The 144,179-nt window shown below is 43.1% G+C and overlaps 1 protein-coding gene across 2 annotated transcripts; it reads left to right on the forward strand.

Moving 5' to 3' along the window:
• Positions 1-16,526: 16,526 nt before the first annotated feature.
• JPH1 (junctophilin 1) lies at positions 16,527-94,897 on the forward strand. 2 transcript variants are annotated; one of them, XM_082601866.1, is made up of 6 exons: positions 16,527-16,971; positions 21,553-22,312; positions 76,782-76,900; positions 86,878-87,518; positions 94,085-94,180; positions 94,628-94,897. In XM_082601866.1, exons 1-5 carry the CDS (start codon positions 16,593-16,595, stop codon positions 94,163-94,165), a joined length of 1,980 nt encoding a protein of 659 aa, XP_082457992.1. In that variant the 5' UTR covers positions 16,527-16,592; the 3' UTR covers positions 94,166-94,180; positions 94,628-94,897. The 2 variants fall into 2 exon arrangements, with proteins under 2 accessions (XP_082457992.1, XP_082457993.1); XM_082601867.1 differs by having other exon boundaries at positions 94,631-94,897.
• Positions 94,898-144,179: the final 49,282 nt, after the last annotated feature.

Below are 144,179 nucleotides of genomic sequence, written 5' to 3' on the forward strand. Positions count from 1 at the left end.
TAATCTGCTCTCATATTTAGAACTATTTTCCAAACAAAAGTCCACACACTTATGGGAGTTCACCTATGTATTCTAAGGGGTCTGGTAATTTTCTCTAGACTTTTTAATCTCTGTGGACTGTCACTTGATTTTGGTGGCTAATCTTGTGTTTATGTTCAAGCAGACTTTGCCATTGAGTCTTTCTACTTTAATTGTTTCTGACTAATGAGAAGAGAGGCAGATCTAATATGTAAATGATGTATATCCACCAAGCAATAGCCAAATGGTATACCAGCACTCTATTCAAAGAAAGACTTCCTAAGAAATCCTATACAGGAGTCCTCAGTGGCATCCAGCAGGATGCATTTGCTGAATCAGGAGAAGCTGTGCCTCTCTGGGCAGTGCCATAACTTTTTTAAATGCAAGCAGCAATTTTATTTCATCAAGACATCATGTCACATTAAATTCAGGTTGTTAATTTCAAAATTACCAGTTTTCAATTTATGTTGGTTTTATGTTGTAAATAAATTATAAGCATACCTAAATTATAAGTATACCTTTTCTGATGGTTTGTATATTTAAATATTTATAAAATGATTGAACCCACCATGGGCAAGAAGTCTGGATAAATTTTTGTTTTTCTTCAAAAGCTATCTGTGCATTTTTCAAGTTTGGAAAACATTATTCTGTAGCAGAGGGGGTCATATCTTGCTTCAGGGTGTGTATCAGAATCAATAAGTAGGGGCTGGTATTTAACACCCTTTTTATATTTTCTTTCCAATACTACACTTCTTCCTCATTTCATTTCTCTGCCCTACCCCCAGCTATGGGGGAAGTGCTTAGACAGTCATCATTTCTTATGAGCTCTTAGAATAAGATCACAACCACATTCTGGTGCCTGCCTCCCTCCCCACCATCACCTCTTACCAAGATCCTCTCCCTTGCTCAATAAATCCAAACACACTGTCCTGTTTTCAGTTACTTCTATGTGCCAAGCTGTTTCTACCTCAGAGTTGTTTCCTCTTCTCCAGCTGATCTCCTCCTTACTTTCCAGGCCGTCTCCTACTCATCCTTCAGAGCTTAGCTTACCTGTCACTTTATTGTAAATAATCCTGAAGTTCATATGGAACCACAAAAGACCCCGAATTGCCAAAGCAATCTTCAGAAAAAAGAACAGAGCTTGAGGTGTCACACTCCCTGACTTCAGACTATACTACAAAATGACAGTAATCAAAACAGCATGGTACTGGCACAAAAACAGACACATTCGGTCAATGCAACAGAATAGAGAGCCCAGAAATAAACCCACACACCTATGGTCAGTTATTCTATGACAAAGGAGGCAAGAGTTTACAGTGTAGAAAAGACAATCTCTTAAATAAGTGGTGTGGAGAAAACTGGACAGCTACATGTAAAAGAATGCAATTAGAACATTCTCTAACACTATATACAAAAATAAACTCAAAATGGATTAAAACCTGAATATAAGACCAAACACTATAAAACTCCCTGAGGAAAACATAGGCAGAACACTCTTTGATGTAAATCACAGCAATATTTTGGGGGGATCTGTCTCCTCAAGTAAAGGAAATAAAAGCAAAAATAAACAAATGGGGCCTAATTTGCTTAAAAGCTTTTGCACAGCAAAGAAAATCATTGACAAAACAAAAAGACAATCTACTGAATAGGAGAAAATGTTTGCAAATAATATGACCAATAAGGGATTACTATCAAATATATATAAACAGCTCATACAACTCAACATCAAAAGAGCAAAAAACCCGATTAAAACATGGGGAGAAGGACTGAATAGACATTTTTCCAAAGAGGAAATGCAGATGGTGAACAGGCACATGAAAAGATGCTCAACATCGCTAATCATCAAGGAAATGCAAATCAAAAGAATGAAATTCTGCCATTTGCAACAACATGGATGGACGTAGAGAGTATTATTCTTAGTAAAATAAGTCAGACAGAGAAAGACATAACTCTTAGAATGATGGATGGATGGATGGATAAATGGATGGATGGATGGGTAGTTGGCTGGCTGGATGGATGGATGGGGAGGCCTTTCCTGACCTTGCACTCTAAACAAAAGTGTCCCTTGACATCCTTTTCTATAGCACTAATTTTTCTTCTATAGAGCAGCAATTTTCAATGATATATTGATTTATTATCTATCCCCTGTAGTAATCTGTAAATTCCATTGAGGCAGGTCATTAATGACTTCATACTCATTATAGGGCATTCCATGCAGAAGACACTCGCTATATATATGTTGAGTCAATGGACAAAAGGAAATCCTGAAGACCACATTCTTATCACTAAAATAGCTATAAAGAGGGAGAAAAAACCTTTCCTAACATTTTAGTCTTTTAATTATTGGATTACATTAACCTGGTGCATTCCAAAGAAATGATAAATTTTAGGAAAAATAACGTGGCCTTTGAGATGAAAGAGAATCACAAACTGAAAAAGCACTTGCATATAGTTTCCTCAGACACCAAAGACAAGACATATGCCATTATCAATATGACAGTGACTCTAAAGGCTACAGATTTTTTTAGTTACTTCTTGGACAGAATAGCTCTTAAGATGTATATAATTCAGCAGTCAACATTTACTCAGAATAGTAGAGCTTTAATGTCATTTATCTGACATTATTTTTAAAAATCTAGAAGTAGTCGTCCCAGGAGCATGGATACATTCTCCTGCTGTGTATTTGACTCTAAGCCCCTCCTATCTCAATACTGCTCTAAACCCCCAGGAGTGATGGACAAGAAAAGCAGCTAATCCAGGTGCCCCTAATCAGGAACAGGGGGCAGGCCAGTGTGCCTGGCTGCCATAGTGCCCAGCTAGTCCAGGGCCATGTAAAAACTGCCAGCAGGATAAAGGTTACAATTCTAAACTACTGAAAACCTCAGGAGCTGGGGCTAGGGGTACTTTGCTGTGTGGTAACCCTAAACTCAGGCCCTATGCCCTGTCACTTATCCAAGATGGGTGAAAGAGATAAACCTCTCAAGGCCAGTGATCTCTAAAGACAGCACAACTCCCTGAGTCCACACTCCAGAGACACTGAGGAAGGAATGGAGACTTTACAAGTCCACCAACTGATTTGGTCTAGAGTTATCAGATTTCTGTTAAGTTCTGGATTTCAAGGTCACCTCATCAATAGCTTCTTTTATTGCATAAGTATTCACTATCTATTTTACACTTATCCTGAGCAAGCATGCTCTAACATAGCACTTTTGAATTTTGACTTTTAAATGATGAGGAGGATAGAGTTTATAATTATTAAAGCACTTTGAGAGAGAATTCATGTGAGAAAGATAAAGTAATATTAGGATCACTAGTATCAGGCAACTTTGAAATTATTTTATCAGTTTGTGGAATCTAAGCTAGCCCACATGAGGCTACATAACCCTACAGTAATGTTTCCCTGAAGACTCAGAGTATTTATTAAAATCACAGATTCCTGAGCCTCAACCCAAACCCACTGAATCAGAATTCACCATGGGAGAAACCTGGGCGTGCATATATATAGTAAGTGCCCCCTAGTGATTGTCATCAGGGGATTTTTGGAAATCGCCCTAACAGAAATGATTCTTCATCAGAAATACATTAGGGGCACTTCCCTGGTGGTGCAGTGGTTAAGAATCCGCATGCCAATGCAGGGGACACAGGTTCAATCCCCGGTGGGGGAAGGTCCCACATGCCGCAGAGCAACTAGGCCCGTGCGCCACAACTGCTGAGCCTGCACTCTACAGCCTGTGAGCCACAGCTGCTGAGACCGTGTGCCACAACTACTGAAGCCCATGCACCTAGAGCCTGTGCTCCACAACAAGAGAGGCCACCGCGATGAAAAGCCCGCGCACGGCAACGAGGAGTGGCCCTCACTCGCCGCAACTAGAGAAAGCCCACACACAGCAATGAAGACCCAGTGCAGCCGAAAAAAAAAGAAAAAAGAAATACATTAGGATCTCTGGGGAACGTACGTGGTGGGGCCTCTCTCAGAGATTTTGCCAGGGGAGGGTTAAACCTGGACAAGCATCTTTTGAAAATGCTCGACAAGGGATTCTTACCTGCACCCTGATGAAGTATTTGTACTAAAGGAATATTTAGTATGGATCTGAGGTGTGGAAACAAGTCATAATTTAGCCTAGGCTGTAACATTCAGGAAGGAAATGGTGGTGCATATTTCTTTCTAGAAGTAGCAAAACATTGAGACCAGCAAACATGGTGGGACTGACAACAGTATACAGCTGGCAGTTTCTAAATGTCCACTCTGTCACACTCAGGTAGAGAGGTTATGAATTATTCAATCAGCTGGTGAGTTAGAAATCACTCAGGCCATCTAGATCACCCAGACTGTCTTTTTCCAACTGGCAGACTAAGTTTTAGGGGTTCCTTAAGTTTATCAGATCCACTCACTACTGTACATAAGTTACTGCATCATATGCCAACAGGCAGTTATGTTCAATCACATATAAAGGATTGATTTTTAAAATAATAACATCCAAAGATGCTGAAGATTGACATTTCAATTTAATTATTAATAGGTAGTACAATTTCAAGGTGCAAAATACAAACAAATCAAAATGTTCTTTACTGAGCATTGCTATTCCCACCTCCTTTATTTTTCTTTTTCTTTGTATCTTTACAGGGTTTTTTTTTCCCCCACCTCTCCTCCCCAACAGATTTTTACATAGATTCAAGTACATAAAAAATCATCATGTTACATACACTATTCCATACATTGCTTTTTTCCACCTAATAGATCTTGGGGATTTTTCCACACAGAGAGCTTCCTCATTCTTTTTTTAAAGACCATGAAATCTGATTTTCAATTCAATTTTATCAAGTTCTAAAGCAGACTTTCATCTCTCTTTGACCATGGCTCACCTGTAAATGTAAGTGTGTGAGTGTATATGTTTATTTTTGAAAGATCACGGGGTGTGTCAGTTCAGGGCCTCCAACAAGCAGATGTCAGGACAGAATTAGGCATACGAGAGATTTACTGGGGTGAACACACGTGAGGCAGAAAGGCCAAAGGAAGCAGGAGTAGGTGGACAGAGCCTTTGGGTCACAGTGCAGGTCTGAAACCTGTGAAAGGAAGGAGGGAAGGAAGGAGGATTGGATAGAGGAAACACAGACTGCAGAATAGCTCTAAGAAAGTTCCAGCCAGGTCAACAGGAAGCACAGAAAATATGAGCCTGTCAGAGGAGGCCTGTGTTGAGAAGGCATGGATCAGCTCTAGCAATCCCACTGTGCTCAGCTATTGGCTGGAGACAGTCTAGGTAGAGTCCTGGGTTTTCAGTGCCCCTTCCATGGAGGCCATTGACATGTAGCACAAAACTCTTTACACATTCCCATAGGTTCATCCACATGCGTCTACTCTGAACCTCCATGTCTCCCAACTTCCAGTCCTTTCCCTTCCAGGCCTCTGACCAGATGGCCAGGCTGTTGGCCATTGCCCAGAAATCTACATATTTTCCCACCTTTCACATAAAATAGATGACCAGTTTCACCACTCACAGCTCTGCCCCTTGGAAAGATTTTCCCTCTCTGCATACTTTCAAGACCACTCCTGAGTGGCTGTAATGCAGCCTCCATTCATTTTCAGCTTCATCCACATAACAGCCTGTCCATCGATAAACCAAGTGCAGGCTTTTCTTCCTCTTTAGCTGGTTGAATGGAACCCCAATCTTCCCATAGGTAAGGGCTGAGGAAGGGGTGCAATTCTAGGGGACATGGGGCTCTGGGCCACCTGTTCTTGCAGCTTACTGTGTCCTCTGGTTCTGCTCGGCTTGACCCTGGATATACCATGTTCATCTTACAATAGACTGCTTCTGCGTCTGTACAACTTTGTTTTGGCAGACTCTACAGGACCCAGCTCATAATAGGAAATTCTAAAGTAACAGTCATTTGGGGTCCCATGGTCAAGCAGTCGTGTTTTTTTTTTTTTTGCCAAAGTCAAGGAACTGATTCTCAGAAGCTCTGTATTCTCTTCTGCAGAGGCTATGGCCTTGCTTCAGATCTCCACAGACCTGAACTGTGATTCTTCCACTAGGGCCTGCCACAACCTTCCTATCATATCTTTTCTCACCACTGACACCAAACGCCAGCACCAAAGGATCTGCCTGATCGTATGGCCCAAGAGGCAGGACTGCTTGCCTGGGCCTCCTGCAGAACTGTTTCCGGCTCTGAGCCCTCTCAAAGCTGGCAGCCTTCCATCCATGTCGCTCAGCATATAGGCTGGAGCAGTTTCTAAGTGTGGTGTTGCTTCCGGAATCCAAGAGGCCTACCGGGTCCTCTGCTTTTTGTTGTTGTTGCTGTATATCAGAGGCCATGAGATGCAGCAATTTGCCTTTTACTTTGGAGGGGATGTCCCAGCGTAGAGCATGGCCTTGACTGCAAACGCCGCCACAGATCTGAAGTCGCCGCAGCTGGAGGCTATCCACCAAGTACCCTCCTCGCCGCAGGTTCTCTTGGAGGGAGATCTCAGCAGTGCACCCCTGCAGCCTCCCCATGGGGTGTTCCTCCTTCTCAGTAAGCTTTGCTATGTGAAAGTAGTAAATGAGGTGCAAGCGATAACAAACATTCTAGAGTGTGTTTAAGGAAAGGAAGAGGAATTTAAGCTGTATTCGGAATGCAGTCAGGATCTGAAGAATCGTCCAGGGCTCTAAGGTGTGTGTGCTGAGGTGATATGTGGATTGGGACTGCAGCACTTGGCAAGGATACAACAGTCCCCAATGTCGCTCAGTTAGAGGGAAGCCTTTCCTATTATTGGCCATTGTTTCAAATCCCATTCCAGAGCTCTTGGTACCATTCATTCCCCAATTATAATTTGCGTTTCTTTACTGCCTAATAATGGATTTGTTTTTTTCTTTCCTTCAGCTGTCAGTCACTTGGCAACTACTTACTCCTTAGTTGTGCTTTCAGCAATATTGTGCACCTCCCTTCTTGGTTAAAAAAACATTTTTTATTGAGGTATAGTTGATTTACAATATTGTGCTAGACTCTGGTGTACAGCAAAGTGATTCAGTTATACATATATATAGGTATTCTTTTCCATATTCTTTTAAATTATGTTATTTCAAGATATTGAATATATTTTCCTGTGCTTTGCAGTAGGACCTTGTTGTTTATCTATTTTATATATAGTAGTATGTATATGTTAATCCAATCTCCTAACTTACCCCTCCCCCCCCTTTCCCCTTAGGGAAGTTTGTTTCTATGTCTGTGTTTCCGTTTTGTAAATAAGTCCATTTGCATCATATTTTAGATTCCCCATATCAGTGATATATGATATTTGTCTTTCTCTGTCTGACTTACTTCATTGAGTATGATAATCCCTAGTTCCATCCATGTTGCTGCAAATGGCATTATTTCATTCTTTTTTATGGCTGAGTAATATTCCATTGTATATATGTACCACGTCTTCCTTATCCATTCACCTGTCGATGGACATTTAGGTTGCTTCCATGTCTTGGCTATTGTAAATAGTGCTGCTATGAACATTGGGGTGCATGTATCTTTTTGAATTTTAGTTTTGTCTGGCTATATGCCCAGGAGTGGTATTGCTGGATCATATGGTAACTCCATTTTTAGTTTTTTAAGGAACCTCCATACTGTTCTCCATCACGGCTGCACCAGTTTACATTCCCACCAACAGTGTAGGAGGGTTCCTTTTTCTCTACACCCTCTCCAGCATTTTTATCATTTGTGGACTTTTTTAATGACGGCCATTCTGACCAGTGTGAGGTGATACCTCATTGTGTTTTTGATTTGCATTTCTCTAATAATTAGTGATGTGGAGCATCTTTTCATGTGTCTATCGGCCATCTGTGTGCCCTCTTTCAAGAAATGTCTATTTAGATCTTCTGCCCATATTTTGATTGGGCTGTTTGGGTTTTTGTTATTGAGTTATATGAACTATTTGTATATTTTGGAAACTAAGCCCTTGTTGGTCGTATCATTTGCAAAGACTTTCTCCCAGTCCATAGGTTGTCTCTTCACTTTGTTTATGGTTTCCTTTGCTGTGCAAAAGCTTTTAAGTTTGATTATGTCCCATTTGTTTATTTTTGCTTTTATTTCTAGTGCTGTTTTAGGAAACTGACCTAAGAAAACATTGCTACAACTTATGTCAGAGAATCTTTTGCCTATGTTCTCTTCTAGAAGTTTTATGGTGTCTTTGTCTTATATTTAAGTCTTTAAGCCATTTTGAGTTTATTTTTGTGCATGGTGTGAGGGAGTGTTTTAACTACATTGATTTACATGTAGCTGTCCAGTTTTCCCAGTACCACTTGCTGAAGAGACTGTCTTTTCTCCATTGTATATTCTTGCTTCTTTTGTCGAAGATTAATTGACCTTAGGTGTGTGGGTTTATTTCTGGGCTCTCTATTCTGGCCCATTGATCCATATGTCTGTTTTTGTGCCAATACCATGCTGTTTTGATTACTGTAGCTTTGTGGTATTATTGTCTGATGTCTTGGAGTGTAATGCCTCCAGCTTTGTTCTTTTTCCTCAGGACTGCTTTGGCAATTCTTGGGCAATTTGGCTGGGTCTTTTGTGATTCCATATAAATTTTAGGATTATTTGTTCTAGTTCTGTGAGAAATGTCATGGGTAATTTGATTGGGTTCACATTAAATCTGTAGATTGCTTTGGGTAGTAAGGCCATTTTAACAATATTAATTCTTCCAATCCAAGAGCATGCGATCTCCTTCCATTTCTTTAAATCATCTTCAATTTCCTTTATCAGTGTTCTCTAGTTCTCAGCATATATGTCTTTCACCTCCTTGGTCAGGTTTATTCCTAAGTATTTTATTTTTTTGATGCAATTCTAAAAGAGATTTTTTTTAACTTTCCCTTTCTGATATTTCATTGTTAGTGTAAAGAAATGCAACCAATTTCTGTATGTTTATCTTGTATCCTGCTACCTTGCTGAATTCATTTATTACTTCTAGTTGTTTTTATGTGGAGTCTTTAGGGTTTTCTATGTATAGTGTCATGTATTCTGCATATGACAGTTTTACTCCTTCCCTTCCAATTCAGGTACATTTAATTTCTTTTCATCATCTGATTGCTGTGGCTAGGACTTTTAATACTATGTCGAATAGAGGTGGTGAGAGTGGGCATCCTTGTCTTGTTCCAGATTTTAGTGGGACGGTTTTCAACTTTTCACCATTGAGTATTATGTTGGCTGTGGGTTTGTTATAAATAGCTTTTATTATGTTGAGATATGTTCCCTCTATACCCACTTTGGAAAGAGTCAAGTCTTTATCATGAATGGATGTTGATGTACTGCCCTTCTCTATTCAACCTTTTTAGGAAATGGTTATCCCATCAATTTTCACAACTTTTACCATCTTAATAGCAACACTCCCGAGTATGTTTTTATAGTCCCTTGCCCCCACCCCCAATTTGTGTTATTTCAAATTCTGAGTTGCCTTTCATCCATATTTTCAGAATAAAGCATTATGATTTTCACTGTTGCATGAGAGAGATGAACTCATCCTCTTTTCTCCTTCAATTCCAGGGACCTCTTTTCCAGGAGGTCTCCTCTATTCTCCTAATCACAGTCATGGATTCCCCTCATTCCTTCCCTCTGTACAGTGTCTCTTAAGAAGACCATCCCTTTAGAGATATCTGGAAGGATGCCCCTTCTACATTATCCACAAAGCTAAACAGTACGCCCATGATTCCTGAGAATCGTTTCAACTATAGCAGCCTGCAAAACTACTCTATCCTCTGAAACCTTATCACACTTGGTGCTTGTTTGCTACTTATAGTTGTCTCCCTTGCACTTTTATTATTTTTCATTTTTATCTCCTGCCTCTTTAGGTATGTTTTATACCCTTAAGAGAAAGGTCTGAGCTACTTCTCTGTCTCCAAACCTAACCGAGTAATCATATATACAAGTGCATAGATATACGTACACACACACATATACACACACATAGAAATACATTTTATGGTTTGTTTCAGGTACTAGGTCTTCAATGCACAGATCTAGTACCTGGAACAGTCTACTCTGTGTCTTCAAGCTTACTACCTCTTTTAAGTCTCCCTTTAACCTGTCATTTACCTTTTTCATTGTTAGAACTTTTCTGAAACCCCCTGTGAGCCTCATCATTGGACACATATGCTAAGTCTAGGGGACCACTGCTCATTAAAAAGAGCAGGCAGAGAGCCACAAGGGACAAGTCATGGGAAGAAACCAAAGAACTGCCCTTGAGACTTAAATAAGGCTCAGCTGGTGTTTTTATATCAGAATTAGACTATTTCTAAATTAGACTCTTGGGCCCTAGGGCAAGATTGCCTAGTTGTATAAAATAAGCCAACAAGTATCCAGTAATTACACAAAATTTGGCTACGAAGAAGCTAATGTTTTGGACACAAAAGACAGCCTAAGGAGATTAGAAAGGGATAAGAGGAAAAATACACAGGGAATGAGACAGCTAAAGTGGTAGGAGAGGAAGAGGGAGAGGAGAGATAAGCTGAGAGATATGGGTTTTACAGAAGCTGAGGGAGGGTTAAGTGTTCACAAATATCAAACTGGCAGCTGCCACTCCTAGCAGGATAGGGATTGAAGAGATGCCATTGTATCTGTCAACTAGGAGGTCCTTAATGGCTAAACAAGCTTCACTAGACTGGTGAGGATAGAACCCAAATCGAGTGGCGTGAGAATGAGAGGTGGGGAGGAAAGACTTGAACGTAACTTACTCATTCAGGGAAGTCTGCAGTTTCCAGAACGGACAGGAGACTTGAGGTGAAAGCGGGACCAGGAAATGAGGGCTGTTTTAACATAGAGGACACACGAGCACCTCTGTTGGAGGGAAGAAAAGAAATTAAAGTATATCCAAGAGAGAAGGAACTGACCCAGAACGTGGAGAGGAAAAGGGACATCTTTTCCTCTGGGGTGAGGTTGTGAAGGAAGGAAGAAAATGAGGACCAATCTGAAGAGAAGGAAGGTGTTCCCAGGGGTTAGCTCTTTTCCTCCATGAGGGAGAAGACAAGTAGGAAAGAAAGAGGGGCTCAGGGATGGTGATGGGCTTCTGGAAGTTGCCTGGGAAGAGATCGGCCACGCAGTGTGGAGGGGTTACCCTGAGGCTTGACACCCATGATTTGCAATGGCAACTGGTAAATGTGATTCTCTCCAGAAGGGGCTTCCTAGGAGCAGGGGATGAGAAACTGTGGCTTAGGCTTGGGGGCTGGGCAGGCAGATGAACTAGGAGGTCCCTATAGAAAGGACAATGCTGAGTAAAGGACGCATTAGGGCCTTCAGGCAGGATCAGGAAGGGCCAGGAGGACATGAAGGGCATCAAAGGAGTGGAGACTTGGCTAAGAGTCCATGGCTTGTTCAGGGAATGGGAAAGACCAGCGAGTGCTGTCAAAGTGGGATTGTCAAGTTCTAGTCTTCAGTGTTGGCCTACGTATGGGTCAAAGTCAGGGCCACGCTATGTCTGAGGACTTTAAGATAAAGGCCATGATGCTGAGAAAGACGACAGACGGTGAGGCCAGGATGAGGCTGCTTGGGACAATGGCAGGCAACAGCAGGTAGGGGGACAGCAGCTAAGCCTTTGGTCCTAGATAAACAAGGGGAGTGACCTAGAGGAGATGGATTTTCTGAAAAATACAGCACAGAGCCAGTTGCTGGCTTCCTACAGAGTGGACCAGCATGCATCTCAAAGGGAAGGGCTACTGAAAGAGACCTGTCAGAAGAGGAACTCAGGGATTACAGTTGGCCTTCCTTAGGCTGCATCAGATTCAACATCCACAGATTCAACCAACCGCAGATTGAAAATATGTGAAAAAAAAAAAAAAAGAATTCCAGAAAGTTTCAAAAAGCAAAGCTTGAACTTGCCACGTGCTGGCAACTATTTACATAGCATTTGCTTTGTATTAGTTATTATAGGTAAATCTAGATAGGATTGAAAGAACATGGGAGGATGTACATAGGTCATGTACAAATACTCTGCCATTTTCTATAAGGGACTTGAACATCGTGGGTTTTGGTATTGGGAGGGGCAGTCCTGGAACCAATCTTCCACAGATACTGAGGACAACTATATTTACTTATCAACTAATTTATTTTTAGTCCTTGACCTGCATTACCAACTGCCTTTTTTTTTTTTTTTTTTTTTTGCGGTATGCCGGCCTCTCACTGTTGTGGCCTCTCCCGTTGTGGAGCACAGGCTCCAGACGCACAGGCTCAGCGGCCGTGGCTCATGGGCCCAGCCGCTCTGCGGCATGTGGGATCCTCCCAGACCGGGGCACGAACCCGTGTCCCCTGCATTGGCAGGCGGACTCTCAACTGCTGCGTCACCAGGGAAGCCCCCAACTGCCTACTGAACATCTCTGAGATATATTTCTGGATCATCTTTTCCTATATGAACCTATCTTCCCAACCTCTATAATTTACTCTTCTTCCTCCATTTCTTTAACTCTAGCCTGTAGCATCACCATCATCTGGGCAGCTATTCTAAAAAATAAATAAAAGTCATCTTCACCACCCCTTCTTGCTTTCCACCCAGCCTGCTTCTTTCCTCCATTTGGAAGTTCTCACCCTCTCTAATAAAGAGTGGTAATAAAGAGAATCAGACAGACGTGGTTTAAATTCCAGCTCAACCATTTCTACCTCGAATGATCTTGGGCACATAACTAACTGTTTTAAAGCTTATTTTCTTCTTCTGTAAAATGGTTATAACACTAGTACTACTCACATGGGTTATTATGAGATTTGAATGAATGAATGCACGTAAAGAACTTGGCACATAGTCTGGCAATACCGTAATTTCCTTCAAAGTTGTGAGGATCATTAATTTCGTAAGTCGCTTCCTCTTCTGACTTCATGGTATCTGCAAAGCTTATGGCCATATTTCTTAACTTTTTTATTTATTGTGGGCAAGTTTTTAAAATGTTTATGAATCTTTTATCACAGATATGCTAATAATACTCTTTTTGAAATTTTACTGAAGTATAGTTGATTTACAATTTGTGTCAATTTCTGCTGTACAGCAAAGTGATTCAGTTATACATAGATATTCTTTTTCATATTCTTTTCCATTATGGTTTATCATGGGATATTGATATAGTCCCCTGTGCTATACAGTAGGACTTCGTTGTTTATCCGTCCTATATATAATAGTAGTAAAACTCATTTTGACTTATATAATAAATCAAGTAATTTAAATTCTACTTGCTTTTTGACACACTTTGAATCAATAAACACACTTTGGACAGCATACACCTCCAGATTAGCTTTCTGTCATTTGTAGTTTTATTAAAAATTCTCAGTAACTAATTCTAATATGTAAATAAAATGAAATCACCAATAAAATTTTAAACACATCTTCTATGAAAAAAAGATCAAATTCTAAGCAAAACATCCACACCAACATGTTGTTACTAGACATTCACACTCAAATGGCTTACTTTTTGTTACAAAATTTTCTAGAATGGAAATCTACAAGCGCCGCGTTTTGAACAGTGGAGAAAAACCAAGCACTACCGTGGCTGCTGGCCCCTGGGCTTTAATGGCCTCCCGCACCCCACCTGTCAAACCAACATTCATATTCTCTTCTTACTAATCTCCTCTTAAAGCTAAATTCAACTCCCCCCTTATCCAGGGCAAAGGTTCAGAGTGAGAGGGAAAATGAGGACATTACTAACCCCAACTAGTAAACTGCAGTGTTATTCCACTACCTCCGACGTGCTGTGTGACCGTCCTCAGCACCTCTTCCTTTTCCTGGTTCTCGTTCCCTTGTCTTCTCCAACCATTGCCATTGAACCTGAACACTGACGTTAATGAACACATCAGTCAGACTGGGGAAACATTCCACCGGGATGACAGCAGGTAAATGGGAGTATGGGTTGTATGCTTTGTATGTATGATTTCTTGCCCAAAATCTCTCAGTGAACTACCAAAAATTCAATACTGATTTTCCCCCGTGAAGAGTCAGTGGCAGAGTCGGGTTAGGACTGATTAGTTGAAATGTAATAGCAGACACCTGGTGTTGGATTCTTTCTTTTAATGAAGGGTCCTTCCAAGGAAGACATCTATTAGGGATAGCAAGAGGAAAAGATTAAGGGATAAGTGGGCATATCTTTTACTGTCCCCAAATCTCCATATTCTTCCCAGATGTGTTTGCGCCCTTTGTCCATCTACCATGGATGGACTACACATCCATTATAGATCCAGAAACTTACTGACTCTGTGCTGTGTATTTCAGAAAGTCCATCATTTGCCTGAGAGCTAATTAGGAAAAGTAAAAAAGCATTAAATGTTTCCACCATGCTTGCAAACACAAGTTTAGCCCTTAAATGTTCATATATGTAGATCCTAACACACATGGGTGGGTCAAAAATAAAAAGGCAAAGAAACAAAGGTTACTCTATGAAGAAATCCAGTTCAAAATGAGAAAAAAATGTTGGCCTGAGCAATCACACAGTTTCGCATATCAAAAAGAACCCTAAAACAGATGGAAATGTGACTGTCTACACTAGTTCCTGATCCAGAAAAATGGAATTATGGCTCAGCTGCAAAATCCTGGGCCTTCGTTTTCCCGGTGGCCTAAATCAATCCCCAGCCCAGGACAAGATGCTGAGCAAGGTGCATAATTATTTCAGGCCACTAGGGTAAGCACTATTCCTAGCAACTCTGCAGGCAGCGCCATGGATAAGGGTTTCTAATTCTCTTTGGTGATTTGGTTCTGTGTAAACTGAGATTTTTCTTTCAGTATTTCAGCCAGATAAGCAGGAAAGGCCAGCTCCAGTCCTGAGCTAGAGACAGTCAAGGTCAGTTTCAGTTCCTTTTCTGTGCAGTTTAGTCTCCTTTTTCCCTGCTGCCTTCCCTGACACCTGTGCTTATATTTTTATCTGATTATCAAAACCTAGTGAGAGAACCTTTGGCAGCCTCTGGTGCTCACTATGTCATCCAAAAGCCTCTCAGCCTAAGGAATACCACGAATACTCTGCAAAGCAGTGTCCTTGAGAGGCTAACCGAAGACCCCTGGCTATGAACCACAGAGAAGTGTCTCCCATGGGTATTTTAAGGGTGAGGTTGAAACCAGTGCCTGCTTTCCCCAGAGGCAATACTGACTTAGCAACTTGCCTATGAACAAATCTCTGATGTTTGGCTTTACGCTGCACCCACAGTATATTCAGTTATTATCTAACATAGAAAGTGAAAGGTAAATCTTGTCATTCCCATTTGGAAGATGGTGAAACAGAGGTTTAAAAGTTTTAAAGAGTTGTCTAAAGTGAATTCAACAAAGCAGTGTTGCAGCTGGAAAGTAGATCAGCTGACACCTGTCTCCAGTTTTGTAGGTCAGGGACTCTTTGTAAGTTTAGAGCAGTGTTTTACTTACCATATTCCTCCTTGAAAGCTTCTGTTTACTTTCTTAAACTGTGGATGCCAGTGGAGAGGTACCAGGTGTACATTCCAGACACATACAACATACACAGACTGAGCCGTCTGCCCGTTGGGTACACAGCTCCGGGCTGAAGAATTTCTAGGGTTGTTAGAAGAATAAATGAGGCATTAGAGGGAGCAGGCTCTGAGGTAGAAGCAAATACCCTATATCCCTGCAAAGACAGGTTAAAAACACCCTCTTCATTATTACAAACAAAAAAACTCACCAGTTTATTCCTTGCTCTTTCAAACTGCATTGCTCTCCCCCTATATATTCATTAAATAAATGCAAACACATGTGCTTCGAAATGGGTAGGTGTAAAAGAACATTCTGCACAATTATATCTAGGCTGTGGCAGACTTATCTCACATGCATACATGTATCTGGGGGATGTTAATTCACGGTGACAGCTGAGCATGACAAACGCAACAGTACACAAATTGGAAGGCCGGAAAAAATGCAACTACGAACCCCATGCAGACAAACACGCATATGAGTTTTCCCTCAACACACACGTGGCCGCACTTATGGGCGCTTCACCACACTGATAAACCCCAAACACAAACACCGGGGCCTCCGCCGCCTGCGAGCTGCCTCCACACACGCGGCCTCGCCTCCGCCTCCAGGCAGGCGGGGACTCGCGCGCGGCCCTGGGCACAATCGCCCTCCCACCCGCATCCCGCTGCGCGAACACACGCGCGCCGGCCGGTCCCGAGCCAGCCCGCCCGCCGGGGAAGCTGCGGCTCCCGGGGCTGGGGGCAGGGCCCGGGTGGGGGGGGGCGGTGCGGGAGCGCCGCGGGGCCGGGCCTCGGCGCCCGGGGAGGGGACGAGGGGCGGGCGCGGGGCGGCGCCCGGCTCACGTGGGCGGGTGGGAGCAGCTGAAGGTCCGCTCCGGAGCCCGGGCTGTCCTCTCGCGCGCGGCGGTGGCCAGGGCGGCGGCGGCGGCAGCGGCGAAGGAGGAGGAGGAGGAGGAGGAAGGCGGCGGTGGCGGCGGCGGCAGCGGCGGCGGCGGCAGCGGCGAGAGAAGAGGGGAGGACGGGGGCGGCGTCGGACTGGAGCCGAGCGGCGGCGCGAGCTGCCCGGGGCGCTGTCGTGAGCTCGCCCGCCGGGCCTCCACCCCCGAGCTACACCCTGCCGTGCCCAGCTCTGCCCGCGTCCGTGCCCCCGCGGGGAGCGCGCCGGGGCTGCCCCCCGAATGACGGGCGGAAGGTTCGACTTCGACGATGGCGGCACCTACTGCGGCGGCTGGGAGGAGGGCAAGGCGCACGGGCATGGCATCTGCACGGGGCCCAAGGGCCAGGGCGAGTACTCGGGCTCCTGGTCGCACGGCTTCGAGGTGGTCGGAGGCTACACCTGGCCCAGCGGCAACACCTACCAGGGCTACTGGGCGCAGGGCAAGCGGCACGGGCTGGGGGTGGAGACGAAGGGCAAGTGGATGTACCGGGGGGAGTGGTCACATGGCTTCAAGGGGCGCTACGGGGTTCGGCAGAGCCTGTGCACCCCCGCTCGCTACGAGGGTACCTGGAGTAACGGGCTGCAGGACGGGTACGGCGTGGAGACCTACGGGGACGGAGGTGAGCGGCGTCGTTGGCGGCTCGGCTGCTTCGCGAGCTAGTGCGGTGGGCTTTGCCCAGACTGCGGGGAAGCGGGGAGGACGCGAGGCGCACGTGTCCGGAAACCCGCCAAAACACCTGGGGAAGCCTCCCACCCTCTTCCCGCGCCCGCTCTTCCCGGGAGGGTGCAGTGGGACGCGACTGGTGCGCAAGGGTTGGATCTGACCCGGTTCTTGGAGCGGGCGGTGTGTGCACACCCTGGGGAGCAAGGCGTGAATATACCTGGCCGGCGCCGCGCTGCCACCGGGAGGGAGCGCGCCCGGGAGGGTTGGGCTGGAGAGGGGACGCTGTCACTTGAGCCCGTCACATTACGTTCCTGATCCCTCCCTCTCCCGGGCGGGTTTGAAATCACCACTCCCGTGGAGTTAGAGCGAACGCCCTGGGCTTGTGAGGCTGGCGGTCGCTGCGGACCGCTCCTGGGATTGGTTTCACGTGGAGTCGTATTTCGCTTCTGGTCCTCTAGTAGCCTAAAGATAGAAGCCAGAACCCCATTAACTAGTATGTTGGGGAATTGTTCCTTATCTGAGGTGCTTTTGGAAACATCCTAGTTATGGGAGTGGAGAGGCCACCTGATGCAGGTGGGATTCGGAGGATGTGGGGTTTTCTTTCTGGTTTTCATTCGGTTTCTTGAAGTATTGGTTTTCCATCAAAAGAAGGTACTCATTGTTGAGCTGCAGATACGTGGACAAATTATGAGGAAAACACTTTAGAAATGAACAATGGAGTCTACGTTTTAAAAAATACAATTGAAAGGTATAGTTGCTAAGTTAACAGCTACTTTACTCCTGAGACTGGCAGTACGCAATCGCCGATTTGCAATAAGGTGTATGACCGAAATGGTATGCTGGCTGTGAGCAAAATTCACCTTGTTTTAATATTTAAACAATATTTGCAAAAGAAATTTTGTATATAAGAGGGCAGAGTTCCCTTTTTTTTTTCCAACCAGGAAACGTATATTATTGAAACAGGTATCAAAATCTGATGAATTTCCTTTTGTAATAAACTGAGAAGCATGACTGTCTTATGCTTTGGCAAAATACATTTTCTTATACTAAACGTAATCAGTTAATTGAAGAGGGCTGTAGGAAGCAAGGTCACATTTCAGAATTCTGCAGCTCAGAGTTGGAGGATATTAAAGGGATCCAGTTAAAAGTTTCTCCAGCCCACGGCAACCCCACGGCAGCCCAGGCCACTGCTTATATAAAAGCTTATACAATTTGTACACTTCACTTACTCAGAACAGTTGGGCCGTGTTTCAAATGCAAAACGGCAGAATGGTAGGATTTGCTAAAAAGGACATCTTTTCATCCTACAGCATAAATGAAGGATATGGTTCTCATGGATTAAAAGGAGGGGGGGGGACTTACTCTAATACTTGTATATGGGCTGCAGGAGTTTCAAGTTCCACAGTAGTTAATTAGGGCCCTTAAATGTTCTGAATGGGCATAGAGTGCCTTGGTTGACAGCCTTACAAACATGTTAGCTTGTGATTGGATTTTATTGGAGGCCCCGGGTCTACAATATAACTAAATTCCATGCTCGAAAGTTGGAATACAAAACTTATCTTTCATATGTGTGCGTTATTTTATAACCTTTCAAGAAGGCCATGGATAGTTCTTTTACTTCAGTATTTGGAAGGCTAAAAATAAGTGAGTCTTCTTTTAAAGTTACTACTCATTAAACAAAATCTCTTGGTTTAGAGTATTCACTATACCTAGCAATCAATATATATGTAGCACAGTAAAGGTCCTCTATGTATGTGTTGTAGAAGCTCAAATAAGTGTCTAGGATGACTGTGGATAATCAGCATCTTGTTTTAAAACTAACTTTTAAAAGAATTTTTTAAAAACCTCAAAATTTGGCATAACTGTAGGACTGTGGTTCTCTTTTTCTACCAAAAAAAAAAAAAATCTAATATGCTACCAATTAGGAAGGGGAGAAAAAACTCTAAAAAATCACTATTCCTACTCTGTTTTTCTTTCATATGCCAATCAGTTAGTTAATTAGAAAGTCCTGAATCATAAAATGAGGGCCTAAATTGAAGTGTATTGCTACAACTTATTTCATACAAAGATTTTGGCCAAAACAGGACATATCACTTCCCCTATTTTTACTTTTTGCCTCTGCACCACAAGTCCATCCCTAGCTACCCTTTCAGACCTAGGGAAAATCTGATTCCATGTATTTTGTGGTGACATTAAACTAGAGGAAGGAAGTCATAATTCCATTGACAAGTATCACTCGGTTTATTTTATTAGTGATTTGTGTGTGAAGTGTTACTGAAATAGAAACTCCCTGAATATTAAGAATAAATTAGTACCATACTCATGAAATCCAAGTCTAGGTGCCCAGAATATTTGGTGCAAATTCTGATCCTGCTGTGGTTCCTTTTTTCACCTGTCGTGAAACTATTGAAAATATCTAGGAAGACACATTGTTTTGTTAATTACATGCATACTTGCACATGCACATACCCATTCACAGCATGTAGATTTAAGTTTGGCATAATAAAGTCTAAATTTGACCGGAATTCTCTCTGAACTGGATGCCTTCCACTACAAGCTTATTTAGTGAAAATGGCCATATCTAGAAAATCAGTTCCCAGATACAGAATCATAGAACATAACTTCAAACCCATGAAAATAATTTTTAAACTTGTGAACTATGCATCTATATTTAAGGAATTGCGAGGAACTAATCAGAACTTTATTTGAGCAGCAGGGAGCAGGTGGAAACCACCTGCTTCATAAAGAACTAGAGGCCCTTTTTTTGCTAGGTTCATTGACTAAACCTGTTTTAAATTTCAGATGAACCACTAATACTTTGACTGTAAATTGGTTTCTAGCAATTCTGTGGAGGAATTCTTCCATATACTGTTCCTCAACAGAATAGGATGGGAATATAGCCAATGCCATTGTTCTGCTTCTCAACTCGACAGTTAAGCAACAACCTCAACTTTCTAATTATTGCTGTTGCCTTAAACCACTTAGAGTTTTCAAGCAATACGTCGTTGGAAATTCTAAATACTTTCTGGAGATAGCAGTTTAAGGAAACTAGCTGTTAATTTCCCCCCAGTGTTAGGAATTCCTAAGACAGTATGGTTGCATTTTAAAAGTGTAAATACTTCTTGATATCAAACAGTATGTTGGAAGTTGTTCTAGCAAAATTAACTTGTCATTATGTAGAAAAGTTAGAAGGATACAATTATAGCATTCCTGGCTTATTTAAACAAGTATTTAAAAATAAGGTAGTTTTAGTGCGTGTAAGTCAGGTTGTATAACTTTTATCTTAGAACTTAAAATTTTATCTATCAGGAAAAGGGAAAGTAAGTTGCAGTTTCCTAATAATTCATTTTCCTTCCCTGTTAAAGAAATAATTATTAAGGAAATAATTCTGTTTCCTTCCCTGTTTGGAGATGGCTAATATTCAGTAAAAGCTTCTTGAATTGAAATGTTCTATTTGACTATCTTATCCTTTGGGGTTTATGGCCCACCTCCTCAGAAGTTCTTAGGTGTCAGGTTAAGATGTTAAGGCCTACCCAGAATATGACATTCACAGTACCAGACCCACTTCATATTTCATTGTCTCCCTGCTACTGTCTATTTATATACCAAAAATATATCAGAATGAACAGAAAGAGATGGTAGTCTTGAAATTCGTCAAAACTTTTGACTTTGGAGCCATTATGGCTTTAACTTTTAAGTGCAATAATCAGCCCTTGTTAACACAATGATATAAAACTATAAGCAGCACTTCTCGGTATTTTAAAAATAAATGTATGCCATGCAACAGAAATCTTCACGGCAATACAAAATGGCAAGGTAGCTCGGTATAATCAGAAACTGAAAGAAGTCAAGACAGACTGTTATCATGATTGCTTTTCTGTGATATTGTGAGTTAGGAATAATAAGGAAGTAATTACATCTTAAAATTTCTACATAGCTTCTTTTGGGGGATATTTTAATTTAAAATTTTCCTTTAATTAAAAGGAAATGAACTTGATGTAGAAGAGAAAATTCTAAGTTCCCTAATCTTAACATTCAGTTCCCCCTAAGGTTATTTAAAAAGCTGCTCCAGATTAATTTTTTAACGTCTCTGCTAATTTATTTAATAGAAAAACTTACTGAAAACAAATGCTTTCGATTAGAGATTATCCTTTTCCTGAGAAGGTATAATATTCATTGAAAAAGTGATCCGGTGTCAACAAAGTTTTCGTGGATACTGTCAAGCACACCTTTGCCCTGAGATGAATTCCATAATGCTAAGTGTGGAAGTTTATCTCAGTTTTCCCAAAGGTAAACAGTGCACGCTTTTTAGCCACCACAGCTGTATACAAAAAGCCTACATACAATTACAGAAAAGGTCTAGGCACAACATCTCAGGGACGGGATTCACAAATGGAATTTTAAAAGCATCCCTAAGAGTTGACTTGGCAATGTGCGGGATTGCACCTTGGGCCGCCGGGCCTGCGCGCAGGGCTCGCAGGCGCCAGCGCCCCCTCGGCCCCAGACTCACGCTGTGCTCTCTTGCGGTCTCTCGAAGGTACCTACCAGGGCCAGTGGGCCGGCGGCATGCGACACGGCTACGGCGTGCGCCAGAGCGTGCCCTACGGCATGGCCACGGTGATCCGCTCGCCGCTGCGCACGTCGCTGGCCTCGCTGCGCAGCGAGCAGAGCAACGGCAGCGTTCTCCACGACGCCGCGGCCGCCGCCGACAGCCCGGCCGGCAGCCGCGGGGGCTTCGTGCTCAACTTCCATGCCGACGCCGAGCTCGCAGGCAAGAAGAAGGGCGGCCTCTTCCGCCGGGGCTCCCTCTTGGGAAGCATGAAACTGCGCAAGTCGGAATCCAAGTCCTCCATCTCCAGCAAGCGCAGCTCGGTCCGCAGCGACGCGGCCATGAGCCGAATCAGCTCCAGCGACGCCAACTCCACCATCAGCTTCGGCGACGTAGATTGTGATTTCTGCCCGGTGGAAGACAACGTGGACGCCACCACCACGGAAACGTACATGGGCGAGTGGAAGAACGACAAGCGCACCGGCTTCGGCATCAGCGAGCGCTCCAACGGCATGAAGTACGAAGGCGAGTGGGCAAATAACAAGAGGCACGGGTACGGCTGCACCGTGTTTCCCGACGGCTCTAAGGAAGAGGGAAAATACAAAAATAATATTCTGGTCCGTGGAATAAGGAAGCAGCTTATACCAATAAGAAATACAAAAACTAGGGAGAAGGTGGACAGAGCGATCGAAGGCGCGCAAAGGGCAGCCGCCATGGCGAGAACCAAAGTGGAAATAGCAAATTCAAGGTATGTACGCACAGGATGGGTGGTTCTGCGCGGGGCCTTCGCAGCAGTGGAATATCAAATAATATGTTTGTCAGTCCTTTGGTGACGTCACCAAATAGGTTCTACAACTGCCGGAATCAAAGGTGGAAAATGATTAAGCCCAATAGAAAGAGTCAGAAACGTACCTGCACTCTTCTGAAACTTTCCGCCCTCAAAAAATGTCGAAGGCACATTGCGGTTCCCTTCCTCACATAAATTACTTCCCTAATACTGAACGTGATGGAGTTGACTCAGAACCTGTGTACATTTCCCAGAGTCCAGGAAGTTACTTTAAAAAAAAAAAAAAAAGTACCCCTGAAATACTTCCAGAGGGAGCACAGTGCTTTTGTGTGCCGGAAGGAAAATACCATCCACATGGAAACCCACCTAGTGTAGGTGAGTCCCTTTATTCTAATATTAAAGTTGGAGGTGTGTACAGCTCCGCCTTAGAAAATTATCCTAATTTATAACATTCAAGTTCTGTTTATTGATGCCTTATAGGTGAGATTGGTTTTGAGAAACTCATCAGGATTCAGATAAGGCAGAAATGTAAAGTTACATGACAAAATCCAGCAGATATTCTTTGAACAGCAAAGCTTACCTACATGGGAAAGGCAGAGTGACTGAGGCTCAGCAGAATCCCCCCATTCTATGCGAGAAAGACTAGATCACTGGTGTATTGTAAAGGAAGGGGGTGGGGGAGAGCCTGACAAAGACAGATGGGACTGTCAGGGTGCCAAGGTTAAAAGAAAGAGCGGCAGAGGAGGGCTGGAGTGTGTAGGACTGAGTGGTGAATAGTAGATTGAGAAGTGAGGTGTGTGTGGGCACGCCCCTGAAGCTCTACCCATGATAGGCAGGTTCAGGCATCCAACCAGGGAGTGGAGAAACCGGCTGGGAATAGAATTTTACTAGGGTTGGATGTCATATGTTAGTCAAAAAAGAAAGTGGGACGGTTATACGTGGAAAATTTTATTCTTAGGCTCATTTGAGCAGGTACTGACTGGCCCGAGTTTCGTGTGATTTGAGACATAATGTTTTTCATAGAATATTAAAAATCCTTTTCCTGCTTCAGTACTATTCTCGCATTGAAGTAAACCTCCTAGTGAAACCACGAACTCTTAGCATGTCTTCAGGTTTTTATTCTTACCATTAAATTAATGAGCCCTCCCTTTTCTTTGGTGGAACCATGTGAAAATTCTGATGTTCGAACTTTTTGATGTACAAAAAATGGCGATTTCATATTGTTCAACTTAATACTTCTAGACTTCTGAAATTCTTTTTTTTTTTAATGCCCCTATTTTATGGCTGCTGTTTACTTCTGAGTGTCTGAAACACTAATTGGAAAATGGAGACGGTCTTGGTTTTTGTATTATTGTTAGATATATATGATATTAAAGGGTTCAAGATTTCCATCTTTATCCCAATTTTAAAGTTAATATTGCTTGTTAATTGGCACAAACTTTCAAGAACGGTCTCTCCTCTCTTATCTGCTGAGCATCTTTTATTTTAGATCATGGTTTTCTCTGATCACCAAGCATTGCATCTACTTGCTTTTTACTTTGCTTGTAGATAGGGTACTTGGCACATCTAACCTTTCCAGCTCCCATGGCCCTCTGATAACTTTTAGAGCTAATTGATATACTTTTCGTTAGGCCCTAGTCTCTAATTTGAAATGTGCTCTTGGATTCTTCCCTTTTGTTTTCACCTAGTGATAATACTAGAGGTAATTCAGTCTTGGCAGGTGGAAGATAAACCTATGCGGGACATTCTAGCAAATAACTTTCTTACGCTTGCGTTAATTATTGACTTTTATGATTAAATTGGAGGAACCTACATAATGAAAAGCTGTGATGCAAAGATCTCTGATTTTACTGGTATCGTAAAACTCTTACCCAAGTTCTAGGCACAGTCTCTCTGTCGAAAGTCTTTTGGGGTGGTATTATGTAGTGTGTTATAATAGTTTATAATTAACAGACATTTAGCTTATGAGCTTGTGCTTCTAGCTAGTTAGCTCCTTCGTAAAGATTTCACTTAGCTGTTTAAAAAACGCTCGGTTCATTATGCTTAGTGATATAAGCCAGTCACAGGACAAATATATTGCATGATTCCACTTATAGGCAAGATCTATAATGGTCAAACGCATAGAAACAGTAAAATGGTGGTTGCCAGGGGCTGAAGGGAGGGAGAAATTGGAAGTTACTGTTCCAAGGTATAAAGTGGCAGTTAAGCAGGATGAATCGTTCTAGAGCTCTCTACAACATTGTGCCTGTAGTTAACAATACTGTAGTGTGCACTTAACGTTTTAACAGGGTAGATCTCATGTTAAGTGTTCTTACCACAAGGAAAAAAACACTGTTCTGATGACATGATAGGCAAAAAAAATTTTTGACGCTCGATTAACCTTTTATATTTCACTTTCACTGGTTTGGTCTCTTTCCAGATTCCTTGCTTTAATGACTACTTCAGATACAGAGTTTTGCAACTTGCCTAGTCCTTCCTGACCCTTCTAGCACTTGTTATGAACGGTTTTTGCTTCAAAAATATCAAAAGTTTAAGAACATAAAGACTCTCTTCCCCTTCCCCTGCCCCAGTGACGGCAGAATAAGAACTAGAAAGTAAGACTCCTGGCAGCGGCCGCTGTTGAAATCACTATCAACATTAGCAACAAAGGGAGATGATCTGTAAATGGTTATTGACCACTTCAGATTGCCCCCCACCCCGATAGTGTTATTATTGTATCATTGTTTTTTTTGTTTTTTGTTTGTTTGTTTGTTTTTGCGGTACGCGGGCCTCTCACTGCTGCGGCCTCTCCCGTTGCGGAGCACAGGCTCCGGACGCGCAGGCTCAGCGGTCATGGCTCACGGGCCCAGCCGCTCCGCGGCATGTGGGATCTTCACGGACCGGGGCACGAACCCGTGTCCCCTGCATCGGCAGGCGGACTCTCAACCACTGCGCCACCAGGGAAGCCCCTATCACTGTTATTTTTTTATGCTACAGAGATTTTTGTTTGCTTCTGAAATCCCAGGGAAATGGATCCGCTTTTGTACCATCACCTTATTTTATCTGGAAACAAAGCCTAGCTTTGAGGGAAAATAATTACCTTCTGTGAAAATGGCTCCTTAGGGAATTCAGGAGACATGAAACCAAGCATCTTCGGCCCAAAGATTCAGGAAAACATGGTAGATCTGTGGATCTTTCCTTTACTTCATTGAAGACGGAGTGGTGCATCTTCCCAGTAAACACAGGAGGCTTATTTCTGAAGGCTTATTATGGACCCCTGTTTAATTTTTATAGATCAGGGAATATGAGGATGACAGAGAAGAGGTAGTAGATGTTAGAAATAATGCAATAGAATCAGTAGTTACTGAAAGTTTCCTAGCTAGTTTGGCTAGCACTCAAAGAGTTAAAAGTTTAGCTAGCACTCAGAGTTAAAACTTTATAAAAATTAAAGAAAAAAAGAATTAAAACTTTAAGGGATGCTAATAATTTGCCGACTCCTATAACCTTTCTTTAGGTGTCTGTTCTAATTCCAAAAGTTTATATGATTTTATGTTAATAAGATTTTTAAAAAATGTTTTGTTCTCCTCTTGTCTTGGCCCTGAGAGTAGAAATCATCACATGGAATTGAGAAAATGTCTCCACCTTGTTTTTTAAGAAATGTGCAAGAGAAAGGGGAGCAACTCTGAACATTTCAAGTTCCTCATTTTCAGAGGCAGAGACTGAGGGCTTTGCCCAAGGTCACCCCACTGTCCCTGTCATTTCAGTCATTTTTCTCATTTGGTCATTTTTTTACTCCACTAACTCTTGTCTCCAATAATTCCTTAAGAGAGATGTGCAAATGACTGTTCCTTGAGAAAAATATTTTAAGGAGGGATTTTAAGGTGAGGCATTTGGTTGAGGTATTTAAGTGACCCTTGGAGAACCACACGTCCATGGAAACGAATAGACAATTTAGGGAGGGGTGTAGACAGAGGAAGAGCTTTGTAGAATCTGGGCCTTAGAAGGAGTAGTTATGCTAAAGGGTGGAGGAGGTGTGGTGAAAAGGATAGGAGAGCTCTGGCCTAAAACATCTGAGAACCACGGGTATTTGTTTATACTTGCTTCGTTGTTATCAGATTAGAAGAAAGAAAACTAAGAAGGGCGGAGAGAGCGGAGTGGGATAGTGACCCTTGCTCACTAACTCTGTGGCCAGCCTCACTGCAGCTAGTCGGGTGATGGACTGGGCATCCCCCAGGACCACTGTGAAGCGTCAGCGGTGGGTCAGGCTGACGAGTGGGGTGGAACTGTCTGCTCCCAGCCTCTCCCCAACCGTTAGTGCCGCTTCAGGTGGTCATGGCAGCACCAGACAGGGAATGGGCTGTCCCCTGCCCAGCCCTGCTGTGCTTGTCACGGGTGTAGCTGTACAGGGGGATGGAAGCAGCCAGATAGCACGTGGAGGACTTCAGCATCAAGGGATCTGGTGAGCTTGCTCCGTCCGTTTGCAGAACCAGAGATTGGATTCCCTGTTTGCCAGTTTGGGACTTACACGTTAAAATGACAGGTTTTTTTTTTTTAATCCTACAGGAAAAATATATTTCCCATACTTCTCTTTTAAAAAGGTACATTACAGTTTCATGCCACTCTCCCCCTTTCCTCCATGCCCAGAATGACTCAGCCACTACAGCTTTCCTTCAGGGAAGTCTTTGCTCATCCATCCCTCTGGCTGGTACCCAGGCCCGGCTCCCCTGGCCGGCCCCTCGGGCTGCTCCGCTCTCTGGTTTAGACATAGAGCCTCTTCTTCACAGAGGGTTTCCCCACCCCTACCCTTCCCACCCCACCGCCTCGGTCCAAATCCCCCCGTTAGTCTAAATCATTGTATTTCAGTATGTTGGTGGAATATCTCTGTCTCCAGCTTAGATTGGAGAGCCAGGCCCTGAAGGCAGCTGGGCTCACTTTTGTATTACCAGCAGCTAGTTTAGATCAGGGCACTTTTATAAGAGCTCTAGTAAATATTTGATGAATGAGTGAATCACATCCTCACTACTTTGGGTACGTACGCTGCCAGTGTTTCTAATTCCATTTTGCCAGACATTTTTAAACCGCAGTTCTCAGACAGGAAACCTAGGTCTCACAGTTCATCACCCTGTAATCTGGCAATAGTCAAGGAAGTGCAGAAAATGCAAAAGTACGTGTTAGAGGTGCCCTTTTCCCTAATTAGGTCACCATCATTAAAGTGTCAAAACTAAAGCAGAGCCAGGGAATAACAGCTTCTAGTTAAGCCAGACTGTTAATTCCATTCTTCATGAGCTGGTCCAGTGATACCTGTGAGTGTCTGGTAAGAAATGTCCAGGAAGTCATCTTTTACTAACTACAATAACACTGGCCTATCCTACTTAGTTGACATCACCAAAATTTGTGATAAGGCAGAACATAAGAGCTTATTGTCTTTTTAAAAATCTAAGTTTGCTGAATATTCAGCTGTCTATTTCCTTTTGAAAGGTTTTCTTGTCCAGCCATTTTTTGGGGTCATTTTTCTTTAGCTCAAATAATAACATTCAGTGGAACAGTCCCTCACAGGATTACTTGACTGCATTCACACCTATTAAAGCCCAAAGTCAACCATGAGCCAGTGCACATTATGGATCCAAATTAAACTTATTACCACCAATTTTAGGCAAAAGCTCAATCTGCCAAGTTATTGTAAAGGGCAAGGAATTTGAGGTCCTTAGATTCTGTTGGACAAAAGGTTTCTTTCTCTTTTGAAAATCGATATTATTATAGTTTATATTTTATCTTTATTTCTTTTCTGTAATATTAGTGGCTGTATCACATCTTTAAAATCAATTTTAGGTTACCTTTTCTGTGAATGTTTTTGTTTCTTCTACTGGGGCTCTGGTTAATTTTCAACTATTAGCATAAGTGATTTTTCATAGGAAGGCGGATTCCTTGTAATGCCTCATAAGTCACTTTAATGAAGAGACTGTTAAATAAGTAAAGAAATTTGAGGGGCAAATCACCTAAAATGTGGGAATTTATGGCTGAGAAGAGCATTCGTTTTTTTTTTTTTTTTTTTCAGTTGTGTCTCCTGTGTTCTTCCATATCTGCCTTTGCTGCCTGTCTCCCTTTTCCACCTGCTCTCACCAGCCTATGAGCAGATTCCAGAGGCTTGGTTAAAACACTCAGGCCTTGAGGTGCGGAAAAGCTTCTGTGTGTGGGGACTGATATTTGCCTTTTTCTGCACAGGAGGGTTGTTTTAAGGGTTGAATGAAAGAGTGGGTGTCATGGGACTTTCACCTGTAAATCCCTACATCTAGTTAATGTTTTAGAAAACATGTCAATCCTACAAGCACCATTCCCAAAAGTGAAGGTTGATAGAAGACCAAGAAGCCAGCCTGAGATGGAGGTAAAGATGGAAGCAGGAAGGGAAGGAAGGCTTGGGAAGCGGAAATAGGGCTAAGCAAAAGGAACGGAGTTAAGTCCACCAGGCCTGTGTGCAGACGTGTGTGTCCAGACTCACCCCTTTCCCAGCCTCAGTCGGTGTGGAGTCAATATATTGTCAACAGGCAGTTACATTTTTTAAGACTGAAGAGAAAATGAGCAAGGAAATGGCCCCATGTGTTCCTATCAAGCTAGGCTGAGGTCCTAATCCTGAAGACAGTGGAGGATAACAGAGACTTCATCTTCATATTGTTTGGCTATATTAGTGTCGGTCACCATTATCCTTTACGTGTGTTGTGGTTTCTGTATTGCACATCGAGGTTTTCAATACATGTTTGTCGTTTTTACCAAAGATTGCCCATTTCCCATGGGAGCAAGTGAGGCACCCGCTCTAGTTTCCTCACGTTCTTCTCCAGGCTGTTGAAAGAAAGACATGCTTCTTCCTATCACGGGGGCCGGGACTTCTTAAGGGGCCGAGCAGTCACTGAGAATTCTGTGGGGGTGTGGAGAGAGCAGCTGAAACCACAGAGATAACCTGGGCGTCAGCCCTGTCCTGCCCCGAAGCAGGGGGCAGAGCTTGGCTCTAATGCTAGTCCAGAGGCCGAACTGGGAAGCCCAGAGAAAGCCCTCGCCCTGCTCTCCTCCTTCAGCTCTGATGTTTTAGCACCTGGTGGCTTAACAGGTCATTAACACATGACATGGGAACACATTGTATCGTGAGCGCCTTATAAAACATTCTTAGGCCATCTCGTTTCTAAATATATTTCTTTAAAAAAATTCTTCAGCCAGCCCTCCCAGGGCCAGGCCCATTCAGAAACCCTGAGGCATTGAGGTGAGCCTCAGTTTTAATGGTTAACAGGTAGGTCCAAGCAATACAGATGTAATGAACTCAGTCTTGGGCCACCATGATGGGAGGACCACACAGTTACCCAGGCTCTAGGGCCATTAGAAGCTTTCCTTTCTAAACCCTGAATCGTGTAGGCATAGCTGTCCACGTGGAGCAGGGAGGGTGAGGGGAAGGTGCCGTATGTGGTGTGAGAGGCATGTGAGGTCATAGTCAATTCTGCAAAGACCTTATTGGTGGCAACCGGCTGTGAAGACTGGAGGGAAAAAACAGTCCAGGGTGATGATAACCTAGGCTTGGGGGACACACGTTGGCCTGGTTTTAACTGCAGAAATTTCGGCAGATTCCATCTCATTTATCTGTGAAATACGACACTTTCCTGATTCAGTCAATGTGCTGGAGCATTAAGGCAGCAGGTACTTTTCAGTACAGCTTCGTTGTAGTGGAAACCACTCTGCTAAACTGTTTTCCGGAAAGGTGGAGGTGTGATTGGGTTCAAGCTCCATCCCGTGTGCTCCATAGGAACTTTGGCTTTGCCCGGGAGAAGCTCTGCTTTGGGGCCAGTGGCAGGGTTCTGTGCGCATGCTAACCTAGCGGGGAGGCGCCTGCGAGCAGCAGCTGCCAGGCAGCCCGAGCACCCTGCTCACAACTTTCCATCATGGATTAAGCTGACTCTACCAATCTCACTTTACTCAAGACACCAAACTGGACGCTTGCAAGACTAGTGCCTTGCAAATCTTTGAGATGCTTTTCTTATTATAGATGAAATATGAACATTGTGTTTAGGAACAGGATCCAACAAATGCCAAAGGTATTTATGTAAGTCACTCAGCTTTAGCCCAATGGCCTCTTGGGAGTGCAACCAAATCAGCTTTTAATAATTTTGCCCTTCTGTTTCAGTTGGTGTTTCACATTTATTTGTATAATATGCTCAATTCAGAATAAGCTGCTTTATCAGAAATTTAATTAATGTGTAAGGAATCAAGATTGCCTCGAAAATAGTACAGCTCTTTGAAGTCAAATCTTCTTAGGATTTCCCTGTGTGCCAAAAGAAACTTATTCAAGCCAAGTACAATACAATTAATTTTTATTTCACTTTCTAGGATTTTAAAAATGATCCGTTATGCCAGAGATTAACAAATCATTTTGTTATACTTTCTGTTAGCGTCTAAAAACTTTTAAATGAGGTAAAATTTTTTGCTGAATTTTACAGTATGAAGTCAATCAAATTTTAAGCTCAGTTGCTTGGTCTAAGTGTCCCTCTCAGTTTCTTTTTTTTTTTTTACATTGGTGAGGGAGCTCTTTGGAATTAAGATTTCAAGATTTCATACATATACTTCCATCTATTAGGGGAAAGGTCTGAGATTCATAGGGGGAGCCTCTTAGTCAAAACCTGTTGAGAAGTTAAAGTTTAGGGTTCAAGAGCGAGGATGGTGGGGTGTCAGATGATGGGGCTCCACCCACCCTCCACCAGCCCTAGTCACTTGTTCACACACACACACCCCCGGCTCATCCCAGTGATTTCAGAATCAGTTGAGCTACGGACTGACAGGCTACCTTGCAAAGATGCAAATGCCCTGACAGTGCGGTACCTTTAGCCCTTATCTGTCGTCTGTTAACAAGTTAGTTAACAGTCTGGCCTGGATTCCCAGAAAAGACAGCCCATTTTATAAGGTTTGCTTCTTATCTCAGTGAAATATTAATTCCAGTCACTCACCGATGATGTACTATGTAAATGTAAAATTATGATTAGGACCTAGTCCTTTCTGTCATAGCATCTGGTTGGTACTAGATGGTTGGTACTAGACTGAAAAAACAGTTACCTATTGGATGATGGGCGCCTTGCTGTGAGTTTAGGTAGCACACAGGAGGAGCTTAACCATAGGCTGGGGCTGGAGGCGAGATTCTGCAGGTGGTATCAAGCTGGGAACCAAAGGATGGGTAGATGTCTTCCAGAAGAAGGTGGAGGATGGTGCGGAGGACGGTGGCACTCATGTATCTGGGAGGCTGGAAGATGTTTGGTGTGGCTGGAAAAGAGGGCGCTAGGTGGCGGTTGTTGAGAGATGAAGTGGAGAAGTAAGCAGGGGCTCACTGACCTACAAGGGATTCGGGCGTTATCCCGAAGACAGAGGAGACCTGTTGATAGTTTCAGGCAGCAGACTTACATGATCAAGTATTAGAAAGATCACCCTTTTTGCAGGTGGTATAGAGATAGGGAAGTGGAGGGGGGCAGGCAATAAAACTGGAGACAGATTAAGTAGTAAGCGGCTGACCAGTAATCTAGGTAAGAGCCCCTGGGGTGAGCTAAGCAGTGGCAGTGGAGGTGGGAAGAAGTGAATGTATGGGCGAGAGCCTCCCAGGCAGACTCAGTAGGACTTAGTTGATGGTGTGGTGAACCAGAAGAGTCAGTGACTCGGGTTTCTGGCCTGGACACCTAGAAGGATGCTGGTCCTGTTGATTGAAACAAGGGACCGGGGAGGAAGGTACAGGTTTAAAGAGGAAGATGAGTTTGGATTTTTGAGCTCTTAAATTTTGAGATGCCCAAAAGACAAAAGGGGCCGTGGGTCTGGAACTCAGAAAGATTTGAACTGTATGTAAAGAGCTCAGACAGTAGCCCTGAGGAACAGTGGCATTTAGGAGCCCTGCCACGAAAGAGGAATTCCTGTACATGATACTAGACACAGCTGTTTTTTAAGAGGTACCAATAAAGCAGTTCTCCCATTAAGTGCTTGGGAATCTGTTGCCTTATGACAATGCAATTCAGGTATCAGAACGTCCATTCTTGAATTTGTGAAAGTATGCTTTCTAAGATTTGTGCTCAAGGGACGTACCCAGCGAGCAAGATAGATCTGTTGGCCTGTTTTCTTTCTTGGCAACACACGGGAGCAAAATATCACTCTCAGAAATTATTATGCTAGAGAAACATCATTGGGCAAACATTTATTTAGTGCCAGCTCTGTCCAAACATGGCACTAGGCCCTAGGAATACAGAGATGAATAAGAAACAAAGCGTGTTGTTAAGACCAGATACGCTGGCGGGTTCCTGTGCAGCCGGACAGGAGCTGGGAGCGAGGCGGGGCTGCAGGCTGGAGGGCCCCACCTGGGAACACGTAACCCAGCCTGGGTGGTTTGTTGCAGACCGCTTCCCGCGCTCTTTGCACGAGCAGCTCCCTCTGCCTGGAGTGGCCCCTCCCTGCCAGGCCCCTTTCCTTTGCCTGACCCCTGTTAATCTCTTGTGACCACTCTCAAGATGCACAGCAGGCCCGGACTAAATTAAGAGAACTTAATAAAATGTCTCTTCAAATCTGTAACGTCACCCCTAACAATAGGAATGTAAAGTAACGGAAGAATGTAAAGTGCAGAAAAATTTTATAATGCGGAAGGGAAGATAACTGTGCTTTCTTTAAAAAATATTAAACTGTTAAAATACTTAAATTATTTTCATTTAAATCACATTTTTAAATTTAAATTAAGATTTCTGCATAGAGTCTGTAAGACGATGTTTGACAGTAGCAGGAATCTCCTTAGCAGCCTTTGGATACAGAAACGCCAAAGGTAGCTGTTTAGCAGTTAGTGATTTTTTTGGCAGTATTTCCAGATATGGAAGCAGTGTAGACACTCTAAACGGTTCCCCCGTGTATATCATGCATCAGTGCAAGCGCCCTTCCCCTTTTGCTCTGAGGATAGCAGCTGGGGCGCTGCCTTTCAGCCACGTGCAGACAGACATGTCTTGAGTGGTTACCTGGTGCCTGGACCTGTGCTGTGAGCTTGTCATCTGTCATCTCACCTAATCCCCATGGCAACTCTGTGAGTAGGTAGGAAACTGAGGTATAGAAAGGTCACAAAACAAATAGACGACCTATCAAGGGAGGATCCCAGGCAGCATAACCATCGGAGCCCAAGGCTTTAACCTCACGGGATTTTGAGACTTGGGGTAGGATTTTTTTTTTCTTTAACCCACATCCTCTCTCGGTTCCTAAAGGAAGATCTGTCTGGAAGCAGAATTATTTAGTCATATACTTCATTTGCCGCTGTTTCCTTTAACAGACGTTATTCATTCAACAGCCACAGACCTTGTGCAGGAGACAAACCTAAACAGATACTGTCAATATAGTATCGTAAATGCTGAGGTCAACCTGTGAGCATGCGTAGAGGAAGAGGAACACCAAATGCGCGTGGGGCTTACGGGAGTGGGGCTGAGCCTGAGCTGTGGCGATTAGGCAGGAAGCAGACGGTGGCAAGGATGCTCCAGACCAAAGGGACATCCTGGGAGGCCAGAGTGGAGTGAAAGTGCATGGGGTGCGTTCCTACAAGCAGTGGGACTGGAGGGCAGCACTCCCCAGGCGCGCCCCATGCACCCCGAGGGCAGATCCCCCAGGGCTGCTGAAAAATTCCTGGTCCTCCACCTGGGGCTGAATTAATAACTCTTCTTTGGCTGAGGCCCGGAGGTCTGCATTTCTCAGACTTCCCAGGTTACTCTCAGGCGCGCTGAAGTTTGCTACGTTGAGATACGATGGGAAACGAGGTGGTGAAGGTTTGGGGAGCTGGGTTTTCCACTGCTGGCCTTGGGGAGTCTTTGAAGGAATTTGATCAGGAAACCATCTGCCTTTGAGATGGATTTAAATGGGGCCAAGACTGGAGGCCTGGTCTGTGGAGATGACAAAGACCCAGTCGAAGGCTGGGGTGGTAGAGAAGCAAGGGATAAAACGAGCAGAAATTGAGGGAGGCAGATCTAGGATATTGTGTGTCTGATGCTCTAACGCCCCTAAATCAGGTTATTAGCCAAACGTTTCGTTCATTCCCAGAATATGGGTGATTTATTTCTGACATATTGAACAAGTAATCGTTCCAGGTCTCTCTTTCTTACCGATGCCATGGGAGTGAGGAAGTGGGAAAAACGAGACCAGGCAGTGACAGAAAGCCCCGGTCTGGGTCTCTGCCGTCCTGTGAATTCACCTCCTTTGCCTGTTTTTTGTTTTTTGTTTTTTGTTTTTGCGGTACGCGGGCCTCTCACTGCTGTGGCCTCTCCCGTTGTGGAGCACAGGCTCCGGACGCGCAGGCTCAGCGGCCATGGCTCACGGGCCCAGCCGCTCCGCGGCACGTGGGATCTTCCCGGACCGGGGCACGAACCCGCGTCCCCTGCATCGGCAGGCGGACTCTCAACCACTGCGCCACCAGGGAAGCCCCCTTTGCCTGTTTTTGAACCTTGACTTCACATAACTCTACCAACGATGCCTCGTACAGAAACTACTCCGTGAGTAAATCACTCAGTGAAACACCACTGACGTTTTACTCTTCCAACTCTAGACTCGTCTGCAATCAGAAGGTGGTGGGCTGAAAGGGGAAACGACCTGCCGTGTAAACTGTTAGAAGCAGGCTTGTAGTGAGGAACATCGAACCAAAATCAAAACGGTTTTGAAGCAGCCCTGACATTCCAGTCAATGTTGATCAAGTCAGAGGCATTGTTAGATGCTCACACGCTTAGACCTGCACTAGCCCTGTGGGGGGAGAGGAAGCGTGAGCCCGACCCCGTGCCCCTCTGCCCACGCACACACGAGCTTTGAGTTGGTGAGAGGTAACTTGTACTCACAGAAGTGGCTAAATAATAGCACAAAGTAATACATTCAGTCAACTGTTAGCCCTCTGACCCCGTTCCATACAAGTTTTGAAGAAGATTAAAATGTCTAAATGGTCAGTCTTAGAGGTATTAAAAAGAAATAAATTGTTCATAAAACAGGTCCAAAGACTTTTTACTTGGCCACATATCATAGTCATGTTTTGGGTTTTGGTTTTTTTTTTTTTTAATGTTAGTGGATAAACTTGACAGTGAAAGCTCTTTAAAAAATTATGCTATTCTTCTTACTCCTCACTAAATCAGAATAACTTTCCACTCGTTGGAATGATTAAAATGTGGTTCTAAAGTGAGCAGTCAGTAATTCCATAAATGAAAACAAGGGGAAGAAACCTTATTGAAAGGTTTTTCCCTTTTTTTTGGCTTTGGAGCCTTCAGTAATGCATTAATTGTGTGTCATTGAAGTTCAGTCACTAAACTTTATTGTTTAAAAGTTTTCTTTAAATTACAGTTTCTATATTTGTAATCGTTACAGGGCCTCCACCGTGTTTGGTACCCAGTAATAAGACCTTAAAGATATTTCCAGGGAAGTAGAAGGCGTAAGCCAACAAAAGAAAGAAAACAAAACAAGTCTCAAGCATCCCTCCCATAAACGGTGTCTGTGTGAACATGTATGTATAGCAATGCTGGCCCTAAAGAAATGCCCAGTAATGAGAAAAGGGAGGAAAATTAGACGGCGTGAATAAAGAGGGGTTCTAGGTATAACGGGCGTGTCTGATGCCAGGTGGAATTGGCCTGGAGTGATTTCATAAAGAATTTGAGTGTTCAGCAACATTTTAAAGGGAAGCAAAGGCATGATTTGTCACAGAGGCAAACGGAGATTTTGCTAGGTGGGGGAAGAATAGCATATCTGATGACTCACAGCCTGAAGAGAAAGAGAAACCGCTTAAAGGCAGTGAATATCGCCAGTGCTCATTATCTGTGGGCAATATTGTCCTTGTGGCTTGCTGGAGTCGATCTTTCTTTTAGTTTCATAGCCTTGTTAATCATCTACTGTTCTGTGTTGACGTTCCCTAATGACTCCCATTGCCAGTGAAACCTGAAAACAAGGCTCTTTCATGGGCAAGCGCTCCCCTCTCACCCTCATCCTACCGCCAGGAACAGTGACCCGGAAAGTTGGTAAATCTGGGGAGGGCAGTCGTGGAGCTGCTCTGAAATTCCTGAAAATTAATGCTGTTGGTTTGTCGAAATGAATAAAAATACTAGGAGAGTAGGAGGCTGGAGACGCTGGACAGACCCCCCTGCTGTCAGATTCAGACTCCGGAGCATCATCCCCTTTTGAGGAATCTTACAAATGTGTGTACAAAAATGTTCTCAAACCCCTTCTGGATTTTGCACCACCCACTGGCGTGTGTAATCTAAGCCTCACAGTGTCCTGCTTTGCAGTGGTCTAGAGCACAGCTGAGTCATGTCGGGAGAGGAGGACAATTAGATAAGGGGTGCTGACTATTAAAGGATCCGAAAAGCACTAATCAGGTGTTATGCAACACACAAGTGGAAACTGTTTCAGAGTTCTGAGGAAGTTCGTGACATGAGCAAAACAACATGTGAGGAGAATGATTTCGGCTGCCCTGCACAAGGTGGATTTCAAGCAGCAGAAGTTAGGACAGGACCATCAGGACATGAATAGGTCAATCCAGGCATAAAGGACTGGATTCTTGAAATGTATAAAGGGGAACTCATCTCGTGTGCAGGTACTTGTGTACAAGGGAGTTCAGGCTCTGAGGGTCTGAGCCTAGGTAGCTAAGAGCACAGGCAGACGGTGAATGATGGTGGAGACGCTCTGGGGAGGAGCTTTCAATTTATGGCCCTTCGAGGAGGAAGAAAACAGAGATGAGATTCCTGTAAGAGTGGCACTTTGAAGCCTTGTGCATTTAAGAGCTTCCAGAGGAAATGAAAACATCAAAGAAAGATATGCATTGTCACTTATAATAAGGGGTTGTTAGGAAAATGAGTAGAGGGGGCTGGGGTAGAGAGATTGATAAGGAAGAGTTAGAGATAGTGGCCTGTATGTGGAAAGAAGCAGGGAATTATTTTGTACTAAGATAAGATAAACTAAGACAAGATGCCGAGCAAGGTTTGGTTGTGGTTATAGCTGACATCTCTATTTGCATAATTCCACTGTCTGAAATCAAATTAGCAAATTGTTTTTTTTAACTCTAATAAGAGACGAGCCATCATACTATCTAGTTGATTAGCCATACTCTAGTCATAGCTTTCATGAACTCCATGCTGCCTAGTGTCTTTGACTAAGTCCACGTAAGAGAATGAAATTAACATCCATGACTTGCTTCACCTAAGATGCTTAGAAAAGGCACCTTTCATTTTTTCCCTATTTAAAACATGATTTTTTGTCAACAGGTTTACTGGGAAAACTACATTTAGTACAAAGTACTCAAATAGAAAAATCGGTAGGTTTATAACTTTATAAACCCAATGAAGTAAACCAAGGATTCAAAAAAAATTCTTTTAAATAATGTACTAATGGCTAATTAACATACATGTTTCAGGTATTTTTCCTGATTAAAGTGATAGTTCTATTCAGAAGTGTTTCTAAAACTATACAAAAATGTGACCTGCATTACAGAAAAAATGTGTACAAAATGAAGGGAATAAGGACATGACTTGCATGAAGATAACATGCCTTACTAGTTAAAGAGTGTGAAAACTCTGCAGTGGCTGATTTCAGGCCCCAAACCGTATCATCCAGGGTGTACCTCTAGAAGGACATTAGTAGACGTTTTCCCTACATGGAGTGGGTAGGACAGTGAGTGAGTTAGGAGTTCCAGGAAGAACACTTGGGTTCAGCTTAGGATCAAAACCATGGGGGTGCTAGGGGTCTGTTTTGTGCTTATGATGTTCCGTGATACCAACTACGTCTTTTCCTTCTCTGCCCTCCCCACTTTAACTCATTGCAGGTTTGTTCTGTTTGATCCCCTCTCTGGCTTGTAATAGAAAATCCACCTGGTCTCCAAGGGCTGGAATGTCCAGGAGCCCAGTCCAGGCTTTGGTGCAAATCCTTAGCCAGCTCCTGCTGGCTAAGGGCCTTCTCAGCAGGATCTGACCAACCACCTGAGAAAACACCACTCCTGCTGGAAGACGGGCAGGTGTGGGAGTGCTTGATGAGGTGCAGGGGTCTCTGTCGAGCAGTATGGTTTTTCCATTAAGAAGCTGGTTACTGCTTCTAGTCTGTCAAGGTTTTTCTTGCCTTTAAAACAGGAAAATACGAAAAGAAAAAATATTTTTAACAAATGATGAATGCTTCTTAAGTGAATCAAAATGTAAAGTTGTTTATGTCATAAACTCTTCACATGTAAGTTGCTCTTTCAACACCATGGATTACATTGAATCATGCTTTATAATTTTTGTCTCTGTGAGGACTGTGAATAGCCAGAGATGTAAAAGTTGAAGCTTTCAAGTCATGGAGATTAAGAAGGGATATCTTTGCAGGAAAAAAAAATGAAATTTTTAGGCAAATTGGTATATTTACAGCTCCTGCACTAAATAGGTGTAAGGACCTTTAGGAACTGAAGATAGTCTGTGCAGAACTGGATTCTCTCATGACATTTTCAGGGGTTTTTTTCTCCTAGTTTTTCTTTTCCTCCTTTCGCCCATCCATTTCATCTCTGATTAGCATGAAATTCTGCTCACTTAAATTCTAAATAATCTTTAGAAGTCTGAATTAATAAACACTGAACTAATGAGCTATAAAGCCATACAGAATTACTGAAAGTTTTTCCTAATAATTCAGCACAAATCTAAAGCTAGCTAGAGCCATTTTCAGTAAGAATTCGGAGGGTTGTACGCCGAATGCAATGTTTACTTATACTGCACGCCTGGAAAGAAAATGGTCATCATGAGCAGGTCTTTTTTAGACTTTAGAGGCCTATTTGATGCTCATTAATATATACTGTATAGCCAAAAAAAACAATTCAATTTTTATACCTTGCATGGAACCAAGCACAGGTGTCAGTCAAGACGTTGTTGGCACTCTAAATACTTGGTTTTGATTGATTTGTCGTCTTTAGGTTGGTATTCTTCCTTAGAGATTTAGAATCCACAGTACAAGGCTAAAATCTAATCAGGTTTCTGACAGTTCCTCTATCAGCTCGGTACTACATATATGTATCTTTAAAATCTCTGTACTGAGATTACTGCATAAAAATTGTTCAGTTTAATAGAAATGATCATTCATTACTAAAAGGTCTGTATGGTTCATGATGCTGATTTCCTAGGGCTCAGCTACATAAACTGATACAGCCAATAGTTGTTGAATACTTCGACGTGAGTGTTGTGAAAAGACAGCCCTTGCCCTCAGAGAGGTCATATACTAGGGCAGGAGGTTGAGGAGAAAACCAGCAGGTATTACCTGGTGCGATATAGCAAAGGACAGTATGCGTAAGAGCCCAACAGAGGGTCTTTAAACACACGGGGAAACCACAAGGGACTTCGAGGGACAGCTCTTGAGAAGACAAGTTGGCTTTTCCAGGAAGAGAAAGGGGAAGAAGAGCTTTCCAAGCAGAGGGAACCACAAGGGTGAAAGCGTGGAGGCTGAAGAGCTCTCTTTTGTTTCTTCCCTGAAAAAAACCTCTATTGTCATTTATATCCACGTGGTTCCAGGGCACAGAGAGGCCATCTAAACCATTAGTGGCTGAGAATAGACACTGCAGCCCCAGTCTGCGTTCAGGTCCTGGAGCTGCCAATGATGTGTCCTAAGCAAGTGGTTCGAGCTGTCCAGGCCTCATGCCGCTTCAGCTGCACATCGGGAATGTGATAGCTCCTCAGGAGATTGTCATGAGGGTTAAACAAGGTAATCAATTGAAGTGGAAAGTGGATGATAACTTTCTCATGTTAGAGTCAATTTTTTTTTAATTAATTTATTTATTTTGGCTACGTTGGGTCTTCGTTGCTGCACGGGCTTTCTCTAGTTGTGGCGAGCAGGGACTACTCTTCGTTGCGGTGCGTGGGCTTCTCATTGTGGTGGCTTCTCTTGTTGCGGAGCTTGGGCTCTAGGCGTGAGGTCTTCAGTAGTTGTGGCACACGGACTCAGTGGTGGCACGTGGGCTCAGTAGTTGTGGCGCGCAGGCTCAGTAGTTGTGGCGCACGGGCTTAGTTACTCCACAGCATGTGGGATCTTCCTGGACCAGGGCTCGAACCCACGTCCCCTGCATTGGCAGGTGGATTCTTAACCACTGCACCACCAGGGAACTGCCTAGAGTCAATTTTGTAATCATTTCCACCCTCTCCCGAATGTATGCTCTGTGTAGAGCTAGGGAGGAAGGTTGGTGCCCTAGGAGAAATCAAAATGAGAACGATAGGGACCCATCCTCCCGGAAATTTATAACCAAGTGACAGAGAGATGGGTATGTAAGCAACTAGCAAGGCGGCTGGAAATTAAATAAGAGCTTCGTGGAGGTTGAGGCAATGTGTGGGAGCATCACCAGATAGGAGGTTTGTTCCAAGGAAGAGGAGGAATTCTTGGGAAAAGAGAGGTTGGTGTAGAGCCTTTGCCTGCTGTTCACTTTGGCTTACTTGGGCTCGGTGGTGTGCGAATCAGGGCAGGTCCGCCCAGGCCCACTCTTGGCCCTGTTTCGTTCCCTGTGGCCGACTTCACCTTGGCTCTTCTCCTGTCTACCTGGACGGCGTTCAGATGCTTCCCTTAGAACTGAAGCTGGAGAGGTGAGTAAGGTAGGCTTCTGTGATCGGCCTGAGAGGCACAGGAAGAGCCAGTGCCGAGGACTTTCTGTCCAGTGCTAAGAGTTCATCTTACAGGTGAGGCCCTGGGCTCTGGAGCCCGTTCCTTCTAGCCATTTGGCTGCGCCTGTTTCATTGCTGTTGGTTCCAGTGGCTCCACCAACTCCCACAGTCAGAGAAGCTGCCTCAGATCTGCAGGTTGCCGTCCCCATCACTCCCCCAGGACAGACCAGAGTGAGGCCTGCATCGTGCCTGGGAAGCCTGATGTGAAAAAGCAGAGAGGCGAGTGCAACCCCTGCCTGCAGTGGGGGGACCCCCCTTCTGTGCTCTGCAAGAGAGTCCCCGTGTCTCCCAGGGGCTGCCAGCCACTGCTGGGGGGCGGGCGTCCACTGCCACACCCCACTGCCCACTGTCTTCCAACAGTGGTGTCCCAACTATCCTATTTCTGGCAGAAATATGTCAGGGATGGTGGTGTGTGCCTGGCTCTGAACCATAGTTTGAGCTCCGAGAAAATGCCATCCCCTCTTTTTGGTCAGCCTGCTCCTGGGAAGAGAGGCTCGTAAGTCAACTCTTAATTCTCATCGTCGGAAGATCAAGGAAGAGGTGAATGTGATCTGGCTGTGTCGCAGAGAACTTCAGACGGGAGAAAGGGGGAAGCAATTCACATAAATCTTTAACATGACAGCCTGATTTTTTTTTTTTTTTTTTTTTTTTTTTTTTTTTTTTTTTTTGGCGGTACGCAGGCCTCTCACTGCTGTGGCCTCTCCCGTTGCGGAGCACAGGCTCCGGACGCGCAGGCTCAGCGGCCATGGCTCACGGGCCCAGCCGCTCCGCGGCATGTGGGATCTTCCCAGACCGGGGCACGAACCCGCGTCCCCTGCATCGGCAGGCGGACTCTCAACCACTGCGCCACCAGGGAAGCCCGACAGCCTGATTTTTGCCCGGAGAAGTTTAGGGAATTCTTTTGAAATCTTTCTGTAACGCGGTATAGCAGTGAAGAGCCCAGAGCAACTACAAGTTTGGCTTTGTCACTTTTCAGCTGAGTGGCCTCAAGCCGACAATTTCACCTCTCCAAGCCTTAGTTTCCTCATCTGTGAAGTGAGCGTGATGATTAGTGGTGCCGCCTCATGGGGTGGGAGTGAGTGCTCCCATGAGTTGTTATGTATTAAGCGTGTGGAACAGGGTCTGGCACCAGCAAGTGCTGTGCAGGTGTGGGCTCTTACCATGGGGCCCAGAGAGAGGTTTTCGGTAAAGTTGTTCTCTTGCTGCCTCGTTGGGCATAGCCAGCGAGGGTGTGGTGCCTTCGGAGGCACCATCCGAGGTTTTGAAGACGTTCAAGTATTATAGACATGTTCAGTTATTGGGTGAGTAGGAGTGCGTCGGCAGCCATAGGTCTCTGAGAAAGAGGGCTGCGGAGATTCTCACTCAGTTCTAGACCAGGACGAATGATTTTCTCCTAATACATCACATACAAACGTGACGAAAGACCCCAGCCTGTTGTGTACACGGCCAGGCCTCTGGGTGAGGTGCCTGAAGGCTGCCCCAGGGTATGTGCACACGATGGCCATAAAGACAGATTTTTGCGACGCAGGTTTCTTTTGTGCGACCAGCCTGATTCACCATTGTGTTTTGTCTGCCATGGAAGTTTAAACAGCTTTAAGCTAAACACCTGTGTCTTTGTCCTGGTCTCGCCTTGCTAGTAAACAGGATTTGATGGGACTTGTCTTTTCAACACACTGGCCCACCTACTTCCCTGCATTTCTGTATTCCCACCTCATTGCTTCAATCAACTTGTTTAGAAGAAATAGCCAGACTTGAAAGTACGAGAAAATAACATGAAAGTTGGATAGAAAATTCTCCTATACTGCTTCTCCATTTAATCAAAGAAAAAAGTGTGCAGTGTCTATTGTAAGATTGTTAAAACATCTTCACTATATTCTTCTCTAAGTGTGTCTGCTTAGGCTTTAGGGAAACAACTGAAACCACGCTTCTCTCCATATAAAGCTGGGTGAATTTGCCATTTGCAAAATGACATCAGAAGAATAGAGTAAAAACTAGGGAGAAGTTAGTACAGACCCACATGCCACTCGTATTGTGAAAATTCGTGCAAGACCCAGACCCCCCCCTCTTTATCTCAGTGAATACTGTCGGTGCTTCCGTGAGGGAGCGCTGCTAGGAGTTTGCAAGTGAGCCCGAGGTAATGCTGGATCTCCAGCTGCTTAGAGCCTCGTGGTGGAACGTGACAGGTCACCGTGATCCAAGGTGAAGAGTAAGTGCCCGGCTAGAATCAGGTTTTCAGAATCTTCAGTTCTGCGGTAAAGTTTGGAAGAGCAAAGTGATTCATCCTTTTTGAGCACCAGGAAAGGCTTTATGGGGAGAGGGTTAGAGTTTGGTCTTGAACTGCTAGAAGGATTTCGGCAGCAGAAATGGGGGGTGGGGGGGGAAATGTGTTCTAAGCAGAGCAAAGAGCATGAGCAAAGGGCACAGAAGCAGGTGTGAGGGCAACAGGAGCACAATGGGGAACATCTTGTAATGTACCTGATTCCTGGTGTGCTACTGAAGGTTTGTGATTACTGTGCACTTTTCAATGAAATACCTTTGGGGTTATCACCTTTTGTAAAAGTCAAAGCTTTAATTACCATTATAAATCTGCTAGACCATCTTATTGTTCTTGCTAAGCAAATGTGTGTTAGCATCTTTCTTTAAAGAGGACCGTGTTCTGGGCTTCCCTGGTGGCGCAGTGGTTGGGAGTCCGCCTGCCGATGCAGGGGACACAGGTTCGTGCCCTGCTCTGGGAGGATCCCACATGCCGCGGAGCGGCTGGGCCCGTGAGCCATGGCCGCTGAGCCTGCGCGTCTGGAGCCTGTGCTCCGCAACGGGAGAGGCCACAACAGTGAGAGGCCCACGTACCGCAAAAAAAAAAAAAAAAGAGGACCGTGCTCTAGCTAGTGGCACACTTGTGATGGATACAGACGCCCATTGCCATGACTGCAGTTATGTTAGGCCCTGGTGGTCATTTATCGTTTTAAACCGGGAAAGACATGACAATAGGATCTAACTAAACAAATACACTATCTTCTCAAATAAGGTTTCTATAGAAAATCTATTTCCTCCTTACTGAAGGTAGCTTGGTTTAAGGGATCCTGTGGTTTTAGAATAGATGGATTTCTTTGGGTTGGTTTGTTGCTGTCTTTCACAGTTTACACAGCAGCCTCCTTTCTGGTATCTCATACACTCCCTTCACCGAGTGAGTCTGTGTTTGCCAAGCAGCGAAGTCTTAGGTAACATTTTCACTCCGTGCACAAAAGAAGTGCACAGTTTGAAAGTCATTTTTTAAGGCCAAGTCAGCTCTACACAGCTGAAATATTTACTAGGTCTTATCGGAAATGTGGGGAAAAAAGATTGTTCAAATAACCTAAGGAGTGTCTCGTTTCCTGACCTGTTTATTTAGTGTTAACTAAGAATGAAACACATTCATCTCTGTTGAGAAATTGTCCACGGGCTTAACTTTCTTTTTGTTTCGCCTTCCTCATAAAGCATTTCCTTGAGCACTCACGTGTTCCTTTAACTACCTCTTGCCTTCTAGCTCTTGCTTTTTCTGTTCACATCTGCCTTCTCCTGTTTCCCACTTCTCCACTCAAAGACAGCATCCACCATCCTTCTGGATTGGCCCATTTTTACCGCAAAGTCATGTGTAGATCCAGTTCACTTGATGGATGCTGACCGAGAGCCTACTCCATGCTGACCTTACGTATGGTCCAGAAATGGGTTTTCAAAGGCGGCCCTTGCCCTTTGGGCAAGCCAGACAAGTAAACAGCCGATTAGTGGGCAGAAGTGCTGGTGCAGCTGAAATTCTGCCAGGGAGGGTGGCAGGAGGCTTAGCAACCCACGGAGGAGGGGGGATGATGAAACCTGTCCCTGCGGAAGTGCCCCCTCCGCCCCCCGGGCCTGCCTTCTTTAACTCCCTCCGTCTTCCTCTCTCCACCCTTGGCATTGGGTGCAGACCTCTGTTTCAGTAGTTAACAGGCTATAGGTGTGCACTTGTTTCTTTAAATAAGTTCAGCCAGTTCTTCTTGATAATTGCGTACCTCAAAGTGCACAGCAGATCGAACACATCCAATAAACTGTGACTTTTCTGGACTTGGTTTTTTCATCTGTAAAGTGAGAATGGTGACTTAGAATTCTGACCAAGGTTTTTCTGGCTTAAAGAAAAAATTCAGTGATTATTAGTTACAACAAGTACGTATTTGTATTGAGAACTATTTAGGCATTCTGTCTTTATCTTGTGATTACACATACATGGTTTAAAAGTGGATTTCTTGGGAATTCCCTGGCGGTCCAGTGCTTAGGACTCGGAGCCTTCACTGCCACGAGCCCAGGTTCAATCCCTGGTCGGGGAACTAAGATCCCACAAGCTGTGGGGCATGGCCAAAAAAAAAAAGTGAATTTCTGTAGCAGGATCAATTTATTAGGATAAAAAGGAGAGAAAATATGGTTTCTGTTTGGAGTGGGGGTTTCAAATGGTTTTTTTTTTTTAATAAACTTATTTATTTTTGGCTGCATTGGGCCTTCGTTGCTGTGCACAGGTTTTCTCTAGTTGCGGCAAGCAGGGGCTACTCTTCGTTGCGGTGCACGGGCTTCTCATTGTGGTGGCTTCTCTTGTTGCAGAGCACAGGCTCTAGGCGCACAGTCTTCAGTGGTTGTGGCACATGGGCTCAGTAGTTGTGGCTCGTGGGCTCTAGAGCACAGTCTTAGTAGCTATGGAGCATGGGCTTAGTTTCTCCGTGGCATGTGGGATCTTCCTGGACCAGGGCTCGAACCCGCATCCCCTGCGTTGGCAGGTGGATTCTTAACCACTGTGCCACCAGGGAAGTCCCTCAAATGGTTTTGAATGCAAAGGTTTGTTACCAGTGCCAAAGCAGTAGACTTGGATGAACTGTATAGAGGCAAGTTTCACTTCACTGGATGGAATTTTACTCTTCTTCAAAAGTCTCTGCTATGTCTTAAAAAAGGAGAAACTGGACTAATTGTTAAAATGAATATGTGTACTAATGCAATTTAGTGACCTTTTCAAAAATCATTTTGAAGTGATTTCAGGGATTCTAAGGTAAAGATTTGGGTTTTTTTCTAAATTTAGAAGTCAATGATTTTTAAAGATTCTGACTCTTAGTTTAGGTCTTCAGGACTCATCACGATTAGTAGATAACTTGCTCCTTTAACTCAGAGCATTTCTTGTTTTTTTTTGTTTTGTTTTTTTGTGGTACGCGGGCCTCTCACTGTTGTGGCCTCTCCCGATGCGGAGCACAGGCTCTGGACGTGCAGGCTCAGCGGCCATGGCTCACAGGCCTAGCCACTCCGTGGCATGTGGGATCTTCCCGGACCGGGGCACGAACCCGTGTCCCCTGCATCGGCAGGCAGACTCTCAAGCACTGCACCACAAGGGAAGCCCCAGAGCATTTCTTGTTAGATCATTTCTTCTGTATGCAAGAGCACCAAAACGTAACTGAGTTTTCTCCACCATCAGGGCATGTGTCAGCACTTGGAAATTGTAAATTCAGAATGGTTCCCTGTCAGCCCAGGGTTCTGCCTCTAATTGTCATTACAAGTGGTATTTGAGCCTTCAAAAGCCTGCCTTGATTGTTTTTTCCATTTTATTTTCATTTTAAAGCTTTCCTGGGAAGTAATTTTTCTTTTCTAGGCTTAATTCAGTTTAGCTAATATTTATCACTATATGAGCAGGCCCTAGAAGGCTCATTAGGAAGACCAGATATACACACAGTATAATTGACCATCCATGTAAGAAAAACTGTGCCAAGTAAAGTTTTTTTGTTTTTCGGTTTTTTTAGATTGATTCATTTATTTATTTTTGCCTGTTTGGGGTCTTCACGGGTTTTCTCTAGTTGCGGCGAGCGGGGGCTACTCTTTGTTGTGGTGTGCGGGCTTCTCATTGTGGTGGCTTCTCTTGCTGCAGAGCGCGGGCTCTAGGTGCGTGGGCTTCAGTAGTTGCGGCACGTGAGCTCAGTAGTTGTGGTGCATGGGCTTAGTTGCTCCGCAGCATGTGGAATCTTCCTGGACCATGGCTTGAACCCGTGTCCCCGGCATTGGCAGGCGGATTCTTAACCACTGCGCCACCAGGGAAGCCCCGCAAGTAGAGTTTTTAAAGCCAGATATTTTATCCCTACTTTCATGAGATTCCAGTGTAATAGAAAAAATAGGACCAATAAGTAAGCATATATCTGGCCAACTACATGAGTTTCAGAGAGTTACAGACATAATTGAAGTAACCACAGGCGGGTTAGGGAGACAAAGGTTTCATTTAAGAAGCAAAAGGCAAACAGTATTTAGAGGAAGAGGGGAACGCACTGGAAAGACCTGTATGTGCTCAAGACGAGAGTCGAAAGAAACCAGAGTTCACGGTGACTGAGGGAGTTTGGTCAGAGGGACCCACTGACAGTGGGTGTGAAGCATTGCCTGTCAGACTTGTTAACAGGATGGATTTTAAGTAGATCGGGCTCTTGTGGTATGCTTAAAATTTGTGGTTTAAAGTTTTTTTAATTTTCTTTATTTTGTGAATGCGTGATACACGCTCATGGTTCAAACTTTCAAAGTTACAAAATGGAATAGGCTGAGTGGTAAATCCCTCTCCCGCTCCTGACCCCCAAAGACAACCAGTGTTATTAGGACTTTATAAAATTTTTCTGATATTCCTACATCCAGATACACACTTTATTCCCTTTTACGCAGATGGTTACATACCACAAGTCCATAACTGATTTCCAAAACCTTTTGGGTGCAGATTCATTTTAGAATTCAGTTTATTGGATTTTAGAAAAGCAATATGGTGCATATAGCATAAATTACATAACACCCCCCAGGGGGTCTGAGCAGCGCTGAGTAATAAAAGAAATGAATTCTCCAGGGAAACTGAATATTCATACCAAGTGGGATAAATAAGCACCGTAAATAGCCATAAGAACCATAAATGCAACTCATGTCAGTTGCATTCAGGTGTTACTGTCAAATAAGTTTTGGCACTAAACTTACAAAAACAAAATTATGGTTTTTAAAGGTTTTTAGGTCTTGGAATTGTATATATAGGATTATAACGGGAATCCACACTATTCTGTACTCTGTGCTTTTTTTAATTAACAGTACGTATCATTCCTTATCAATACATAAAAAGCTTCCTCATCCTCTAAGCAATTAAAACTGCTCATATGCTAGATTTCTTGCAGAAGATAATTTAAATACATATAGTGGTTTCTGTACATACATGTATATGTGTATATAGACATACAAGATTCATATATATTGGTGCAGTTAAGAGCACAATAAGGTCTAGGTCAAATTATTGACTTCTAATATTAGGCTGTTTACAACACTATGCTTCTTTTTAGAAATAATATAGTTAGAAATAATAATCATTCTAGTTTATGAAAAAAAAAGCAGTTTAGCCAAATAGAGTAATAATATACAACACTACAAAAAAATAAGCAGTTTAGCCAATAGAGTATTAATGTATAACATTATAATTTGTTCCAGTGTTGAGGTAAAGGGGGTGGAAAGCCTTAAGAATTAGAGTTTAATTTTCGGTGTTCCTTATGGGAATTCTTTGCCCAGTAGGCATGTTCAGGCTTATTTGTAATACCATTACCTGCTGGGAAAGGCAAGCGGCTGTCTAAGTAATGGAGACACTTTTTGTAATTGGTGTGTCAGCACCAGTGACCAAGAGGAGAAAGACTGGTAATAGCATGTGCACTTGTCACTGTGCACCGGTGTTTGGGCACAGAAGTCTGACTAAATAAGGCAATGCCCAAGTGAGCCTTATCAGCGTTTGACCGGGATGCGGACTAGCAGCTGATACACGGTGCCCAGCCGTTCTCTGCAGCTCTTGGCAAATGTGCATTGCTCACAGACGTCAGAAGCTCCTACCTACCACACTCAGAGTTCTTGTACCTGCATTTTATTTCTTATAGAGATGAGTATGAAACGTTAAGTCCCTAGAGAGGAGAAAAGAGAGATTTCAGTGTCCTGTTCCAAAAATGTGTCATGCATGTAAGCATACTTATTTTTAGTGATGTGTCAGTGGACAGTGTGTTTAGGAGTTCATTCACCATTCCTGGCTCCCGACGGCTTTTCCCCCCACCACCCCAGTGCCTCCCCACCCGGCCTGAGGTTAAGAGACAGGCGGACTCTCCAAGGCTGGGGTCCCAGGGAAGGAGAGGTGTGGTCACTGCCTCCGCTGGATTCAGTGCGTGCAGGGGGAGGGCAGGGAAGGGAACTTGCAGGCACATCCAGTTGTGAGCCCACCTCTCTCTTCATTTCCTGGCTCTCTGCGCATTTCGGTGTTTATACTCTGCCAGTCTGTGTATTTATAAAAAGAAAATGGAGCATTTTTTATAGGCATCAGTCCAAGGGTTCAGTTCTCATGCCAACAATTGCCATTTTCAGTTTACGTTAGTATTCCAGCCTGCATACTGGGTCCAGTCCAGGCTTGGTTGTACAGGGGTTGGGGGGGGGTGGCCGTGTGCACATGAGGACGTGGAACGTTCCCAGAACTGGGGACGGACTATTATACCGCCGCGAAATAGAACTACGAGATTACAGTGACCCTGTGGAAGCAAAGCTCTGAGCTGGGTTCATACCTTGTGTCCACCCTCTGACTGTCTCCTCCTCTGTCTTCCCTCTTGCCTCCTACCTTCCCCTCCTCCCACCCCTCCCTGTCCCCCCAGCCTCGCCTTTGCTGAACCCCTTAGTGTAGAAGGTTGAAGTAATCACATCCCTCAGGTCCTGGCCTTCTGTATGCAAGACCCTCCTTGTCCCCTTTGTCTGTTTACCCAGGCCTGTCCCCTTCCCCTCTAGAAGCACTCAGTAATAGATGTTTATTATGTGTCATGGATTCTGTATAAAGGGAAAGGTGTCATTTTCTATATTTTTTCAGTTTATATGAACGGCACCAAGTCACACAGCTCCTTTTCTTTTATTTATAACTATACTTAATAGATTAATAACATTCCTGTCTAATTTTTTTAGTTTTGTTTACATTTTTTGCCCCGCAAGACAGTGTGTTAAGATTCATCCTTGTGGCCATCGGTACACCTGGGCTGTTGGTTCTCAGCTGCGCGGTATTCCAAAGCATGCATGTACTGCGGTTCACTGACCCTTCCCTTAGTGGTGGACTCTTGGGTTGCCTCAAACACCCCATATCACGAGCAGTGCTATAATCAACATTGTGTTCAACTATCTTTTTAAAAAACCAAGATACAGTTGAGTAAAGTGCCTCCAGTCAAATATTGTGGTACCTGTGTACATTCAAGTGTATCCATTCTAAAGTTTTTCATTTAAAACCTTTTTCTACAGTTTAGAATACTGCTGGTACCCACCACAGCATGAATATTCTTGGCATCTCTGGCCTAATGACACAGAAAAAATTAAAACTTCCTGATAGAGAGCGGAATGCCTTGCGTGGCTGGGCAGACAGCCTCTGGGTCTTCTGTTTTAGGATAAAATATCCACACATCTTCCCTAATAATAGTTTGGGTCTTTGACAGGCAAAACTTGGAGGAAGATTCCAGACTAGTAAGAAGGACTGGTCTTATCCACGCTGTAATGTAAGGTCCTGCAATGTGGGAAGAACACGTGCTTTGGAACCGGGCGAAGTCTTGACTCCGCCTTGGACGAGTTGTTTAACTTCTCTTAGCCTTGGTGTCTTCATCAGTAAAAATAGGATTCATTATGGAGCTCTCCCAGAGGGACATCAAAAGGATTAAATGAGCTAATGTGTGAGATGGATCTTGTGTTAACACCTGACGCATAGTGAGCCTTCCATAAGGGGTGATTGTGGAACTTCGGGAAAATGTCCTCACCTCCGCTCGGGTTAGACAGCTTCACAGACGTGTTTCGGAGGGTTTCTAAGAGCTAGCTTGGTCATCTCTGTGTCGCCTCACCCCGTCTTCCAGTCCGTCACGAGGTCAAAGATGGCTATTGCCGGGCACCCCTGGGAAGGCTGAGGCTGGCAGTGGCAGCTTCAGGGGTTATAAGAAAAGGACAAGGTGTAGGAGTGCGAAATCCAACAGTGTTTAGGAAGACTTCCCATGGCCTGAGAGCATCAAGTAGGAATATGAGGGGATAACTGTGGGCTGAGTTAGGTCAGGGTTGGGGTAGGTCCCGCTCACCACACAGGACAGACAGGAGTGGATCTGGTATGGGGAGCCGGGCCTAGACACTTGGATTCCGGTAATCAGAAGGACACTGAGCACCTTTTACAAAGTCTCATAAAAACAGAATGTTCGGGCTTCCCTGGTGGCGCAGTGGTTGAGAGTCCGCCTGCCGATGCAGGGGACACGGGTTCGTGCCCCGGTCCGGGAAGATCCCACATGCCGCGGAGCAGCTGGGCCCGTGAGCCATGGCCGCTGAGCCTGCGCGTCCGGAGCCTGTGCTCCGCAACGGGAGAGGCCACAACAGTGAGAGGCCCGTGTACCGCAAAAAAAAAAAAAAAAACAAAACACCAGAATGTTCGTCCATGAACACCTGCTTCCAAAGAAGAATGGGGCTATTTCAGTGTGTGGGGTACTAAGGCTGGGTCTGTTTGCCTGAAATAATTGGATAAACACACCTGTCCCCTTAGTATTTTTGGCTCTCTTGACCAGATTGGCTCACTGAAGGATCAGTAGGGGTTTTGCTCCTACTATATTAAGGCAAGCCTTACATGCCCAAGTGACCACTGGTAACATTCTGATCCTGGGAGGACAATGGTAGGCAGAGTTGGTTTAGGGATGCTGTTTAATTTCCCGTTTTAGTTTTGTCTGTAGCTCGCAGAATTGACAAGTCTTTATCTGAATGATCAACTTACTGGAAGTTCATTTTATCAGGATTACGTGTGACTTAAATACAAAAACCAGGATGATAAGCAAACAGTTCTCACACACTAGCAGTTACCCCCCCACACACACACACACAACATTTTAATTATTTTCTCGAGGAAAGAAGACGGGCTTTTTCATTAAACTTACCTGGGTTCAGTTCTGATTCTGCTGTTTTCTGTCTACTTTGAATAGACCACCACCTATCGGAGCACGATTCCTTATACATAATAGACTAATAACCTTGAAGGATTGTAGGGAGAGTCCAGCACAATGATTTTGTTCATGAAGTGTTTCCTACAGTTCCTGGAATATGGATGTGTAGTGGCTGCAGGGCGGTTCTGTATGTTTGTTATCATTGTTGTGTGTGACGTGTGCATCAGCACACACAAGACAGTAGTCTATAAATATTAAAATGTTAATTTTCATGTTTCTCTCGGGGACTTAAGAGAGTTGGTCATGGGCTTCCCTGGTGGCGCAGTGGTTGAGAGTCCGCCTGCCGATGCAGGGGACACGGGTTCGTGCCCCGGTCCGGGAGGATCCCACATGCCGCGGAGCAGCTGGGCCCGTGAGCCATGGCCGCTGGGCCTGCGCATCCGGAGCCTGTGCTCCGCAACGGGAGAGGCCACAGCAGTGAGAGGCCCGCGTACCGCAAAAAAGAAAAAAAAAAGGATAGTTTGTCAGTGTTAAGCATAACTCTGGAATATTTGCTGCTTCGTCGCCCTTTGCTGTGTTAAATCCACAGCAGTCAGGGCACCGTCATCTCTCTCTTCCTCTCCTCCTCGCTTTCCCTGTCCACCTGCCTTTCTCTGGGCTGTTGCTTTCCTCCCTCTCCTCCCTCCCATCCATTTCATCACTACTAAGAAAAGTGAATGCAGTAGCAGTATAATTAACTAAGAAAAATATTTAGGCAGCATCTAACATTCTGCTTTGCTGAAGAGTAGCCCAGCTCTTGGCAATCAAATTTAAAAGAGCCATCCCGGGGCTTCCCTGGTGGCGCAGTGGTTGAGAGTCTGCCTGCCGATGCAGGGGATATGGGTTCGTGCCCCGGTCCGGGAAGATCCCACATGCCGCGGAGCAGCTGGGCCCGTGAGCCATGGCCGCTGAGCCTGCGTGTCCGGAGCCTGTGCTCCGCAACGGGAGAGGCCACAACAGTGAGAGGCCCGTGTACCACAAAAAAAAAAAAAAAAAAAAAAAAAGCTATCCCGGCCCACAATGCATCCTGAGTCCCAGGAGGATAGCACGGCCCCCAAGTTTCGCCACCTAATGGCTGGTGGAGTGATACCTTTTGCCCAGCTCGTTAGGAATATTAGTACTTTGCTTCCTGTATGGTGCTGTTCTCATGCCTCCTGCCACGCTGTCACCGTGGGTGCTGGCCCTGGGGAGGCTGGGGTCATATAATGCAGACATCTCTGTTGTGGACCTGAGTGTGTGTGTGTGCGTGTGTGCGTGCGTTCGTGCATGCATGTGAGTGTGATGTCACCTTAACTGCTCTAGGCCTGAGCTGCCTGGTCTGCACAAATTAGTTAAAACTAAATGATCTCTGAGGTCTTACTTAGTTTCCAGATTTTGCAACGTATGTTGATATCATGATTAATAATTCCAGGTTTAGTTAGAAGATTACAGGATGTTTGAAGACTGTGGCTAGCATTAGAGATTCACTTACAAAAATAATCAGCCATGAATCCTTGAGGATGTTTAGGCTTTATGATCATAGGTATAAACCTCTGTTGCTAGGGTTTTGGATCTGTGTTGTTGTAAAAGACATACAGCTTCATTTTTCACTGTCCACATGATTGCTGTGTGCAGGCTGTTGTTTAGGGTGCTTTATCATTCATGTTATAGGAAAGTTTTAGTTAGAAGGTATATTCACCAGTCTTACTTAAATCTGATACCTCTAACTTTATTTACCAAAGAAAAATAATTTAGATTTAGTAGGAAGACTATTATCACTCTAAAAAAATACTAAAAACCAATGAGGAGGGCTCCCCTGGTGGCGCAGTGGTTGAGAGACCGCCTGCCGATGCAGGGGACACGGGTTCGTGCCCCGGTCCGGGAAGATCCCACATGCCGCGGAGCGGCTGGGCCCGTGAGCCATGGCCGCTGAGCCTGCGCGTCCAGAGCCTGGGCTCTGCAACAGGAGAGGCCACAGCAGTGAGAGGCCCGCATATAGCGAAAAACAAAACAAAACAAAACAAAAAAAACCAATGAAGAGAGGCCTAGATTTTACTTATGTATAATAAGCGAATTTCCCTAGAAATAAACGTGTAGCTACCACAGTTATTGAATATTCAAGTTGAAAGGAACTTTAGAACTCTTACTTTCCCAGGGGTCTTCAGGCTATAGTTTCAGACCTTGGAGTTCTCAGGTTTTATGGAAGGGCTGTCAGTAAGAAGCAGGGGAAAGCCGAGGAGGTGGAAATGGGCCGTTGCAAACCAGATCATAGGCACACTTATCTGATTGCATGTGGGTGGGGAAAATATGTTAAATTTTGTTATAAGAATGAATTAGAATTCTCATTCTAACCCCTTCGTTTTATTGATGAGGAAGCTAAAATATCACAGGGAGGTGAGAGGCCTCTGGTCATAAGTAGTAAGGAATCAGCAACAGAACCCGGATCTCAGGGCTGGGGCCCGTCAGCCATGCTTTCAGAGGACCGAACACGTTTAGCTGCTTCTAAGGACATGAAAACCACTAGAGTCTTCGGGGTCACCTCTTCTCCTTCCCAGTTTACCTCTTGTTCGTCTCCAGACCGTAAGCCTAGTGTCAGGTAGAAACTATTGTTGACACAGTTTTAGAACAGCTCTCAGAGAAACCGGATCCCCATTGAAAAAGTTGGACAAGGCAGATCTAAGGCCCAGAGCGCAGGCCATGCCAGCTCTTTGTTCCTCAAGGAAATGTAGACCTTTGTGACCCTAGACAAGGAACATCACCTGGCCAGCCAGGTTACCGGGCCAGGAGTAGAGGTGTCATACTCTCCGCATTCACCCGCTGGTGTCTCTGGAGTGGAAAGAGAGGCCTTATGGGCTTTGGTAGCTTCTAACTGGTGGTAATGTTGTGTGTGTGCGTCTGCGTGGCTTCAGATTTTCATATCTCATAGTCCCACAGCAGACGCGTTGACAACCAGTTCTGTGCCTCCAGGACTTTTAAGTAAGCTGCGCAGGTTTGCACAGCTTGCAAATGCTGGGACCAGGACACAGATACAGGTCTTCTGACTGGAAGCCCCAGCACCCCTGCTTCCCCTGGGTAGCTACACTCACTGTCGTCCCTCTCGAAGGTCAAGGGTGCAATAATTTGGCACAGTATGATACCTAATGCTTGGTTTGGACATGGTTTTCTGGCTGCATTTCGTGAAGGTACAGAAATGTCGTATGTATTGCTTCCTGTTGTGGAGAAAACAGGAACTTGTATTCCTTAAAGAAACTCTGAAAAAATCTTTATAAAAAGCAGCAACACTGGTTAGCTGTGCTGGGTTAGTACCAGAGTGAGTAAGGAACAAGGGAAGAGGGAGTTTTTTATATTTTTTGTTGTTTTTTATATTTTTTTGAACCATTTGAAGATGTTGCTTATTTAGAAACCTAATATCTGTTTAAGTTATTCAGTTAACTAAAAGGTTAGGTAGTGTCTATAATGATGTTGCGTATTCTATGCCCAGCTTTACCTGTATCATCTGTTTTTAGGGCTTTACATGTATCATCTGTAATCCTCATAATAACTCTGCAAGGTTGGTCCTACCACTATTCTCAATTAACACATGAAGAAACAAAGGTGTCACAAGGCTAGGTCACTTGCCCTGAGTTACAGGCCGGCGAGTGCTAAGAGCTAATTCACATCCAGGCAGTCTGATTCTAAACCTCACGCTTGTAACCACTATAGGAAGGGATTAGACAAACAGCAAGAAACTCAACTTTGAGTGCGTTCCAGGATGATGTAAGAGATATTTTTAGTTTGGCACTTTCGAAGCCTGTGAATCCTAAATAATGTGTCTACATTTATAGAGCAAGTCCAGGGAGACCGTGCAGTTTCCATTATGCTAATCTAATCCAAGGATTACATTTTGCTGTAGTTGTAACAATATGCCGTAGATTGAGGTATCGGGCTTTCAATGCCAACAAAAGTCACAAATGCTGTGACACCTAAGGACACATCGAGGGCAGTAGTGGGGAGGGAACAGTCAGAGCCTCCAGATGAAGGGAGACAACAGAGACCAGGATGGATGGCATGCTGGCCTCAGGGTGGCCCAGCAGGCAGGGGGCTTCATATGCCACCACCACGGGGGTTTGGGGTGTGTCACCCACTGAAACCCCAGTGAAAGACAGCAACACCTCAGCGTCTTACCAAGGTCTGAGGGAGATGTTGATAGGGAAAAAAAAATCCCTTATCTTGGAGCAAAATCACAGGGAAAGCTAGTGCAGCTCATAATCACTTGTTGCTTGACAGTGTTGATTATACTTTTGTTTAAACCGAGAATTGGTTTAAAGGTTATTATATACAACGATCAACTCATGCAAAAGAGAAATATATATGTTAATTTAGTCGTATCTGGAAGAGAATGTTCACCTTTTAGTAATTCAGATGATGAGAAAAACCAGGCGTTCATGGAGAGAATGAAAAGACCACCATACGGAAAGTCTGCAGCCTGACTAGGATTGGGGCGAGGGGTGTGTGCACAATTCTCGCCTTCAGTTCACATTAGCTCCCACCATTCGCCAGCTGGTAACCCAGGGTAGGTTGCAGGACCTATTGCACATAAAGTTTTTAGAACAGATAATGCAAGTTGAACCTGGCGTATAAAAAAATCACTCGGTAAATGTCAGCAGTAATTATCATCATCATCAATACTTGCTGGCTTAATGCAATAAATATATCCCAGATATTTGGATTTTCCCAGTGGTGATACTCTATATTATAAGTCATTGAATTGACTTAAGAGGAACTTGCACCTCTCCTTTGTTGTCCTGTCATATTGTGTAATGACCAAAGGCAGGGGCTGACCTCCAGGCCACAGAGGGCAGAGTTCACAGGTCACCACCCTGCTCACACCTTCCCAGCCTCGGTTTTTTAGCCTGTTGTTCAGGCTGTGTGAAGCATGCCCACCACCGCTGTAAACTTCTGAGACCTGTCCCATTTATTCACCCCTCCTTGTCCTCCGAAACCCTGACGTTGGCCTGTGCCCCTTTATTTTCAACTCCTACCACCTGTGGTTTTATTTGTCTGCTTAATGTTCATCCCTCTCCCAGGTTCCTTAAGAAATGTGATAGAATTTCCCTTAACTTCCCCTTTACTCTGTCATTCCTAGAAATAATGTACTGGTATTGTAATCTTGGAGTATGTGTGTCTTTTAGTTGGTAATTATCACAGAGAAGCACATAATATAATAAAAGTTGAACTAATAATTAGGATGTTATTAAAAGTAGGTCTTCAAAAGTGCTAATAATATAAACTAATTTTTTAAGGCCAGAATTGGTCTCTCCTACCTTGATCCTGACCTAAGAAGATGTCTTATCAAGACCTTTCCTTCCCTCTGTTCTCAGGGCAGGGAGTGCTGGTTATGGGAGGAAAGTCCTAATGACTGTTGGAGCAGCGACATTAAAGGATTCGAGGGTCCTTTAGGGACATTATACTCCCGTTTTCTGTTGTGATGTAGCCAAAATTATACTCCCGTTGGCAGCGTTTCCATGGCAGGTCCTTGATCCAGTCTCATAACTGCATGATTTATTCCAAATAGTTGTGTGTAGTTGTGGTGGAAGAGTCCCTCACATTTTTTTTCATCGTCATGTTGCCTTTAAGAATGAGGTTGGACAATATTTTAGGAAAAGAAAAAATCACTAAGGAAACCTGAGGTTATTTTATTACCTGAAAGAATACCAGGGAGCCTGGGGGAGTGCCTTTGGGGAAGAAAATGGCATTTTATCTTTCGAAATTGGGAATTAGCTCTCCTAAAGCTTAGAGCACTAAGGGTAACATGGGATTTATTTTGAGTTGTGTTTCCATGATATTCAGAGCATAATGATAGTAAGACTTGTGTGCCTTCTAGTAAAAACAGGCATCTCTGTTTTGATCCATTTTCCTCCCCTCCGTTTTGGTACTATGTAGATAAATTTGAAAGCTTGTAGCCCTGACTACGTGTAACCAAATAGTCTACTAGGGCCCCTCCTTTGTTAGGGACATTTAAAAATGGTTTTGTATTAATTCGTAAGTCTATGTGGGTGAATGCTTTTTTAACATGACATTTCTCAGATGGTTTTCTTGCTCATTCCAGAAAACAGAAGTCTATTATTTACTACCTGCTTGGGTAGTCAAGTTTATTCAGCAAAAAGTTAAGGAGAATCCTGGCTGACTGCAGGTGAAGTCTAATGGCCCAAGTAGTCAAAGTAAATATCACAGAAGTGAATAGGCAGAAATCCTGGTTTCTGTACTTCAGCTCCCTAGATCAGCTAGAAGAAGAGGATCTATCTTATAATTAGTCTGGATTTTAATTCCACTGCCAGCAAAATGAGGATGTCCATATAGCATTGGTACGTTAAGGTCTCAAGGCAAAAGCCTTGGACCTGTAAAATATTCCCTTGAAAGTTAACTGTCTTCAGATTCTTCATAATAGATTTTGGCTTTCGGCTAGCTTTGAACTCTGAAAGTTCACAAGACCTCAGGTGCAGTTCTCTAGAAAACCATATTTTACATTTTATTTAACTTTTAATGATTTTAAGGGGCTATTTCCAGCCTATGCGTCTTCTCTGAAGCACGAGCATGACTCCAGTAAGGACGTACGCCTTCTGTCTAGCACAGAAGTGTAGAAACCAATGGCAGGGGACGGAGGTGAGGCCAGTCAGAGGGACCGGTTAGAATCCAAGTGTTTCTAAGAATGTCCACTTTATCTAAAAGCTCAGAAACCTGAGAAAGCTGGCTTTTTATGGGCGTGCAGTTTCTCTGAAGGCTCTCTCAGTAGATGCATTTTGTTTTACAAAAATTCATATCTGCAGATCGGCCTTTGAGAAATTACTCTGCAGATACTCCAGTCACACGCAGCCAGGAGCTGGGGGCATCTTTCCTTTTCCTTTCATTGTTGTTCATGTGTCTCAGTTAGAGTTCTTGGTGACTGCTCCCTGGGTCCCTGCCATGTCTCCTCCCTGCCAGAAGCCCTCCCTCACTGCAACTTTTGGGTGGTAAACACCCGGGAGGCCGGGAATGGGAGCTAAGCCAGCATGTATGACACAGAAACTCACGCAGCTTGTGCAAAGCCAAAGCACAATTGGATTATGTCAAAAAGGGAAGAGGTGCCATGTGAATTTGCTGTGTTTCTTCACAGAGCAGGCCAATTTAAATATAGCCTACTACCACAGCTTGTCCAGAATTAAAATAGCCCAGAACAAGTGGCAAATGGCAGGGAGCAGGGCTGTTTGCCAAGAGATGGCTAAGGGATGGGAAAACGGGCTTTTGAGATGGACTGTACAGGCTCAGATAACAACGGCAGATACGACACCCTGGGATCCTACCTCATAACTTAAATTTCAGGTCAGCGTAAATGCCCAGCGTGCAAAAGAGAAGACTAGTTAAAACGCTCAGCAACTTAGAAGGCTACTTCAAATGTGCTATTTTATTATTATTATTTTAAAATTAAATCTGGTCCCTGAATTCCCCTTCAGTGATTTCTCGTCAGAAGTCAAGGACAATACCGCTGCAATTAGGCTTTCCAGGCATAGGAGACATTTTGAACCCATGAATTGAATTACATAATAACCCTATAACAAAGCCTTATTTGAGCCTGGTGCTGCACATGATGAAATTATAATTTAAAAATATGAACAGCCCTGACTTTACTAGTTGCCAGAACGGTGACAGTACTCAGTACAAGAGTTTTAGCTACTATTTCAGTTAAATTATTCATTCCTGAAATTTTTTGCTTGATTCGTTGATTTTTAGTTTTTCTTGATTCCAGCTGTCATGTTCCCTGGGATTCAACAAAACCAAAAAACATTTTATTATAGGATAGTTAAGTATTTGCCCCAAATGAGAACAACAAAAAAACACACTCAACGGTGGTTAACATTTGTTGGTGCAGATATATATTTCAAATCACATGTAATATACACATACTAAAATGTGTGTATATTACATATTTATGTATATTAATATATTCTTCCCCCAAAATTCACTGTCATATTAAACCTACCAAGCAGACATTTAGTGCTACTTTAGAAAATTTTAATGATGTGAGAGATTTGTCATCTGATAGCATTTAAATGTCAGACTTTGAGAACCAAGGTCTATGAGCTGGTTTCTGAAGTCACGCTGCCACCATGGAAAAGGTATTTTATTTTATTTATTGTTTTAACATCTTTATTGGAGTATAATTGCTTTACAATGGTGTGTTAGTATCTGCTGTATAACAAAGTGAGTCAGCTATATGTATACATATGTTCCCATATCCCCTCCCTCTTGCGTCTCCCTCCCACCCTCCCTATCCCACCCCTCTAGGTGGTCACAAAGCACCGAGCTGATCTCCCTGTGCTATGCGGCTGCTTCCCACTAGCTAGCTATTTTACATTTGGTAGTGTATATATGTCCATGCCACTCTCTCACTTTGTCCCAGCTTACCCTTCCCCCTCCCCGTGTCCTCAAGTCCATTCTCTACATCTGCATCTTTATCCTGTCCTGCCCCTAAATTCATCAGAACCTTTTTTTTTTTTAGATTCCATATATATGCGTTAGCATACAGTATTTGCTTTTCTCTTTCTGATTTACTTCACTCTGTATGACAGACTCTAGGTCCATCCACCTCACTACAAATAACTCAATTTCATTTCTTTTTATGGCTGACTAATATTCCATTGTTTGTATGTACCACATCTTCTTTATCCATTCATCTGTCAATGGACACTTAGGTTGCTCCCATGTCCTGGCTGTTGTAAATAGAGCTGCAGTGAACATTGTGGTACATGTCTCTTTTTGAATTATGGTTTTCTCAGGATATATATTGCTGGGTTGTATGGTAGTTCTATTTTTAGTTTTTTAAGGAACCTCCATACTGTTCTCCATGGTGGCTGTATCAATTTACATTCCCACCAACAGTGCAAAAGGGTTCCCTTTTCTCCACACCCTCTCCAGCATTTATTGTTTCTAGATTTTTGATGATGGCTCTTCTGACCGGTGTGAGGTGATACCTCATTGCAGTTTTGATTTGCATTCCTCTAATGATTAGTGATGTTGAGCATCCTTTCATGTGTTTGTCGGCAATCTGTATATCTTCTTTAGAGAAATATCTATTTAGGTCTTCTGCCCATTTTTGGATATTGAGCTGCATGAGCTGCTTGTAAGTTTTGGAGATTAATCCTTTGTCAGTTGCTTCTTTTGCAAATATTTTCTCCCATTCTGAGGGTTGTCTTTTCGTCTTGTTTATGGTTTCCTTTGCTGTGCAAAAGCTTTTAAGTTTCATTACGTCCCATTTGTTTATTTTTGTTTTTATTTCCATTTCTCTAGGAGGTGGGTCAAAAAGGATCTTGCTGTGATTTATGTCAAAGAGTGTTCTGCCTATGTTTTCCTTTAAGAGTTTGATAGTGTCTGGCCTTATATTTAGGTCTTTAATCCATTCTGAGCTTATTTTTGTGTATGGTGTTAGGAAGTGTTCTAGTTTCATTCTTTTCCATGTAGCTGTCCAGTTTTCCCAGCACCACTTATTGAAGAGGCTGTCTTTTCTCCATTGTATATTCTTGCCTCCTTTATCAAAGCTAAGGTGACCATATGTTCATGGTTTTATTGCTGGGCTTTCTGTCCTGTCCCATTGAGCCAAATTTCTGTTTTTGTGCCAGTACCATATTGTCTTAATTACTGTAGCTTTGTAGTATAGTCTGAAGTCAGGGATCCTGATTCCTCCAGCTCTGTTTTTCTTTCTCAAGATTGCTTTGGCTGTTCAGGGTCTTTTCTGTTTCCATACAAATTGTGCATTTTTTTGTTCTAGTTCTGTGAAAAATGCCAGTGGTAGTTTGATAGGGATTGCATTGAATCTCTAGATTGCTTTGGGTAGTAGAGTCATTTTCACAATGTTGATTCTTGCAATCCAAGGACATAGTATATCTCTCCATCTCTTTATATCATCTTTATTTCTTTCATCAGTGTCTTATAGTTTTCTACATACAGGTGTTTTGTCTCCTTAGGTAGGTTTATTCCTAGCTATTTTATTCTTTTTGTTGCAATGGTAAATGGGAGTGTTTCCTTAATTTCTCTTTCAGATTATTCATCATTAGTGTATAGGATGCAAGAGATTTCTGTGCATTAATTTTGTAACCTGCTACTTTACCAAATTCATTGATTAGCTCTAGTTGTTTCCTGGTAGCATCTTTAGGATTCTCTATGTATAGTATCATGTCATCTGCAAACAGTGACAGTTTTACTTCTTCTTTTCCGATTTGGATTCCTGGAAAAGGTATTTTAACAAATCGCAAGAAGTTCTTTATCATATTAAAATGTGTTACTTACAGTGATTTACTATAGTGTCTCAGAGCTCAGGGTGTGACAGAGGCCTTTCTCAGACCAGCATGAGAACCTTTTTAATTTCACTTTTCCATGCAGGCTCAGTCATTTGAGTTGCTGTGGCTGTGATGTCTCAGAAAAACTTTGCAGAGAAGTTCCGTATTTACAACTAACTGTTGCCAACAGTGATCATCTGCCAGAGAGAAATTTAAAAGAAAAAAAAGCTTGAATTTCACCCCCAGAATTACAGAGGGGTCAGAGCAGGATGGTGATGTGGGCAATATAAATATAATAAGTAGGGGGAGAAAAATGACCATGGCACTTAGAATTAAGTAGACTTCTGTGTGCTGCCTGGAGTAGCAAATAATTTGAAAGCATTTCTGGACATTTGTCAATCACTGAGTACATTGAGGTTTTGTTTGAGGTAGCAGACATTAGGAGTTGATCATGAAATGACGATTTGGACAGCAGTGAAAGGAGACAGGCCAGGGGTGGTTATATTAGAGAACACAAATTCCCAAGTGATCTGAAACCCGTAGGGACATGTCAGTAGAAAGACAAGGAGAGCAGGACATTAATAATATCAGTAAAAGCTCCTAACAGCAGAGACGTGGAGCAGCAAGCCACTCACCGGCTTCCAACTTCCTTGCCTTGCATGGAAAGAGGCTCCTTAACCTCCCACTCTGTGGAACAAATGCCATTTTCCAGGGCATTCCAATTCTTCCTTGGGAGAAGCCCTGTCTGCAGGGTGGAGGGGTTCCCACATCCTCCAAAAGGAATGGAGGCCTCTTCAGAATGGTCTTGTTCTGGACTTGATGATTGGCCCTCATAGGCTTCTCCTCTCTTTGATGGCCTATACGTTTTCAGGGTAACTGGTCGACCCAAAGGGACTCCATATGAAGCTATAAAGAGGGTTTTCTGTGTCCCATCTCATTCATGCCAGAGCAGAGTGAAGAATGGGAAGTATCATCCTCCGTTGTGTCCCTTGCAGTCCATTTGGGACTGCAATTATAATAGTCCAATTATATGTACATAATTATGTATATAATTGATCCAATTATAAATATATGTTACACGTTTCCACCAGAATCCTCCAGAGCTTCTCATGGCTCTGAGGTTCTCTGTCTTCAGTACAAGTGGATTTTTAACATTGCTATTCCCAAGCAGCCATGCGACAAGGGCACATCCTTTTGTTATCAAGTCTATTGTCATTCCAGTAGATACTGTGATTCTATTGAAAGGGAAAAAAGAACTACCTCCAGTACTCCTGCCATTGCCTGAAACTTAGCACATACAGGTAATCTAACTTGGGAAGTATAGCCCATGCTGCAAGGTAAACCTGGAGACCTTTAGAGCAGCTGTCAGAGACCAGCGAAGCAGCAGGGAAGGCCCTGGACCTTTAATGCTAACACTGGGCAACTCTCAACCAGGCGGTGGGCAGACTTTGGGGTTTGGCAGGTAACTCTTCCTGTCCCTCCAGAGTTCAGTCTGCTTTCCCCATTACAAGATGGTAGTCAGTAGATTTTGAATTCTTGGGCCTCAAAGGAAACCCCTTCCTAAGTGCCAATCAGAGCCTAAATTTCTGCCTTGCTCTTGGGATGTGCAGCATTCCCTCTGTGCCTGGAATTCTTCTTGACATTCTTTGGAGTTGGTCTGAATCTCAGACTGGTGAGGGGTAGTTCCGTTTGGGTCAGTGCATTTGTCACTAAGGAATGGAGTCCAGGAAGGCACACCCCACATTCCCCAGTGGCTGCAGCAGGAGTTTATCCATCCCACCGACAGGCATGGCATTGCATCCCAGGCCCCTGGGTCAATTAATTCCACTCTGAAAAAAAATAAAGGTTAAAAGTTCATCACAGTGTTTCTAGAATAGAAACTCAAGCCAGCAACAGGCTCCTGGTCAAGAATATTCCAAGTATTGGAATATTATTAGTCCCATAAGGATGTATAATAGTATTGAAGCAGGTCATTGACAGTCTATCGGAACTGAAGGAAAAGATTCCTATTATTTGAGCAAGAATTTAACATGATTCTTTTACCTATTTTATTTGAATTCTGCCTTGCATTTCCAGCACCATCTCTAATGAAGGAGAAGCACACATTTTTATCTCAACATACATGTGTTCATCTTCAAAACTGCCTTTGCCCCCCGCTCCAAATTGTACCAAGTGTTATTTAAACGTACTAAACATAAAACCAGTCATCCTGGCTTATATATTTGTCTCAGCCTCCATTTTTCTCAGCGTCCTTGGGTAAGCTATTATCTTATACATTGCGTATGAGATGAACATTTTCTGTTCTCAGTTTAACACAGCAAATGCTTAAAAACAGATAGAATCACAAGAAATTTTTTAAGAGTCTCATGAGGAAAAAGAAGACAACTTTTTAAGAATTCAGGAAGAACTGGATGATCTTCTGATATTTCCTTTTAAACTTGGAGGCGTTAATTACTAATTTGGTGATTTGGGGAAGGCAACTATGAGTTAGATGAATCTGCAGTATTAGATGAATCTGCAGTATTTTTAACACCACCTAAAATGTTCCCGCGAAAGAATAACCTTGATGAAAACCACATCTTTCCTATAGTCTTTAGTAAGATGTTTTCTAAGCTGTATTTCATTTGAAAGTCAGCCAAAACTGGTTTTAAAAATATGTAGGAAAAGAAAGCCCAACATTTGCATTTTTCAGTGGAAGTTAAAAGTCTATTAATATTAAAGATAACTGAATAGAGAAATGAGGGCAGCAGACTCAATGAGGTGAAAGCGTGAATATAAGAAGATAGAACTGTGGTTAGGAAGGAGTATTTATAGCAGAAAGAAAAGTTTATAACTAGAAGATGAAATAAATCACGGAACATTTGCTAAAACAAAATCTGCAGACAGTAGTACAGCAATCTCTCTTGACAGCATAGTTAGCCAGCTTTGCCCTAAAGGTTAGGAGACCTGGCTTCTGCCCGTTCATCCCACTGAATTGCTGTGTGACGAATATGTTCCTTGGTTTCTCTGGGTCTTAAATCCCTACAGAAGGGATGGTACTTATCTGACCCCAGGGGAGGGACTTCGTAGACTCTCCGAGGCTTGTCTAGCTCTAACTGTGCTTTTTAATTTGTCTGGTAAAGCAGAACTTTCAAGAGTCACTTCCTCAAATCCAGAAGGTTCACGTAAATCCGAGCAAATCCTTTGTGCTCATTCCGTTGGTGTCCCCAATGTCTGTTACAGCAAAAGATTAAAGATTTAAAGTGAAAGCAGTCAAGGACTTCTTAATTGAACTATGGAAGGAGTCATTGTCACGGACCAGGTGTAAAATAAGTGGAGTCACTGAATTACAGTTCCTACAAGGAAACATGAAGTGAATGGAACCGGTTTGCTGAGAGAACAACTGTACCCCTACTATCTTGGCTTTCCTCGCAAAGCAGTCCTGTTACAAACTCAACAACTTCACAACACGTATGTTGAATGTAATAAAGCTTCAGATGCACAATGGCTTTGCGAAAGCCAGTCCCCAGCAAGTTCACGTTCATACCCCATTCAGCATCACATGCTCAGTAGAGGAATGGATGCCTTTATTGTTCACTGTCTTGGCAGGTCTAGACAGATCAAAGTGAAGTGGTAACTGGTAGATGTGGGATCTTTAGAGAGCCATTTTAGGTAATTTACAAAATGGATATTTTACTACCTAAGAGACTGTTTCGACTAGGAGTTCTACATGCTTTGTGTCATTTTAAAGGCATGAATGACGTCTGCTTGTTTTAATGTTTAAGTATTTACGAAATGGGGCTGTTGTAGCACCACCAAGTACGCATCCACTGGGCATTTGCTGCAGTGAAGCGGGAGTTAGGTCTGTCCGTGACCCGGTCACTGGAGTCCAGTCACGCGGCTGAGCACTGCTCGTTGCCATCATGTGGTTCGACCGCTAGGCAGTCTTACATTGCTCTTAGTCATACTTTAATCTTTCGCCACCGTGACCACTGGTAAAGGACAAAAAGCGTAACAGCACTGACACGGAAATAAAAACAGCCTTGACCTGGCAATTCTCGTCAATTCTCCTCACAACCCAGATCCCGAGTGTTGTAAAGTTCTTTTTAGGCGCATCCAGACGTTTCTGTCACAGCACTAAGAAGAAATGTAGCCATGATGATATCTAATTTCATTTTATAGAATATGCTTCCATTTTGAAATAATTTGACCTGCCTTTTGTTACCAAAAGGCTGCCGGCTGGTAACTTGAACTAAAGATACACCTTTTAGTAGTAAGCCAGATTTAGTCAGAATAGGCCATTTCTATGAAATTTGCCATAGAAAAGAAGCTTTATTTCAAGCAATTAAAAAGCACCTAAAACCGTAATAACTGTAATAATAGTCTGCGTTTATATGACTTTACAGTCATCAGATGAACTTCACATTGTTCACTGGATCCTAACTTAACCCTTTGTATTTCGTCTGGTCCAGCGCCTATCACTGGCTGTGTGCCCTTCCTCCTACCCAGAGCTCTGTGATGGGCACATTTCCATCCTCCTTGCTCAGATCTCTACCCTGCATCAGTGGCCCCTGCTTCCTTCTTTGCTTCTCTCAGAAAAGAGACCCCTGCCAGAGGAAGATGCAGAATCATGTTGGCCTGAGATCAGGTCTTCCCAGTGCTGTTCAGCAATTCCAGTTTCCCTTTCTTCCATTCCTTAGAACTTTTGTGCAGTGCTGATTCCAAATCCTCACCTCTTTAAGCACCCAGATTTTCCCTACCAGCCCTAAATTTCAGCCAAGGACTAATAATGGCCATTTATCAACTAAATACTCTCTCTACATTAGTACTCAGTACTTCATATAAATCAGTTCTGATCCAGAGCATCTGTACAAGGTAATATCATCCCCATTTTACAGGTAAGGAAACTGAGGCAAAAGTGACACAGCCAGGGTGTGATAAACTGGGGTGTAAACCCAGGTCTGTCTGGTTTCCAAAGCCCAAAGCACTCTCTCTTTCAAGCTTGGAATCCTTTGAATAATTTTAAAACATTGGATCAACCCATCACCGTCCTTATGTTTTTTTCCTGTTTCCTTTCTTTTGCTTCATCTAGGACCCGACTCCAATGGTTGTTACCTTCTCAAAGCTCCTTCCATTTTCTTCTGTTCCCTGAGCATCTTTCTTCCCACCTTCCAACAGGATCAGCTCTCACCGATACAAGTAAAGTGTCTTTTCCCCTTGGCCCAGCTAATCCTCCTGGTTACTGTCCAGATTTCCTCCTTCCTTTCTGGGTCAGAAATCACCAGCATGTGGCCCACACCTGCTTCCTTTATTTCCTCTGTTCCTTCCTCACCGACCCCCTTCGGTCTGGCTTCTACAGTGGCCTTGTTAGAACTGCCCTCCCAGAGGTTCTCATCAAATTCATCAGCCTCTTCTCAGCCCTCACTTTCTCCAGCACGTCACAGGATTGACAAACGATCCCTCTCTTAAGGCTCTTAACTGCACTTGTTAATTCTGACTGCCCCCAAATCAGCCGATCAGTGCAGCTGCCCCAGAGAAGAGACAAATTCAGATCTGGCCCGCTTCACTCCTAAGAGGAGCACAGGATTTGTCCAAGAACGAGAGCTTTGAGTGGTTCTGTTGGAAGTGCGCCTTCTACCTGTATGCCACTGCCGCTCACTTGACTTATTTCCTTCAGCGGACACTACTATCTCCACCCTCGGTTCTTTGCTTTTTTGACGTATGTATTTGATGGGCTCATCGATCTTCTATGAGCTCATCGTCTGTGATCACGGTGCCCACATTCCTGTTGCTAACCTTGACCCTTAGCTTTGCACTGCAGCCCTGTATTTCCAAATCGCAATGCTTGTGTCGTGTAAAATCCTACTTGTCTAAAACTGAGCTTGTCATCACCTTCAAACTGTCTCTCCTTCCCACCTGTACAATTTCTCTCTGTAGTAAAGCCATTCACCTGGACACCAAGTTAGCAACCTTGGGGTTATCTTTTACGTTTCTCTCCTTCTTACCTATGTATTTATTCCACCAGTATTTGTTGAGGACATCCTCTGGGCCAGGCTTTATGTTAAGAGCTGGAAGAACAGATGTGGAGGCTGCCCTCATGTTTCAAAGTTCTGACACTTCTTTCCTTAAAGTGTCCTTCGGCTCTTCCTTTTCTTACCGCCATTCCCCTCACTAGACTTAGCTTCCCCTGGCTGGGATTAGTGAAGCAGTTTCTCGTCTGAGAGCCCAACTTTTGGTCTTTTCTCCTCACTTCCTCTGGATACATAGGATGTTCTAGAAATACTTGTTCATGGGTGATTTTTTTTAATTTTTTATTTTTAATTGTAAAATAGACATAACAAAATTTGCCATCCTAAACCATTTTTAAGTGTACAGTTCGTCGTGTTAAGTGCATTCACATAGTTGTGCAGCCAATCTCCAGAACTTCTTCATCTTGCAGAACTAAAACTCTATACCCATTAAATAGCAACTCTCTGTTCTCCCTCCTCCCAGCCTCTGACAACCACCCTTCTACTTTCTGACTCTAGGAATTTGACGGTTCTAGGTTCCTCCTATGAATGGAATCATACAATATTTGTCCTTTTGTGACTGGCTTATTTCACTTAGCATAAGGTTCATCCATGATGTAGCCTGCATCAGAATTTCCTTCCTTTTTAAGGCTAAATAACATTCCATGTATGTTTATGCCACATTTTGTTTATCCATTCTTTCATTGATGGATGCTTGGGTTGTTTCTGCCTTTTGGCTATTGTGAATAATGCCACTATGAACATGGTTGTACAGATATCTCTCTGAGACCCTGCTTTCAGTTTTAGGGGGTATATACCTAGGGGTTGAACTGGTGGATCATATGGTAATTCTGTTTTTAATTTTGCGGGGATCACCATACTGTTTTCTACAGCAGCTGTACCATTTTGTGTCCCCACCAGCAGTGCACAAGGTTTACAAGTTGTCCACATCCTTGCCAACACTTACTACTATCTGGGTGGTTTCTTTTTTTTCTAACATCTTTATTTGAGCATAATTTCTTTACAATGGTGTGTTAGCTTCTGCTGTATAACAAAGTGAATCAGCTATACGTATACATATATCCCCATATCTTCTCCCTCTTGCATCTCCCTCCCACCCTCCCTATCCCACCCTTCTAGGTGGTCACAAAGCACTGAGCTGATCTCCCTGTGCTATGCAGCTGCTTCTCTGGGTGTTTTTTATCATGGTAGCCATCCTAGTGGATGTGATCCTAGCATCTCATTATGGTTTTGATTTGTATTTCCCTTATGGTTAGTGATGTTGAACACCTTTTCATGTGCTTATTGGCCATTTATATCTCCTTTGCAGAAGTGTCTATTCAAGTTCTTTGCCTATTTTTTAATTGTTGTTGTTGTCCTTATTAAGTTGTAAGAGTTCTTTATATAATCTGGATACTAACCCATGATCAGATATATGATCAGCAAATATTTTCTCCCATAAAATGAAGTTTTAGTCTTATTTAGTGGTAATGTTTTTGACCTGTAGAATAACCCTCATTAAAAGGACTTTTCTCTAAAAATTATTTCAAGAATAAAACATCCCTTAAATTTGTTTTTACATCAGGTTTTTCTCAATACATAAATTATATGGCAAGGTAAATTTTAGATAAATTTTATAAAACTCAGGATAAAGTAGAAGATAGCCAATTATTTGGCATATTCCAGCCGAGGATTAGAAATGTGCTTTTGACCTGGCCTATCCAGAGAATATAGCCTTTAAGCTTATTAAGTTTGATAAAATGTTAGGGAATAAAGCCTGTAAAGTACTTAAGAATGAGGACTTATTTTCCAAGCTTGAAAATGTTCTGAATATAGAAAAAAATTCTGTAAAGGAAGCTGCATAGTATGCTCTGATGTCCCCAAGTTATCACGTATGTCCCTAAGCATTCACACACTGAGGAGCTGAAGTTCAGAAAACTTAGTATAACAAGTAATTTTTTTCAATATCCTGCCAGTTTCCAAAAAGGATTTTCAGGGCATTATAAGTCACATACATAGTAGCATTTCTGACCAGGGAATGTTAAAGCCATGTCTTTAGAGAAGATAACCATGCACATAGATTGAGGATAATTATACTCCAGGTATCCTGGTAGCCGTAACAAAAAGAGAAACAATGGATAATGTAGTTCTCATTGTGCAAGGAAGCACACCAGTATATCATCATAGACCAGATTTTTCCTGGCACTAAACTTTGAGGAATGTATTGCCCAGATCTTTATGAACATGACAGTGATACACATAATGGACAGCATTTCACATTCTTCACATGAATCTTGGTTCATATCCTATCTTGGATATCTTGGTTCATCCTCCTATCTCCCCTTGAAAAAAGGCCAAGGGCATGGTATGAATTATGATTCTAAGAAGGTATCTCTAAGATTGCTAAAGTAATGTGGTTTAACTTCTGATCTCATGGACAAGAATCATCTGTGACTAGACTGGCCTCAGCCTGGTCTCTGGCTACCCACACTTTCAAAGCCTGTGTCATCATACCTCTTGCAAGAGTTTGGGCCCTTGAAAGGTCAAATACCAGATTTCAGTGGGGATACCATGCCCCTAAATTTACATTTTCTATCTAAATAACTTGATAATGCTTTTAGAAAAGGAAGCAATGGACCACCCTGGCAAAAAAGACAACTATTTGCTGAAGCTGTAACTTGTTTTTAACCAGGACCTAAGAACACAGTCTTGAAGTTACTATTCCAGGTCCTGCCTTTTACAAAACAAAAAAGCAACTTAGGAAGAAAATTAACATTCAAGAACTAATAAACGTAAAGATTGCACCCACAAGAAGTAGTCTTCCTAAACCAAATTTACTGAGCTTTAGCTGAATCACTGTGCATTGCAGATTAAAATCTTCTTCAGCTGTGCCAATGAATAGGTATGTGTATGAGAGATGGAAAGTTAGAAGTCCGGAGAGGCAGCTAAGGGGTCCGTTTGTGCCTTAGCAGGAGGAGTGTATGCTGAGTCTCGTGGGGTTGGTCTGACCAGAGAAGCAGATCGATACTGAGAGACCAGTGTCTTTCCGGTACAGGAACTCAGACATCATGCCTTTGCTTTTTAGCTAAGAGCTGTGGAGACACCTAGTTCTTGTTCATATCGAGAATATTCCTTGCTTAACAGACTGATTTCTTCTTTAAAAGGGCGCCCACTCTGTAGACAAGGTAATTGGTTTTTGCAAGTCTAGGTCTCTCATAAGTGAATAATGTCACAGTCCAAAAGGAAGGCTAACTAAGGTCATTTTTTGGCATTTTCTTGCACATGATGCCATAACCCAGGAAAGGATTTTGGTTATTGTCAGGCAATTTCAAGAAAACCAGAAGGGAAATAGAATGGCAGGCTGCAAGGACAGAAGCAGGAAGATCAGTTCAGCCTTTGCAGGAACCCGGTGAGATGTGACCTGGGCAGGAGCGGTGATGAGAATGAGACACACGGGGTCGGGTGTGTATTTTGAACGTCCTGCCGGCTGCCTTGCTGACTGTGGATGTGGTGTGTGAGAGAAAGGGAGGCAACCAGGATGACTCACAGGGTCTGGGCTTGAGCAACTGGACGAATGGGGTTGCCATTCACTGATGTTTGGAGTCTTACGTACAATTGCTCTTTTTTTTTTTTTTTTTTTTTTTTTGCCTGCATTGGGTCTTCATTGCTGCGCGTGGGCTTCCTCTAGTTGCGGCGAGCAGGGGCTACTCTTCGATGTGGTGCGTGGGCTTCTCATTTCTGTGGCTTCTCTTGTTGCGGAGCACGGGCTGTAGGTGCGTGGGCTTCAGTAGTTGTGGCACGCAGGCTCTGCAGTTGTGGTTCTCGGGCTCAGTAGTTTTGGCTCGTGGGTTCTAGAGCGCAGGCTCAATAGTTGTGGTGCATGGGCTTAGTTGCTCCACGGCATGTGGGATCTTCCCGGACCAGGGCTCAAACCCATGTCCCCTGCATTGGCAGGCGGATTCTTAACCACCGCACCACCCGGGAAGTCCAATTGCTCTTATTTTTAAATGTTGCTAAGAATTTTCTTTAAATATATGGGTATCAAAGCAAATCACATGTACAGCTCCTGAACCAACTAGATGACAGCCTCTGCCATCAAATTTTCAGAATCAGGTCAGGAAACTTAACTTTGACTTAATAAGTAACAAATTTTAAAAGACATCAAAAATCAGCATATTTTTTTTTCTTTTTTTTTTTTTTTTTTTTGCGGTATGCGGGCCTCTCACTGTTGTGGCCTCTCCCGTTGCGGAGCACAGGCTCCGGATGCGCAGGCCCAGCGGCCATGGCTCACGGGCCCAGCCGCTCCGCGGCATATGGGATCCTCCCAGACCGGGGCACGAACCCGTATCCCCTGCATCGGCAGGCGGACTCTCAACCACTGCGCCACCAGGGAGGCCCTCAGCATATTTTTTGAAGCAGTTTTTTGTTGGGAAGAAAATATGTAAGAAATAGAAAAGTATAAGTATTGTATACACTTTTACCTTTAGCAAAATCCTTGTCCATTCTAGATTAAAATCTGTATCAGCTACGTCAGTGAATAGGTATATAAAAGATTGAAAGACGTTGGGACAGACGTCTAAGGGACCTGCATCTACCTTAGTAGTAGTAGGCCTGTGTGCTGAGCGTGTTCAGTGTATTGTTTATATGCTTTTTTTTTTTAAAGCACTGTTATGTTTAAGAAAAACTGGGAAAGCCAGACCATTTTGTTCTGAGTAAGGTGACTTGAGAGTTCGTGAAACACCATTTTTGTCACTAAAGAAAAAAAACCTCAGATTCTCATCAAATTACTGATTGGAAAGGAACAAGTTGTAATTAAGTTCTTAAGTACAGGTGATGCCTGCCATTCAGAAATTCCACATTAGGCTTCCCTGGTGGTGCAGTGGTTAAGAATCTGCCTGCCAATGCAGGGGACACAGGTTCAAGCCCTGGTCCGGGAAGATCCCACATGCCGCGGAGCAACTAAGCCCGTGTGCCACAAGTACAGAGCCTGTGCTCTAGAGCCCACGAGCCATAACTACTGAACCCGCGTGCCACAACTACTGAAGCCCACGCGCCTAGAGCCCGTGCTCTGCAGTAAGAGAAGTCACTGCCTATGCACCTCAACAAAGAGTAGCCCCCGCTCACTGCACCTAGAGAAAGCCCCCGCACAGCAACGAAGACCCAATGCAGCCAAAAATAAATAAATTAAATAAATAAAATTTTTTAAAAATTCCACATTTACTGTTTCAGCTGTTGCCGAGTGACCTTTGCAGGGCTGATGTCCAGGAGGGGGTCACCTACCTGCTGTACCAGCTTAGCCAGTTGCCCAGGCCTCTCTGTATCTCTTTACCCCAAAATAGTAACTCTCTACAAAATTTTGGTTTATTTGTAATAGGACCCTAAAAGAAAGTCTACCACTGATGCCTAACTGAAAGATGTTGCTTTTCACTTACTTTTTGCTGCATTTTATGTGAGAAAGTATAGATGATGATAATGGTATTTGGAGATTCCTGAGGGTCTGAAGATTTATGGATGTCAGCAGTCTTTGCAACAAATGAAAGGCTTCTTAGGCATACAGGCGTGCTCCTTGTTGGCGCAGATGTTTTCCATGTGACCAGCTACATGTAGCAGCCAGGCATCCACTTTGAGTTTTTTCCGCCGGTCTCCCCAGAATGACTAGCCCAAAGCTCCCTCCCCCCAAGCCATGAACAATAGTATGTCTTACCCGTTGGGTGATAAAAGGGGCGTGTGTTGCTCCAGAACTGAGCCTGGGATTGGAGCACCTGAATAACATGGACCAGGGTCAAGCCCAGATTCTTCCCTGGGCAAAATCAAGATGTTTTAATGGGCTGGCCGCACCACACTTTTGATGACAGCAAACTCAGATGGCTTCCTGTTCTCTTCTACTTCTTGCTATCAGGTCCAGGGCTACCAAAATCTCCCGAGCAGATACCTAGTTTCAGGCTTGAATGTGGTTTTGACCATCGTGCCAGCCATGCAGGAGCACTGACACAGGGAGAGGTGCTAGATGGAAAAGTCCCCCCTCCTTGTCTGGTCTTACAGGAAAGAACAAGTGAAAAAGTAAAGGGTTAAGGCTTCACCGATGCTGTGCTTCCAAAATATATTTGCAGAAAGGTTAATCTACATTTGTCTGTTCTCCAGTTTAGCGTGTTGTCAAAAGTGGTGGAAATACTACTACCATTTTATCCCACTCCGTGGTGGTGGGTTGCGATTGTTTCGGAATAAATGGTACTTGAGTTTTGTAAGTTTATCATTGAAGGGCTATCAGGTTTTATTATAGGGTAGGATAACCGTCCTCTTGTGGCTTCATTAATTATGGTACCTAGACATAAGGAGGCTCTAGCTAAGAATAGCAGATAAAATGGAAAATAATTCTGGGAAGAAAAGAGCTGAGATTCTGAGAAACTGAAAGAACATAAGAGAGGGCAGCCGTGGAGTCTTAGCACAGCACGTGGGGCTAAAGCATCATCAGTGACGGCTCCACAGCCAGGTTTCTTAGGGATATGTTCTTACCCCCTTGATTTTGCCTCTGTACTCCGTACCCTGTAGACAGAGATCATCTAAAACATCCTCCACGATTCGTAAGTAACAATTTTGATGATTAGAACTTGATCCATTCATTTTTAATTAATAGACTTTATTTCTTAGAGCAGTTTTAAGTTTACAGAAAAATTGAGGAGAAAGTACAGCTTCCATATACCTCCTCTGCCCACACCCAGTTACCCTTGGTATTAACACCTTGCATTAGTGGGTACATTTGGTACAACTGATGAACCAATGTGGAACATTAGTATTAACTATAAAGTCCATACTTTACACTAGGGTTCACTCTTTGTGTTGTACAGTTCAGTGGGTTTTGACAAAAGCATGATGTCATGTATCCCCCATTAGGATTATCCAGCATAGTTTCACTCCCCTAAATATCCCTTTTGATCTGCCTGTTCATCCCTCACCCACTTTCACCTTGAACCCTTGGCAACCACTGGTCTTTTTACTGTCTCTGTGGTTTTGTCAATCCATTTATCTTTAAGTAACTACCCGGCTGTTCCTAAGGACATTCCTTTATTTATTTACCATTCCTTTATTTATAAAGTGGGCCCTCAGTAAATACTATGTGTCAGGCATTGTCCTGTGCCTTGGGAGTATAGTAGAGAACCAAAAATTTTAAAATGCCCAAAATAAAAAATCTCGCTCACACTTATATTCTAGTACATCAGTCCTCCAGGCTCAGCTGGGTCCTAAGTAGGAGTGAAATGGGACCTCCCCCAGTTAGCCCCACAGTCTCAGGTCAGACCCCTTTCCCCCCGTCTTTTCTGCCTGCAGTCTAGTTCCAGGAATCCCGTCTGCCGGCCTCCTCCAGATGCCACCTGGGTTTTCTCTCCTAAGACCAGCTAGGGCATGATGCCATTTCCCAACTTCCTCTCCTGCTGTCTCTGAAAGGCCTGCAGGCGCACCTCTCTTAGACCCCCCTTAAGCTTTTACCACTAGTTATCTATAGCCCTGCCTAGCGCTAATAAGAGAAAATAGTTCACAAAATTATAAGAAGTAGGTGCCCATGAAAATTGTCTAAATACTAGCTGGGTAAGATCTCCTCCTTTGGAAGAGGATGACCCAAAGTCTCAGCCTCCAAATGCCCTCTTCCTGGGCAGGCAGACATCAGTCCCCCTGTCTTGCCATAAGGAGCCCCACTCTTATCCCTGCTGCCCTCCATAGCCCTTGTCTCTAGAAAGATAAGCGGTTTCAGTGGGTGGGGACCGGCCGGGGAGAAGGTGGAAGACTGAAAGGGAGCCCTTTCCTCTTTCCAGCTCCACCTCTCTGCCTGCTTTCGGTTTCACACAAGAAACATGCTTAAAGAACAACTAAATGGACTCCTCGGAACCCTCCTGAGCACAGTCTTCCAGCAGACCACTGGGTCTGCTCCTTCAGGCTGGGGGGAGCCCATGGTGTGCGTCTGTTCCCAACTACACGTTCAGCAAAGTCACGCTGATAGCGTGAACTGGCCCTGTTGGCAGCGTGTACACCACGGAAATCAGTCAGTGCTACAGATCAGTTTTACTGCTTTTCCCCCCAGAGAGCTACTTTACCAGCACACCACTGGGCAGATCTTTCTTAATCAAATCTTTGTATTGATTCTACCATAGAAATTAAATCCACGAGCACCGTATTAATTCACACGCTCTAATTCTACTCTCCATGGTTGGGAGGCGGGGAGGGAGATGCCAACCAGAGTCAACGGGGGATTTCATCCTCTGAGTCTTGAACACCAGGCTTTGCATTAAGCTGCGCAGAACTTGTTATACTTTCATACAACTGGTTATACTTCCATTAACCTTGAAAGAAAGACTGAGGCAATTCACAGGCGGTTTCATCCGCTTGATTTTCATTGATGTCTCACAACAGTATGATGTCTCACAACTTTTCTGTTGCAGATGTGGGGCGAGGATCCCGGTTAGCGTTTCTTTCCAGGCCCTGCCTGCCCCGTAGACCGTTTGCCCGTCCTGTGTAACTAACTAGGTGCCGCCCCCGCTGACGCGCCCTTTGTGCTCCTGTAGGACCGCGCACGCAAGAGCCAAAGCTGACGCCGCTGACCAGGCTGCTCTGGCCGCCCGCCAGGAGTGTGACATCGCGAGAGCTGTGGCCAGAGAGCTGTCACCTGACTTCTACCAGCCAGGTAGGACAGGTGACCTGTGATGGGAGGGGTAGGAGCATTGCCTCTGGTTTCCTTTTTTCCTTTTAATCCAAAGGTCTGTGCCCCATGAATTTCAGCAATACTGCAAAACACATGGGAGCTTAGAGTCACACGTGCCTGGAGCCTGAGTGTTAGCGCTGGAGATGTGGCTCCTTCCCCGGTGCCTCTCCCCACCCCGCTTCCTGCCTGCCCACCCCCCAGCAACAGACTTTGAGCTGACAGCAGGAATCTAAACGAGAAGTATTTAAGAAATTGTGTTAGTGTGTTGGGGACCATCTCAGGTGCTAAAACAGACACCTCAAAATCAGAAGCACCTGGAACAATCACATTGGCAGTAAGAGAAGAGCCAGTAAGTACTGTGACTTTTTTTTTTAATACACCTCAAAGGAATTTGGTTAGGATGTAAAGAAATATACCACTTAAAGACAGATGAATCTGCACAGATTAAGAGGAGAAAATCAATCCAGATCCTCTGGCTCAGATGTTATAAAATAGCAGTAAACAAATATTTACAGTGGGTGTAAATAGTTAACTCACTTCTTAGCGGTCTCCTAGTAGACTGCTTCCATCCCTTTCTTTAATATACTGGTGTCAATAAAATGGCAGTCGCCACCTTTTTATATATGTTTCTCCATTGTTTTAGAAACAGTATCTTCCTGTTGATTTTCAGGATCAACAGATTTCTAGGCAAGAGACTAAAAGAAATGTTCTCAATTCTAAGTTTCAAAGTTTATATTGGCTTGGTAAAGAGCTTTTTCACATTGGTTTCTGTTAATCAAGCTGGATAAGTAACACCCTGCACAACCCATGTGTCCAATACCTGTTTGGTTCCAGTGAAGGTGATATAATATTGGAACCCACAGGGCATTAGTGTGACTACATGAACAAGGTAAGTCACGGTGAATAGAAGACCAAGTGTCCATGTATTCTAAAAGCTAGGAACTGGGCTATAATAAAGGATGGGAGAATGAAAAGGAAAGGACAGGATTTTTTTTTGTTTGTTTCCTGCAAAGAATGAAGACAGTAAAAGGCCATGTTAACAAGACTCCGTTCTTAGGAGGAGAGCTTAGGGAGGGGTCCAGTCCGGTTGCCAAGTGAGTTACCGCAGAGTGACTTCTGTACTAGTTCAGCTCCAAGGGGGATGACCAGTGATAATGGGCGGCTTCTTTTGTGTGCATCCTTTCTAAACCTCTGGGTGGGATTTAAATCATTTAATACGTATGTGTATTTCATTAGGAAAGGGAAATTTTCCATTTTTCGCAGTAGGAGTAAACGCTCTTCTGGAAACTCATACCCGTTAGCAGCTCCCTGTCCTAGGGTGTGAGAGCTGGGGAGGGGATTCAGCCAGCCAGGAGGGCTCATCTTTTTCCTCCCCAGCAGTGAAGCTTTTGGGAGCAGCTCCGCAGTCAGGAGACAGTGCAGCTTCACGTAGCAGCCCTGGGCTTGAGCTGCTTTGGAAGCAAACACACTTGCCGTTGTCTGCAGATGGTCATTTCTTGATTCTGTTGGGGAATAGGGTCCCTGAGGCTTGCTATTAGGTGTTAACAAGAGGTAAATGATACGGGAGGTCATCTCAATTTTCCAGGCGAAATGGTTTTAAAAGCTTTTTATGATGTGAACGCATTTGAGGGGGGAAAACAAATTGTGGGAAAATGTAATTCCACCCTTTCTTAGCTAAAACAGCTTCACACAAGCAAGCTGTCTGTCAGTAATGAATGTATCACAGGAGCACGAGATGACAAGGGGTCTGTTTGAGACAGGGGCTAAGGGGCGGCTGCAGTCCCCTCTGACCCGCAGCCAACACTACCTTCGGCAACTGTTTAGAAAGCCTTTTCTGTGCTGAGTATTGATCTTCTCACGGGAGCTTAACCCATGCTTTGCACTCTGCATTTACAGGGTGATCAAATCAGATAGACATTTCTGAAAGGGCTTTCAAGTACTTTTTCTGAGTCTGGCTGCTTGTTTAATTTACATATCTCGGATACAAATGTTCCCTTCGTTTGGAATGGATGTTTCTTCTATAGAAGTTGTGAACCCTGGGGAAAAAAGGATGTCTGTCATAGCTTACATTTTGAACACTTTCATAGTAAGTTACCTCTTTTCAGGAGCTGGCGGTATTTTCAGATATTTCCCATCTTAGTTCAGTCTTATACTTTTAGTTCAAAACTGTATCATTCTATAGTTTAGTTTAAAACTACAGAAAGGGCTTCCCTGTGGCGCAGTGGTTGAGAGTCCGCCTGCCGATGCAGGGGACGTGGGTTCGTGCCCTGGTCTGGGAGGATCCCACATGCCGCGGAGTGGCTGGGCCCGTGGGCCATGGCCGCTGGGCCTGCGCGTCCGGAGCCTGTGCTCTGCAACGGGAGGGGCCACAGCAGTGAGAGGCCTGCGTATCGCAAAAAAAAAAAAAAAAAAAAAAAAAACTACAGAAAAAACATAGCCATGTAGAATGGCTTTCTCACTCAAAGGGCTAAGTCATAACATATAAGAAAAAGCATACAAATAAATGGATGTGTATGGATGTGTACGTAGATAATTGCATAGTACCCAGAAACCTAAATTGCCATGAGTATGAGTGACACAATGAGTTGTCCCCCAAGAACTTAGAAATGAGGTTGCCCTCTGGGAGTTAAAATGAGCCCATGAGACTGCACAGAAGTGTATAAAGTGATCATAAGTGATAGCATGGCTATAGTATAGCAAGATTTCCTTGTAACCTGATTGAGTGTATAGAAACCTCTAAAGACTTGGTCACCCGAAGTAGTATAGAAAAAAGAGTCCCAGAGGCAAAAATAGGCAGTCCCCATCCAAATGCTATCTAGAGGAGAGCAAACCCATGGCCCAAAACCTTGGAGTATTGCGGTTGCATGGGCAGGGACGTTTCTGTTATGGGGAAGGAAGGATGCAGGGAACTGTTGCCAGCTGTTTGTGGCTTTCCTGGCAAGATCATCCGAGTGAGGAAATGGATGCATCAGGTTAGTTCAGGATGTTGCGTTAGATACTTGATTCATCTCATGCCTCTGTCTTGATTCCACATCCACCACTAACCTTCTAATTTTCGTTGAGCTTCTCTTGGAGGTCTGCCAACAGGGAGAGCACGCACTGGGGGTTATCAGTGCAAGTCTCAGGCCTTTGTGACATTTACCTTGCGCATTGTAAACTGATGAATTGGTCTTCTGGTGTCAACCATCAGTCTTGTGAGCTTTGGTGATGTGAGTCTGCCCCAAGGGATGGCTCTACTTCAAAGTGCTGATGAAATCAGGTTTTGAAGCCAGGAAAGCTGAGGTGAGACTTTGGATGATCACTGAGGAGGTAGTGGGGAGTTGGACATGGTGGAGAATGATTGGGAAACTGTATGTATGGCTCATTTCCCCACTGTTTCAATTTGCTTTCCATCAAGATGCTTATTTTGTTTTTAATTTTCAGCGATGTTTGTCCATTGTGGGGGTCACTGGTCATGGGTTAAAAAAGAGAATGTGGTAAATGTATTACTTAGGGCCCTCTTGCCAGGTGGCCTAGGCAGCACCCTCAACGAGCTTTGTTTTTCTGTGTTTAAGCGTGTGTATCAGTCAGCTTGGGCTGCTAAAACAAAGTACCATGAACTGGGTGGCTTACACAATAGACATTTATTTTTTGTGGTTCTGGAGGCTGGAAGTCCAAGATCAGGGTGCCGGCATGGTTGGGTTCTGGTGATGCCCATCTTCCTGGCTCACAGATGGCCTTTCCCCAGTGCACGCACCTGGAGAGAGAGAACTCTGGTGTCTCTTCCTCTTTTCATAAGAGCATTAAGCCCATCGTGAGAGTCTCACCCTCGTGAACTAGTCTAAGCTATCTCCCAAAGGCCACACCTCCAATAACATCACATTGGGGGTTAGGGCTTCAACATATGAATTTGTGAGGGGCAGGGAGACAAACAGGGTGTAACACACACACACACACACACACACAGTGTGTTGATTACTTAAAGTGAAGTCTTTTAGTATAGATTATTTTGAGACAGGTTAAGTTAGCTCACACTTCTGGTATGGATTAGAAGTCTTAAGAATTGTCCATGCCTATCATTAATATGTAATACTTTTTGGTTAAGAAGAAAGAAGTATCTGGAATAGATGCCTTCTAAACTCCCTTTCCAGACCCAAAATTCTGCATAAATTTTTTTCATAGAAAAAGGAAAACTGAATAATCCACGAGTTGATGTGAAATTAATAATTCATGGGTTTGCTGGTCATTCTTACCACTTACACATTCCAGTGTATCCCGTTCCACACACGTGTATATCGAAAGCCCACCATGTGCAAGGGGCCCTGGGCTGGGTGTCCCACGGCTTGCAGACAAGAGTGCTGTGGCTGTGTTCTCAGAAGCTGCGGTATTGTTACCGATGGGACTCTGAAGTCCTACGGGAATGTGGCATTCTTTCCACATAGAATATAAAAGGGATCCTGCTATTGGTTATATAATTTTTAAAAAATCTTTCAATCTGGTCTTCTTTTACTGATGGGCAGTCTCCGTAGAAAAATCCTACTTTCTATTTAATGACTTCTGATGTGGCTACAAAGCATTTGCCATCAGCACTGCCCTGGTAGACATTTGTTTGGAGGAGTCTTCGTGGTGCTTCCTCTGCCCACAGCCGTTGCCCTGAGGCTCACCTATGAAGAACTAGCTGAACGCCCTGCTGTTTCCATCCGCAGTTCATGCCAGCTGTAACGCGTAACCTTTCCGTGTGGGTGCATGCCACGTGCTCAGTGTTGCTGTTTTGTGTTGTGTGGCATGTCAGTGAGCAGGTGACCCGTCTCTGACTTCTTCCCAATACAAATCCCCAGGGGAAAAAAAATCCCTTAGGATTTAGAAATACTGTCTGTAAACACAGACAAAAATACTGACTGCAACAACTATCAACACTTCTCATAATTTCCCTCCTTGGTGCTATTCTGACTAGTCTTTTTAATGAACTGCTGCATCTCATCAACTTTATCCTGCTCGCACTGCAACACGGACACACACTACTACACAGACAAGTAGCAGTCACACCGTGTGCCTTCCAAGAAACTTGTCCAGGAAAAACTTACTGAACATCTTGTTTTAAAAGTACTTAATCTTACTCTGTAAAATCTAAGTGTATATCCTCATTTAGCTGGCCAGTCCCCAGTTGACTACACCATGTTGGAACCATTTCCAGCTGGATGCAGGTAAGGAAGGCTGGAGTTGGGTCTACCTCTAGTCAACATACTTTTTGCCACACTTTAATTTTTTTTTTTTTTTGAGTCAGAAGTCTTTATTTCAAGGTCTCGCCCAGGTGCTTTTTTTCATTTATTTTTATTTTATTTTTAATTTTTATTTTATATTGGAGTATAGTTGATTAACAATGTTGTTAGTTTCAGGTGTACAGCAGAGTGATTCAGTTACACATATACATGTATCTATTCTTTTTCAAATTCTTTACCCATTTAGGTTATTACAGAATATTGAGTGGAGTTCCTTGTGCTATACAGTAGGTTCTTCCTGGTTATCTATTTTATTTATTTTAATTCTTATTATTTTATTATTATTTATTTTTGTCTGCGTTACATCTTCGTTGCTGTGCACAGGCTTTCTCTAGTTGTGTTGAGCGGCGGCTACTCTTCGTTGCAGTGCACAGGCATCTCATTGCAGTGGCTTCTCTTGTTGCGGAGCACAGGCTCTAGGCATGCAGGCTTCAGTAGTTGCAGCACGTGAGTTCAGTAGTTGCAGCACACGGGTCCTAGAGCACACAGGCTTCAGCAGTTGTGGCGTGTGGGCTCTAGAGCGAAGGCTCTAGTAGAGCTCATGGGCTTGGTTGCTCTGCATCATGTGGGATCTTCCTGGACCAGGGATTGAACCCATGTCCCCTGCATTGGCAGGTGGATTCTTAACCACTGCACCACCAGGGAAGCCCCTGGTTTTCTATTTTAAATATAGCAGTGTTTACATGTCAATCCCAAATTTGCCATGCTTTTAAATGCCAATACTGGGTACATGAGAGTTACCTGGAGCATTTGTTAAACATCAAGATTTCTAGGCTTCGATTCATACTTATTAAATCCTCTGGGAATCGCACCCCAGGTACCTCTGATGGGCAGCACATGTGGAACAACTGCTTTGGAGTGCCTTCATTCCCTTATCCAGCCAATTTTTAACCCATAGTAAAGCTGGGAGGGATTTTTTTCATCTGAAAGGTGGTGTTAGTAAACTCTTTGAGCTCAACAGCGTTTGAACATCATCAGAAGCCCCGTAAATAAAACGGAACTGAATACGCCTGAAAACCATGTCGTAGGAGATGGGCACAAGAAATGCCTTTCCTGACAGGAAAACTGTCCGGAGGAGCAATGCACGAGATTTCTAAAGATCTAAAGGAGGGGTTAGACCGGTATTTGAGAGTTAATAAACATAATAAATACATTCAATGAAATCCAAAATAAAGCTTCATAAGTCCGTTACTAGAAAATCCTCCAATGGCCAAATCATTCTCTGCTTGGCCTATTAATGATAGCATAAATTAAGAGGTAGGCAGAGTTCTACTTGCTCTCTACAAAGAGCATCTGAAACTGTGCTTTGTATTCAGGTATTGTAAGTCTGTGTTCTTTTTCCAGAGAACTAAAGCATATCACTTTTTTAAAAATTCTTTTTCTTGGACCCGCTATTACTGAATTGCCTAAGTTTCCTCCCAGGTAAACAATCTCTTGTGGCTGTTAGCATTTCAGCAGTCTCATCCTTCGCTGGCAGCTGTCACTTGCTGGGATCTGTCAAAGCAGCTCCCATTTCAGCTTCTAATCTGCTTTCTGCAGTAAACGCAGGTGAGACCAGTGGTTACCCAGATAAATCCTGAACTCGTAAGCGTCACTGTTAGGGTCTCACATTTTCAAAATGGAGCACATAGGCTTTGTGACAGCTTTATTTCTTGTGGTTCAGTGACTGTCTTCTCCTTCCAGCATCAAGAATGTATAACTAGTCATGTTTGCCAGAGATTATTTTTTCCCGTTCTTTTCTGTTGTGTGTATTTAAACGTTAGCTTTTAATATGACTTAATCTTGAGAGAAGGAGTTTCAAAATTAACTTTTTGCACTTACCCCTTAGATTGAAGACATTAAAAGTACTTCGTAATTGGTGTTTCAGAGTTAGGTGGTTTAAATGAAAAATGATTGGCTCTAAGAGTCTTGACTATTAATTACCTTTGCACGGAACACTTACTACCATGCCTAGATGGGTATTTCAGTAATGCTCTAAAATTGGATAACAGGGAAGCACAAATGGAACCAAGTTCTGATGCAGTCTGGGGTAGAGGAGTGGGAGAAAAATATGTAAACAGCACACTGCAGAGGAGGGGCTGTGTGTAGACGAGGGGCTTCTCCGTGAAAGGCCAGCATAAATGTTCTTCATGGGTTTTTGAAAGTAGGGGCAAGCCTGTTGATGGAGAGTGTTGCTTTCTGGTGCTGCGGATGCTTCTTTCTCTTGGTGGTATGTCCCCGTCACAATGCCAAGGAAGAATCCAGAAACAAAGACAGCACCTTTTGAATAATTGCAGTTGCCTCTTTTTCTTCACTCAAGTGAGATACATCTCTGTGCCGAGAATTCATACTGCCATTTTTGATGGAGGATGTAAAAGAAAATGGCCAATTTTTTTAAAGGGGGTAGTTAACCAAATTTAGAAAAGGAAATCTCAATTGTCAGCAATCATGACCTGTTTGGGAAATTTGAACCCTGTTTGGCTTTATCTTCTGGAGGATGGAATATGAGATAATGCTCTTATGCTTTTGGCCCTGAGTACAAGCTATAAATGTGGGTCCTTGGGGATTCTCATTTCTGGGCTTAGTATAGTCCATGTTGCATTATATTTTATCTTAAGGATACACAGGAGCTGTGTGACTTTGGGTTTTTCAGCTGCTACAGCTGTTTCCATATCAGTAAAATCGGGATATTGCCTGCTTCCTAAGATTTTGGTGAGGCTTTACATTTTGGAAAATGCCTTGTATAATAAATGGCAGTCTCACAACAGTAAATTATTATTCAGACCATCATAGGAAGAGCAATTACAAGTCGGTAGTATGTAATTTTTTTATTTACCTTTTTGAAATTTTTTATTTTTACACAAATTTTTTTTTTTGCCGTACGCGGGCCTCTCACTGTTGTGGCCTCTCCCGTTGCGGAGCACAGGCTCCAGACGCGCAGGCTCAGCGGCCGTGGCTCATGGGCCCAGCCGCTCCGCGGCATGTGGGATCTTCCCGGACCGGGGCACGAACCTGCGTCCCCTGCATCGGTAGGCGGACTCTCAACCACTGCGCCACCAGGGAAGCCCTATTTTTACACAATTTTTAAAGGTTATTTTCTATGTACAGTTATTACAAGATATTGGCTATACCCCCCTTGTTGTACATCCCTGAGCCTATCCGATACCCAGTAGTTCTACTCCCCCACCCCTCCCTCCTCCCCCACTGGTACCCACTAGTTTGTTCTCTGTATGAGTCTGCTGCTTTTTTGTTATATTCCCTAGTTGGTTGTATCTTTTAGATTCCATAAGTGACACCATACAGTATTTGTCTTTGTCTGTTCACTTAGCATAATGCCCTCCAAGTCCATCCATGTTGCTGCACATGGGAAAATTTCATTCTTTTTTATGTCTGAGTAGTCGTCCACGTGTGTGTGTATAAAACCTCTTCTTTATCCGTTCATCTGTTGATGGAGGCAGTATGTATTTTTAACAATTTTAAGGATAATTGTTCTTCAGCCCCTCTGGGCTGAGAGGTGGGAGTAGAGACAGGAGGGGAAGCAAACAGATGCAGTGCTCTGGAGTTGACAAGAGCTGGTCAGCTCCTGTAAGCAAGTCGGTGGGTGACTTCTTCCTTGGGTACTCCAGAGATGACATTGTCAGCTCCTGCCCATTTGCAGAGAAGAGGGCCAGCTGGACTGTGTGACCTTGACTTGACCTCCTGTGATGAAAAATGGCTGATGGGTGAAGTGGTGGCCAAAGGATGCGCAGGACCTGGTTACTGGGGAGGGGCTGAGGGGTGAAGTGCCTAGAAAGAAGGGCACTGCCTTGGAGCATGTCTCTGAGGGCCCCACAGAGGCCCTTTTCTGCACCACTGGCCTCCTTAAGCGCTCACTGCTGGTACCATCTCGTGATGCACATTCTCCTTACTCCCCCCAAAATCTGCCCATAAAATAACAATGGCACCAGGACAATGGCACCAGGGTCCCTTTTTTTAAGTGAAATTTTTTTCTATTTATGAAAATAACATATGATTGTTACACAATTCTAAAGTACTCAGAAAAAGAAAAAAAAATCCTGAGACTACAGAGCCAAAGACAACTGCCTTGTCTTGACTTTGATGCCTGCAGAAACGCTGCTGATGCAAATCCAGGCTGTGAAGGGACTCCGAGTAAGTTATCTTATAAAGTGTAACCCAAAGCTCAGAAGTTGTTCCTAACTAGGCAGTTTCAATGCTCCTTTGATGAAGGGTCATTAAAAATATGTTATGTGCATGTTCTCCACCTACAGTGTAGATACTTTATTAAACATTAATATATTCAAGTGTTCTAATATATTACATATTAAACATGCGAGTCAGTTTATTCTTGTATATGAGTGTATACTCTGTAGTTTAGTTATACCATGTAAAGTTGAACGTTCAGATTAATTATGGTGCTGTCTCCAGTGCTCCGTCCACATGAATTCTGCCTCTGTATTCTACCAGCAGCAAAAATCAGGACTGTTTAACTTTTGTGGCTATCACAATAGTGTAAATAACGGTATATATTAACTTTTCAGCAGTAGATAATCTTTTCTCCCAGGGAATGAAACGTCCTTATGCTTAGTCAAAGCCTCGTAAATATGTTTAAAACAAAAAGAGAAAAGGCTAAGCTGATTTAGCCAAATACTGTATGAGTAGACATGAGGAACAAGCCTTTATGCCTTATTATTGTTTATCACCTTCCCTTCCCTTCCTCCCCAGGCCCAGATTATGTCAAACAGAGATGTCAGGAAGGTGTCGATGCTAAAGAAACTCCAGAAGAAAAGGTCCCGGAAAAGCCACCTACACCAAAGGAATCTCCTCATTTTTACCGCAAAGGCACAACACCCCCAGGGTCTCCCGAGGCCAGTCCCAAACAAGGCGGCTCTCCCTCCCCAAAGCCCGTGAAGAAGCAGAATCCCAGCTCAGGGGCAAGACTCAACCAAGACAAAAGGAGTGCAGCCGAGGAGCAGGTGACGGCCACCGTCAATAAGCCCTTGACCTCCAAGGCTCCCACGAAGGAGGTGGGAGCGGCTGTGCCCCACCCCAGGTACTCTGGCCGTCACCACGTCCCTAACCCCAGTAACGGGGAGCTGCACTCTCAGTATCACGGCTACTACGTGAAACTGAACGCCCCCCAGTACCCTCCGGAGGACGTGGAGGAGGAGGAAGGGCCAAGCCAGTCTTCCTCGGCACTGGTGCCCAAGCCATCGCCCAACAAGTGGAGTCCCCCTAAATCTGTGACAAAACCAGTTGCCAAAGAAAGCAAAGCTGAGCCAAAAGCTAGGAAGTCTGAACTTGCTATACCAAAGAATCCAGCAAGCAACGATTCGTGCCCTTCTTTGGAAAAAGAAGCCAATTCGGTAAGTTGTGCGAGACGTGTTTTTCTCTCACTTTTGGTTCTTTTGGGTGGCAGCGTGGGGCATCTGCGCCTTGATGATGACGATTTGCACCTAGGCTAGCAAAAGTCTCCGGGAGCACCGGGCTGTGTAGGGTAGAGCCTAGCACTGGTAGCTTGAGCCACAATGGGCTCTCAGGCAGAAATTCCTCTGTGCTCACTCAGCCAACCCTCAGGCTTCATGCCGGTAGGCTGACATGACTAGCTTGTTGCAGCTCCACTTTCACAAGCCTTTACCAGCATTTCTTGGTGAGCTTCATGGTAGCTGTTGAATTCCCTGGCAGTCCAGTGGTTAGGACTCTGCACTTCTGTTCTTTAAGGTTCTTTCTTTGTTGTGAAAGAATTCGGAGACAAAGTGATAGATTCATTCAGAGAGAAACATACTCCACAGACAGAGTGTGGGCCATCTTGGAAGGCAAGAGGCTTCGAAATAGATGGGGTGGTTCATTTTTATGGGCTGGTAATTTCATAGGCTAATGAGTGGGAGGATTATTCTAACTTTTGGGGAAGGGGTGGGGGTTTCCAGGAATTGGGTCACTGCCCACTTTTTGACCTTTTATGGTTGGCCTCAAAACTCATGGTGCTGGTGGATGTGGCATTTAGCATGTGGTAATATATTACAGTGAGCATATAATGAGGCTCAAGGTCTTCTGGAAGTCAAATCTTCTGCCATCTTGGACCTAGTCGGTTCTAACCAGTCTTTGTCATGTACTATGGCTATATCATTCTTTTAAATGTTGTGCCCTGCCCCCTTCCGTCTTGTTTCACTTTCATTGCCGAGGGCTGGGGTTTGATCCCTGGTCAGGGAACTAAGATCCCACAAGCTGTGAGGCACCACCAAAAAAAAAAAAAAAAAAAGGACTACATGGTAGCTGTCTTATTAGCTCTGGCTGCTATAACTACCCTAGACTGGGTGGTCTAAACAGCAAACATTTATTTCTCACAGTTCTGAAGGCTCAGGAGTCCCAAGATCAAGGCACCAGCAGATTCAGTGTCTGGTGAGAAGCCACGTACTTCCTGGTCCATAGAACACAGGCCGTCTTCTCCCTGTGTCCTCACAGGACTGAGAGAAGACAAGCTCTCTGGCATCTCTTCTTGGAAGGGCACTAATCCCATCCTGAGGGCTCCACCCTCATGACCTGATTCTCTCCCAAAGGTCCCACCTCCAAAAATACTATCACATTGGGGGTTAGGGCTTCAGTGGATGAATTTGGGGGCAGGGGATTGTCCATAACAATAGCTAATTCTGAGGGCTGGGAAGGAATCACAGCCCACCTGCCCCCTGCGCCCCTGTGTTCTAACCAGGAGGAGGGCTCCACTGCCATTTGCTAAGTCCTTAACCTGCCTTTTGACTCTGCACCCACAATGGTCAGCATCTTTAGACAAAAGAACATCTTTTCTAGCTATTATGAATTATTCTCATAAATAGTGTGGATTTTATTTAATGGCCAGGCTTTGCAGCTAGAACTTTTTCTTTCCCATAGTTAATGATAAAAGGAATTAGTATTTTATCAAATTCTGTAGAATTTATAAAATCTGAAGCTAAGTAATTTTTGATAAAAAGCTGACTGATCTGTAGACCTAGTCATATGCCTTTGGAAAAGATTGTAATTTAGGGAGGAAGCCATAGCCGACCCAGTATTTACTAGTAATTTCAGAAACGTATTTGCATAAAGGTGTGGATTAATATTTTGGCCAAAAATACATCCATCAGTTTCTTACCCTTAAGAAAAAATTTTTCTTACTGTTCTATCTACTCATAGGGTTAAACATTGAAATTCATTTTTTAATTAACTTATATTTGAAATTTCTTAGGTTTATTTTGCTAATATCTATCAACACAGGTTCCCACCTTTTTAAAATTCTCACCATTTTAATTATCTAAATATAAATAAATCAGGTTAACATGATTAACTTTCTGAGAGACAACCTCCACATAGGTAAATGGTTTTCAAAACAATAACTTTGAGACTGTTCAGTGAGCATTCATCTTTTAAAATATTTTAACACTGGTATGTCAGTATCCTGATATTATAACTGTGCTAATATCATCACTACTGAATTTGTTAAATGTGATAACTCACGTCTCATTTGGCTTTCAGCATTATAAAGCCTCACATACGTATTAGTATTGGTTTGCCTGATTTACAAAGGGGAGATTCAAGCAATGCAAGGCTATTATCGTTTATACCTTTGGGTACCCAGTAGTGGGGTTCAGTTGATTTCCAGAACTCCCCAAGGGGAAGTGTGTGCCCCAGTGTTCCTCAGATGAGTTACCTAGTAGTCTTTCTGTAAAACGTTACTAATAGCTATATTTGGTAAATTCACAGCCTTCTTGTTTAGAAACAGCATCTGTCTTACGAATGTGCAGAACAGTCGGATTCTGGGAGTTGGCCAAGCATCGTGCAGCTCTGCAGGCCGGTCTCTAGGGTTCCCCTAAACACCCCAAGGGAGGCCAGCAGCTCTGCACCTCTGTTGGGAGCTGGAAGGCAGGACTGAGTTGGCACCTTCGTGCAGAGAGTTTCACAATTAACCTTCTCTTCCTTAACAACTTAAAGCTGCCTCTCGCACCCCGTATAACTGTTTTCTTCACAGAGAGCTAGGAAGTGACAAAATCATCCTACAGGTAGTCAGTGAATGACCTTTGAAACAAAAGAGCACTGCATACAATTTCGAGGTAAAAAGACACTGGGTAAGTTAGAAGTTTACAAATAACAATGTGGAAATTCATGGAAGAGTCCACACTAAAGCAGACATTTGAGGGGAAGCAGACTGAACCCACCTTTGTGAGCAGCTGTGAGAGATCCACTTGGAGTCAGCAGCACCATGTGTAGGGTGGCTGACCAAACAATCTGCACACTTTTAGTTAGCCAGCTTACTGAGACGGGGTAGGCTAGGGGCTCGCGGTATGGCCTCTGGTGCCAGACTTCACAGGTTCACATCCCAGCTGTGTTACTTACCAGCTCGATGACATTAGGCAAGTTTCTTGGCTGCTCTGTGACTCGATTTCTTCATCTGTACCTGTATCAAGGGTTGTGGTAAAGATTAAATGAGTTGATACTTGTTTATAAAGTTCGCAGGACCGTGCCTAGCACAAAGTAAGTATTCAAAGAGCATTGACCTTTACTGAGTTTGCCTAAACACTAGTTGGAGCATAAACAGTTCATAAATACTCCAGTAGGTTTTGACCCACCCTCAGGATCACCCTGGATATTGATCTCCTAGAAATCCAGAGACTCTTCCGGGACACAGTCTGACACTTAGGGGAAGGGAAGCCCTGGCAAGGATCACTCTGCAACGTCCCTCCAGTCTGTGACTCCTGTGGACTCAAGTCCCAGGAGAGCACATTCTATGGGATGCCAGGATTTTTTGTAGGATTTTGCAGTGTGGCTAGGAGGCAGTAGAGGTATCTTTAGAGCCTTATCATCAAATAGACTAGTGAGGCGTCTTCTCTTTAGGGATCTCAACTCCTGAAAACTACATGCACCTGAAAACTACCTGCACTTTTCTCTTAGCAATTACACCGATCAGCCTCAGAGTTTGAGATGTACCCGACCTTTCTTCTGAATTGTCGTAAAACCTAAGGCATCCCTATCCCTGTTAGATCAGGTTTGAAACACACACACACACACACAATAAATACATATAATTAAACTTTGCTTTTTCCATGTTTTTGGAGAAGTTTGAGGTTTAACATAAACTACTAACTCTTCAGAAAATTCTTCACAATTGTAAATGAGCGATAGTATCTTGAAGAAAAAAAATTTGAGTTAGAACGTCTTTCCATATTTTTGACTTCCTGCACTTTATTTTCTAACTGCCTGGAAGTTTCTTCCAGACAAGACTCGCACTTTGCCCTGCCACAGCTTCTTTTATTACACCTGTCCCAGTCAGTCTTGAAAATCAAGACTGATTTTTTTTTTTCATTTTGCTATTTTAAGCTACAACTGGCCACCACAGTCATATTTATGAGACTTCACCTTAAAGCTTTCCACCCTGTACCCAGCCCAGGTATCTGAAGAGCACAGAGGTCACATCTTGGCATCTGCCTATTAAACATAGCATCCCAGAATTTATTTTTTTTTACCTGGTTGCTGTTTGAGTCTTTTATTGCTGGTTTACCCTCATCTGCACTGAGTCATCTTTAAAAATAGCTTTATATAATGGAGCTATACTAGTAGGATAAATATACATGTATTTGTATATTAGAATATATACGAGAAATACACGTTCATTAGTGTATGTATATAAATATATACACACACACAAGCCCAAAATAATAACCAATTCAAAAAGGTTAGATGAATTCATAGAACCTTATAAGGATTTATGAAATGGGAGTTAAAGGTCCAGGCACACCTTAAGTCTTTGAAAGTAGCTTTACTGAAGGTACTCTATTATTCTGCTTTCCTAGGGTCCGTGTAAGTCACTGAACTCCACATTTTATTGCTCTGACCCTGTTACTTTTCCTCATCTTCTTTCATATCACTGTCTTTAGGAATTATGAAATGAAATCCACTAACCCACAAGAGGTGAGACGATCCCAAAATTCTTAACACATTCATGAGCAAGATCTAATCAGTTTGTGTAGTAACAGCATTTCCTTAATCTCCATGCTGAGTAATAATGTTGAAAGATCTCAATTATTTTCTGAGTTATAAGAGTTTCCTACATTATTTATATGTTCTAAGTTAACCATAATTGAGGAGTTACATAGGTTTAGAACACAACTATACTGAAAAGAACCATTGGTCATTATCAAGATTTGATGTTTTTCTGATACTACAGTATTGTAGGATGTAGATGAAAATGCCATTTTAAAGAAGTTGATGGGAAATTATTTTTAAACTAAGGTCTGTGGGTTTAATAGAGATAAAAAGAGGATGTAGCTCTGAAGTGAACAGACTAAAGTTTAATCCCAGTTCTAATTTGTTCAAACTGGCTTGAGTAACCTTGGGCAAGACACTTACCCCCTCGGAGCTTTGTAAAATGGAACTAATAGTCACCGTGAAGAATTAAGTGTTTGTTTTCCTCCCATTTACTTGGGGTTTAGGAACTAGGCTTTTTCTTCTTCCTAACAGTCCCTGCATCAAGGGCACCCATTTTTATTCCTCCTCTCTCACACCCTGATTCTATTAATCACCCTGTTCCTCATTTAATACAGTGAATATATCAGTTCAACCAGCACCTCCATAGCACTTGGAAACGCACCAAAAGATTGGTTTTCATTAAATATTGGTTGCCTGGATGAATTGGGCAGCCCTTATGTGTGGGTATAGAGTGGTGAACAAGGCAGTGCCCCTGTGGAACTCAGTCTAGGGGGAAAGATGGCAGTTAACAAGAAACGACAATAAAGTGTGAAGCGTTAGGGTACTCTGACCTCTAGCAAGGAGGTTGTGACCTCATCCAGAAAGGGGAGGTATCCTTGAAGGATATGAGGCTCAAGCCCTAGGTCCTGCGTAGGTGACCAGCACTGGACCAGTGGCAGTTCCAGTCTCCCTGACTCACTTGCCCACCCCTCCCCGCAAAAAAAAATCACATCAATACGACATTTGAGGACCCTGACCCAGTTTCACTGTAGTCTCATTCGCTAGTCAAATATAGTACAACTGTTTCCTCATCTGTAGAATGAGAATAAAACTACCAACCCAACCTCTCTTATATGGCAAGTTTTAGAACACTTTTAATGCTACTTAAGAATTAGACACTCTTTTAATAGTAAATACCAAGATCGTCTTTGTAATAAAGATGGCCGAGCACAGGCAGATCTAAAAAGATGGGTCATATAAGGTTTCTTTGTTTTTTTTTAAAAAAAAACAAGTAAATTTTGGGTTCCTTGGGCTATTTATTATAGCAGTATTTGGCAAAATAGGACTCTGTGATTTGTTAAAATGTAACCTGATTTCTGAAATGCTGTGGCTTTAAGCAGAGGAAGGTCTAAAAATTAGACCTGCACAGTAATTTCTGAAAGGACTCAATTTCCCACTTGCAGCTTTTACCTTAAGGAAGGGATAGTATCCAAAAAGAAAACCAGGAAAAGCAAGAGTCAAAGAACCTCATTTTGAGTTTTCCCTAAACTTTTCCAGAGCAGCCTCATTGTCCTGCAGATTTCACTCTCCCGTTCTAACTGTCTTTATGAGGAAATGATTCTTCCTTATCCCACGACTTACACCTTAAGAAAAATGCGTATCTAATTCCCATCAGTTTTTAAACGCTTTATGGTGAGCTGTGTCTCACCCAGACTGCTGCCCAGTGTTTCGAGGCGAAGTCGATTATTTTTTAAGTCGTTTTTTAGGTTTAATCAAGCCTGGATTCATCTTTAAGTGAAAGCTCAGAGATGGCTCCATTTGAATGCAGCCTATGGCTATTTTTAGTTTATACCTTTGGGAACTGCTGTCCTTCTTCATATCTTATTTACTGCAACTGTGTTGGGTCTTTTTTAATATTTTTGGTAACTGGTTTTGTGAGCTAATTTATCTACTGCTATTAACATGGAAAAGTGACACTTGTTTTGTTCTATTTCGTTTCCAGGGCCCTAATTCAATCATGATCGTCCTCGTCATGCTGTTGAATATCGGGTTGGCCATTCTTTTTGTTCACTTTCTAACTTGACTGGAATTAGGAAAGGTAAGAATAGCCTTAATTTCTCTATAAAAATCACAAAATATAACATTTTTCTCCCATATTCAAATTTACATTTTTTTTTAACAACTACGTATTGTCCTTCACTTTAATCTTGGCTGTGCCTGACTGTGATCCAACATAGTTACTCAGTGATATAACTGTTTTGACCCTTCAGTGAAGTCATGACAACTAGTGGTATTAGCCCACAGTTCTCTGCGGTGGTGTCATCAGCCCTTTAAACGGCACACCCCACTCAGACTCAGACACAGGGAAGGAGGCTTGGAATTAGGATGGGATCACCAGAGAGAGAGAGAGATGAAACTTGGGAAATTCAGCCGGAGGACCCATTCGGTCCCCCTGGGAACGCTTTGGGGTCCTCTGGGAGCTGAAGCAAGCAGCCATGTTGGAGAGCAAAACTTAATAATCATTCTTTTTTAAAATCTGCTGAAGCAGCCCCATCCGGCGAAGTTCTTGGCATTGGCTACTCCATCTGTCCTAGCAGAGTGTGACTAAACTGGAAATGTATGGAGCTGCATTTTTTTTTTTTTTTGATGGAAGTCAACAGCTGCCTTACTATTTTACCATCTGACGGTTCTAGTAGGGAGCTGGGGAAACAAACGACTGCCCGAGGAACGTGGTCGGAGGATTGTGTTGCTGTGGCCGTGGTTCCAGCATTCACTCCTGTCTCATTAGAAGAAGTAGGTAGCAGCATCACTCACCAGTCTTATGCCATGACCTGCTGCTTTCTCATCTCCTGGAACGTCCCGGGAGAGAAGGTTTCGTTGGCTTGTGCACGATTATGTTCATTTCTGCTGTTTATTTAAATCCGATGTATAGTCATCTACAACATGCGGTCCCGGCTGGCTGAAGCACATGTGTCGCATCTCAAGGAAAAGAAACAACAGAATGCTAGAGAAAATGTGTTTATTTTGATAGCAATACATCATTCTTCATGTCGTTTAGTCTTCCTAAACCTGTAAAAGGCTATTTAAAATTTAGCAATTTGAAGGCATTACACCTACCTAAAAATAATTTAACTTTAAACATTTTTAACACTACTGAGATGAATTATTTACGCACTTAGGAGGTGCTAAATTTTAAAAGCTGAAAGGCAAGAGAATTCTAAGAAGTATAGTCAAAATGTTGCATGGATTGCAGTAATCGGTGTTTAAAGGATTCAGTTTCACTGCTGACGTACTTTACCAACCAAATAAAATCTTGTCAGTAGCTATGTTAATTCCCATGAAAGTTAAGCAAGATGCTATTAATAACTGCTCTTCTTTTTTTCCCCCCCCCAAACTTAAATTGTTGTTGAATACATTCAGGTAGAGCATAAAGCTTTGTTAAAATCAGTGCTTCTCAATTTTATGCCTTTCATGTTTTTCAAAGTCCTTTTGTAATTGTATTTCACATTTTAAAGGCTTAGACAATTTTTAAGTATCTGTCTTTTGCAGTCCTTTGTTATTCTGACATAATCTGATTTTTTTGCTGTTTTATAATTTATTCTTTATTACTCAGAAGCATGCTTATTTAGAGAAACTACGTGGTCTTTATAAAAATAATTATTTAAAAAGAAAATCAGGGGAGGTAAGTTATCTGTCCAATCTTGGTAAGACGTTATTGAGGAGAGGGAGCTCTTCCTAAACATTTTCACGGTCTGCATGGTTTCATCAGATTCTTTTTACCTGATCTGCTACTGTTCCGATGCAGAAGAGACAATTCCCGTATTAGCACAGGTGTGGACTGAATGCTTTGTCACCTGCAAGGCAGTAACGCAGTGGTGTCTTTTGCAGAAGTACAATATGTTGAGAATCCTGGGTGTGACCAATATGGAATAAAGAAGAAAGCAGAAAGAGAGCAAATGAAAATTACAACTTGTATATTTATTTATTTTTTACATTTTGCTTTGACTTTTAAATTTAGGAAGTATACGTTTTTTTCCCCAAGAAACGTTTCAGTTCCTGTGTCAGTCTCAATATTCTCACTGCTCCTTCCTCACCCCATAGCTCTTGATGCTGGGAAAGCTGATTTTTTAAAAAAATTAAATAAAATATTTAATCTTCAGTGTTTATTTCGAATGTGTAATGCTTTGGAAATAATGGGTAACAGATAATAAAGGATATGTTTATAAAGTGAGCATGTTGGTTCCATTTATAAATGTATGTATGATTTATAAGCTTTTTTAAAAACAAAGCTCAAATTGTTGGTATTTTTCTAAAATGTGCACAGCTGTATTTTACATGAAAGGCTCTTTCTAATGGGTTGTTATACTGTACTCTACATTTTGGACAGCACATGAAGTCTGCCAATGTACTTAATAAAACATGACTTTGTTTATTTAAAGTTTCTTGCTGTGAAAAAGAACTCCCTACCTGCGAGTTCCGTTATTAAAATCCTTGAAACCAAAATGTATAATGTACAGTTTTCACAACTGTATCTGCTCTAATAAAAAAAAAGTTGGTTATTAATAAAGTTGCAGGTGTGTTTCCTTTATGAGTAAATTACTGTCTGGAGTTATGTGGAATTTTTGGCTGGTGATGGTGGTGAAAGAAAGATCTGCTGAGAAATTAATAATAGAAATGGGGGGGCGGTGTTCAAAGAACCCACCTGGCAGAAGGTGTTACGCTGCACCGTTAAGTTTTTTCTTCGTCTCTTTCATCTCAGGCCTTTGGAATAATTGTGCAAAGTAAGATTCATCGCTCTGCCTTACTGCCTTCGTTAATCGTACTAGTGCCTTATCCCGGGTTTTGAGTGTGCTCCTGTTTTTAAGGAAAACTTAAAGATGAAGTAAGTCTCTCTCCTGCGTGGGCACTTTTCAGTTACAGTTTTCTGACCATTGTGGCCCAAAGAAATTACTGTGTTGCTCTGGCCTCTGCTGCTTAGGTCCAAAGTGCAGCTGAATAAACTTGCTGCCACTAGAACCTGCAGCGTTTGAAGCCATCCTCGGTGCTGGCCTCGGCTGGCTCCATGCATCAGCAGGCAGCCTGTGAAGTACAATAAACGGACCTTCTCCAGCACAGCTTCCCACGGCGCTTTTAAATTCCCAAGTTAGCCACTCCTGTTGAGGGCTGAGGTATCGAAGACCCCCACGTAAGCAATGCCCAGTTATCGCCTCTAGGTGTTAACAGATTTATCAACTCACATGATTCATCTCCTAGCAAATCCTAAGGGAACAGAACACAGAACAGACTACTTTGGAGCACGCGGGAGAAGCACAGGGTGCTAGAAAGATTACTGACTCCAGATTCGTGTCCAAACCACGTTTTGATGGCTGAGGCCAAAGCTAGAGTGAAGACCGTGTGCTTGGGAAATCTGGAAAATAGTCTACGTGCCCTTTTCGTACAATAACTATTTCAAGAGTCGTGGTGAGCAGCTCCCTGGGCTCAAACTGTGCACTCGCAGCCCTCCCCCAGGCTTTGGAAAGCGGTGTATAGGCTCTTCTCTCCAACTTCATAGGCGGCTGTGGACGTGGCATATTCTGCCAGGACAGTGTAAAGATCCATCAGGCCGTGTTCGATTATCCCAGGTGTATCAATTATCTATGTCCAGCATTTCCTTCTTACCCCCAAAGTACCAGAAAGGACTTAGGATTCTGTCATAGCCTCTACAGGGGTCTGACATATGGGAGTAGGAGAAAATATCAGCATATACAGAATGCAGTGAATACGGATGAAGTTTTGGCTGTGGTCATGATTGATTGAGGATTCTTCTCTAATCTGTGTCCCTGGTTTCCTCATCTGTAAAATGGGTATAACCATAGCACTGACCTCATGGAGGAGGAAATGAGCTTATTTACCTTAAGTGCTTAGTACAGTACCTGGCACATAGGAACTGCTTTGTACATGTTAGCCTTTACTAACTGGAAGAACTAGGGGAAAATTTAATTCCTGTGTCTCAAACACATTAAAAATATATAGTAAGATCCCACTAAAGGCCTCTTTATAAAGGTTAATTATGCTATAGGTCATATGATGTTCTTCAGTGGTAGTCATTGAGTCTCTCTCACTGTGAAAATCGAAAGCCACACTTACAGAGCTCCGTCTCTACACTAAAATGTGATTTTTAATCACATTTAGGATACGAGACATTTGCTTTACACAAAGAACTTTCTCGTCTCATTTAAGAGTCTTACAAGGTCCCTGTAAACGATTTCCTGCAGGTAAATGACTTGCCCAAGGTCACGCAGCCAAAAAGTTATGAATATTTGTATCAGAGTCCCAGATATGACTCTAAATGCTGTGCTTTTTCATTTCATATATTGACTAGCATTATTCCAGACTGTCATAGTGATCAGCCATGAAAAGGCAGAAAATATAATGAAATTCAAGGTAACAGTGTGGGTTGAATGAGCCCATTTCCGTAAGTTCCTGAATGCTACTCAGGTGATGTAACTATAACAGAGTCTATCAAAAGTTCTGAATAACGGGCTTCCCTGGTGGCACAGTGGCTGAGAGTCTGCCTGCCGATGTAGGGGACGCGGGTTCGTACCCCGGTCCAGGAAGATCCCACATGCCGCGGAGTGGCTGGGCCCGTGAGCCATGGCCGCTGAGCCTGCACGTCCGGAGGCTGTGCTCCGCAACGGGAGAGGCCACGACAGTGAGAGGCCCGCGTACCGCAAAAAAAAAAAAAAAGTTCTGAATAAGGTACTTAAAATCCTAAATGTTAAGTGTATTTGTTTCATAATTTTTAGTTAGGTATTTTTATAAGATGTTGATTTTTGAACCTTAAAAAATACTAAATATTATTAATAAACATTTAGTTCTTAAGTGCTATCTTGCTTGGTATTTTGGAGCAAGAGGCAAATGAACTTGGTGTGGGTTGTGTTTGAACCTGATCTCTAGGATTAACCCAGAAACTGCACATACAAGGCCTAAAAGATTTAGATATATATCATGATGTTCTTTTGATACTTTATCTTAGTGTTCCATAGAATTGCCTTGGTATTCTCTCGAATCCCAAGTCTGATTTAGGTAAACTATTAGTAGAATTAACACAAAACGTGAGGGTCAGAGATTTGGTCAGCTAGTGATTGATAAGGCTGTTTGCTTACTGTGGTGAAGAGTATTGTCCATCTTTGAAAAGAATTTTGGAGAGCAGGTGTGGAGGCAGAGATAAAATCAGTGGAAGATGACTACAATGTTGATGTATAAGTCTTTCCTTGTCCCCACCCCTGCCCCAAGCAAACTCATTCATGAAATAATCAAGAACAATACTGAACATTCAGTGGAATTCATGATGATATTTGCTTCAGGGAAAGCAGTGGAAGAGGGCTTTAGTTTAAGAGTGTATGTATCACATTCCTGCCACTTATTGCACATATTTGAAAGAAAAGAATCTGATAGTTAAGTATCATGTCCCTAATTCAGTAAAAGTGGAGGCAAAGGTGAGGAGCCAAAAGTCATCTAATTTTCTCATGTTCTAGGCATGTTTTAACAATCGCTCTGACCACTAGAGCAAATACCTAGAAATCAGGTAGCTGTTTCTGAAGGTGATAAAGGCCAAGAAGATGCTCAAACGTAGCATCATTGTGGAGCTAAGGGGTGGGGGACCCCATCACCTAAGAACTAGACGTGGCATTTGAATAGCAGTTTTATATTGGATAATTGAGCCAAATAAAAGTTAGGAGAGGTTAGAAACCTACAAATCCATACAATATTCAAAAGGATAAACAAGTATCACTTAAGTCTGTCATTACTCATCAATCCACTGAAACCAAGCAAGAATTTGGGAAATAATCTCAACACAGGAAAGCACTAAAGAATGAAACACATTTGTGCTTCAAATAAAAGTTTGGTGTTAACTACATCCAACTGGTTTTGTCAGGATACAACAAGTAATGTGAGGAATTCTTAATTTTTTTTTATTTCTCATTGTGCACTAAGAATATTTCCTTACTTTGCAATTTGGCTCTCTTCTATTAGAATTTTTGTGTGTTGAATTATCTTTCCATTTTTTTCTAATAATCATGTCCATTTTTTCCTTCACAAAAGAGCATTACTAACCAGAATAGATCCTAGTAGACTATATGTTTAAGTTTTTATTGGTTTACTCTATAAATTTACCTATATTTGTGTTGACTTTCAAAGACTACCTGAGTAAATTATAAAGAAAGTACTCGAAACCTATTTGCTGCCCTGCTCCAAGCCCTCGAGAGTTTTCACGCTACCTGTGTGTTCAGTACACTGCCCAATGCCCTGTGCCCCGGGAGTCCCCAGCTCTCCATCTCACCTAATTGTGGCATGGCTCCTTATCAGGCTTCCCCCCACACCAGGGGCAAGCTTAGACACACACAACGCACCAGTGCAGTTTGACAAACAAGGCAACTTAACTGAGGATATTAATTCAAACAGAGAAGCACAAGAAGGCCTCAAAATCAGGCACATCACTTTCTCAGATGCAGTTTTATGAAACCAGCGACACACTTCCTTTTGAGTCGTCCCCATATTCATTGGATATGCCAACACCAAACATCTCATGTCCATTTGGGGACCCTCTAAGGAGAGTTTTGGTGTCTGTAAAATGGGAACAATAATATCTGCCTCATAGTGTTTTTGTAAGCATCAAAGTAGGTAACTTCAGTCAGGTTCTTGGCACCTGGTAGACTCTCAACATATAGCAGGTACAATTACACTTAACACTTTCACCTTTCTTAGCAATGTTTACTTATTCCTTCATTAATAAACTTCTAGGCCCAAGATGGACTCTTTTCTTGCCAAGGGTGCCAGTTCAGCAAACCAAAACGTAGATAACTTTCTAGTCCCTGCTCTGCTTGACCAGAAACGCAATATATACAGTCAGCCGATCAACCCCCAAACACCAAGCCAACCTCGACCTTCTCACCCCAAACAAAGTTGACTCTATGGCTCCAGCCAATTAGATACGTTCAATTTCTCTTTTCCTTGTTCTTTATTCTTTATCTGATAAAAGCTTCCTAGCTTCTGCCCCATTTTGCAGTTCTCCAAAAGAAAACTACTTCGTCAAGTGTAAAATAAAGTTTGTTTGTATCACCTAAACTATTTTCTTTATTGTTCATGATTACTCAATTCATGTTTGTTTACATTCACTGAAATGAAATTCTTTGGCTATTATGTATCAGATCCTGCCCGAAGGAATGTATCTGCATAGAGAATCAGTTGTACTTTAAAATCATTTAAATGAGTTCCTTATCAAAAGCAAAGGGCAGACAGTTAAAAATCAAAGCTTATAATGATCATCAGAAGGTTTACTGGTATTGACGCGTTTCTCCTAAGAAGCTTAGGAATATTTAATAATACGGAACACTCATTATATACACTAGGTACAACTATTCATTAATGTCTATTAATCACAGAAACTTTATAATAAAAGATACAGTTAATTAAGGTGTACCAGAAACGAGCTTGACAAGGCTTACCAGAGTGATGACACTTGGCTGTAGGAGGGAGCTTCCTGATCCATGTAGAGCGTCAAGATTTTCACTGATACACAGAAGTGTGTTAATGGGCCCCGCTATTATGTTTAATCTCTGTGGTTATGAACATAGTCAAGTGGCTGTGCCTTTAAATTAAAATATATTTAATCAGAAATAATAGCATGGCAAAAAGAGCATCATGTCAGATCTCCCAGAGCTCAGTAGTTAGTGTAGCATCCACTAGTTTATAAGTTCTGTCATTAATATTTATAGAAAAAGAACAGAAAAGAGGGTAAGAAGGTATCTGCTCTAGGCGGGTGGGTAGCCACATCCAGATAGCTTATCTCAAACCCTGCATTAAGCTAAAGGTGGTTGCTTTTCTCCAAAGGGTAACAGGAAACAGTTCTCCTTCTTGAAACACTGTATTCACTATTTTAAGGAAAACCTCACATTAGATGAAAGTCACCTTCTGGGACTTTAAATAGCTTTTATATCATTAAACACACTTTTTTTCCCCTCTCACCAAATCTCATTCTATATTGACCACAGCAGGAAGGAGACTTCCAGTGGTTCTTAAACTTGAACGAGCCTTAGAAGCACCTGGATGTCAAACGCTGCTGAGTCCCACAACAGTTTCTGATTGAGTAGGTCAGGGTTTCTGCATTTCTAACATGTTCCCAAGTGATGCAGATGCTGCTGGCCAGGGGACCACTGCTCTATGTAATCAAGCATTACACATGTATCAAGCACCAACTACAGCCAAGGCCCTTGGCTTGGCTGTGTGTGTGGTGTGGCAAAGAGAAGAAAGAAGAATGAAAAAGAATACATGCATACCTAATGTATGTATAGCAGTCATGTTATTTGATCCTTAAAATAACTCTGGGAACTACAAAGCACTCTCCCCATTTTTTTTTTTTTTTTTCAGTACGCGGGCCTCTCGCTGTTGTGGCCTCTCCCATTGCAGAGCACAGGATCCGGACGCGCAGGCTCAGCGGCCATGGCTCATGGGCCCAGCCGCTCCGCGGCATGTGGGATCCTCCCGGACCGGGGCACGAACACGTGTCCCCTGCATTGGCAGGCAGACTCTCAACCACTGCGCCACCAGGGAAGCCCTACTCTCCCCATTTTGCATACGAGAAAACCAAGGCACAGAGGGGTGGAGAGAATTGTTTAACAAAACACAGCTGATAAAGGGCAGAGCCAAGACTCCCAGCCAGGTGCCTCTGGCTCCAAGTCCTGGATATTCCTTCCCCTACATCTCAGCGGCTCTCTTCTCTGGCCACCAAGAGATCAGAACACAGGGCGCAGGTGGAGAGCCCTTCTGGCTGCCACCAGGCAAGACAACATGAGGTTGAGCCCTCAGGATTAGCTGGGATGAAACACTGACGTCTCAGGCATTTTCTGTTACATGAATGAGAGTCATTCTCAGATCCATGTAGTAGTTTATCTATAGATATATCTCTCAAACCAGATATGAAATTGGACCTCATTCTCTAAGATTTGCACGCTCAGAAACTTCCGTTTTATCAGACAGTGCTCACATTTGCAAACCTACACATAACTCCCTGTCCATCTGTGTAGACGTTCTCCCCTAGTTTTAACAGAAGAATAAAACTACGCAGTTAAAGATGACAGTGCCTGCACTTACAGATCCCGTCATGTCCAGCCGACCTTCCTCAGAGGCCACCAGGCTGAAGAGGAAGCTCAGTTATCAGAGAGAAGACAGACATTGGCAGGAAGTGGGGGGTGTGCGGTTAGGAAAACATCCTGATCCTTATGTTTTGTCAGGAGATGTGTGTAGGACTTAAGAAATCAGTCCTACAATCAGCATCAGACAAGTCCCCTATCTGCCTCTGAGTTTATTTTCAACATTAGGATTTTCCACAAATGGCAAAAATAGACAATACGCAGAAGGGAAAATACACACTGTCAATAAACATAAAAAGATGCTCAACCTGACAGATAGCCAGAGAAATGCAAATGAAAATAATGAGATTTTTTAAATCCCGTGCCTGCCACATCGATTACATTCTTAGCTGAAATGGAAAAAGGGTTTGATTTGGAGGTAACACTGGATCTCAAATCCAGATCTTTACTTTCCAGCTCTAGGAAGCTTTCCCGGGTTCCATGGAATGTCCCTCCTCAATGACTCCAGACCACCTTGCTTGACTCTTAGCACTTCATTGCATAAATCATCTGGTTTTCAAATCTGTCTCTACTACTAGGCTGTGCGCTCCTCATGGGTGGGGAATTTGTCGCATGTCTCTGCCCCAACAGTGCCTGGTACACATATATGTCCAATAAGACTGATAAGTGAATTAATAAAACTGAAATCACCTTGCCCACTTGGGCAACTCACAGACTAGTGTAGATAGCCATCTTCCACAACTTGCCCTGAAGATATCACTCCCCACCTTTATTTTTTGTCCTACAGTGTTACTATTACTATGCTAAATGGGGGGGGGTGAATATTTTGTGGAAGAGTAAGAAGTTTTAGATAGTTTTAGAAGTTTAGATGTCACTCATTTCCATTTGGCAAAAACTATGGCTGAGTGCCTTTGTAAAGTTTGCTAAGCAATTTGATGATGTTTCCAAGAAAGCCAACAGATCATCTATTGGTTAAGAAAATGATTTCTAATCAACAGGTATGAAGTTTCAGTAAAGCAAGACATTTCTAGAGATCTGCTGTACAACATTCTATCTGTAGATAACGATACTCTATTTTACACTTAAAATCTATTAAGAGAGCAGATCTTATGTTAAGTGGTCTTACCACAATAAAACGATTTTTTTTAAGTGTTTCTTAACATCTTGAATGCTTTTCAGACATTAAGATAAGTGGATGGCAGAATGGATGCTGGGAGCTCATTTGGAGAGAAGAGTTCCTGATTCCTTACTTACCTTAGAGTGGCAACTGTGGAGGTGAAAAGAAATGGACAGATGAGAGCAACAATGAGGAGACAGAATTAACTCGAAGTGGTGTCTGATCGGGTGTGGAGGTTGAGGGAAAATGTGGATTCCAGAACGACGCCCAGGTTTCAGGCTGGAGCAGTTGGGTGCTTCTTAGGCCCCTTAACTAAGACAGGGAAGGTGGGAGGAGGAACAGGTGTGCACAGGTAAACTGAAGACACTGAATTCAGTTTGAGATCGGAGGTGTTTGGTGAGACAAGCCAAATGGAGAGAACGCCATTGGGTGTACAGGTCCAAAGTGCAAGAGAACACTTTGCGATCAAGATACGTACTGAGCGTAAAGGGAAAACATCCACTGATGTGCAATTATTTGCTCTTCTCTTTACAAATTATTCTACCTATTCATTAGAGTAGGTCCCTCAACAAGACTATGTTCAGATTTTTTTTTATTGTGGCAAAATATACATAAGTTTACCATTTTAACCATTTTAAGTATACAAGTTAGTGGCATTAAGTATATTCACATCATTGTACATCCATCACCACGATCCATCTTCAGAAGATTTTTTAATTGAGATATTTAAAATTTGCCTCCCTTCAAAAAAATAACTATTTTGTCATTAATTTCACTAATTTGAGGTTCTTTTAATACAAAGGTGTTTCAAGTTACTATAATAACTTGTTTTATCACTGAGTCTGAGGTCCCTGAATATCACATCAAATGCACAATTTTTAAATCGATTCTATAACAAGGAATTTGATGACTAAACTACTATAAATATCTGTGAATGCTTAAGCTATTTTCCATGAAGGGTCAAGAAAGTTTTTCTTTACAAGGAGGAGCCTAGGCTTTGCCACCGAGTCCAAGGGCAGTAAAGGGGCAGCTGCTAATCACTACTGCACAAGCCCCTTCCTGCACGACGTGGAATTGGCTTCTTTGTCCACCTTCCTGTTGTTTCAGCTTCCTGTGCAATTGAGCCCACTGCTGTACTCACAGATAAATTTAAAAAGCAACAACAAAAAGCAATTTAAATTTAAAGTCCACCAGTCATTTTTAATCATTATATAGAGAGCGCTACTATTTATTTACTGAAATTTAAAAAGAGAAAAAAAGGAATGAAAAGAAAGGGAATTAGGCTTCTGTAGGCCCTAGGATACCAAAAAGGCAAAAACATTTCTTCTTCTAAAATGGTCTTTCATTTCTCTTATCCCCTAGAAAACAGAGACTACCTACTTACCCATGAACATATCTACTGATCTACAGTTAAATAATAAATCACTGGATAAACCAGAGTTCTAAGTTGCCAAAAACCTTATTCCAAAACCTCAGCTGCTTAAAAAATCTCCCACTAGGGTAGGGAATGATTATCAGAAAATCTTGCTCCTCCTTGCCAAATTTTTGCTTTCTTGGCCTTTTTTAATCCTTGGAGGTGGCCATGATCTAATTCTGGCCAGTGGAACTCTGCTGAATCTTCTGGGAAACTTTTTGCTTTCCTGATAAAAAAAGATACATAGAGAACTCAGTGGTGCTGCAACATGCACTTTTGTTCTGTCTTGGGTGTAGATGTGATGTTATTTGTTATGGCAACAATATTGCAATCATGAGGGAACAAGCATAAGCATAAGAACAAAAACTCAACAAGAACAGGGGAGCAGAAAGTTGGAAAGAGCTTGGATCCTTAATAACACTGTTGAACTTTTCTATTTAAGTAAACAGTAAGTTTTCATTATCATTTAATCCCCATTAAAAAATCTCAGCTACTATTAAAATGGTAACAAAAAATAATTTCAACCTTACATATATGAAAAGATAAAGTTGACAAAGGTTTAGCTAGACTCACCAAGAAAGAGGACTCAAAATCAGAAGTGAAGGAGGAAACCACTGATACCACAGAAATACAAAGGATCATAAGAGATGAAATTTATATGCCAACCATGAAAATTACATGCCAACAAATTTGACACCCTAGAAGAAATGGATAAATTCCTAGAAACATACAACCTACCAAGGCTGAATTATGTCGAATTAGAAAACTTGAATAGACTGATTATTAGTAACAAGATTGAATCAGTAATGAAAAACTTCAACAAACAGAAGCCCAGGATCAGATAGCTTCACAGGGGAATTCTATCAAACATTCAAAGAAGCATTAATACCAATCCTTCTCAAACTCTTCCAAAAAATAGGAGAGGAGGGAACACATCCAAATTCATTTTAAGAGGCCAGGATTACCCTGATAACAAAACCAGACAAGGACACCAGAAGAAAAGAAATTTATAGGCCAATATTTCTGATGAACATAGGCACAAAAATCCTCAACAAAATATTAGCAAACAGAATTCAATGATACATTTAAAGGATCATATGCCATGAGCAAGTGGGATTTATTCCAGGGGTGCAAGGATGATTCAACATCCACAAATCAATCATTGTGATACACCACATTAACAAAATAAAGGATAAAAATCATATGATCATCACAATAGATACAGAAAAAGCTTATGACAAAATTCAACATCTATTTTGGTAAAACTCTTAACAAAGTGGTATAGCAAGAACGTACCTCACCATAATATAATACAAGGCTATATATGAGAGGCCCACAGCTAACATCATACTCAATGGTGAAAAGCTGAAAGCCTTTCCTCTAAGATCAGGAACAAGACAAGAATGCCCACTTCTTGCCACTTTTAATCAACATAGTATTGGAAGTCCCAGCCATAGCAATTAGGCAAGGAAAAGGAATACAAGGCACCCAAATTGGAAAGGAATAAGTAAAATTATCACTGTTTGCAGATGACATATTATATATGGAAAACCCTAAAGACTCCACCAAAAAACTGTTAGAATAAATTAATTCAGTAAAGTTGCAGGGTAAAAAAATCAATATACAAAAATCTGTTGCATTTCTATACACTCTCAGAAAGAGAAATTAAGAAAACAATCTCATTTACAATTACATGAAAAAGAACAAAATTCCTAGGAATAAATTTAAGCAAGGAGGTGAAAAAGCTGTACACTGAAAACTCTAAGACATTGATGAAAGAAACTGAAGAAGGTGCAAATAAATGGAAAGATATTCTGTGATTATGGATTGGAAGAATTAATGTTAAAATGTCCACAGTACCCAAAGCAATCTAAAGGTTCAGTGCAATCTCTATCAAAATTTCTATGGCATTTTTTCACAGAAATAAACAATCCCCAAATTTGTATGGAACCACAAAAGACCCCAAATAGCCAAAGCAATGTTGAGAAAGAAAAACAAAGCTGGAGGCATCACACCCCTTGATTTCAAACTATATTATAAAGCTATAGTAATCAAAATAACATTTTATGGCATAAAAACAGCAACATAGATAAATGCAACAGAATAGAGAGCCCAGAAATAAACCCATGCATATACAGTCAATTAATTTGAGACAAAGAAGCCAAGAATATACAATGAGGAAAGAGCAGTTTCTTCAATAAAGGATGTTTGGAAAACTGGACAGCCACATGCAAATGCATGAAACTGGACCACTATCTTACACCATCCACAAAAATTAACTCAAAATGGATTAAAGACTTGAATGTAAGAGCTGAAATCATAAAACTCTTGGGAGAAAACATAGGTGGTAATCTCCTTGACATCAGTCTTGGCAATGGTCTTTTGATTTTGGCACCAAAAGCAAAGGCGAAAAATAAATCTAAAGCAAAAATAAACAAGTGGGACTACATAAAATTAAAAAGCTTCTGCACAGCAAAAGAGACCATCAACAAAGTGAAAGGCAACCTACTGGATAAGAAAAAGTATTTGCAAATCATATATCTGATAAGGGGCTAATATGCAAAATATATAAATATATCAATTCAACACAATAGCAAAAAAAAATCTGATTAAAACATGGGCATAGGATCTGAACATTTTTCCAAAGATGACATACAGATGGTCAACAGGTATATGAAAAGATGCTCTATATCACTAATCACCAGGGAAAAGCAAATCAAAACCACAGTGATATATCACCTCACACTTGTTAGAATGGCTATTACTAAAAAGATAAGAAATAACAAGTGTCGACAAGGATGTAGAGAAAAGGGAATCCTTGGGAAGTATTGTGGGGAATGTAAATTGGTGCAGCCACTATGGAAAAAAATATGGAGGTTCCTCAAAAAATTAAAAATAAAACTACCAATTCCACATCTGGGTATTTATTCAAAGAAAACAAAAACACTAATTCAAAGATATATGCATCCCTATGTTAAGTGCAGCATTGTTTACAATAGCCAAGACATGGAAATAAACTGTCTGCCAACAGATGAATGGATACAGATGTGGTATCTATATACATACACGTATACATACAGTGGAATATTATTCAGCCATAAAAAAGAATGAAATCTCACTATTTGCAACCATCATGGATGGACCTTGAGGGCATTATGCTCAGTGAAATAAGCCAGACAAAGACAAATACCTTATTCTCTCACTTATATGTGGAATCTTAAAGACAAAAACAAAAACCTCATAGAAACAGACCAGATTCTTGGTTACCAGAGGTTGGGGTGGAGGTGGACAAAATGAATGAACAGGGTCAAAAAGAATAAATTTCCAGTTATAAGTAAATAAGTCATGGGAAATATTATGTCCAGCATGGTGACTATAGTTAAGAATACTATCTTATAGTACATTTGAAAGTTACAAAGAACAAATCTTAAAAGTTCTCAGAAGAAAAAAAAAATTGTACCTATTAATGGTGATGAATGTTAACTAGACATATTGTGGTGATCATTTCACAATACATATAAAAATCAAACAGTGATCAAATCAAATCAAATCAAAAAGGATCAAGTGGGGTTTATCCCAGGAATGCAAGGATTCTTCAATATATGCAAATCAATCAGCGTGATACACCATATTAACAAACTGAAGGAGAAAAACCATATGATCATCTCAATAGATGCAGAGAAAGCTTTCAACAAAATTCAACACCCATTTACGATAAAAACCCTCCAGAAAGTAGGCATAGAGGGAACTTTCCTCAACATAATAAAGGCCATATATGACAAACCCACAGCCAACATCATCCTCAATGGTGAAAAACTGAAACCATTTCCACTAAGATCAGGAACAAGACAAGGCTGCCCACTCTCACCACTATTATTCAACATAGTTTTGGAAGTTTGGGCCACAACAATCAGAGAAGAAAAAGAAATAAAAGAAATCCAAATTGGAAAAGAAGAAGTAAAGCTGCCACTGTTTGCAGATGACATGATACTATACATAGAGAATCCTAAAGATGCTACCAGAAAACTACTAGAGCTCATCAATGAATTTGGTAAAGTAGCAGGATACAAAATTAATGCACAGAAATCTCTTGCATTCCTATACACTAATGATGAAAAATCTGAAAGTGAAAATAAGAAAAAACTCCCACGTACCACTGCAACAAAAAGAATAAAATATCTAGGAATAAACCTACCTAAGGAGACAAAAGACCTGTATGCAGAAAATTATAAGACACTGATGAAAGAAATTAAAGATGATACAAATAGATGGAGAGATATACCATGTTCTTGGATTGGAAGAATCAACATTGTGAAAATGACTCTACTACCCAAAGCAATCTAGAGATTCAATGCAATCCCTATCAAACTACCACTGGCATTTTTCACAGAACTAGAACAAAAATTTCACAATTTGTATGGAAACACGAAAGACCCCGAACTGCCAAAGCAATCTTGAGAAACAAAAACGGAGCTTGGGCTTCCCTGGTGGCGCAGTGGTTGAGAGTCAGCCTGCAGATGCAGAGGACACGGGTTCATGCCCCGGTGTGGGAAGATCCCACATGCCACGGAGCGGCTGGGCCCGTGAGCCATGGCCGCTGAGCCTGCGCATCTGGAACCTGTGATCCGCAACGGGAGAGGCCAAAACAGCGAGAGGCCCGTGTACCGCAAAAAAAGAAAAAAAAACGGAACTGGAGGAATCAGGCTCCCTGACTTCAGACTATGCTACAAAGCTACAGTAATCAAGACAGTATGGTACTGGCACAGAAATAGAAATATAGATCAATGGAACAGGATAGAAAGTCCAGAGATAAACCCACGCACATATGGTCACCTTATCTCTGATAAAGGAGGCAGAAATATACCGTGGAGAAAAGACAGCCTCTTCAATAAGTGGTGCTGGGAAAACTGGACAGCTACATGTAAAAGAATGAAATTAGAACCCTGCCTAACACCATACACAAAAATAAACTCAAAATGGATCAAAGACCTAAATGTAAGGCCAGACACCATCAAACTCTTAGAGGAAAACATAGGCAGAACACTCTATGACATAAATCACAGCAAGATCCTTTTTTTTTTTTTTTGCGGTACGCGGGCCTCTCACTGTTGTGGCCTCTCCCGTTGTGGAGCACAGGCTCCGGACGCGCAGGCTCAGCGGCCATGGCTCATGGGCCCAGCCGCTCCGCGGCATGTGGGATCTTCCCAGACCAGGGCACGAACCCGTGTCCCCTGCATTGGCAGGCAGACTCTCAACCACTGCGCCACCAGGGAAGCCCACAAGATCCTTTTTGACCCACCTCCTAGAGAAATGGAAATAAAAACAAAAATAAACAAATAGGACCTAATGAAACTTAAAAGCTTTTGCACAGCAAAGGAAACCATCAACAAGACGAAAAGACAACCTTCAGAATGGGAGAAAATATTTGCAAATGAAGCAACTGACAAAGCATTAATCTCCAAAATTTGCAAGCAGTTCATGCAGCTCAATATTAAAAAAACAAACAACCCAATCCAAAAATGGGCAGAAGACCTAAATAGACATTTCTGCAAAGAAGATATACAGATTGCCAACAGACACATGAAAGAATACTCAACATCATTAATTATTAGAGAAATGCAAATCAAAACTACAATAAGATATCACCTCACACCGGTCAGAATGGCCATCATCAAAAAATCTACAAACAAAAAATGCTGGAGAGGGTGTGGAGAAAAGGGAACCCTCTTGCACTGTTGGTGGGAATGTAAATTGATACAGCCACTATGGAGAACAGTATGGACGTTCCTTAAAAAACTAAAAATAGAACTACCATACAACCCAGCAATCCCACTACTGGGCATATACCCTGAGAAAACCATAATTCAAAAAGAGTCATGTACCAAAATGTTCATTGCAGCTCTATTTACAATAGCCAGAACATGGAAGCAACCTAAGTGTCCATCAACAGATGAATGGATAATGAAGACATGGCACATATATACAATGGAATATTACTCACCCATAAAAAGGAACGAAACTGAGGTATTTGTAGTGAGGTGGATGGACCTAGAGACTGTCTTACAGAGTGAAGTAAGTCAGAAAGAGAAAAACAAATACCGTATGCTAACACATATATATGGAATCTAAAAAAGAAAATGGTCATGAAGAACCTAGGGGCAAGATGGGAATAAAGACACAGACCTACTAGAGAATGGACTTGAGGACATGGGGAGGGGGGAAGGGTATGCTGGGACAAAGAGGGAGGGTCATGGACATATATACACTAGCAAATGTAAAATAGATAGCTAGTGGGAAGCAGCCGCATAGCACAGGGATTTCAGCTCGGTGCTCTGTGACCACCTAGAGGGGTGAGATAGGGAGGGTGGGAGGGAGGGAGACACAAGAAGGAAGAGATATGGGAACATATGTATATGTATAACTGATTCACTTTGTTATAACAGCAGAAACTAACACACCATTGTAAAGCAATTATACTGCAATAAAGATGTTAAAAAAAATCTCAGCTGTTCTTATAATGGAAGTAAAAGAAAATAATTTCAACCTTATGTAAGTATGAAAGAGATTATCAACAGAATTCATGCTTGTCATTTGTATCTACTCTGAAAAATAAGAGACTGTTTTCTAAATCAATTCATTTCTGTGCTTGGGAAAGTCGAACCCCTTTAATATCAAAGGCCTAAAGAAACACCAGTGTAAATTCTTGAGTCCTCCATGGGTCTTCCCTTCCCCAAGCAGCTCAGCTAGAACTGTCCTCTCTCCTCTACAGGACGATCTCCCTGCTACAGCCTCGTAAGTTGTGCTATTCAGACTCTACCCAGTCACTACCATCGGAGTGTGATGTGTGCTGGCCCACTGTAAAGGCTTCGTGATATTTTCTCACCCCATTTATTCTTTGCAATAAAAAACTCTATGAAGTGGTCATTGTCATCCTAGATTTTACAGATTAAAAACCGACAACAAATCAGACTTGTCTCTGCAATGGTTCGCACACAGATGGTAGTAACAGAGCTAGGATTTGAAACCAGATCTATTTTTGAAGACTGTCTCATCGGGTTTGTGAGAACTAACTTCCTAGTTTCTTTTCAGAGCTTTATCAGCCACCGTTCCCTCGGGGCTGAAACCGGACTTGTCTCTGTTGGAGCCGCTGTTAGCTGCCCCCACTCTGCCTCCGGCGTGTCTCCATGATCCTCTCTCCCAGTCCCACTGCCACCCTTCCAGCTCGGCTCTTCGTGACCACTGGCTGGTCGGATGGATGACAAAAGCATCCAAACCGGCCTCTCTGCCCCCAGCCTGCCCTTTCTATCGCTGCTGCTAGGACTCGCCAGAGGTACAAAAGCCAAAGCTTTCTCCAGCTTAGCTCTGAGCCTGTGACCTCCTTATTAAAGAATGTACACCAGCTCCTTCACTGCCCTGAAAATGAGAAGAGATGGGGAAACAAGCCCCCGTGCATTCATGGAACCAGGCCAGACCCTTTTGATACAAGGTTCTCGGCATCTGAAGAATTGTCAGAGGATGGTATATGGGAGCCAGTCCCCTGCTGGGTCTTGACTTTCCAACTGGCCAACACTTGGCCGTGAGAACTTGGCCAGAGAAGGAGCAGAGAGCCACTGAGAAAACTCACTGGAAACTGTGTGTGTGTGCGTGTGCGCGTGTGTGTGCGTGTGTGTGTGTGTGTACAGCCACAGGCAAGACAGGCAGCCCGGAGAGATTTTGTCAGGCATGTGCCCTCCTGTCACTAGTGTGCAAGAGGGTTCCTGGGGTCCCTGAGTTCCAGGAGCTGCTCAGCACCCATGGGGCACCCACAGCCCCAGCCCATCAGACGTTCCGGCTTCATATCAACACAACCTCAGGCTGCTGTGCTCTACTAAGACAGCGCTTCCGATGGGGAGTCTCAGTTTTACAAATTAGCATTTTGTATGCATAAAGCTTCTTTCATCATCCAAACGACAGAAAACCAATCCCAATGGAACTCTCCTGGTTGGAGATTTGCAGACGCTGGGTTCTCTGTTCTGCATATTAGTGATCCTTTCGAGCAGGTATTTTTTACATCCATCAAAAGTGGGCACAGGTTAGAAAGACTGAGACCGCTTAGGTGTGCTCCCCAGGCTTGAATTTCCCTTCCCACTCAACACGGAACCCCATTCTCATCCAGTCCCCGCTAACCATCCTCTCCACACTCTGCACCCCTCTCCATGCGATAGAGCAGCTGCAAAGGCATTTAGAAGATGGTACCTCCCCCGCTGGACGCTCCTCCCATCCCCCTGAGCGTCCCCGCCAGCCCGTCCACCACCCACACACACTCAGCTCTGTCCTACCAGGCATTAAGGAATGTGTCCATCCCAGACAAGAACGTGAAGGGGGTAGGTGGAAGGTGGGGGGCAGGGACAGGCCCCAGGTCCTAGAAGAGCACACACACTGGGGGGCTCCTGGGACCCATCAGCCTTCTACGTTGATCTCTGCCCTCTCACCACACAGCACCCAGGGAACGTCTGAATCATGCAGACTCAGCGGCAGCCCAAAGCTACGAGTGATCATCTGAACCCAGATGTCACAGATGGGGTTCTCCAAGAAGCCAGCGGAGACAAGGATTAGCAGGCAGATGTCTGTTAGGGATGCTCTTAGGTCAGCACCTGTGGAAGGACCAGGAAAGGAGAAGCAGGAGAGGGAGAGGCTGAGCTGTGATGCAGCCCCAAGGAGGACGCCAGTGGACCGACCCTACAGACAGCTTGAGGGCTGAGCTAACCTTCCAAGTTGTCCCAGGTTGGGGAAGAGGACAGGTCTATGATCACCCGGCCTTGGTCAGCCACTGAGCAGGGACTTCCTCTGGAAGGAGATGGGACCTTGGGTGAGTGAGGCAGTTCTCTTCAGCCGAGGCAATCCCCAGAGGGTGACAGCTGAGGGCCATCTTCCTGCAGCACGGCCAACAGCTGAAGGAGTAAGTCCCTCCTTCCGAAAATGGGTTCCGGGCAGCACCTCAGCGCACCCACCGCCCTGGAACTCCCTCTTGTCAGCCAAGTCCACGGGGAGGTGGGCTGCCTCCAGGAAAGCTCCCCCCATCACCACAGCCTCTCCCAGGGACTGGTCCTCCTCTGATTTCACTAGCACCACAGCCCTGAGGCAGCTTCTGCTTCGAAGGCCAACTTCCCGTGTTACAAGAGGCCAGATGGTAAACTCCTTGAAGACAGCAACACGCACGGGTTATAAACCCCTCTGCGTCGGCCTTTGCCTCCACGGAGCAGTGCTATTCAAGGAGCAGAATGTGGGCTCTGGGCTCGAATCTGGACTGGAATTCTGACTGGCTCAGGCAACTCAGACAAGCTACTTTCAGCCTCAAATACGCCGACTATAACCTGGCTCTATCATACCCAAGCCTCTCCCTGGGTTGTTTATTCAGGCAGCATACCTACACCGAGAGGCCACGATGTACCAAACACACTTTATATATAAGAGTCCTAGTTCTCAGGACACTTCTTTTTTTACATCAGCAATGCCAAAACAGAAGGGCCACCAACTGAGAGGGAGACAACAGACCTTGAACCCTGGGTGTGGCCTGAGCCCAAGTCCGGGTCCTTCACGCTGTTTCTACCCCTGCGAAACCCCTCAGGGGTGGCCAGAGTCTTGCTTGGTTCATCCACCACCATGGCCCTCAAAGTTCTTAATATGGCATCCAAGACCGTCTGATGTGATTCCTCACCACCTTCCAACCTCATCTCCACGACGCCCCTCAGCCTCAGTGCCCTGCTCCCAGAGCCCTGCATTCACTGACCTGCCTGCCCACCCTTCCCCCAGGCTGAGACCCTTCCATTTCCCACTGCCCCGCTGGAAAAGTGTTCCCTCCGTGAAGCTTCTCTCATCTGCCATTAAGAACTAATGGCTCCTTCTATGTGCAAAAACACTTTATTCCTACCTTATATGAGCTCTCATGTCACCCTCCTTTGCACCATGTCTAGTTACATATAACTTTTTCTTCGATAGACTGTAAACTCCCTGAGCAAAGGGATAATCTCGGTCATCACTGTATTCCTCGTAGCACTCGGCATAAGGTTTTTAAAACAGTAATAAGAGCTCGAAATACATCTATTGAATTAAATTTCTTCAAAAAACAGAGTCCTTTAGTTCCAGAAAGCATTGTTTAAAGGTCTAATTTTATCTCCTTAAGGATTTTCATGATTCTTTTTGGTTAAAGTTCTTTCTTACCTTGTCTGTGGAAAGAGCTTTGCTTTGGACAGAGCCACCTTGGCTTTTGTATCCAGTGGCTGTGGCTCTTTCGGGGCCTGTTCCTGATTTTGTGTCCCATACCCCTCAGCCCTCCCCAGATACCAGGGAGAAGGCAGTCCTTTGTCCGCTGTCTCTAGAGATCCCGGAAAAGTGGTGGCCCAAAGGCCTGCTCCAAGTCCCGCAAGCTCACCTGAGGGTGAGCCGGGAAAGAGAGGGTCAAGGATGTAGCCAAGCTGCAGCCTTCCCAGAAGGCACTTGGGGGAATCACGTGACCTCCCTTTTCACCTGGAAGAATACTGCTAGGTGCTACGGGAAATACAAAATTAAATTCCACTCCCCTGACTTCCAACAGCTTGCACCCTAGCAAAGGAGACCAACCTGCACTGACTCCCCGCTCCCCTGGGTTTCTCAGGCCTGAGGATGAAGCGCAGGTGCCACTGTCTTGCCATTGAAAAGTGGGGTCACAGCAAAGCAAAAGCAGCGGCAAAAAGCTGGCTCGCTCACCACCCTGACGGCCCCATTGACTGAACTCTCAGATGACATATGCAGTTGGACTGTTTCTCACCATCAGCTTTTACAGCTCCGATCAATGTGTTTCCAATTCCCAAAGAACAGACTCTGCATGCTGGGAGCCACAGCTGCACTGCGGAAAAGCTGTGCTCCGTGGAGGCTTGTTTTCAGGGCAGCATTGGCAGATGAAGGAAGCATGCCAATTATCCACATTTCCTATTCCAACAACAGCTTTTCCTCCTTTTGAGGCATCTGCTTGTTCCATGCAGTGCTCTTACCAAGGGAACCAGCAGGAAAGCAAATTCCTTTGTACCCACCTGGGATCTGGTGCACTCCCCAACATACAGAGGAACGGCAGCCCAGGGAGCAAAAAAGCAGTGCTGGAAAGCCCTGGGTCCTCTCTTTCCCCTGCCTGCAATAGGCTAGCTCGATACAAACTTGCAAAAGAGTATTGGAAAAGGAAGGGAATTAGGGGAAGAGGGAGGGAGGGAGGGAAAAGAACGTGAGCCTGATCCAGTAACGCGTTAGCAATGGTATAAGAAACTCCTTACTGGAGAGCTCAAATGGAAGACATCGAATCGGGCTTTGAAGGAAGAGTAGAACACGTAAGCACCTTGAAGCCTTTTGAAAGCTCTGGCCCTGGCCCAGGTTTACTTAACATGTGGTAGATGGGGCTTCCCTGGTGGCGCAGTGGTTGAGAGTCCGCCTGCGATGCAGGGGACACGGGTTCGTGCCCCGGTCCGGGAAGATCCCACATGCCGTGGAGCGGCTGGGTCTGTGAGCCATGGCCGCTGAGCCTGCGCGTCCGGAGCCTGTGCTCCGCAACGGGAGAGGCCACAGCAGTGAGAGGCCCGCGTACCGCAAAAAAAAAAAAAAAAAAAAAAAAGTGGTAGATGTTTACAATCCATATTTAGGTCCCTCACTAAATTCATCATTTCAGTGAATTAACTGCACCCCTGTCCCCCCGCCACCGTTTCCCAGAGCTATAATGCTAGGCCTCTCTTCCTTTTCACTGGCAAATCTCATCCATCATCAACTCTCATCCGTTCAATATTCTGAAATATTCCTTGAATCTACCTCTTGCTTCATTTCCATTGCCTCTGATTATGAGAGTTGAGCCTCTCATAACTTCTTATCTGTATAATAACAAAGGCCTCCAGGAACAAGGTCTACTCACCTTTGTTTTTTGCTTCCAGAACTGTAATACAGACCCCTAATATGGTACTTCACATAATAACAACCTCATGTTCCTGTCTACACACGTACCACAGTTCCTCATGGGCTCCATGACTTTCTTTACATGTGCTTTCACTCTACCTGGAATGTCATCTCTCTCCCACTGCACTTCTCCCCCTGATAAGCTTGACCTCATTCTTCAATGCTCAAGTCAATCATAATTTCTCCAGAGAAGCATTCCCCCGACCTTCTCAAGATGAATTAAGTGCCCCTCCTATTGCCATAGCATCCAATAATTGTTGGCTGCCTTGTCTATGTTCCTTCTCCACTGTTAGCTCATTGAAAATAGAGACTAGCCCTTATTCCCCTTTGCATTCTTCTATACTGGAGCCTGGCACAAAGCAGTTGCTCAATAAATATTAGGTGAATACGTGAATGAATGAAGAACTCTCTACTGAAGGAAAATGAGCTAAAGCTAAGGGAGGATGTATACCATTTAAATGTAATGAAGAACTTCTTGTTTAATAAAGATGATTTTTAAAATGTTTCACCCCAACCTCACATCATATATAAAAATTAACTCAAAATGAATTAGAGACTTAATATAAGAGCTAAAACTCTAATCTTTTAGAATAAAACATGAGAATAAATTTTAATGATCTTGGATTAAGCAATGGTTTCTTAAATATACCAAAAACACAAGCAACAAAAGAAAAACTAAATAACTTGGACTTCATCAGAATTTAAAATTTTTGTGCATCAAGGACACCATCAAGAAAGTGGAAAAAACCACAGGATGGGAGAAAATATTTGCAAATCATACATTTTTTTATACCTTTTGCAAGTGACTTCTATCCAGAAAGATAAAGAACTCTTACAACTCAACAATTAAAAGACAAATAACCCAATGAAAAAATGAGCAACAGATCCGAATACACACTTCTCCAAAGAAGATATACAAGTGATCAATAAGAACATGAAAAAATACTCAACATCATTAACTCATTAGGAAAATGAACACCTCACTTCACACCTGCGCCTACTAGGATGGCTATAATTTTTTCCCGTTGCGGAGCACAGGCTCCGGACGCGCAGGCTCAGCGGCCATGGCTCACGGGCCCATCCGCTCCGTGGCATGTGGGATCTTCCCAGACCGGGGCAAGAACCCGTGTCCCCTGCATCAGCAGGCGGACTCTCAACCACTGCGCCACCAGCGAAGCCCTATAATTTCTTTTTTAATGGAAAATAACAAGTGTTGGTGAGAACGTGAGAAGTTCGAAACTTCGTGCATTGCTGAGGAGAATATAAAATGGTGTGGCCACTGTGGAAAAGTTTGACGTTTCTAAGAAAGTAAAGCATAGAACTACCTTATGACCTAGCAACTCCACTCCTAGGTATAATCCCAAAGGGTTGAAAGCAGGAACTCAAATAGACATCTATAAACCAATGTCCTTAACAGCATTATTCACAATAGCCAAAAGGTAGAAACAATCTGTCTAGCAACAGATTCATGGATAAACAAAATGTGTTATATACACACAAGGGATACTAGTCAGCCATAGAAAGGAACAGAATGTTGATATATGCCTCAAAATGGATGACCCTTGAAAAATCATGGTCTAGTGAAATAAACTAGACACAAAAGGACAACTACTGCATGATTCCATTTACATGGGGTACCCAAAATAAGCAATTCACAGAGACAGAGACAGGTTACCAGTGACTGGGGTAGGTAGAAAGGGGAGTTACTGTTTAATGGTTACAGACTTGACCCTGAGGATGATGAAAAAGTTTGGGGTATAGATAGTGGTGATGGGTAACCCACACTATGCATTCTTTAATGCCACTTAATTGTACACTTACAAGTGATTAAAATGATAAATATTATGTTATGTATATTTTACCAAAATAAAATAAAGCATGAAGCACTGATCCATACTCCATCATGGGTGAACTTTGAAAACATTATGCCAGGTGAAAGTATCCAGTCACAAAAGCCCACTTACCATATGATTCCACTTATATGAAATGTCCAGAATAGATAAATAGGCAAATCAACAGAAACAGAAAGTAGATGAGTGACTGTGAGAGGTAAGGAATAGGGGTGACTGTTAATGGGTCCAGGGTTTCTTTGGGGGATGAAGAAAATATTCTGATATTAGATAATAGAGTCACGACTCTGTGACTATACTAAAAAATATTGAATTGTACACTTTAAAAGGGTGAATTTTATGGTATGTGAATTATATATCAATAAAACTGTTATTTTTTAACATGTATAAAAAAATTTTAATCCACTAGAATGGACTGCAAATTGAAAATTTTTATCTTTTCTTCTGAATCTTAAGAGTAACATGAATACCCATTGACCTAAACTGCTTTAGGACAAGGAAATAGGTAAAATGGACAACTTCCAAGATCAATTAAAAAGTTAATGTCACAATGAGTAAAACTCAGATTGATGGGATACCATTTTTACCTATCAAGTTGGAGGAAGTCATAAAGGTTAATAATACACGGTGTTATCTGTATTATTTTCACAGTGCTTATCTGAAAGGCAATAAGCACTCATATACTGTTGGGTAGAATATAAATTAATGCCAACACCTTGGGAAGCTATTTGACAATACACGGTAAAATGTAAAATACAGTTACCCTTTTAACCCAGCCATTCCTCATTTGTAAATTTATCCTGGAGACATGTACTCAAATAATGAGTAAATACATATGTAGAAGGATGTTAACCGCAGCACAGTTTATAATAGCCAAAATGTTGGAAATAATTTAAATATCTACCCACAGAGGACATGTTAAGTCAATTTTAGTATTTCGACACAATAGAATGCAATGCAGGTATTCAAATTAATGAAGTAAGTTTACATGTATTACTTTGGAGCAATGCCCAAGATGCGTTAAATTTTTACAAGCAAGGTGTTGAATTTGTGTAAAATGAAGCTGCGAGCTGTCTACCCAGTACTCATTCTTTGCTTTATTCTTACTAAATGAACGCTGATTTTATTCCGGGCTGCAGGGTACCTGCCAAGAGGCCTTATTTCCCAGCTCCTTTGCAGTTAGGGATGGCCAATGAGACATCAGTGGACATTATTAGACAGGGCCTCTGAGAAAACTGCTTAAATGCGGTTCACTCAGCTAGGAGAGCACACCTTTTTGTTCCTCCTTTTTCCTTTTGGCCTGGAACTGGCTGGAGCTCCAGTAACTATTTTGAAAACATAAAGCGACTTTGAGGATAGAAGCCATGCTACATACAATGGAACAGAATGATAACCAGGAAGCTGCCATTGGTCTGCCTTCCTCTTGCCTTCCCAGCTTCCCCTGACTTTTATAAATAAATCTCTATCTTGTTTAAGCCACATATTTGGGGGGTTTGCTACAAGCATCAAAATACAATCTTATCAACATAGATGAGAGTTTGGTACACGTGGGATATTGTGGCAAACTACAGACAGTGACTTGAAGGTCTGCAATGGAAGGGAAACTTCTTAATACTCTTTAGTATTGCTTCAATGTTTGCCATGTCTGTATCAACACATCTTAGGGGCTGCCTTGGATTCTCTAGCTTCAGCTCTCTCCTAGACCTCTGATGCTTGCCCCACTCACCTGCTGCCCTTGTAACACACTGGTTCCACCAGGTGAAGTGAATGGCCAGCATCTCTGGCTCCTCCCACTGCTTCAGATGAAGCACCACACCCAGGGGTCTGACTTCTCTGCAGCCGCTAAGGGGTCAGGGGGGCAACCTGGGAGTGCAGGGGAAATAATGTCCTGTAGGTGAACTTCACCGTATGGAAACACAGGAGATGGGAGGGAGCCAACAAATAAATGTATTCCTTACTCATCCCCCAAGACACTGATCCAGGGTATGGCATTTCTGCACGTCTCATCCAGAGCCAACACATGGGGCTGAGAAACTGGCTAGATCCATCCATGAAGCAGCAGCCACCTTCTGTGTCTATGTGAAGTAACGCCCCACTTTATATCTGCTTCCCATTCCTCCCAGCCTCTGCAATTCCAATTCCCTCACTCTGGCCACCTTGGCATTGTACCTCCCGATGATGCAATGGCGCTTTCATTCAAGCTCTTGTTTCCTAGGCTAAGGCAATATGCAGATATTTCTTTTGCAATTAAAAAAGAGAGAGAGAAACACGAGAGAGGCAAGGGGGGGGCAGTGTAGGAGTAGGGGATTAAGGGGCACAAACTGTTAGGTATAAAATAAGCTACAAGGACATATTGTACAATGTGGGGAATATAGCCAATATTTTATAATAACTATAAATGGAGTAGAACCTTTAAAAATTGTGAATCACCATATTGTACCCCTGTAACTTATATAATAATGTACATCAACTATAGTTTAATTTTTAAAAGAGAGAGAGAGAGAAAGAGAGGGAACTAGTTAAATTTTTAGAAACCCAGCAAGCAACAAAAATGAGGGCACTGCAGCCCAGGCACTGGGTTTGGAGCTATAGTGTTCCATAAACTCTTTTATTTCTACAGTCAACCAAACAATGAAATGTAAGTCCTTTGTTTCCTAACAGCCCAACATCCTTATTTTTCTTAGTGTGTCTTATGAGGGTCTTTTACACAGTCTAGCAAGCAGTAAACACAAACAGTTTACAACCACAGCGCATGAAAGGATCTGAATTGTTACCAAATGATTGAAACCCTAAGGGACAGATCCCAAACCAGGGTCGTATGAGAACACCTGCCTGTACTGTCCTCGTCTGACTTCGTCTGAGACTCAAAGACGTTCAAACTCCCATCATCCTGGAACCTGATCTCACAGACGGCAGGATCAACGTGAGAGACTTCAGGGCCGTGCAGTGCTTTCTCTGCTGACACAGGTTGGAGAATTTATTGGCAGCTGGTATAAAACCTGCAGGCCTGGGGAGCTGTGTCTTCGGAGCTACATGACCTAAGTAAGAATCCTCCTGATTGCATGTCTCAGGAGTGGGAGTCATGGCCACATTCCGCGCACATTCTTCTGCCGTAACGTGCCTTCAGAGTCATCAGCTTCTACTTCTACAACAGACGGCCAACAACCAAAGGCTTATCAGTCAAACACATACAGCACGTACAGCCCCGGGATATGGAAGCCTGACCTCTGGCTCCGAGACGCTAACCTCTGATGCTTCAGCAAATCGATGCCCACCTTCAGCCAGTCGGCCCAGAGCAGGTTGGACATGTCACATCCAGGAATGGACAGGAAGACATCCACCTGCACAAACACGTGTTGTGCCCGTCCACGTTGAGGTCACCCTCGCTGGGTTCTCCCTGTCCCTTAGAGGCCTTCCGTGCAAAGTAAGGAGATGGCCGCAAACCGTGAACATTCTCATAGCTGTGCCAGCGACTAGATGTCGTGACGAGGCGTACACAAGACCCTTCCGATATCCCAAGCACGCCTCCGACAGAAACACTGGAGCTGCGTTCCAGCGCTGCACTGCCTCAGAGAAACACAGGTGTCCATTCCAGATGTGAGGCCCAAGTTGCTGCTTTAACATCAAATTAAGACTTGCACACCCATGTTCACAGCAGTATTGTTCACAACAGCCAAATGGTGGAAACAACCCAAGTGTCCGTCAATGTAAGAATGGATAAGCAAAATGTGGCATATACAGGCAACAGAATATTATTCAGCTTTAAAAAGGAATGAAATTCTGACATGTGCTATAACAGGATGAACTTTGAGATAATTTATGCTGAGTGAAATAAACCAGACACAAAAGGACAAATGCTGTATGATCCCACTTATATGGGGTACCTAGAATAGGCAATATCATAGAGACAGAAAGTAGAGTAGTTCACCAGGGACTTGGAGGAGGGGAGAAATGAGGAGTTATTGTTTAGTGGGTAAGAAGTTTCTATTTAGAATGATGGAAAAATTCTGGAAATAGCAGCGATGGTTATACAATGTGAATGTACTTAATGCCATTGAACTGTACACTTAAAAATGATTAAAATAGTAAATTTTATGTTATGTATATAACAATTAAAATTTTTTTAATCAAGATAAAATGTCACTGTGAATAGAAGTATCCCACTTAAAAATAAGCTATGCCTTATATATACTATTGATACAATGTATAAAATAGATAACTTATGAGAACCTACTGTATAGCTCAGGGAACACTACTCAGTGCTCTGTGCTGACCTAAATGGGAAGGAAATCCAAAAAAGAGGGAATATATGTATACATACAGCTGATTCACTTTGCTGTACAGTAGAAACTAACAATTCGTAAAGCAACTATACTCCAAAAAAAATTAATTAAAAAAAAAAGCTATGCCTTCAACACATATTCACTAAGTATCTATTACGTGCTCAATTTTGAACTAGGTCTTTTGGGGGAATTCAAAGTCTCAGAAATGGTCAATGCCCATACGCAGTTGAAATAAACAAGAAATCAGCATGGGAAAAATTAAATAATAATGCTTACAGACATATAACAAAGTTTAAAATAACTAACGTTTATATTCTGTTTACTTAAGACTCTTATTTCACTTAATCCAAACGTGTGGCACCTGAACCAAGCTATGTGCTCAATAAAATGTGAGAAGCTGGTACCATTATGTCTATTATTATTATTATTTTACAAATGAGGAAACAGACACAGAGAGGTTAATAACGTCCCCAACAATTATTATGTGGCAACACCAAAACAGCCTTTCAGTATCAACACCCAAGCTCATTCCGCTAAATTACAACGACCTCATCAAATGGTTCCCATGGTGCATGGAGATGTCTGTCCTGACCAGGGCACAAAATACCCTTTCTCACTGGACTAAGAGACAGTTGCTATAACAAATGCTAAAATAACAGAGGCTTAGGGGCTTCCCTGGTGGCACAGTGGTTGGGAGTCCGCCTGCCAATGCAGGGGACGCAGGTTCGTGCTCCGGTCTGGGAGGATCCCACATGCCATGGAGCGGCTGGGCCCGTGAGCCATGGCCACTGAGCCAGCGCGTCTGGAGCCTGTGCTCCACAACAGGAGAGGCCACAGCAGTGAGAGGCCCGCGTACCGCAAAAAAATAAAAAATAAAATAACAGAGGCTTAAACAAAATAGGATATATTTCTCCCTCATGTGATAGGCCAAGTGTAAGCAATCCATTACTATTCACGATGTCTCTATGGTGTTGGCAACACTGGCTCTTTTGATCTTGTTGTTCTGCCATTCTCAGCAGGCAGTTTCCATTGTATAGTCCAAGTTCACTGTTACAGCTCCAGCCATGATGCCAACATTCCAGCCCACAGAAAGGGGAGGAGACTGAGTAAAGATCTCGTCCCTTTGTGTCCTTTTTAAATTAGATTCCACACATGAGTGACATCGTATGATATTTGTCTTTGTCTGACTTACTTCACTTAGTATGATAATCTCTAGGTCCATCCATGTTGCTGCAAATAGCATTATATCATTTTTTATGGCTGAGTAATATTCCACTGTATGTATGTACCACATCTTCTTTATCTATTCATCTGTCAATGGGCATTTCGGTTGCTTCCACATCCTGGCTATTGTAAATAGCGCTGCAGTGAACACTGGGGTGCGTGTGTCTTTTTGAATTATGGTTTTCTCTGGGTATATGCCCAGTAGTGGGATTGCTGGGTCGTGTGGTAGTTCTATTTTTAGTTTTTTAAGGAACCTCCATACTGTTCTCCATAGTGGCTGTATCAATTTACATTCCCACCAACAGTGCACGAGGGTTCCCTTTTCCCCACACCCTCTCCAGCAATGTTGTTTGTAGATTTTCTGGTGATGGCCATTCTAACTGGTGTGAGGTGATACCTCACTGTAGTTTTGATTTGCGTTTCTCTAATGATTAGTGATGTTGAGCAGCTTTTCATGTGCCTCTTGGCCAACTGTATGCAAACAGACCAGTTTATCCACATACAGGCTCTGTCCCTGCTCTTGTCTCCTGCCCCCTCTGTTCATCTCTGTAGCTGTTACACAAGACAGCTTCTGGGCCTCTATGTTTGGAGCATTCTTTGGGGGCTTCCAGGATTTCTAAATCACAGCAGAGACATCTTCATCTGTGATCATCAATGGCCTCAGAAGAGAACGTCAGCGGAATATTCCAGCAACACCCTGAACTCATCCAGCACAGAGCTCACCGAGACCCAACGACGCAGACACATCCCAGTCATCACAGCTCCACCCCAGAAAATTCCATCTCAGCTCGTCCAGGTTTCAAAAGAGGGATTCTTAGACCACTTCTCTGAGAGAGTCTTTTGCTATGTTCTGAATGCTCTGGGTTATTTAAGGACTCTGCATTATTTCCTCACTACTTCACCCACAATTTTCTTTTTTTTTTGCGGTACACGGGCCTCTCACTGTTGTGGCCTCTCCTGTTGTGGAGCACAGGCTCCAGACGCGCAGACTCAGCGGCCATGGCTCACTGACCCAGCCACTCTGCGGCATGTGGGATTTTCCTGGACTGGGGCACAAACCCGTGTCCCCTGCATCAGCAGGCGGCCTCTCAACCACTGCGCCACCAGGGAAGCCCACCCACAATTTTTGATACGGCCTCTCGTGATTCAAAATAGCAAGACCAGGCAGCCATGCAACACGTGTCCCTCTTTATTTCAAGATGGTATAAAATGTAGAAATATGTGGCATAACACCCTAAAGAGGTTGCCTTGCATTTGAGACTTTCAGTACTTGGTTAATCTTCAAAAATATGTAGAAGAATATTCTTCCATTTTACAAAAGAGACAATCAAAGCTCAAGGCTGAGTGACTTGTCCGAGCTGCTTAGTGGCAGAGCTGGGAGAGGACTCTGGGGTTCCTAGTTTCTATTCCCACTAGATGTGATTATAACCTCAGAGCTGAGAGGAACTTACAGATGAATTAGTCCAATGTACGCCCTCCAATGTGATTCAGGAGAAAAACCAAGCTAGTTCTTAAAAAAAACAAAAAAACAAAAAAAAACTGAAGCCTAAAATAAGCCTAGAACCAGTTCACATGCAATAGGGAGACCAGGATGGAATAAGGCAAAGATAAATCTATCAGCAGCTTCAATGTGCTAAAGGATGAGAGAGCACATGTAAATGTCAGATCTTCAGGTAGCATGCCTGAAACTAACATAATATTGCACATCAACTATATTTCAATTTCTTAAGTAAATAAACTTGAATAGATAGGTAGATAGGTAGGTAGGTAGGTAGGTAGATAGATAGATAGATAGATAGATAAAGGATGAGCCAGGGTACTGTACTAACCCAACCATTATTTACTGAGGGCCGAGCACTATGCTAAATGCTATGGAATCAGAGGTGAATGCCTCAGCAACATTCCAGTCTGTAAGATGGCACAAGAAACAGGAAAGTCAATGGGTTATGGTGGAGAGTGGTAAGTCTTACAAGAAGGGTATGTGCAGGTGGGGAGGGACTCCAGAGGCTGGTACTTTCCCCCAGCTTGGAGAGGTCAACAAAGCTTCAAAGAGGAGGTAATGTTCATACTGGGTGCTGCAAGTCTAAGCGGAGTTTACCAAATGGACAAGGGAAAATGAGGGTGTTCCCGGCAAAGGGAAGAGCTTGGGCAAGGGCAGGGGGGGCTTGTCGTAACCCAGCAGGGTGGGGCAGCTGCAAGTGTAGCTGAGAACGGGCCAATTCATGGAAAGTCGTCTATCATGCCAAAGAGTTTGAACTTGAACCTGAAGAGACCAGGTAACCATCCAAGGATTTTGTTTTTAATTGGACATAATATGACCACATTCCCATTTTAGAAAGTTCACACTGGAGGATTATTTAGAAAAGAGAGTACTCTGAAGGGGGAGACCACTTGAAAATACAGGCAGTCAAAAGGAGGTGAGAAATGATTAGAGTTGGAATTAAGGGAGCAGCAGGGAGGGTAAAAATGTTTAAAGGATATTTAGAAATTAGAAATTATTGGTCTTACATATGATCCAACAATCTCACTCCTGGGCATATATGTGGAGAAAACTATCATTTGAAAAGATACGTGCAGCCTAATGTTCATAGCAGCACTGTTCCCAATAGCCAAGATATAGAAGCAACCTAAACATCCACAGGTGAATGGATAGAGAAGATGTGGTACATGTTTACAATGGAATATTACTCAGACATAAGAAAGAATGAAATAATGCCATTTGCAGCATTGGATGCACCCAGAGATGATCATACTAAGTGAAGTAAGTCAGAAAGAGAAAGACAAATATCATGTGATATCACTTACATGCGGAATCTAAAAAAATGATAGAAATGAACTTATTTACAAAACAGAAACAGACTCCCAGACATAGAAAACAAACTTATGGTTGACAAAGAGGAAAGGAGTGGGGGGAGAGGGGATAAATTAGGAGTTTGGGATTGGTAGATACACGCTACAATATATAAAAGAGATAAACAACAAGGTCCTACTGTATAGCACAGGGAACTATATTCAATACCCTGTATTAAACCAGAATGGAAAAGACTATGGAAAAGCATGTGTATATATATGTATAACTGAATCACTTTGCTGTGCACCAGAAACGAACACAATATTGTAAATCAACAATACTTCAATAAAAAATAAATACATAAGAAATGATTGGGCTTAGTAATACAGAGCATAGGAGAGAGAAAAGTGAAAATCGACTCACCAATTTCCAATGAGCACCCAAGAAGGCACCATTCTCTAAGACTGAGGAAGCGTGGTTGGGGGAGCAGAGAAGTTCATTAGCTGAGTTGAAACGCATGAAGTTGGAGATGCCAGAAGGCCATCTAGGTGGACAGGTCGGAAGGCAGCGGGAAATAGGAGTCTGGAGCCCAGGAAAGAGGACTGGGAGGGGCCTGAGGGGTTTTAAATCATCGATATACCGATGGCAGCTGGGGTCCTAGGTGTGGATGAGATAACCCGGGGAACACACAGTAGCAGAAAAAGAGAACAAGGCTAAGGACAGTCTTGGGGAGCAACAGTCATTGCAGAGGTGGAGAAAAGGATAAAGTTAAGTGTGCAAGGGACACAAGAAGTGACGAGACGTGAGCAGAAGGAAGAGTGCAGTCACAGAAGTGTGAAAAGGGAGGGAAGCTAGCAACGGAGCCAGCATTTACTGCGCTCTGATGAGGTCCCCAGCCTGGACCAGGAGTCTCACATATATTCTCTCACTTAACCCTCCTGGAAAATCCCATGAGTGAGGTATTAGCATCCTAACTTAACTAAAATGGAAACTGTGGCCCAGAGAAGTGAAAGAACCTGCTCAGGATTACATAGCTACTAAGCGGCGCAGAGCTGCTAAGCGGTGAAATGGGGTCAAAGCCAAACCTATCTGGCTCCAAAGTCCATAATACTCTTTTCGTAGCATAAATTGCTTAGAAAGTCAAATAGAGCTGAAAAGGGCTGCATGAATGTAAGAAGTCATCATCCAGCCAAGGGTGCAGCTTCACTGCAGTGAGTGGCTGTGAACAGAGGTGAGGTGAGTATACAGTGAAGCGACAGGACTTATTTTTTTATTTTTATTACTTTTTTTTTTTTTTTTTGCGGCACGCGAGCCTCTCACTGTTGTGGCCTCTCCCGTTGCGGAGCACAGGCCCCGGACGCGCAGGCTCAGCGGCCATGGTTCACGGGCCCAGCCGCTCCGCGGCATGCGGGATCCTCCCGGACCGGGGCACAAACCCGTATCCCCTGCATCGGCAGGCAGACTCTCAACCATTGCGCCACCAGGGAAACCCTAGAATGCAGTATTTATCAAAACCACTCCGTGGGGACTTCCCTGTTGGCACAGTAGTTAAGAATCCACCTGCCAATGCAGGGGACACGGGTTCAATCCCTGGCCTGGGAAGATCCCACATGCCATGTAGAAACTAAGCCCGTGCACCACAACTACTGAGCCTGCACTCTAGAGCCCATGAGCCACAACTACTGAGCCCGCGGGCCACCACTACTGAAGCCTGCGCACCTAGAGCCTGTGCTCCGCAACAAGAGAAGCCACCACACGTAGCCCCTGCTCGCCGCAGCCAGAGAAAGCCCGTGCACAGCAACGAAGAACCAACACAGCCAAAAATAAAATAAATAAAATAAAAATAAATTCATTAAAAAAAAAAGAAAAAGGATCTGCCTGCCAATGCAGGGGACACGGGTTCAAGCTCTGGTCTGGGAAGATCCCACATGCCGTGTAGCAACTAAGTCCGTGCGCCACAACTACTGAGCTCTGCACTCTAGAGCCCGTGAGCCACAACTACTGAGCCCACGTGCCACAACTACTGAAGCCCACGCACCTAGAGCCCATGCTCCACAACAAGAGAAGCCACAACGAGAAGCCCGCACACCACAACGAAGAGTAGCCCCCGCTCGCTGCAACTAGAGAAAGCTCGCACGCAGCAACAAAGACCCAACACAGCCAATAAATAAATAAGTAAGTAAGTAAGTAAGTTTATTTTAAAAAAGAAAAAAACACCACGTGTAGAGTAACCCTGGGTGAAGTCTGTATCTGAGCCCACCCCTGCCACCCAGAACTCTCTCCCAAGCAGATGTACTTAGAAAACAGAAACCAAAACAGAAACGGAACTATTTTAAGCCACCACCTTGAACAACCTCAGAGAGATGCTCCGTCCCAAGGCACCTTCAGAGAATTAAAGCCTGATCCTCTGATCAGAGGGTTCACTGGGTGTGTGAGTTTCAGCCCTGCCCCATCAGCTCCTAAGGCAAGGAGTTAATCGTAACTGTGCAGAAGACACGAACTCCCCAGCACAGGGATTACCAAGGGCATCCCGCAACAGGGCCCTGAATCTGACCACACTCAGCCTTCTCCACATCCCAGGAAGGTTTCATGTGAGGGAAGCAACAGACTTGGGGGCAGCCTTGGCCCAGGGGCATGTTAGCCCTGGAAAACAGTTTTGGAGGTAGTCTTCCAGCAGAAGACCATTTATCATGATTTTGCTGTCACCCTTCATATTTTTTCTTCTGAGTCTATTGGAAGTTGGGAGCACCAATTGAGGTCATATACTAGTTACAGCCTCCCTGCCATCTCTTTAGGGGTAACAGAGGCCAGATTGCAAAGGAAGAAACTCATTGTGGGGGATTTCATGGACTGACTCTCAGAGAAGGGCTCTGGCAAACACTGAGGCCCTCCCAGGCACAAGGGGCAGTGGAGGCCCTTGTAACTGGTGTGACTCTTAGTCTGTTTGGGCTGCTATTAAAAAAAAAAAAAAAAAATGGCACCAACCGGGTGGCTTATAAACACAGAAATTTATTTCTCACAGTTCTGGAGTCTGGAAGTCCAAGATCAAGGCATGGTCACATTCTGGGGAGGGCCCTCTTCCTGGATCATTTTCATGTGCCCTCACATGATAGAAGGGTAAGGGAGCTCTCTGGAGCCCCTTTAATAAGGGCACAAACCCCATTCATGAAGGCTCCACCCTAAGCTTCTACCAAAGGCCCCATCTCCTAACACCACCATATTTAGAGGTTTAGATTTCAACATATGAATTTGGGGAGACACAATTAGCCCATAGCACCCAGGCTATTAGCATACACTGGCATGCCCCTCCTCCCATCCTTAATTATGTCTTGAATTGAACATCTGATTTTTTTTTTTAATTGAACACCTTCATGATGGGATCAGTGCCCTTGTCAGAAGAGGAAGAGACACCAGAGCTCTCTTTCTTTGTCATGTGAGGACACAGAAAGGAGGCCATTTGCAAGCCAGGAAGAGAGGCCTCACCAGGAACTGAAACTGCTGGCCCTTTGCACTGGGACTTCCAGCCTCCGAAACTGTGAGAAATCAATGTCTGTTGTTTAAGCCACTCAGTCTCTGGTATTTCGTTATAGCAGCCTAAACTGATAAGCATCATTTGTTGTTCTCTCTCTCTCTACTCCACGAGACTATGAACTTCTTGAGATAAAAAATAAAACTTTTTTGTGTTTCTGGCATCATTACATTTCTAGAACAATCCACAGGTCATAGGAAATGTTGAATCAATGCACTTAATGGATGAATATGTGTCACACACAGAAATGGGGTCTTTCCACAGAGAGACTTAATTTGAATGTGTGGCTCTTACGGTTGGAATTTCAGGAATGAGACAAGTGAGAATCTCTGGGCCCCTCTTATATCCTGGAAAGGCAGCTGCTTCGTTGGCTCTCCTGGGTGAGCCCTAAAAATACTGGTTCTCCTTTCTAGCCCTCTCTTCACTCCCTCCTTAATGGGGCCTTAAATTGAGCCCCATTTTTCTGCTTACCCAAACCAGTGTGCTTGAGAAGTTTTCTTCACGTAGAGATTCTGTTTTATCATTCACTTTTCTATTCTGGGCTTCATGCTTGCTACAAGTGATGTGCAGTTTGGAAGAAAATCACTAAGTGCACAGAACTCTGAGGCTAAGATCGTCCGTAATACAATGATGTGGAACCTTACATGATTTTCTTATCAAAACTCCTCAAATCATTTAAGTTGCAAGTGGCTGCAAAATTCGCTTATATAGAAAGCCCTGTTTTTTCCACTCACTCAAAATGAGATGGAATCCACCTCTCTGAATCGGTTTTAAATTTTGTTTTCTTTCGTCTTCTACATTTTTTTTTTTTCCAAGAGAAACATTCACTCGCTTTTTTAGCTACCTGGTAGAGTCAGGCTGGAAAGTGAGATGAATCATCAAGTTTCCACGGCAGCTATAGGGAACCTGAGCCAGGCAACTGGACACTTCTGTATAGAGGGCTGGTAACACCCATTCTACCCAGATGGAGCTCACTTATTTTCCATAGCATTTTAAAACTGGGCCGGGAACCATTATTCACCCTATTTATAGTTTAACATGCCACATAATATTTACTCCAGGCTCCAATAGGAATGCTTCTTTGAAATGTCAGTGGATTATTTACTATGGTAAACTAATTAGTTGCGTAAATGCTTCCCTTTTCAGGGTGGGTGAGGAGGAGGCTGTTAATGCTTATTGGATTAACCTAGTATTATTGTCATTTGAAGTTCTTTTACATTTAAGAGAGTTATTACAAGACTGTCCAACTTTGCAATGCATAGTACATCTGTTGCTTAAATGACGTGAAGCTTTTTTGTTTTAACTCATGTAGGTGAAATACAACAACACAATATGAATGCCATACAACCTGAATTAAGAGAGAATCATTGCAATTTGAACACGGAAAAAAATCAACATTCCATGTTCTTGGCTGGCAGTTTTAATGCACACTACTTTTATGACAATTAGATCAACATGCAAAATGGTTATAAATGAAAGAAGCACTGAAGGTCAATGGTCCCTAAGGAATTATTACAGTGGTTGAAGGCAGTTTTCTTCTTGGACTTCAAAGGAATTCAGCTCAATGATGAGAGGAAATAGCAAATGAGATCTATGTGGGGAATTGTCATGTATGAGTATGTTTCATCTTGGGGAGTGGGAGGACGTGTTTTTCCCAGTCCTGATCACAAAGGGATTATCAGTATGAAAAAAAATATGTAATGGAACTTAAAATATGGTGAAAGAGAAATTTTTTTCAAAAAAGAAAACAGACCTGTGTGTTTAATACTTTTCACCTCTGTGCCTTATTTTTTTATAACAAGAAGATTTTAAGTAGGGGGTGAATTCCTGATCAAGGAAATAGCATGAAATTAAATCCTCTATATGAACAATATCACAGATTAAAAATAGTCATAATCAACTTCTGTATTTAAAAATCATACTAATGACTCTCAGGTTTTCTCTGTACAGGCCTGGCTGTAAATGCATCACATGAATTGTCATTTGATCCTCACAGCCACGCAGGGAGATAAGTACTGTTATTCCCTCCACTTTAAAGATGAAGAAATTCAAGCCAAAAAAGCGAAATGACTTTCCCAAGGCAGAGGGATGAGGCTAGAATATGATAAGGGAAAGGTTCTCAAACTGTGATTTGGGGACCCCTGGAGATACCTGTGACCCTTTGAGGGGGTCCATGAGGTCAAAACTATTTTGTAATAATGCTAAACTGTTATTTGCCTTTTTTACTCTCCATCTCTTACAGGTATACAATGAACTTTTCCAGATGCTACACGATGTGTGACACTGCAACAGTGTGACATTGCAACAGTGTGACATTGCAACAGAATTCTCATTCTCTCCAAACATGAGAATCCAGCTGGCTTCTATTAAGCCAGACTTTCAAGGGATATGCAAACATGGAACAATGCTACCCTTCTCACTAAATTCTGGTTTTGTTTTGAAAAATACACTTATTTTCATAAAAATTATGTTGTTTTTGTTAATATGTAATGGGCTTACTGTTCTTATTTTTAAATGAATTAATAATAAATGTTTACATTCCCTTGGATTTAATTTATACTGTAGTAAATATCTATAGATGTAACCCATATGAACAAAAGGTCTTTGGGGTCCTCAATAATTTATAAGAGTATAAAAGAGTCCCAAGATCAAAAAGCGTGAGAGTAGCTGAAGTACGGTCTTTCACATCCTATAAAATGAGTATCAAGATATCACATACATTAAAAAAAAATCAAATACACTGATGACAAAAGAGGTTGTGATAACACAGCAGGATCTACATGTTGTCAAAAATCTTGATGGAAAAACAACAAGAAAAACCCAAAAAATCAACCTAAGGTCCAAAAGTTTTCAACATCTGGATATTCTGATACCTGACTTTGGAGCTGAGATTTAAAATTTGAATCTAAATGTGTCATTTGGTGTTTAAGAGAACACCTGCCTAGTGTTCCCTCTGCCTGGAATGTCTCCAGTAGTCACAGGCCTCACTTGTTCACTTCATTCCAATCTCTGCTTAGGTGAACAAGCCATCCTACCTAAATCAGCAGCCTTCCCCATCTCCTCCATTCCTCGCCATTCCTTAACTTGCCTTATTTTTCTTTGTAACAGTTCCCACATCTAACATATACATTTTTTGCTGTGCGGTTCACCATCACATGAATTGTAAGCTGTATGAAGGTGGGGACGTTTAGCGCTTTGTTCACACTGCAACCCTAGTACTCAGAGCAGTGCCAGAAAAGTAGCAGGTACTTGATAAATATTTGAATAAGTGAACAAATGTTTCATGTAAAAAAATAATATAATGGAAGAGCAAAACCAGAAATGAACTAGGTGCTTTAAGCATAAGTTATCCAAACAAATCACCAATATTGAGCAAATACTCACGTGCTTGGTTGTCACAGAGACAACGCAATATGTTTACCACATTATTTTCTCTCCCTGGGCTCACATTTCCACCTTCCCTTGCAGTTGGGTCTGTGGGACTGAGTTCTGGCCAGTGCTTCTCAACCTCAAATGTCCATACGAATCATCTGGCATTCTTGTTAAGCTGTAGATATGAATTCAGTAGGTCTGGGGCCTGCAACTGTGTATTTCTAACAAGCTCTCAAATGAGGATATGCTTCTACTCTCTGGACCATGCTTTGAAGCCTCTTCTACACCAAGCCCTTAAAACTTGTGTCTTGTAGAAACAATGACACCCCATTAGCAATGAGGACACCTAACACCCAAATCTTGGTTTCTCCAATAAAAGGAACCAGGGCTCCTTGGAGAAATGGCTGATTCTAGGATTGGGGCAGAAAATATGAACTTGAAGGATACTGTTGTACCAAAAAGTAAGGAAGTGCTTACTTATGTCAAAGGGACACAAAAGCCAACTGAAATAGTCCCAATGGCCAAAGCTGGAACAATTTGAGTCACAAAATAAATAAGGAAGTATTGAATTATAACCCAAAACATAAAGCAAACATCAAGAGTCCATACTTATAGGAATTCCCTGGTGGCACAGTGGTTAAGAACCCACCTGCCAATGCAGGGGACACCGGTTCGATCCCTGGTCTGGGAAGATCCCACATGCCACAGAGCAACTAAGGCTGTGCGCCACAACTACTGAGCCTGTGCTCTAGAGCCCGTGAGCCACAACTACTGAAGCCCACGCGCCTAGAGCCCGTGCTCCACAACAAGAGAAGCCACCGCAGTGAGAAGGCTGCGCACTGCAAAAAAGAGTAGCCCCCCACTCACCACAACCAGAGAAAGCCCATGGGCAGCAACGAAGACCCAACACAGCCAAAAATTAATTAATTTTAAAAAGAGTCCGTACTTACATAAATGAAGTATTGAATAAATTAATAAATGGGAAAGAAGAGAGAAGCCTCCTGTGCAGAAGAATTCCAAATAATTTATGTATACACCCCGCCCCCAAGGAGGAGAAGCATAACTCCCCACTACTTAGGTGTGGGCTGTGCATAACTCATTCCAGAGTATAGCATGAAAAGGGGGAAAAAGAGTAATTTTATAGTGGAGACACCTGACAAACACTACCTCAGCTAAGTGATCAAGGTCAACATCAATAGTGATAAATCATGTTCAGTGTATGCACCCTTGATATGATGTGATAAAAATGGCATTTTACCTCTGTGGTCTTCCTCTGCAAAACATATAAACCCAGTCCAACCATAAGAGAAACACCAAACTCCGGCATAAGGGCATTTTACAAAATACACGGCCAGTACTCCTCAAAACTATCAAGGTCATCAAAAACAAGGAAAACCTGAGAAATTGTTGCAACCCAGAGAAGCTTAAGCAAACATGAAAATGAAATGTCATGTGGCATCCTGGAATTTTTTAAACAGGATATTAGGTAAAAAAAAAAAAATAAGGAAATCTGGGCTTCCCTGGTGGCGCAGTGGTTGAGAGTCCGCCTGCCGATGCAGGGGACACAGGTTCGTGCCCTGGTCCGGGAAGATCCCACATGCTGCATAGCGGCTGGGCCCGTGAGCCATGGCCGCTGAGCCTGCATGTCCGAAGCCTGTGCTCCGCAATGGGAGAGGCCACAGCAGAGAGAGGCCCGTGTACCGCAAAAAAAAAAAAAAAAGGAAATCTGAATATAGACTTTAATTGATGATAATGTATCAATATTCGTTCATTCATCATAATAAATGTTGTAATAATAAATAAAACCATACTCATGTAAGATGTTGATAACAGGGGAAACTGGGTACAGGGTTTATGGGACCTCTCTGTACCATCTTCTCAATTTTTCTGTAAATCTAAAACTGTTCTAAAAAATAAAGGCTTTGTAAAATCCCCAGATCTCCCTTTCCCTTCCAAGACGGATCCGCATGAACCTGAGAGTAAGGGTTGCTTAACTTTTGTCCCCCGGGGACTTCACTTGCCTTCCAATGCCAGCCTTGTTCTGAGGCAACTTTTGAGGATGGCTGGTGCAGATCTAACAGCTATAAAATGGAGGAGGGCCACGTGACCGGGTAAGTGTGAAATAAATATTAAATGTGTTAAGCCATTGAGATTTTCAAGTTGTTACTGTAGCACAGCTCAACCTACCCTAACTAAATATAATAATCTATATCAGGGGTTGTAAATGATGACCCACTGGTCAAATTCATTCTTCAGATTATTTTTTGTCTGGCCTTGTTGCTAAGAATGATTTGTACATTTTTAATGGGAAAAAGAGGAGGAGGAGGAAGGGGGGTTGCCTCTGGAAGGTAGGGGGAGGGAGAGGAACAGAGACCATGGGTGGCCCAAAAAGCCTAAAATATCTACTATGTAGCCCTTTAGAGAAAAACTGTGCTGATTCCTGATCTACACCCTACAGACTATCCTATTAAACAAAATTTATATCTACATAACTGAACTCTTAAAAGAAGTTCCTGGGGCTTCCCTGGTGGCGCAGTGGTTGAGAGTCCGCCTGCCGATGCAGGGGACACGGGTTCGTGCCCCGGTCTGGGAAGATCCCACATGCCGCGGAGCGGCTGGGCCCGTGAGCCATGGCCGTTGGGCCTGCGCGTCCGGAGCCTATGCTTCGCAACGGGAAAGGCCACAACAGTGAGAGGCCCACATACCGCAAAAAAAAAAAAAAGAAGTTCCTGTTATCACATAGACCCTGCCAAAAGAGCCCCTAAACCCACGGCGCTCCCTTTATTGCTGAAATCTATTCAGAAAGGAGCTAGACTTCATGAGGTTTCCAGTGATTACAAATGCGTATCAGTTATACCTCTCTACAAGAAATGCCTTGAAAAATGAAACATATTATTAAGCATCTAAAAACACATTTATTAAGTGAACCACATATATTTAATTCTATTCATATTGCAGTCAAAAGATATTTTATTTCCCTTGTACTATAGAAATGGGCCCTTTAGGGCTTCCCTGGTGGCACAGGGGTTAAGAATCCGCCTGCCAATGCAGAGGACATGGGTTCGAGCCCTGGTCTGGGAAGATCCCACATGCCATGGAGCAACTAAGCCCGTGCGCCACAACTACTGAGCCTGCGTTCTAGAGCCCGCGAGCCACAACTACTGAAACCCGCCCACCTAGAGCCCGTGCTCTGTAACGAGAAGCCACAGCAATGAGAAGCCCGCACACCACAAAGAAGAGTAGCTCCCGCTCGCTGCAACTAGAAAAAGCCCGTGCACAGCAACAAAGACCCAACACAGCCAAAATTAAATAAAAATAAAATAAATTTATTTTTAAAAAAAGAGAGAAACGGGCCCTTTAAAAATGATACATTACTAATTTCAAAAGAAGAAATTTCAATCCCCATAAGTCCAAGAAAGAAGGCGCTTCATAGGTGAATGTGGTTAGTTGTCTGACAAATTTTCCAGTTAAGCATTCATTCCAAAGACTATGAAATTAAAGAGAAATGCCCCAATTTGACCATGTTTTCATAATTCTTCACTGTGGGATACTTTATTCTGTGAAATAAAATCCCAACAAGTTAAAATCAAACTAAGAAAAGAAGAAACTCAGAATTAATGAGGAAAACAGAAGAAGCTGCATTATGGATCTTAGGGAATCTGAGAATTAGTGCCTACATTTTGATTCAGCAAATTATCAATTACAAAGTTATTAGTTGAGCCCTTACTCTGCACCTTACACTCTACTAAGAGACTCTCCCTTTAGAAACATACACAAAGTAAAAAGCAAAGCAAGGGCTTCCCTGGTGGCATAGTGGTTAAGAATCTGCCTGCCAATGCAGGGGACACGGGTTCGAGCCCTACTCTGGGAAGATCCCACATGCCGCAGAGCAACTAAGCCCGTGCGCCACAACTACTGAGCCTGCACTCTAGAGCCCGCAAGCCACAACTACTGAGCCCTCGCACCTAGAGCCCGTGCTCTGCAGCAAGAGAAGTCACTGCAATGAGAAGCCCGCACACTGCAAGGAAGATAGTCCCTGCTCACCACAACTAGATAAAAGCCTGTGCGCGGCAACAACAAAGACCCAAAGCAGCCAAAAATTAAATACGTAAATAAATATATTTTAAAAAAAGCAAAGCGAGATGAGCTTACATATGGAAGTGTGTGTGTGTGTGTACCTACACACAGTCATAGACAAACAGCCTATGGTTCAAAGCTGGGTTTGTAAGCGATTTAGGGGAGGCTTAGAGTACATTTGTTCATAAAAAACAATGTTGAAAATGCTGGGTAGGTTCTCAGCTGGTCCACAAAAGACAGATTTTGTGCTGTTGGTAGAATCTCAGGTGCTGCGTTAGAAATTCTTAATAAAACAATGGCACAACTTCCTCTAAGATACGGCCCTGGATACCCTGTCCCATGAGCACTGCTGTGTATTCCCATGTTTGTGCTCTGGTCTGGTTCAGCCAGAGAGCCCTCTCTTACCCTGGGCCCACCCAAAGCTGGCAGGCTTTCAGAGCCCCCAAATGTGACCTACACAGAAGCAGATCCAGATTTTGTGGGACCTGCACTTAAAAACCTTGGAAGAAGCCTCTTTATGAAAAATAGTACAAAATTACGAATGTATTATGTACGAACATTATACAAATTGCAGTTTTTAGAAAGCTGATAAATATCACAAATATCAGAAAATTCAAAAAAACATGTTTTATTAGTTAATGCCTAACCCACTGCTATAATATTTTTCCCAAGGTTTTTGGCTACACACACTTTTATGACTAATATTTTCTAAACAAAAAAGAAGGAAAGAATTCATTGTTTTCTTTTGCATCGTTGATCAGATTTTTTTTTTTTTTTTTACTATTGGTAATTTAGAAAAAACTTTTTGGTTTAATTTTCAGGATTGTTATCAAATTTAGGAAAACTTTTATCAAGTTTCTTTCTTAATTCCATGGTGAGATTTGAGGGCCTTTCAATGTCCTTATGCAGGGATTGATTTTGTATAACATAATCTTTGAAGTTTGTGGGCCGGTATGTGGGACGTCTGCTGGGCTCCACGTGAGTCCACTTTTTTCTTCCCACTGTTGCTGTGAGTCACCTGAGGGCAGGGCCGTTGTGTATTGCCTGCTTTCTGTCCCGGCTTCTCTGCCTCTGTTGGGTCTCCTGCAGGGACTTGTTCAACCACCTGCCTCACACCCAGCCCTGGAACGTCTGAGGAAGTTCCAGCCTGTGGGGCAACCCTTGACCAGTGAGGATGGGGAGGGGGATGCAGGTTGGTAGATAAATCTTCTTCACCTGTTTGTCTCAGGCAGACGATGCTGCATTAAACATAATGTCTTCACACACAGACTTCCCAAGTTACGCCCGACAAGCATAGGAATTCTGATAAACTATATGTTGTTTAGGGTACATTTATAATTACATATATTGAGTTATTAAGTATATGCCTAACAAAAGTGAACTTTCCATTTTTGACCAAAGATCTATGAAAACTGAATATTCTACTTCTAATTATTACACATCTGATGACTGAAGAATTTTCCATAGACGAGCTTCTAGCTCCCTATGGAGCTCTGGCTCCACTTTAAACCCTGGTTCCCTCTACATCCCATGTACTTCCTGGACCGTAGTCCATCATGTATATTCATAGGTTGGTAGAACCTCTGGCCCTATCTATGGCTTAAAACCAGGATAGTAGTGTCAGTTTCACCATACTAGGTGTGAGTGAAAAATATTGCCTGCCATATCAGTAAACAAAGGATGTTGCAGCCATCAAGCCATCACATTACAGCCGCCCGGACAGTGAGCCCTGAGGGGAACTCAGGATGGAGACAAACGGGCTGTCCACTGCCAAGCCCATCTAGCAGTCAGCCACTACAGCCATCCCTGACAGTGCACCCTGAGGAGACTCAGGATGAGAAAATACGGGATACTGGCCCCAGACAGCTGAGGTGCACATCAAAGGAATGATTTCAGTGAGCCCGGACTCTTACATCTTCCCATAGAAAAATGCTCAACTCCTTAACTTGAGATATCTGGCTTTCTTTAATTAACAGTAATCTTTTGATGTTCCGACTACCTGGTCTTTGTTGCAAAAACTCCATATATCCTGCCTACCCCCCCTTGCCTCATTGGAGCAGTTCCTCAGAGTGATCTGAGAGTCCTGTCTCCTGGGCTTGAAGTCCTCAGAATGTCTGCCGAATAAAACATAACTCTCGGGCTTCCCTGGTGGCACAGTGGTTGAGAGTCCGCCTGCCGATGCAGGGGACACGGGTTCGTGCCCCGGTCCGGGAAGATCCCACATGCCGCGGAGCGGCTAGGCCCATGAGCCAATGCTGCTGGGCCTGCGCGTCCGGAGCCTGTGCTCCGCAACGGGAGAGGCCACAACAGTGAGAGGCCCGCGTACCGCAAAAAAAATAATAAATAAAAATAAAATAAAATAATAAAACATAACTCTCAACTTTCAGGTTGTGCATTTTTTCTCAGTCGACATAGGTAAGTGAGCAGAGCGGCTGTAAACCACACAAATGTATCGCATTAAACTAATCTACATGAATCCCCAACTCAACTTCCCCTTAGCCAGATCCCAAGAATGCACACAGCCCCTCCAAAGTCACCTGACTCGAGGGGATATGGGATCCGGAAGCCAGAGTAAAAAGACAGCAGTCATAACGAACTGCAGTTAAAATATTTGTTTCTGCAAATTTTACAACATATGACCATGTAAGTACATCTCTAGGGCCCTTCCAGGGCCTCGGAGGGGGTCCATGTAGAAGAGGGTCTTGAAGCTTAAGCTTCAATAGCCTCATGGCAAATCCACCTCTGGGCAAAGGTTGCCTCCAAAATCAAACATTCCTGTGGTATAGCATGGCCTCTGGAGCCACACTGCCCTGGGATAGCATCCTAGCTCTACAACTTAGTAGCTGTAAGATCTTGGGCAAAGTTCTTAACCTTCATGATTCACTTTGCTCCCCTGTAAAATGGAGAACATGAGAGTCCTATGTCATAGTGTTAGGAGGATTCAGTGATTGTTGCATTAAGTATTCGATAGATATCAGCTATTGTCTCTCTTTTTAATGACAGGGGTGTAAAGGCAGCAACTTATCTTTCATTATGAAGGAAATATGCTGCCCGGCCCCGCCCATCGTTTAGCAGGTAAACTCTGAATGCTCAGTTTGCATTTGGAAGGGGCCTCTTCCACACCCTCATCTTGCCATTGAAATCAGTAATCCCATTTCAGTGACAACATCTCCAAAAGCAATTCTGTCCTTCAGAGAACAGTCACTAAAGAGCTTTTCAAAGATCCAGGGCCCCCTGTCAGCTGTGTTATTTCTCAAGGTACTGCAAAGGGAAGGTCCCCTGTGCCCTCCGGAGGAGGTCTAATTACCTGGTTAGTGGTTGACAGATGACACAGGTTAAGTTCACTCCAGGGTTCCTCACTCTTTGAATTCCTTCCTCTACCTGCTTACAAAAGATTCGTAGCTCATCAGTTTCAAATGATGGGAGCTGCTATTGAAACCAGCTTTTTTTGGTCAACTAATCAAGCTAAAAATTGAAATGATTCTCAGCTGCTGAAACTAGTATGCTGATTCCAGGATCTCCGGTAAACCCAGCCTTATCAATAAGCTCAGTTTGATTTTGCATTGGATTTCTTCCCCTTTGGTTGGGAAGCATCTCATCAGAATTCATTTCTACATATATTCTCCAGGATTTTGATGATAGAAGTTAACGAAATCCTCTAATTCTTTGTTATGGATATCTCCCCTTCCTGGCTTAACTTTGCTGTCAGCCTCCTGAAGCATGCTTGGGTCTGCCTCTGGTTACAGATTTAGAGACAAAGATAGTTGGGGTGGAGGATGGTAAATGGCTGAGAGCTGACAAGAATTGGCTTCGCACTGGGAGGGAATTGCAGATTTCAACAAGGGTCTGTCCCCTTCCTCCACAACACAGGTACTGGGCTGCTTTTACCGAGAAGGAAGTCTCACTGGGGGTCTGGGATTCCAGCTACCTCCTGAGTCCATCAGATCCCCTTCCCCTTCCTCATTCTAATTCTTCCTGTAACACAATGTTTTTCCAGTTTGGTTGGTTGTAAGTAGAATTTTTTAAAGAGAATAGAACAAAAACAGCAGAACACTCTGCATACAATAAAGGTAAATACTGTTTCATGACACCTTTGTTTCAGTTGTATTGGGGGGGGTGTGCACGCGCACGCCAACGCTGGATCATGGTATAAAATATATTTTTTATAAGGGCTGTGGCCAAAAACATTTGAAAGCCACTTGTGGAAGAGACTTGACAAAGCTGTAGCTTCAACTAATGTAATTCAGCAACTTAAACTTTGAATTTGGTTTTGGGCGACTTCAACCATTTAGTTTCAGGTGGTAAGAGATTTTTTTAGTGAGGTCCTTTCAAGTTAAGGGGGTGCAATCTTCGGCTAAGGGTTTATATATTGGGGCTTATTGTTTGTTCTCTTTCCTTAGGTCTTCTAGTGCTGTTAGAAGAAACCATTCCACCCACTACTCTTGAGTTCTCATGACATCATACTGTACTGTGTCCGTAGTAATGGGATTCCCCAAATCTTGCCTTCAATGAGTGCATTTCAGGTGACAATGGACAATAATTCAATGGGTATTTGCCACTTCACATCAAGGGTTGTCAGAATCCCATGACTAATACGGATGGAATTTTCACTGCCCTACTCCCAACTTTAGTTTTTCTCATCTGAGGATCTGTTGTCTGCATCACACTCCTCATTAACTAATTTCTCTTTCAATTGATTTCAAGCAGAAGTGAAAAAACCAAAAACACAAAAAACAAAACTCTGAATAACTTAAGAGGAAAATAAATATACACTGGAAAATATTGAGTGCCTGCAATGCTAGAGAATATTGGTAAATGGGCTGAAACTAAATGCAGTTTCTGGATTCCGTGCCAAGGTTACCACCTTAAAAACATTTCTCAATAGTCTCTATATCTTCATCTCTTTCCATTAGAATCCGAAATCCTAGGCAGGAGCATTAGATTGGCTGAGCATGGTCACACGGCTGCATCTTTTGAGGACACGAAAGAATTCCTGTGGTTTACAAGAGGTGAAGGAAGGCCCTGCTCAGCATGAAGATGCAATCTTTGGCCGATCCTCAAGAACACAGAGGAGGTCTGGATGTAGGGTATCAAAAAATGTCAAATGTCTGCCCAAGCTTTTGCCTCACTCTTCTGCAACTCTGTAGGTTTTTGTCCCTCTTTCATACTAAGCTATGAGCTACTCTAGAAATTATCTTGCTTTCCTTTGTATGCCACACACTATGTAGCACAGTGCCTGGATTAAAGTAGGTGATTCAAGGGTCTTCCCTGGTGGCGCAGTGGTTGACATTCCGCGCTCCCAGTGCAGGGGGCCCGGGTTCGATCCCTCGTCGGGGAACTAGATCCCACATGCATGCCA

Source organism: Mesoplodon mirus, assembly GCF_964341445.2.
Source record: "Mesoplodon mirus genome assembly, chromosome: 16".
Lineage (NCBI taxonomy): Eukaryota > Metazoa > Chordata > Mammalia > Artiodactyla > Ziphiidae > Mesoplodon > Mesoplodon mirus.

Excerpts from the sequence above, each read along its gene's own strand:
- JPH1 (XM_082601866.1), top strand. The coding sequence starts at position 16,593 with ATGACGGGCGGAAGGTTCGACTTCGACGATGGCGGCACCTACTGCGGC. Across the intron at positions 16,972-21,552 it reads GGAGACCTACGGGGACGGAG|GTACCTACCAGGGCCAGTGG; the intron begins GTGAGCGGCGTC and ends GGTCTCTCGAAG. Across the intron at positions 22,313-76,781 it reads GTGGAAATAGCAAATTCAAG|GACCGCGCACGCAAGAGCCA; the intron begins GTATGTACGCAC and ends GTGCTCCTGTAG.